This window comes from Vipera ursinii, assembly GCF_947247035.1.
Source record: "Vipera ursinii genome assembly, chromosome: 1".
Classification (NCBI taxonomy): Eukaryota; Metazoa; Chordata; class Lepidosauria; order Squamata; family Viperidae; genus Vipera; species Vipera ursinii.
In genome coordinates this window covers 211,123,441-211,267,619 of record NC_139512.1, presented here as the reverse complement: position 1 = coordinate 211,267,619, position 144,179 = coordinate 211,123,441, and the positions used below count along the sequence as shown (strand labels likewise).

The window sequence follows — 144,179 nt, the reverse complement described above, 5'->3', positions numbered from 1 at the left end:
GAGCTACTTGAAGCTTTTTAATATTATATTCCTACAAATGAAGTAGCATACCCAATATCTTTGCCCTCCTCGTATTGAGAATATTAAGCTTCATCCTCACCATGTCTTCTCCTCATGTATTTTATACCAAAAGTATTTTATACCCCCAGATCTCTCAATGACTATGAACTGGTGTGCACAAACAACTCGAGATAACAGTCACAATGCAGCAACACTGGCCAAAGTCACTTTATGGAAAGGTGGGTGGCATAAAAATTGAATAAATAAAATTAAATAAATATAAACACAACTATGGCTACCTACTATGAAGTAGTAGCTATATATTCCTCTGGGCCTCTCCGTACAATGCTCTTCAGAGGAACACATGTGCAGAGCTATCTTATCTATATTGTTTGATTGTATATTTCCACTTGTGCCTTTAGTTATGTCAGCAGATCACTGAAATTTTTCCACTTGTAAAGGAACAGCAGGATTAATAATTTCTTTCCTCCATAGAGAAACCAAGTTAGCCATTAATAATTTACTCGCTTGCCATTAAAAAAGTTGGAATGAAAAGTAAGTGTTCCTAGTAGCATGTTTGTGCATTCTGCACAAAGCTACTTCTGCAGAAAATATCCCAGAAAGAGTGCAGAGAAGAGCAACAAAGACAACAAGGAGTCTGGAGGCTAAACTATATGATGACTGATTGAGGAAATTAGGCATGTCTGGTCCAACAAAGAAAAGGTTTCCAGTACTTGAGGGGCTGTAGTAGTCTGCCCACTATTTAGACTAAAGAGTAAAGTAAAATAAGTAAAAATAAATGCGACAATAACCATAATATTGACCCTGACAGAGGCATACATTCTTGGCTAAGAACGCCAAGACCTGGATGGAAGACTGAAAGCTTAATCTTTGGCACAGAAAATGGAGGATGCTGATATTAGCCTGGCCTAAATGGCTGACTGGGGAATCATGGGAGTTGATATCCACACATCTTCAAGTTGCCACCGTTGAAAAACACTGCCATAAATCATAGCACTCTCAACTATAAGTTGCTGGAAAACTAAGAGGCCAACAAGGTTGGCACTACCTCCTGCCAGTGGTTTTACTCTATAGTAGACTTTCCCCACCTGAGGTGGTCATTAATCAGGTTTACACCTTTTAAATGAAGCCATTAGATTAATTTTCAGACAATGTATCACACACGGACATGATTTTTTTTCTTTCATCCGAGAAACAAACCTACAGGATGAAGCTTTGAAAAAGAAAAGAAAGAAAGCAGATTTGAATGAATTATTTGGAGAACTACCAACTCCAATCCCAGCATAAAATGTACAGGAAATCATTTACTTTTGAATGACCCCATCCTAATTAAAAGTAAGAACCTGAAAACACTATTTGATTTGAATTTTACTATCCACACAACATGAAGCATATTCAGAATCTTTTCCTGTACAAGCTTGTCCTACACAGGTGTGCAGTTAGTTAAAAGTAGCACCCACCTGAAGTATGAAAAACAGCTAGAGGAGAGGCCTCTGGCAGAAAAAGGTAAGCTTACCCATTTTCTCATAAGTAGCCAGAGGTGCTTGTAACTATATTTTGCCAAGCAATTTGAATGTAGATATCTTAAAAGACAACACTATAGATTTTAAAAGAGCATGTCCTACACCTCTGCAAACTGACAAGTTATTTTCCAATCTTTGGCTCTTAAAGACTGGGTTTTTATTGTGTGCCAAGACATTTTAGTGTCAGTTGTTCATACCTATTAGCTATTAGATTTCAAAGTGCAAGTTCCCATATTTAGCTTCAAACTGTGTTATAAGACAAAATTGATATAAGGCCTAATTGTAAGAATGTCTCCATGAAAATGTTAGCTTAGCTGCATTTGTCCTGTTAATTTGATCCCGACTTTTAAGGTAAAACTCACGAAACTTCTAGAGAAGCAATTAATTAAACAAGGTGACTCCCGCACCTTTCTTCTCAGGTTGCTTTCAAATGAAGAAAAGGAAGAAAAAACACAGTACAAGTTCACAATTACTTATGTGGGAAGGGCAACTTCCCCAGAATATCTGAAACAGAAATATAATAGGCTGCTATTTTGCCAACCATGTTAAAACAGAGTAGACCCAAAGCCACCGATATCTATCTTCAATTGCTCAGGCAGGAAATCAGATACTCAATAAATATTTGGGGCCATTCATTTCACCAAAGACTATGGTGGAGAAGAAAGCAAAATGTCTGATCTGCTCCATTTTAGGAAACAAACGACACACAGGCACCTCAAGAGGAATGGCACACCTACAGTTGGCAGAGACAACCAGTACTCAATTCAGGGCTCACCCATCCCTGCAACACGGCGAAGGAGGAATCGACAGAAGGAACCAGCGCCTGAGAGGTGGAGGCAAGGCTCAGCTTTAGCCTGTGGGGCAGGGGGAAGGGTGGGAAGGCCTGAGCTTTGCTTCACATTGCAAGATGTCTTAGGCTGGCACAGATTCCACTATTGCAAGAGAAGAATATGTTCTGCTCAATTCAAGTATAGACCTGTCACCTGGCAGCAACTATGGTAGGCAAGAATAACAAGGAGGTCAGTTGTTGTTTTTTTCTTTTTCTTTCTTCCTGAGCTCCAATTAAGATGGCTGGGTGTACATCATCAACTCCTATCTGTTCACTATGGTTTCGTTTGTCTTAATTGTGAAAGCCAAAGAAAGAAAAGGATATTTAAAAGCCCGCAACCTTTTATTACTTCAGCTCAAAGTGGCAGGAAGTTGTGCATTCTAATTACCTGAATGCAAAATCTTAATGAGCTGCACTCATAATTCATTCAACCACTGTCAATTGTATTTCAAACATTCTTCCCAACTGAATAGTTAAAAAAAATAATCCACCGTTCTTTAATTGAATTATATATACAGTCAGGTAGTGGCTTGCCTATAATAAGTAAAGAGGCATGAACTCTTGCCTGTTGGGGTTCTAACCAGAATGTCTAAACCAGGATAACATCGTACTGTCTGTGGGCCCCAGTGTGCCCACAGACACCTCTCTGGGCAATTGCCAGGCTCCCTACCCCATCTGACTTTCAAAATATTCTTTCAATTAAAACAAAATTCTGTGGGAAACTCCCATGCTGCTAAGTAGATTTCATGGAGCACTGTCACTGTTTCCACGAATTGCTCTGGCTCCAATAGGCATGCTTCAAAAATCCAAATGCCAGATGACCACACCATGCTTTGTTTGGGAAATTGTCTACCTGTCCATCCCTCTCCAAGACAACTATACCATTGGGTAGGAAGCCACCTGGTAAATGGGTATTTTGAGAGTGGCTACATTAACTCTGTTCATTTAAGGTAAAGGTAAACATGCGTGCTAGTCGTTTCCAACTCTAGGGGCCGGTGCTCATCTCCGTTTCAAAGCCGAAGAGCCAGCGTTTGTCCGAGAACGTCTCCGTGGTCATGTGGCCGGCATTTCATTTACAAAACACACAGTCTTAAATCAGCTGGCTGCCCCCTGCCTCCCAGCAGTTGTTTTTTGAGAGCGCACGTGACATGTTCTTGTAATTCCATATGTCTCCGTGTCAAAGGGTCCACTCACCCAAAAACTTTACTTCTTCTTAGTCTAGATAGTCTAACCTTGTCTAGTCTTGTTTAGTCCAGACATACTGTGATCCCCATTACGGATATGGCTAACATTTTAAATAGTTAATGGACAAGTGTTTGAAAGGAACATGTATGGATGAGGAACAGGCATAGTAGTCAAGGCAGCACTGCCTAGTATGGTAGGAAACCTCAGAGCAGAATGCAGCATCTCAGCAAGTTGGATCTGGAAAAAGAGCAAGTGTATTTAACACTTGGCTTTCTATTCCAGCTTTTCAATTTCAATTGTGTATCTTTTATATACCGTACTTTTATAGACCACACTCCTTGTGGTAACTTTCCTTATTCTGTTTCCAATACTGACATCTTTTGGCATGTGTCTGGTCAGAAAGAAAGTTGTCCTTAAAAGAGACAGGCAAGGTAGAATTTCCATGTTGAATCAGTGCGTGAGGTAGGATTTCCCTCTTTCAGACATATCAAAGTGAGGCTGGATCCTTGATGGGAGAATGTCTGCTTGTAAATGGGAGATACTATGATAAATGTCTTATTAAGGAGACTGATTATAATGATCAGATAACACCAACATATCGTGGTCAAGGCCTTTCCATGATTGTAAAATTTTTTAGCTATTTCCTACAGGAAGGCTCAACCTCACTGATTAGCTAGAAGCAATACAAAGTCCCCAATCCACAAAAAAGGAATTCTGCCTTAGGAAAAAGGAAAGTACATATTAAAAGAAGATTGCATTGTCACAGGTTGTTAAAAACATGGTTTAATGCAAACTGTTAAGATAAAATGATTGATCAACACATAGGTTACTTGAATTATGCTAGCAAGCGTAACTATTGAGTAATACTGTCCACCGCTGAGCTAACAACACTGGCTGCATCAATACAACATAAAACTAGAACATGTGATGTGAAATGTAAGCTTTTTCCTTCATATACAACAGGGGTCTTCAAGCTTGGCCCTTTTATGACTTGTAGACTTCAACTCCCAGAATTCCTCAGCCAAGCACGCCTGGCTGAGGAATTCTGGGACTTGAAGTCCACAAGTCATAAAAGGGCCAAGCTTGAAGACCCCTGATATATAAGAAAGCCAATAGTTGTTCTGAAACTTATGTAGTCATGGCCTACAGAAATATGTCTAAGGGTTGCTGAGTTCAGAGATACTAAGCAAGTATTAGGGTATTTCACTTCCAAAAACCAAATAAGTACATAACAAACAGTTGCAATAGTGCCATTGGTCTTTATTTTCCAAACTCTACCAAACTATTCCAAAATATTTTTGTTATTTCAGTAACAAATCTGGACCAGGAGTAACCTCTTCGTGAGCTAGCTGCTTATCAGAAAGGTTGTAGCAAGACAAAAGGGCCAAGAAGACAATGCTTTAAGAAGAACAGTTATCCCTCACATCAAAGTCAAAGGCGGTATTTCAGAGATGCCACAGAGAACTTACTATTACAATGTTAACTGTTTTAAGGGTTTGCTTCACAAAGTCTCAGGCTGAATGGCCATATGGCATACATGCTTCATATTTGAAGACTCCCCACCTTCTCTTAAACACAAGTTGTAGCCTATTTGATAACGCAGCACATGTTGTCTCACCTGAAGTACAAATTGAGCAAAACTGCAAATTCCCTTCTTTCCCTCTGAGCTTACCAAATAAGTGTAAACATGGCCATAAAATTGTAGTAAAGCATTTCAAGAGTGAATACAACATGAGGAACATCTCCTTCAAAACAGTGTGGTAAAACCTACTTAGCCATATCTGATCGCAGATGAAGTCAATTTACTTCAAAAACTCCCCCTGGACAACAACATTCTGATAGCAAAAGACTTGGACAGTATGGGTAGGCTCTGAAAATGTTTCACTTTTTCTGTGCTGTTACTAACATTTTTTTTTACACAGTACAGTATTTAAAAATCTATTTTTGTACAGTCTGTCACAAAATACATAGAACATTCTACCAACTCCTGTTTCATGCAAAACTACTACTTGGATTACCACCAGTGCTTTTTTTGTAAAAGAAAAAGGTGCCAGAACTCACACACGTCATACAACCCACCCCGCCAACCCTACAAGGTTCCATCCAAAAAAGGTGCCGGAACTCCATTCTGAGCGTTCTATGACAAAAAAGCCCTGATTATCACTATGCTAAAAAAAAGTACTGAATGATATGACGAGAAATAATTCACCATTATTTCCTCTCACTTGTCCCCTAACTCCCCATCCAAATGCCAATAGGATTTCTCTTCTTCCTGGTACTTGACAGATTGCAAACTTTAACTCCCATTCTCCATTGTTTAATTCTGTAATCTCCACATTTTGATACCGAGGTACAGAGCATTAGTAATCCACCCCACCAAATTATCCTCCATTATCTATCAGTTGAAGCAGAGGGCTAGCATAAACCCAATAATAATTACATTAAGTCATTCTGGCCTCCATTCTGTTTCCTTATATAAATGTTCTGCAATCCTCTAATAAGCATGTTTCATCTGTCCTGGAAGGTAGGCCATTATTATCCCTATATTTAATAAAGCAAAGGGAGAGAATGTGACCACCACTACTGCATACACTTAGGGGATTGGCCCTCAGCTACAAAGAGTCCTGATGAAGTGGATTATCTGGAGCCTTTTCAGTCTGGGTTTAGACTGGGACACGGCTCTGAAATGGCATTGGTTTCACTTGTCGATGACCTTTGGAGGGTTTGGGATGGATGTGGGGACGCCATCCGTCAACATGGGATCTGATAGGTTGATAATAGCCAGTTATACTTCTCCAGTGGACAGGTGTGGCATTGCCGGTCAGGTGCCTGAAGACTATAAGGATGAGGAGGAAATGGCTTTGACATAACCCTGGCAAGGTGAAGGGGCTGTGGGCTTTTGATCTTCAGGCCCAGAAATTTCATTTGTGACTATGAACAGGATCACACTTCCCTAGACTGACCTGGTACACAATCTGGGGCTCACAGCTGCTGCTCAAGCAGGTGTCGGTTGTGGCTGGAGCACAGGGGGCTTGCACTAATTTGAGAAATCCTTGATGCCTCTGACCTTATTTTCTTGCAAAGGTTTCATTACCCAAACTAGAAAACATCATCAGTGCTAGTAAGGAGGGGGGGGGGTTTGCTCTCAGTTTATATTCTAGTGGCTTCCCTGTCAATGTTGGTGGGAATGTTCTTGGAGGTTCTTTGGTTTGGCTGCTTGCTGTGGCTTGATTGATAGTTTCTTGATGGGGGTATTGTTCACTTCTTGGTTGTCGGTTTATCTGGTGTACCAGTGGAGCTCCTTCCTGGACTACAGGTGTTTCCTTTTAATCCTAGCAACTTTTAATTGGTTGGCCAAAACTCAGCGGGCAGAAAGCAGGGCACGGAGTCAAAGCCGGGATTTTGTAGCCAATAGTCTGGAAAAGAAAGACGGAAGGGGTTGTTTGTCATTTCTTCCAGGATCTCCTTTCCAGGCTTGCACCAGAAGCAGCTGCGAGGCAGAGCTGGGGAAATTATGCATGTGATCTACTGCTTGAGCAGGAGGTTGAACTAGATGACCTCCAAGGTCTCTTCCAACTCTGTCATTCTAGACCAGACATGACAAACACAAGGCCCGGGGGCCAGATCCGGCCCGCGAAGTGGTTTCATGCGGCCCACGAAGCCATCCTGGAAACAGTGAGGGAACGGCCCCCACTGCCTTGGCCCTGGCCCAGAGACCCTCCTTCTGCCAGAGACCCTCAGATCTGTCCCACTCCTGCCCAGGCCCCCATAGGCACCCTTGATGCGAACCATGTAGAGCTGGCCACGCCCACCCAGTAGGCCATACGCACTCTAGCCACGCCCACCCAGTAGGCCACACCCACCCTGGCCACACCCACCCAGCCCCCTGAGGGCAACCGCAATGCTGATGCGGCCCTCAATGAAATTGAGTTTGACACCCCTGTTGTAGACCTATCTGTAAGACTGCCTTCCCCAAGGGCATTTACCCATCCTGCCAGGTTAGATAGGATGGGCATAGTCCTAGTCCCTTCCCTTAAACATTGCCAGCTTATAGGACCTAAAAAGCTTGCCTTTTCTGGGGCAGCTGCCTCCCCTATGGAACATTCTTCCTCCTGATGTTTGACAGGTGTTTACCCTCCTAGCCTTCTGAAAAGCACAGAAGGCCTGATATTACACCCCCCCCCCCGCCCCAAGAGCTGAGATAGGATGAGGTGGCTGCATATTGGAAGCTTGACTTGGAGCCAGGTTTTTGTTTTTAATTTTATGGTTTTCATAATTTTAATATGGTTTTTATGTTATTTCAATTTTTGATTGGGAGCTGCCCAGAATTGGGCATAAGATGGACAGCTATATACATGTTTTAAATCAGACATGTCAAACTCATGACGTCACGTGACGCCGCGCAATGTATCGGAACTTTTTCCCATTGCCAGCAATGGGATGGGCGCGGTTTCTCCGTGACGCTCCAGCCCGCGGGCCGGAAGTTTGACACCCCTGTTTTAAATAAATGAATGAATAAATAAATAAGCATAACCAAAGGTTTGTTTTAGCAGTCCAAATTTAGGAAAGAATCATAAGCATTGTGCCCAAAGAGCATATCCATTTTCTGCCAAGGACCCTACAGACAGAATTGGCAGCTGATCATAGAGCTTCATTTGAATCCAGAGAGCACACAGATGTCTTCCGTGCTGGTCTCACAAAAGGAAACGCCAATGTGCCTTGGGTATCACGCCAAATTAGGGATCTTCCAGCTCTGCAAGTATATTGAACTATGAAGGTTATCTTCTGATGCCGTTGATCCGAGCTCAGTGCGGCTGAGCTGTAAGATCTTGAACAGTCTAATCAGCTTCTTGCTTTGGCACAGTCTTCCTAGAAGACTTCCCGCTGTTTCCATGAGCCACTGTCAAGGTTTGCAATTAAAGGTAGCCAATTTTCACAAGGATTATTGATAAATCCTATGGGACTGTCATCTGCAAAAAACAATTCTGATCTCATCCATGTCTTCAATTGCTTTTGAGAATATAAGCCAAGAATAAAAAGAGGAATAAACCTCATTCTGTATTAAAATTATGTTGTGCCTTTCTCAAAATCTGCCCTACCCTGAGATGTAAAGTCGATGATGAGAAATATCCACTGAGTTGGACAGGTAAGTGAGATCCATTAGAGCCACATAACACAAGTTGTGAGTACTGCATCGACAGCCAAGAGGCTTCCAAGTGCAATTCAGAACACTCTCATCTTAAAGCTCTCCTGGGCTTAGCAGGGTACTTTTTCAGGCGTGTCTCCTTCAGGTGGAACACAAGTCTTCTGAGCACTCATACCACCTGGAGAAGCTTGAGGTACTTGTCATTAAGATGACAGGTGTGCCTCCCTGCCCCCAACATTACAAAACAAGATCTGGAGGTTTGGGTTGAGTGCACACAGACATTGTTCAGGAAGAGTTTGGCAACAGACCTCTTTTACAGAGATTTGGAGTCTGACAGTTTAGGCAGTTGTACAATACCACAATTTTTTTCTTATACTGCATGTCATACAGGTAGCCACTGACTCACGATCTTAATTGGTCAATGGAAAATTTGTCATTTAGCGTTGTGATCAAGTAAGTCATCACACATTTGCATCTGATTTTATGAAATTTTTTTGGCCACAGTCGTTCAGTCTAGCTTTCCCCATTGCCTGTGGGAAGCCAGCTGGGAAAGTCACAAATGGTGATTCTTGTATCCAGAGGATGCTGCAACTGTTGTAACTGCAAGTCAAGTGCCAAGCACAATCACATGACCATAGGGATGTTGTGACAATTGTGTCAGGACTGGCTGACAGTCATTTCTTCCAGAACTGTTGTTACATCAAACGGTCATTAAGCAAACAGTTATGGTCAAGAACTTACTGTAATTTTACTGTACTCTTATTATTTCGACTTTGTGACTACAAGCCAATGAGAACTGGTTAAAGCCAACAGTATATAAAATTGATGAACAGAACATAATTTAATTGATATTAACTACAGCAGTATATAAAAGTGTGTAAGTCCAACCAATGTGCAACAGCTACAGTTGATATTCATTACAAGATTTTTAAAAAATAGCTATTTGGCTGCCCAATTCAAAAATTGAAGCTCTAGGGACTAACATAGGATAAAACCCCAAAAAGTACAATTCCAACACAATAAAACAATGGGGAAAACAATGATAATGTTAATAATGTTAATAATGATAACAACCATCACAGATAGGCTAAACTACCACCCTTACTCAATGCTTGGGAAAAAAAACTAGGCTAACCATCACCATGGTATTGTAGACTTCATCTTCTTGCTTCCATTTCAGCAGAATGAGGCATTGAAGAAATGTTAAATACAAAAAATCTTTTCTTCCACTCTTGCAGCACTATAGAATCATAGTATCAAAGGGCTGGAAGTGACCTCAGAGGTCTTCTAGTCCAACTACTGCTCAAGGCCAGAGCCTTATACCATTCCAGGCAAATGGTTGTCCAGCCTATTTTTGAAAGCCACCAATGACGGAGCACCCACAACCCCAGGAGACAAACTATTCCAATTAATTGCTCTGTCAGAAAACAACTTGCTTTTAGATTGGATCTCTCTCTAACAAGCTTCTACCCATTACTTCTTGTACCTCTGGTGCCCTAGGTAAGTCAACCCCTCTTCTCTGTGACAGCTCCTCAAGTACTGGAAGACATCTATAATGTTCTGTTTGATAGGCTAGACCAGTGGTGGCGAACCTATGGCACACGTGCCAGAGGTGGCACTCAGAGCCTTCTCTGTTGGCACGCGTGCCACCGCCGTTAGCAGCAGGTCCATCAGGCTGCTGCCGCCGCCCAGAACAGGAGCCCCATCCAGCACAAAGGAGGCAAAGCAGCCAACTAGCAAGCTCGAGTAGAGGTGGTAGAGCAGAGGCCACCAATCATTGTCGATTGGTGGACTGGAAGAAAAGGGAGGAGCTGCAAATGGGGCGGGGCTAGTACCTGCGTGATACTAACTAGCCCTGCCCTGTTCTTGTGTGGTGCAGCGCCTTGTATCTGCACCCCGTGGTGTGGCGGTGGCCATTTTTGCACCTTACAGCACGGTGGCCCATTTTTGCACCCCTGGTTTTTCTGTGCCAAAGCGGCACTCAGAGACACTTCCCTGCCCCTCCCCCCTGAGGGCACCACAATGCTGATGCGGCCCTGGCACTTTGCGATAAATAAGTGGGTTTTGGGTTGCAGTTTTGGCACTCGGTCTCTAAAAGGTTCGCCATCACTGGGCTAGATATACTTCCCTCCCTCTATCAACCGTCTTATCATATGATTTAGCCTCAAGACCCTTTATCATCTTTGATATTCTTCTCTGCACACTTTAAGGTCCCATCAACTTTTCTGTATTGTGGTAACCAAAAATGGATGCAGCATTTTTCATCAAGTTCCGCTTTGCTCTCAGATTACATGGTAAGAAATATTGGTATATGGTCTCATCTCAAATCCAGTACAGAGCAATTCATCAAATCCAGTGAAAGCCTTATGAAATTAAACCATAAAATCACTGCACCATTCAGGTGTAATGAATGTTATTTTTACGAATAAAGAAAGAAAAACTCTTTGAATTCATTATTCTCCATGGAGATTTTACCTACATACTGGCAGTATCCTCAAAGTGAATAAAATATTCAGGTAGTCCTTGACTTACGACCACAATTGAGCCCAAACTTTCCACTGCTAAACAAGACAATTGTTAAGTGAGTTTTGCCCCCTTTTACAACTGTTTTTGTCACATTTGTTAAGTGAATCACTGCAGTTGTTAAGTTAGTTACATGGTTGGTAAGTGAATCTGCCTTCTCCATTGACTTTGTTTGCTAGAAGGTCACAAAAAGTGATTACATGGGACACATAATAGCCAGTTCCTGTCAGAATTTATATTACAGGACCATGGGGATGATCATGTGAAAAATGGTCATAAGTCACTTTTTTCAGTGCTGTTGTAACTTTGAATGGTCACTTAAGTAAATGATTGTAAGTTGAGGATACCTGTATTGTTTAGGATTCATTTGGAAATTTACTAACTAAAGTTTAGAAGCACATTTAAAATATTTTATTTACTTCCAGTTTTCCTCTTCCATTATTACGGCACTATCTGTGGCTCAATTGCCTTAATGTTTAGCTTAGCCTTTTGTTGTGGTTGTGTCTGGAATTCCTAATTCCTCTTGCCTTAACCACCTCCAACATTAAAAAAATAAAAGCTTTATTATTTAAGTGTATATTGTATGTTTTGTACTAATTATAAAGCATATAAAGTGAATAGTGATGAACAGAGAACAAACTTACTCTCGTTCTCTAAAGTAAAGCTCACATCTTGAAAAACCTATATTTTTTATTTCAATAGTTATAGACCAGGGGTGTCAAACTCAATTTCATTGAGGGCCGCATCAGTATTGCGGTTGCCCTCAAGGGGCCAGGTGGGTATGCCAGGGTGGGCGTGGCCTACTGGGTGGGCGTGGCTAGAGTGCGTATGGCCTACAGGGTGGACGTGGCCAGCTCTACATCGTTCGCATCAAGGGTGCCTATGGGGGCCTGGGCAGGAGTGGGACAGATCTGAGGGTCTCTGGCAGAAGGAGGGTCTCTGGGCCAGGACCAAGGCAGCGGGGGCCGTTCCCTCACTGTTTCCAGGATGGCTTCGGGGGCCACATGAAACCACTTCGCGGGCCGGATCCGGCCCCCGGGCCTTGTGTTTGACATGTCTGTTATAGACTATCTTTAAACAACAACAAAAAAACTCTTTAGAATTCTTACTATTAATTCAACAGAAAACCATACAGAATGCTTGACTAGCATTGTTTCAATTAAATTGGAGACTGGGTAGAACAGAAGCTCTTTCACACAGCAAATCTGCAACTGCCCACAAAATAATACATTATCATGTGCCTTGTCAATTATATACTAGTGGTTTCTTGGTAGAAGGAACCTTATACAGAGAAGAAACCTTATACAGAGGTCTCAAAGTTAAATTGTGAGCAACATACTGTATAAGATTCGTTTTGTTGATAGAAAAGGTCCAAGGCAATCTTCTGAAGCCCACAACACTCTCAGCAATTGTGTTCCACTGTTTGAACTGGGCAAGGAGTAATGCCTCTTTGGAGGATCTCCCTCTCCAGTCCTCTAAGTATCATACCCCAAGCCACATTAGACATTGTTCTTTAAAGACTAGCATTCTTACAAGCAGCACATTTGCAATACCAAAATTTAAGACTGATTTATAGCATTCCCCTAATCTATAGTCAGTGCTAAGTTATGAACCTTAACTGGATGCCAATCACACATAATCTAAACTTGGTAGATATTGTCAAAGGATAATAAGAACACAATGTATATTGAGTAACATTTATTGAGCAATATATACAGTACATTTATTGTGAAGAAAGGAGAAATGGTAGTGATCAAGAGTTGTACAACAATAAACACACTTTTTCATCTAGTAAATAAACGTCTTTTGGGATGAAAAAGAGAAGGCTAGGAAGAGAGTTTTTAAAGAATATAATTGTCAGATCAAAGCTTCACCCTAATAAGAGGCCTTATAAGAAAATATCAGTTAAATATGGCTTTGAAACAGTCATTTTCATTCCTTAAGACACCTCTCTCCTATATTTTTATGAAACACTGCAAGTTATTCTCAAAAGCTAGTTCCACTGATTTCAACTGCATTTATTCCCAGATAAATAAATATGTTCTGGGTAAGCAGCATACGCTTTTTATGAGTAGAATATGACAGCTTGCAAATAGTTTGCTGCAACAGACCATAGGATTAAACTGTATTCATTATTTAGCATACAGTACATACTGCAGGTAGTCCTTGACTTACAACCAAATTTATAAGAGTCCAGAAAAAGGAGACTTATGACTACTGCTTGTACTTACAACTGTTGCAGCATCCCTAAGGTCACCTGATCATGATTCAGGTGTCTGGCAACAGGCATGTATTTACAATGATTGCAGCATTCTGAGGTCACATAATCATCATTTGTGGTGTTCCCAGTTGGCTTCTGATAAGCAAAGTCAATGGGGGAAAGGATTTGCTTAATGATTGCATGATTCACTTAATAACCATGGCAAAAAAGATGGTGAAATCTTGCAGTCACATCAGCCTCTTAAAAACTGCGTCTCTCAGCAGTCGAGAACTATCTGTAGTACAATTAGTTTGTGCCTTAAATCAAGTGCCAGAATACAACAAGGAAATCAGCAGAAACATATTCCTTTGCGGCTTACACAGTGCCAGCAGTGTCAATTTCTCATGTAGCACCTGAATAAAACACCCTATTTTTCACAACTTGTTTAATCAGGCACACATAAATTATAGTTGTTAATGTATGGCATCACCCACACATAAATAGTCACTTTGTACTATTGTTTGCTCAAAGACTCAATATTATTTGACTCTTTAAGTTAACCATCTTTCTTGCTTCAGTTGCAGTACAATGCCCATAGTCTTCCTCTTGGAATAATTATAAAGCTGCCTTTTAAAAACTGAACTGGTAACCCTTGAATACCAGGCGGTTATTTCCAATAAGTATTTCTTCCTTCCAATCATTTATTTCCTTCACAGGCTGAGATTTCCACATGTCTACATTTTAATCAAAATTCCCATTTAGCATTTGAAACTGAAAGAGCACATGGGAAGGGGGAAAGGGAGAGAGAAAATCATTTACTCCATGAAATGGGTTTTCCTCTTTGAACTGGCTGGAAATCTAAGGAACCTGTGCTTGACTTTGGCTTGTAGCAATGTACAGCTCAGTGTATCCACTGTCACATAAAGACTTCAATCATGTAAAGACCTGAATATTAATACTTCATTCTCCACAGAGAAGGAAGCCAACTCAAAACATAAATGTAAGAATCTGCCTATATCATTTAATAAGTAAGGAACACAGGTGAAGCTAGCCAAACTTCAATCTGCCTACACAATCCAATTTTTATGGCAGTATAATTAAAATGACCTTCAGGACAGCTGATGAAGCGGTTTTGTCCATCCCAAAGTGCCTGGAATAGGTAGAAGATTACAAAGATACAAAGCATCTAGGTCAGGGGTGTCAAACTGCCGGCCCGCGGGCCAGAGCGTCACGGAGAAACCACGCCCATCCCATTTTCAGCAATGGGAAAAAGTTCCGATACGTAGCACGACGTCACGTGACGTCGCGAGTTTGACATGCCTGATCTAGGTGAAGTCTATTTAAACAGAGAATTTCCCTATGACAGGGGTGTCAAACTCAATTTCATTGAGGGCCGCATCAGCATTGCGGTTGCCCTCAAGGGGCTGGGTGGGTATGGCCAGGGTGGGCGTGTCCTACTGGGTGGGCGTGGCCAGAGTGTGTATGGCCTACTGGGTGGGCATGGCCAGCTCTACATCATTCGCATCAAGGGTGCCTATGGGGGCCCGGGCAGTAGTGGGACAGATCTGAGGATCTCTGGCAGAAGGGAGGGTCTCTGGGCCGGGGCCAAGGCAGTGGGGGCCGTTCCCTCACTGTTTCCAGGATGGCTTCGCGGGCCACATGAAACCACTTCGCGGGCCGGATCCGGCCCCCGGGCCTTGTGTTTGACATGTCTGCCCTATGCCATAAAGCAGCTTTTCCCAAACATAACTAGAAGACCCAGACAGTGCATCAGAAAATGTGCATTTACAGATGGAAAATATGATTATCGTGATCAGTAGTTGAATCCCAAATAGCAGACAAGAAATAATGTGTTTTTCTTCTTTAATAATATTCTCAGATAAAACAAATAAGCACGGGTTACCATTTACCTCCTCCTCCAGAAAAAGATACTGTCGATTAGCATATGACCCAAAAGATTACAGACATGCATGAAGAACCACACATCAAGGACAGATGTAAAATGCAACAAACAGGTCTTCACAGTCATTTCTGTCTACTAGTAAATAAACTTATTATACACATCTTTCATCAGCTTGTCATCTCCTACTGAACTGTTAAAAGCCTCAATATACATTACCTCAGATTTCTTAGATACGCATGGAAGACACTTAGGTCTCAAATTTCAGTAGGCCACAAAAGAAGTACGGCAGTACTGCCTGCCTGCCAGCCAATGCTTAAATCACCCAGTACCAACTTAGGCTGATATTGTGCCAAACTAGATCAGGCGAGGCCAGAATGCCAAGCAATCCCAACAGCCTGAATCATGGAACTGACTCTTAGGGGGAACTGGTATTATCAAATTATTTGTTAACATTAGTCACTGGCCAATTTTTAGACACATATAAAGTTAACATTCCATCTGCTAAGAGTTTCTTGGCACTTTATCCTCTTCTTTCGTTACTCTAAAAACCTAAAGTTCTCCATTATGTTGACTCTGTAAACAGCTTAGACAGGGCTGTAAAGCACTATGAAGCGATATATAAGTCTGTTATTGCTTAGTTGAAGAAACTACACTTGTTAGAAACTCCAAATAAACATCAGATACAAATAAGAACATCTTGATATTATAAAGTTCTATAATGATATTCTCTTTGCTCCAACTGTTAACATTCCCCCCCCTTAAAACTACTGATAGTAATATTTGCTTCCATTTGCATCAAGCAATGCTAACATTGCCAGCTCTGGTATAAGACTGAATAATAACAAAGGATTTCCTCAGTATCTGAAAATACTGAATTTATTAGACCTGAAAACCCTAAAAAATACCCTGCTTGGAATGGACTATATTCTTAGATACTACCATAATGATACTTAGATCCTTGGATAGGATTTGAATTATTAAGTTTCCATCAGTCTTAGACTGTGAATCTAACTGTAGATTACTCATGGACACAGGTCTGCAACCCACGGCTCCGGAGCCGCATGCGGCTCTTTCAGCCGTCTCCTGTGGCTCCCAGTCCTCTGCTATGTGTAGTCCCAAAAAAAAAAAGTGGGACTAAAAAAGTTCAACCAGTCAATTCAAATATGCAGGGTAGGTGCATATCTCGCCTTGGCTCCAGTCTTCAGTCAAACCCTGTTCTGCGCATGTGCGCATGTACGCGCATGTGCACACATTTTTTGTGGCTCCCAGTTTTTCCTTTTGTGAGGGAACCGGTTCCGAATGGCTCTTTCACTGTTTCAGGTTGCTGACCCCTGCCAATGGATAATAATGAAGTTATAAGAGTATTGCTAACACTACCATTCCTTGCATCTCAGGATTTGTATCCAGATGTAGGAATATCTGGCTTCATATGAATCTATTCCCAACTAAAATGGCAATACTTTTGCTTCCTGCCCTCATCTATATTTGGCATCATTTTTAATTCTTTACTCTTTCCATCCTCATAGTCAACTCTGTTCCTGTTCCTGTTCAGATTTCCCCTTTGTCATTTATTGTAAGCAAAGGCAATACACTTCTACAATTTATATCTACTTCGTGGGGGTTTTTTCCCCTCAATTTTTTTCCTATGCTTTTTTTCTGTCCCTGTATTGACCTTTGCCAGCTAAGATATCAACTATTAAACAGTCATCATTCTTAGAGTCTATAAAAATGGAAACATCACTCTGATGACTGAAGCTAGTACGCTTTTTTCTTTTTAAAATTGTATTTCAAAGTGTACTTTTACATTTTTCAACAATCATATAACATAGAATGTGATATATGTTCTACTTCAATTTCTATTATGTTATCACTGAAAATTACAAGATTATGGCAAAATAGAGAAGAAAAATTCATAATTAATTTTTAGGTCTAATTTTTAAATATTAAACAGATAAAATCCTTATTTCCAAATATTTTTAATTTAATGACCAAAATTCCCCTTATCTCAACTTCTCCCTTTAACCCTCTAATTAATATGAAATCCGCTCTAATAAATAAAAACCCCAATCTTCTTCAGCCTTATTTCCTTTGTCAACTAGGCTTCCATATTAGTGCATATGTGTGTGTGTGTGTGTGTGTGTGTGTGTGTGTGTGTGTGTAAATTACTAACAAAGAATTAAGGGAGACTGAAATGCATTTCTAACTCATTAGTTTTCATCAGTCAGCCATACCCTTCTGAGATTCGAACCTGGGCTGATTGCACATTAGGCAGTGTATTTACCTCTTGAGCCAGTTAGAAATGCATTTCAGTCTCCCTTAATTCTTTGTTAGTAATTTACACAAATATATGAACTGTCCGGTGTGATTACAGCCTGTTCGATGGCCTTCAAGATAGGCTGAAAACAGGTCTTCCAGAAGTTGATTTAAAATATTTCCTAAGATTTATTAATGAAGTTTTACCTATGTGAACAGCTATTTGTTTATCAATCAGATCTGTAAGGCTGTCTGACTTTATAATGAAAATGATTGGTATATAACATGAGAAACAAATTAAGCAACACCCATTAAAGAAAACAAATGTGGACTTGGAAAGAATTAAATAATGTAGCATGTTAGAAAAGGTGCTTTTCGTAAGGGTCCAATACCCAATCCACTCCAAGGCCCGGGGGCAAGACCAGGTTAATAGGTGTAATATGAGTCTGTTAATTTAAGCTAATTGATTTGTAAGACTTAACGCTTCAAAATGACTCTGGACAACAAGATTCAGAACTGAAAGAAAATAAAGCAGCAATTAATAAACAAGTATAAGTTATCGAGAAGAAGCAGTATACCCTCAACAATGGCAAAGAACACTCCTAAGGATCCATATTAGCTCAAGCGCTGGGAGATGAATCAGGATCTGAGGACCTTTTTAAATGAGGCTAGGTGGAGACCATGCAAATCTCAGAGTTCCACGGAGTAAGAATAGAGACAGAAAAGATGACCTTCCTGGGAACCAACAAATGACAATTCTGTCAGATTGCACAGGGCAGGCAGATGTTATGGGACACAATCCTTCAATTAACTGCATACTATGCCACGTTTGTAACTTCCCAGGCCATTTTATTCTGGAGGAGCTCTAGCTTGCTAATGGTCTTCAAGGACATTTCAACAATTTGCACCTGTAGTGACTAATCTAGTATGAATGACAGGCCAAATGGCTTGCTTGCCTAAAAAAGCATATAATTAGTATATAAAATGAATCTGTATGGAGGCCCTCCTGCTTAACAGAGTTGAGATTTGTAACATCATGACATGCAAGTCATTACAATTCCTGGCAATGCTTTTCTACTGGAATTTTGTAGTAATATTTGACTGATCAGGTACTGCACTTAACACTAGTCAGAAACCACTAGAAATCTCTAATTTTCCTTCCTAGCTGAACCTCTAAGTTGCAAGTTGCCATAGATTCCTGCTGTGCAGTACAATTGCAAAAATAACATCGACATTCTCAGAAAATCTTAATCAAACAATTTCAACTAAGTATGATAATAATTATTAATGAAAATTTGAAGAGTACAGGCCATACCACTGAGTTGCATTTCATTCAATACCTTATTTGAGTGCAGTTTTCAGGTGAGTTGTACATCCACTCAGTTATCATGCCCATACATAAGCAGCTTTCCAATTAGAATATTATAGAATACTTTCTCAATTGTTTTCCGGAAATCAAGACATACTACATTTACAGCATTCCCACAATCTTATCGTGGATGAATTCTCAATCATTGCAACTAGACTAATTTTTAGTTTGAGAGACATTTCACTGCCCATCCAGGCAGCTTCCTCAGTCAGAGCAAGGCAATTAAGCAGAGAGTCATTCGGATGTACCATCTCCTGCCACACCAACCTACTCCCAAAAGTGTCCAGTTGCAATGATTCAACAGTATGTGGCAGGAGCTGGTACATCCCAACAAGTCTCTGCGTAACTGCCTTGCTTTGACAGTGAAACGTCTCTCAAACTAAAAATTAGTCCTGCTGTAATGATTCAACCTTCAGACAACTTTTCTTACCCAAAGTAAGATTAGTTTGCAAGATTTGTTCTTAACCTGCCATCCTGATATCTGGCAGTTATCACATCATTTTCAAATTACTTACAGAACAATATCTCTATGATCTTTGCTGACACTTTTAAAGCATTGAAAAAAAATTAGTTTTTCAATGCTTTAAATGAAGAGCCTCATATAGAAAGATCTGAAACACAGACCAACAGCTTTTAAAGTAATATACTGCATTGCATAAATGGCCTAACAGAAAAATTATATAAAGTTCAAATTCATAGTTAGATCAAAGTCCAGAATTCTATTCTATTGTACTTAATTCTGTTTTAAGACAAGTCATGAATTTGATTACAGTATTTCCACCCTATATAGTTTATAGTTTAGTTTAGTTTTATTTAATTTATATACCGCCCTTCTCCTTGGTGGGGACTCAGGGCGGTTCACAGGGCATATATAAAAAAGACAATACAAAAATTAAAAAAAAGATTAAACCCATGCCCAGTTAAAAACAGTGAACAAGTCTAAAACAACTATTAAAACCCATCCCCGTCAGGCCAGACCAGCTATTTCGAATAGGTGGGTCTTCAGGTCACGACGGAAAGTTCGGAGGTCTGGTGCCATCCGGAGCTCCACCGGCAGTTGGTTCCATAATGCCGGAGCGCCCACAGAGAAGGCTCTCCCCCTGGGGGTCACCAGTCGGCATTCCCTGACTGGCGGCACCCTGAGGAGGCCCTCTCTGTGGGAACGCACGGAGCAGAGGGGAGTTGACGCCGGCAGCAGGTGATCCCTGAGGTATCCCGGACCCATGCCATGTAGGGACTTAAAGATCGTTACCAAAACCTTGAACCTCACCCGAAAGACAACTGGTAACCAATGCAGCTCGCGGAGCAAAGGTGTAACATGGGAGTACCGGGAAACTCCCAAGACAACTCTCGCGGCCGCATTCTGTACCAGTTGGAGCCTCCGAGTGGTCTTCAAGGGAAGCCCCATGTAGAGAGCATTACAGTAGTCAAGGCGAGAGGTCACGAGCGCATGAGTGACCGTACACAGGGCATCCCGGTTCAGATAGGGCCGCAACTGGCGCACCAGGCGAACCTGGGCAAAAGCCCCCCTAGTCACGGCCACTATATGATCTTCCAGGGTAAGCCGTGAATCTAGGAGGACTCCCAAGTTGCGAGCCCTATCCACGGGGGGTAAGAGCTCACCCCCCATAGAAAGAGATGGAACATTTTGAATGTCCCGGGATGCCGGAATGTACAGCCACTCAGTCTTGTCAGGGTTGAGTTGAAGTCTGTTCCTCCCCATCCAGACCCGAACCGCCTCCAGGCAACGGGACATCACAGCGAGGGCATCACTGGGGTGGTTTGGGGTCGAAAAGAAAAGTTGGGTATCATCGGCATACTGATGATACCCAACTCCAAAACCACGAATGATCTCACCCAGCGGTTTCATATAGATGTTGAACAGGAGAGGCGAGAGAACCGACCCCTGAGGAACTCCACAAACGAGAGACCTAGGGGCCGATCTCTGCCCCCCTGCCAACACCGACTGCATGAATGTAACACATTTATTGGCCAATTAAAGTCTGAACTAATTAACTAGTTCAACTATATTTAAGTCATTCAGTTACTTGTACAGTTAACCCTCTCTCCAGTTGCAAAGCCAAAAAAAAAGCTACTTTCAGCACAAATCTTTAAGAAGCTTCATTTAATCCAAATTTTCCACAGAACACTCTTCCTTGATAAAAGGTTTCAGTCTTATCACAGAGGAAACAGGACAGCTTATTGAGGAGAGACTTTAAAAGCAAGTCAAGTGTAGCTGTAAGCTTTTAAGTGACAGATGAAATTATTTTGAAAAGTGTATTTTTTTAAAAAAAAAAACTTATCTTATACTTACTAGTGTACTAGAAATCCAACATGAATTGAATTTCTAATACCTTTCTCTTAAGTTATTTTTGTAATTACACTGAGAATTCAATCAGTTTCTCTAATCACAGTATCTTGGAAAAAAATCTGAGATAATCTTTAGTTTAGCCATTTACCTCTCTCTCAGTTGTCTACTACCCATGCTTAGAAGTTACAAGAAATATTGTAGTTGTTCTTTCTATCTTTACAGGTTTAAGGTATACATAAGATATCTAAGAGCGGTGATGGCATAGTGGTTAGAATACAGTATTGCAGGCTAATTCTGCCCACAGCCAGGAGTTCGATTCTGACCAGCTCAAGGTTGACTCAGCCTTCCACCCTTCCGAGGTCAGTAAAATGAGGACCCAGATTGTTGGGGGCAATAAGCTGATTCTGTAAACCACTTAGAGGGGGCTGTAAAGCACTGTGAAGTGGTATATAAGTCTAAGTGCTATAGCACGGGTGTCAAACTCACGTCACATGACATGTTGCGATGTATCGTGACTTTTTTCCCATTGTCGGCAATGGGTTGGGCACGGTTTTGGTGAGACACATCCGGCCCGTGGGCCAGCAGTTTGACACCCCTGTGCTATAGCTATTATCTTTTATATAAACGAGCGAACAATCTTTTCTACTACTCCAAACTCTCTACCTGGAAGAATCAGCTCCAACAATCTGTTCACAAAGGACCACCATTATTTCTTGCCTCCACCCTTTTCCTTTACCCACCTCTTTCCTGCCTGTAAACATTGAGAAGCAAAAAAAAAAAAAGCTAGTCACATTTATGTACCTCAAAAGTTTCCACATCAATTGTGACTACTCAACTTCCTCCCATACATGTTCCATCTGAAGCCCATTTTTACTTTTAAAAATAGTCTGTAGTATTTGCTTTACCCCTGCTTGATAATGGAACTGCAGAGCCACAGTCTGAATAACAGCCAGCAATCAATAACAAGATGGGTAGAGCTGCATACAGAACTAGATAGGTTTGGCTGCTGAGTTTAAAGCGCCAGTAATAAATAGATTGGGTGGTCCTTCCATAGACTTAGCAAGAAGAGTCAGTTGCAGGCTGTTGTATTGTTTGCAGCTGATTAATCCTTCAACAAGAAAGATTCATATTATAATGGGAGTTATGATGAGCTATTAGACTCAAATAAGAGTAATTATTTATTTATTTAAGCAATTTATTAAGGCTGAGTCCCTGGGAGTAGGAATCAGATAAGCCACACATAGTTTATTCAGTGACGACATCTGGTGGTTCAGAGAGAAAAAAATAAATCAGATTATAGCTTTAAAATCCTGAATGCGCTCTAGCACAAAGTAGACCAATGTTAGCTTTTAAAGTTGCAAGTACATGGAGTGGTTTAATAATTTTAATAAATAACAAATTTATTTTTATTAAAGTAATAAATTGTATGGTTATATTAGTTTTAACTAACACAGCACATTTGATTTGCTAGGGAACTTTACACATCCAGCTTTACTGAATTCATCAGTCAAGAAATTCTAGCTAAAGTATCCCCTTTTTGATTTTAAACTGGTGTAATTTTGTAGTCTCTTGCTAGTAATAGGGAGGCATTACAGCAAAAAAAAATGTCCCAGCCCTGAAGAACAAACAGAGCAGAATGAGGTCAGCTTGAGTACAGGTATCCACATACAGTCCTATTTCCTATTAATCACATAAAAAAACAAAATATAATTACATCATATAGTATTTCATACATTGAAATGTAGAAATGTAGAAATGTCCTCCTTGTAATAAGACTGTTTGGGGGTCAAGTTAATCATTACACTGAATTATGAGGTCAGTGGGAGGAAAGGTAATCTTCAGAAACTTCAGTGCCACATTTCAGTTTTTCACTGTCATTTTAACAGCTGTAGTTAAACTCCATTAAACAGCCTTAGAGAAGAAAGGAAACTCTACTTCTGCTTAAGAGACAAAAGATTCTTGCCATGCAAGCAAAAAAGCAGGCTAAAAAAAATGTATCAGAAGATTTATGCGTTTTCTGCCTTCAAGGCTGGGTGTTGAACAGTTTCGCTGTTTCAGGCATTTATAAATGCTAGTTATTTGGACCTGATAAACCACAATGTGCTTTATTCAAATTTTAAGATCCATATATTTGGTAGTCTTTTTCCACCCTACCCTCATGATCCAAATTTCCAAAAGCTTTACCTGCGTAAGATTTATATGATCTGAAGAGTGTTTCAGATACTCAGTATTTCAGGGTATTTTTATTATTATTTTTTTACTAATATTATTGTTTTAATGCTTTTATTTGCTGGTCTGCAACCGTAATAAAGATTGATCAATGGCTTTACCTGCCAAGAGATCATATCAGAGGCAACTCAACTCATTTATCTAGCCCTCCTAATCCGCTGTGGTTAGTTCTCATGACTGCTCCGTTTTCAGCTCATTACACCCACATGATATATGGCCCAAGCTACAATCTCAATAAATGACGTATCTCAGGGAAGGTCCTGTAGTGTAAGAGGGAATAGCAAACTAGCACCTCTCCTGATATTAACCTGATTTCTACAAATCACTTTTCTCACCACCACCACCCCTGACATCCAATTGAAACCAGTACTTTGCAGGCATCTATAATGCCCCCACATCTTACGGGAAAATCCCTCCTCCCACACCAAAATTTCCTAACGTGTGAAACAGAAGTCACCCTACCCTACTGGCAGCTTTCAGGTTAGCCTACCGCAAGAGGGTTGGGTGTTTTGTTTTGTTTTTTTGTTTTAAATTGTGAATGTATTTAGCATTTATGGTGCTGGAGAAGACTCCTGCGAGTCCCTTGGACCGCAAGGCGATCAAACCGGTCAGTCCTAGAGGAGATCAACCCTGACTGCTCTTTAGAAGGCCAGATCCTGAAGTGGAAACTCAAATACTTTGGCCATCTAATGAGAAGGAAGGACTCACTGGAGAAGAGCCTAATGCTGGGAAAAATTGAGGGCAAGAGAAGAAGGGGACGACAGAGAATGAGGTGGCTGGATGGAGTCACTGAAGCAGTAGGCGTGAGCTTAAATGGACTCCAGAAGATGGTAGAGGACAGGAAAGCCTGGAGGAACGTTGTCCATAGGGTCGCGATGGGTCGGACACGACTTCGCAACTAACAACAATTTAGCAGAGAGCACCATAGCAGAGATTAGCGAAGGAGGGCAGGGGCCACCGAGGCAACGGGACCTGGCACGCCACATCCTTAAACTCGACTTAAAACTTCCCACGAAGAGTTAAAAAAAAGGAAAGGAAAGGAAAGGAAAGGAAAGGAAAGGAAAGGAAAGGAAAACAGCCAGCAGAAAAGGCGCACCGCCGCGCCGAAGTAGGCAAATATCCGGTTGGTTACTGGGAGGGGAGAGACTTTTGAAGAGAGAAGAATTCCAGTCAGGTTATGAGGCTCCCTGGGTCTGGTTTGAATTAAGCTTTCCAGGGGCAGCTCCGGCCGGCCACATTCCCCCGACTCACACAATAGACTAAACCCGCAGCTTTTTTTTTTTTTTTGGTCCTTCAGAACCTGTTGAGGAATTGTGGGGGGGGGAGGAGGAGGAGTGGGGGGGGAACGACACGAACAGTAAAGAGCTGAAAGGGGGGGCAAAAAAGAAGAAAAAAAGAACGAGGAGGGGGGCAAGAAATCACTTCCCCTGCGCTGTGTCCCCCCCAAACACACACGGGGAACCTTGCTTTGCCAGCAAGGGCGAGGAGGAGGAGGAGGAGGAGGAGAAGAAAAAAGACGCGGGAGGGGCTGGAAGGGTCCTCTCTTCTCCCTCGCCCCCCCCCGGCCCGCTTCTACTGAAGGCGTTAGAGCCCCAGCTCAAGCGGGCTTTTTTCAGAGAGAGAGAGAGAGAGAGAGAGAGAGAGAGAGAGAGAGAGAGAGAGAGAGAGAGAGAGAGAGAGAAGCGGCTTTCTTCCTTTCCTCCAGCCTGCCTGGCTCTCGGAGCTGACCACGTGCAGCCGGCTCCCTCCTGGACGCGAGCTCGGCGCCCAGAGCCGCCGCGGAGAAGCTTCCTCTCCTCCCACCCGGCGGCGGCGGCTGGTTTGCTACTACTACTACTACTACTACTACTACTACTACTACTCACCGCTAAGACCGCTTGGAAGCAAAAGACCAAGGCGCTCAGCCCCGCTATCGCGCTGACCCTCATCCTCTCGCCGTGGGTGAAAAGCAGCCGCGTTTTTCAAAGGAACCCGATGAAAGCCAACCCGGCTCTTCTCTCTCGCTCGCTCTCCGCCGCCTTCGCTTCGCTGCAAAAAAAAAAAAAGAGAGGCGCTTTTGGGGAAGAAGCGAGGCTCAACTCTGCCTTTTTTTTTTCCTAATAGAAATCAAAGGCAAACAGCCTAACCTTCACCTACTGGCGGGGTCCAACCCACCAGAAGGCAGCCCCGCCCAGGCCTGCCACGCCCCCTCCTCCTCGCACCATAAGCGGCGTTTCCTGCTCTCGGCCGCTGGTATTTATTCCCCGTCCCGCGTAATTCTGCCTTTGCCCAGAGATGGGGCTCCGCTGGTTTTCCTCTCAGCCTGGACTTCTTGAAGTCGCCACCACCACCACCACCATCATCATCACCGGTGGTTGGTTGGTTGATTGATTGGTTGGTTGGTCGACCCCTCTGAGTACCCTTCGGCCTTGCCTAAAAGCCGTTGAAAGCTTCACGGCTCCTGGCTTCCAACTCCCTCCTCCGAGGTGCTATATATACTACCTCAGTACTTCAGACGCTGTGGAAAGAAAAACGTAGAGCAGGGGTCTTCAAACCTGGCCCTTTTATGACTTGTGGACTTCAACTCCCAGAATTCCTCAGCCAGGGTGTCTGGCTGAGGAATTCTGGGAGTTGAAGTCCACAAGTCATAAAAGGGCCAAGTTTGAAGACCCCTGACATAGAGGGAGGAACGGGGAGGGGAGAGAAAAGCCATTAATCCGTACGTCTCCTCCGAATAAAGGAGAGGAAGTCCCTAGCCGTTTACCCGCGATACTATTCAGACGATCCCGTGTGTGACCTGAAAGTCCGTCTAAGAAAAGCGAAAATGCAGAACCTGCGAATTAAGGTCTCGCAGAGAAGCGGGAGTCGGTAAGAGAGAGGAAGCCTCCAGGCTTCAAACGCTGGATCGGAATCGGCGCTCTTTTCTTCTCCGATTCGCTTCAGTTCCTGAGCCTCCGAAGAAATCCAGTAGACATGCTGATAAGCGAAGATTTGTCATTCTGCAAGCTCCTGAATTCCGACGTGTTAGGTTTTCAACTCATGGAGTTATATAATTTTTACACACACACACACACACACACACACACACACACACACACGGTTTTCTGAAATTTGAAAATTAGCAACTATACTTAATAATCAAGGCCCTTAACTTTTTTTTTCCAGCCTCAACCCAAAGACTCTTCTTTCTCTGCGTTTACTGGAAAAACTTGTATCCTTTCATTTTCCTGTCAGCAAAAGCCAGGCACATTTTCACAGCAAGGCAAGGTTATTTGACAACATAAATAAGCATATAGTTTCTCTTCAAGTCAACATTGGCTACTGGAGACTTCATCCCAGGTTGTTTTCCTGAGGACAATACAGAAATGACCTGCCAGTACCTCTTCCAGGATACTATTTTATCTTTCAAGTCTATCCTTTAGAATTTAGATTGATAGTTGACACTCACCTAAATACTACCCAGATCCAATCTTGCTAGCTTTGTCAAATCAGCCAAAATTCATCAGGTGCTATTCCCTAGCTTGAAGATTATAGAAAGCTACCATAATAAATTCACTTTATTTGACTCTGGAAAGAGTGCAGACAAGGGACTCTGAAAAGAGTTTCCACAGATGCTGCAAAGAACGTAGACAAGAGCAACAAAGATGATTAGTGGGGCTGGAGTCTAAGGTGTATGAAGAATGGTTGCAGGAATTGGGTATGTCTACAGTGTTCCAGTATTTGAGGGGCTGCCACAAAGAAGGGGGGGCAACCTATTCTCCAAAGCACCCGAAGGCAGGACAAGAAGCAAGGGATGGAAACTAATCACGGAGAGAAGCAACCTAGAACCAAGGAGAAATTTCCTGACAGAACAATAAACTAGTGGAATGGCTTACCGTCAGAAGTTGTAGGTGCTCCAACACTGGAGGCTTTTAAAAAGAGACTGGATAGTCATTTGTCTGAAATGGTATAAAGTCTCCTGCTTGAGCAGGGGGTTGAACTAGAAGACCTCCAAGGTCCCTCCCAACTCTGTTACCCTATATTCTCTATGTCTTCTACAGAAGTATGAATCCTTGTGTCTTTTAACTTTAGACATTTGACCTTTCAACTTGCAGCAATATTTGATATCCAAAGCAATCCGTAGATCCAGAGGTTGGGAAAGAAGGACCAGGAGAAACCAGCTGTTTCTCTAATTATTCTCTTGCAAGAATAGTAATGCTTTCCTTGTTTTCAGTTGGCGATGGCAGGACATTTTGCTCAGCCTCTTCCTTTCTTTCCAAACTGACCCATTTTATTTTGTGGATGGAGAACATGTATCAGTTTATGTGGACCTTATCCACAAGTTAATCTGATGTGGACCTTATCCACAAGTAAATCTGACTGGTTTCAGTAGGTAGGACTTACTTCTAAGAAAGCATGCGTAGATTTTAGTTTAGTTTTAGTTTTAGTTTTATTAAATTTTTATACCGCCCTTCTCCCGAGGGACTCAGGGCGGTGAACAGGGCATATGATAAAAATACAAAACTACAAAAGTTAAAATAGAATTAAATTAATGCCCAAGATAAAACTATAAAATATACAAATATTTAAAACCCAAATTAACTCCCCATCAGGCCAGGCCAGCTTGTTCAAACAGGTGGGTCTTTAACCCGCGTCGGAAGGAGCGGAGATCCGGTGCCATCCGGAGCTCCACCGGCAGTTGATTCCACAAAGCCGGGGCGCCCACAGAGAAGGCCCTCCCCCTGGGGGCCACCAGCCAGCATTCTCTGACTGGAGGCACCCTGAGGAGGCCCTCTCTGTGGGAACGCACAGGGCGGAGGGGAGTTGACGCCGGCAGCAGGTGGTCCCCGAGGTATTCCGGACCCATGCCATGTAGGGACTTAAAAACCATCACTAAGACCTTGAACCTCACCCGGAAGACAACTGGTAACCAATGTAGCTCGCGGAGCAAAGGTGTAACATGGGAGTACCGGGAAACTCCCAAGACAACTCTCGCGGCCGCATTCTGTACCAGTTGGAGCCTCCAAGTGGTCTTCAAGGGAAGCCCCATGTAGAGAGCATTACAGTAGTCAAGGCGAGAGGTCACGAGCGCATGAGTGACCGTACACAGGGCATCCCGGTCCAGATAGGGCCGCAACTGGCGCACCAGGCGAACCTGGGCGAAAGCCCCCCTAGTCACAGCTGCTACATGATCTTCCAAAGTAAGTCGTGAATCTAGGAGGACTCCCAAGTTGCGAGCCCTATCCACGGGGGGTAACAGCTCACCCCCCATAGAAAGAGATGGAACATTTTGAATGTCCCGGGATGCCGGAATGTACAGCCACTCAGTCTTGTCCGGGTTGAGTTGAAGTCTGTTCCTCCCCATCCAGACCCGAACCGCCTCCAGGCAACGGGACATCACAGCGAGGGCATCACTGGGGTGGTTTGGGGTAGAAATAAAAAGTTGGGTATCATCAGCATATTGATGATACCCAACTCCAAAACCACGAATGATCTCACCCAGCGGTTTCATGTAGATGTTGAACAGGAGAGGCGAGAGAACCAACCCCTGAGGAACTCCACAAACGAGAGACCTAGGGGCCGATCTCTGCCCCCCTGCCAACACCGACTGCGAACGTCCCAGGAGATAGGAGGAGAACCACCGAAGAACTGTGCCTCCCACTCCCAATCCCCTGAGACGCCGCAGCAGGATACCATGGTCGATGGTATCGAAAGCCGCTGAGAGGTCTAATAGGACTAGGACAGAGGAACATCCCCTATCCCGAGCCCTCCAGAGATCATTCACCAGAGCGACCAATGCCGTCTCCGTGCTGTACCCGGGCCTGAAACCCGATTGGTATGGATCCAGATAATCCGCTTCATTCAGGACCAGAGGAAGCTGATGCGCCACCACACTCTCAACAACCTTCGCAAGAAAGTTGTTCAACACAGCTGGGTCCAAGGCAGGCTTCTTGAGGAGGGGTCTCACCACCGCCTCCTTCAAGACGGTGGGGAAATTATCCTCACTCAAAGAAGCAGATATCACCGCCTGGAACCAGCCTCGTGTCCTCTCCCTAGCTGCATAAACCATCCAGGAAGGGCACGGGTCCAATAAACATGTGGTGGAGCTCAGCCTCCCCATAATCCTGTCCACTTCATCAGGGGTCACAGAATCAAACTCCTCCCAGATAACATTGACAAGACCGCCCGTGTCCTGATCGCCAGACTCTGCCCAGCTGGAGTCCAAACCGGTCCGAATCCGAGCGATTTTATCCGACAGATGCTGACCAAACTCCTCGGCACGACCCTGTAAGGGATCCCCCCTCACCTCCTGATTAAGAAGTGAGCGAGTCACCCTAAACAGGGCGGCCGGGCGATTATCTGCGGACGCGATGAGGGTGGAGAAGTAATTACACCTCGCCACCCTCATCGCAGCGAGATAAGACCTAATATAGGTTCTTAACCGCAATCGGTCGGATTCGGATCGGCTGGACCTCCAGCAGCTCTCTAGGCCCCGTTTCCGACGCTTCATCTCCCGGAGCTCCGCAGAGAACCATGGAGCTCGTTGGGATCTGCACCGGGTCAGGGGCCGCAAGGGTACAACTCGGTCCAGTGCCTCACTGGCTGCCCTTTCCCAGGCTTCCACTAAGGCATCCGCCGAGTTGTGAGCGACGGAAGCAGGTGGGGATCCCAGCGCTGCCTGGAACCCATCGGGGTCCATTAAGCGCCTGGGGCGGTACCATCTAATTGGTTCCGTATCCCCACGGCGGGGGGTGGTAAAACGGAAGACCAGCCGCAGGAGGTGATGATCCGTCCATGACAGGGGCATGATAAATGGAGAGCCCCCACCAAGATCATCCAACCATCGTCCAGATAAAAAAACTAGGTCCAGGGTGTGGCCTCCCTCATGAGTTGGTTCAGAAATTACCTGCGTCAGGTCCATGGCCGTCATGGAAGCCATGAACTCCCGAGCCAACTCAGATGACCCTCCCAGGGATGGTAGATTGAAGTCACCCAAAACTAAAAGTTTGGGGAACTCAATCACCAAACCGGAGAGGACATCGAGTAGCTCAGGCAGGGCTGCCGCTGTGTGACTAGGTGAAACGTACACCAGCAGCAAGCCCAACTGCGCCCCCGAACCAAACCTCAAAAAGAGAGACTCACACCCGACTATCTGAGGGACGGTGGTCTCCCGCGGACATAAGGTCTCCCTGATAACTACCGCCACTCCCCCGCCCCTACCTTGAGCCCGGGGCCGGTGTAACGCTCGGAAACCTGGTGGGCAAAGATCAACCAAAGGGACCCCACCCTCTGGGCCCAACCAGGTTTCGGTAATACAAGCCAGGTCCGCATGCTCACCCTCCACCAAATCCCGCACAAGGGGAGCCTTATTAACCACGGACCTGGCATTCAGGTACACCAGCCGGAGCTCAGGAGGCTGCGCATCCTCGCTCCCGGCACCTCGGGGAAGAAACAGAGGGTCGGAACGCCTCACCGCTTGTAAACAGCGGGGACGGCCCTCCCGGTAACGATACGGCCCTCTGTCCATACGCCTGCTGCCATACCCCAGTGTCGTGGGAATCGGTAATTTTCTGTATTAGATTCACACATATAATTCTTACTGATAGGAACGTATCTTTCCTGAATATTTTAGACTAAAACAAAGACCTACAACCCTGAAACACTGATTTTTTTTCTCTCTTAAAAGAAGCATTTTATTTTATTGGAATGTGTTCATAGTCAAATTCCTGAGGAAGCAGAACTAGTTATAGTGTGGGAATTACTCATAATTTCTATGATTACTCATACAAATTATAAAAAGGGTACCCATCATAAACTTACCTGGAAGGAAACCACAGGGTAACCTTGCCTCAAAAGCTATGCATAAGAGGGCAAATATTTACTCCAGTGAACATGCATGTATGCATGCAGAAACCAGATTCTCTGGGAAGATTTTCACACTTGTGGTCTAACTGGTAGACAATTACCTGCAAGCAAGTGGTCTGTGGTTGGAAACAACCCCTTCAACAACACCGGCCATGTCTTTGAGATGTGAGAAAATGGAGATCCTCTCACCTTCTAACATACGAATACATTCCTTGTGGGAGATCTAACTTAAGGACATTTTACAAGACAATTGAACTAATTAACATTTTTGGGTGAATGGTCTGAGGAAGTATAACCCAGTTCACGCAGAAATGAAAATCTGCAACTTTAGCAGAAAGAATTTCCAGGAAACAATTAGACTTTAAATCTGATTCTGAATATAAATGTATTACTTTGGAATAAATGGAACCATCTTCATTTTGTTGATACAATTGAAGAGATTTTCGATGCCATATTATTGGATGAATGCCATTAAATTGGATAAATGTTAACTAAAGCAGTTTATTAAGAGCAGCCCAGAAAAGGCTGCTGGATCTAGATGAGAAGACAATACTTTGGTATTCTCTTACCCATCAGACATTCTTTCTAATAAGCTGATAAGAGAGAGAATATTTCGCTTTGTCAAACATGATAATATGACAATATGATGATGCCTGGCATATGTACTGTGAAACAGTTAAATGTTCCTTTCATATTTACAGTACGTTGTTAGCTTTTTTGCTCCATAATATGAAACTGAAAATAAGTTTTACTTGCCATGTATGTCAATGGGCAATGTATTTTTTTTTTGCATTGGATTTCAAAGTTAACTGTATTATTTTAAGTCCAGTTTCTTCATTTGATATGCCTTTTTCCCCCTTCAGATCCTGATTCCGAAGTTTTTATTGGGTTGTTGTAGATAAATGGAAGTTTCTGTTCAGTGACGCATTAGTAGTTGGGAAAATATGGGTTTACGCTTGCAATCCTAACTCTTTCCCAGAAGTTTTTTTTTCTCTCTCTCTCTAACATGAAACTCTTGCAAAAGTAAACCTACTTTTCCATTCCAAAGGACTTTTTGAAATAATCAATGTACCCTAAAGATATTTCTTGTTCAATGGCAAAAAATGCAGGTAATCATTGGCTTACGACCACAATTGAGCCCAAAATTTCTGTTACTAAGCAAGATAGCTGTTAAGTGAATTTTGCTCCATTTTACAACCTTTCTTGCCACAGTTGTTAAGTGAATCACTGCAGTTGTTAAATTAGTAAAATGGTTGTTAAGTGAATTTGGCTTCCCCATTGACTTTACTTGCCACAAGGTCACAAAAGGTGATCACATGACCCTGGGACGCTGCACCCGTCATAAATATGAGTCAGTTGCCAAGTGTCTGAATTTTGATTACATGACCATGCTACAATGGTCATAAGTATGAAAAACGGTCATGTCACTTTTTCAGTGCCACTGTAACTTTGAACAGTCACTAAATGAATGGTTGTAAGTCAAGGACTATTTGTATGAAAAAGTAATATACGTAATTGTGAGCTCTTCAATTTTTCATTTTTCCTAAAATCCCGTATTTCTGCTTTGGAATTGCAAACCCATTATAAAACTGCTTCTAACATTTTGGGTATTATTATTATTATTAAATAAAAAATAGAGTTTCCACATCTGAAGAAAGCTGTAGACAGATTTGTTTCTTCTTGCAACAACAGATAAGTTCAATTTCATTAAAAAAAACCCCCAACAAGTAGTACTTTGCTTCACTATGCATTAATTTATAGACAAATCCTCACTCCTTTAATAACATTCTTTGCTATGGTTTCCTTTCACAAACTGGTTATTCTAATTATATTTAGAACAGAAGGAAAAGAAACCTTTTTGTCTTTCTAGTGAGAGAATACAATTTTTCATCTGCCATCTGTTCAAGTATGGACTTTTATTTATAGGGCTGCGTAAAGACATTCTGATTCTAAAGGATAGTCCGGTCCAGTCTAATTTAAATAGAAAGGACCATCAGGGAAAATAAAAAACAAAAAAGAGCAGGGTCCTTGAAGGGCCTCATCGATGGTTACCACCTGGACAGCAGATAGGATAAAATGCAAGTCATCTGCTTACAAGTCTCCCCAGAGCAGATGTATGTTATATTTCTGTTTAAATTTACCATATATTTTTTTCTACATTTGTACCTGTGCCTGTAAATTAGTCTATGAAGATTTTAGACAAATCTGGACTCTCTGTTCTTTTCCTCCCGATAGAACTATGGAGAGAAATTACGTGGAATTTTAGCAAAGTAACTTTCCAAAGCTGAAGAGAGCTACACCAAATATGGCAAGGTGGACGAAGTCTACAAAAGAAAGATTGGGTTTGAAAATGGACCAAATCCAGTGATTGTGGTGGGGTCAAAGCAACAAGCAACAGTTTGGTCTCTAGCAGTTAAGACGCCAGGCTAGAAACCAGGAGACGGCGAGTTCTAGTCCCACCTTAGGCAGGAAAGTGGGCTGGGTGACCTTGAGCCAGTCACACACTGTCAGCCCAATCCACTTCACAGGGTGGTTGTTGTAGGGAATAGAGATAGAAGAAAAGAATTAGGTATGTTCACCACCCTGAGTTATTCATAAAACTAATAATCATGAGTTATACTCTAAATAAATCATTTAAAAATACGGTGGGAGAGAGACTTGGCCAGTGGCTTAGAATGCAGCCAATGCCTTCACGCTAAGCCCCTCCCTCTTCTTTCCGTGTCATATGCTGTATAGCAGAGCTACTTCAATCCAAAAGCCACACTCTTCGTACTTTCCCCTTTGGAAGATAACATGCTTTTCTATTTAGCAGTCCTAAGTTCCTAGCCTAGCCTGATAGCTGACAAATGCATTTTCATTTTGCCTCTTTCCCATCAGTCTCCATGTCCAGCAGACTTTCTGAACACTCCCAAAGCCTTCGTTCAGTAAGCTGTTTCTAGCAGTGGTAAACCAGTCACTTCCAAGGAAACTACATGCAAAGTAGTATCAGGCTTTGGAGGATTTGTTAATAGATGAGCTATGCCTACAATATGTAAAGTACCAAGGACCTGCCCCATTTGTTGTAAAATTACCTTCTTTCCTTTACAGTATTGAAACTTCTGAGGATCTCCCCATTTTCAATTCTCTCTCTGTTATAAGTCTATTTCTGTTTAAACAGAATATATCTTAATTATCTTAATTGTCTGGAGTCTGGAGTCCTGATCTTCATGAGTCATTTCTTGGTGTAGAGGCATGCTGTTTCTTGTACACAGAGAATGGGTGGTGAGAGAAGAAAGATGATGGAAAAGAACTTGGAGGTTTTGACAAAGCCTACATGGTCAGCATTTCTAAGTGGACTTCCTCAGCATGGGCACAGAGAAAAATGGATGCACACATGTGCCAAGGCATGCTTTGGTTAACCATGAATTGGCTAGGTTAATAAACATGCCGAGCCAGGAGTCTGCATCATATAGTGCATAAAGGCTAAATATAGGGTGAGAAATGGAAGGATAAAGGGAGGTCCATATGTGCACAAACTACTAAGGTCCATATGTGCACAAACTACTAAGAAATCGTAGATTGGGAGAGATTTCCAATCTTTTGTAGTCTGCGTTTCAGATTGGCCTGTTATTCAAACTCGGAACAGCTGCCATCTTAGAACACTTAAACTTGGAGGTTATGCCTTTGGTTTGTTTGTTGTTGATTACAGTCCCTGAGTTAAAAGTATCCAAGATGACACCCATTTTTAATCTGAACAACATGAATAGGACACCTTGAGTAAAATACAGCACTTGATGTCTAATGTTTCTTCTTTAGCATGCCATCTAAACACAGAAATTGCAAGGAGAAAAAGAGGCAGAGATAATGTGGGGGATAAAGGAATAAAGAATTCCTTCAGATGTATTAATTCTTCTGCTACTAAAAATTAAGCAATACATACTGATGTTTCTTGCCCTTCCCAGGGATACCACTTAGGAATCCTGACAAGAAGCAGTCAGTCTTCTTGTCTTGAAGGTATTGCAGATGGAAGGCTAATCACCTGAAGTCCATCTGGTGAATTATGCTTGTCAAGGAAGACTTCTTGGCAAACATTTCAGCCACTATGCTACAATTCAGCATTTCTTGGATTAACCAAGGAACAGGGTAAAGAAAAGAAAAAGAAAAACCACTGGTAGGATGTCACTTACTCTCAGGACGTAAGAATGGTTAATATATGCCATCATATAGCTGGTTTCTTGCCTTCTGGCTTAAAAAAACATGGTTTATAGCTTTCTATACTAACTATATGAAGCCAGGCAGCTATGGTTTAGACAGAGCAGTATAATAGACTAATATCTTATCCATATGCACCCCCATCCTTTGCAGGCAACGTACAGGATCCTCAAGGTGACGAAGAAGCTTCCTACGCAAGGGGAAGAGATGCTATGCAAGTTATCAAGCAGGGTCCCCCCCCCCACTGTTTCTTTTTAAACAAAGGCAGCAGTGGACTTTATAGAATCCACAAAGCCATTTAGATCAAGGACAGAAGAGCCAATCTGGTAATAGTGTACTAGGCTAGAAGCCAGGAGCCTTTTGTGTTCTAGTTCAGTTGTAAACATAAAGCCAACCAGGTGACTGAGCCGGTCCCTTTCTCTCAGCCCTAGGAAGGAGATAAGGACAGCTACTTCTGAAAAACCTTGCCAAAGCTACCGTGGAATAGAACAATACCTTGCATCAGGGATGTCCAAACTTGGCAACTGGTGAACTTCAACTCCCAGAATTCCTCAATCAGGGAATTCTGGGAGTTGAAGTCCACAAGTCTTAAAAGTTGCCAAGTTTCGACACCCCTGCCTTAGATTTTTGCACAGCGCCTTCTCTGTCATTTAGGATGCTAACTCAGACTATTTCGGCTACATTCCTTAACTACCTTTATTTTAAAAAAATGAATTTGGCAGGGACTTTAGCATCTCTTCCCCTTGTGTCATAGTATTCCCCTAAATTAGTGTTCCTTCTATAGTATAGTGGGTTCGACGCAAGGAAGAGACGCCCCCGGTGTGTGAGTTCAGCTCTTTATTGGAAGGGGGTAGCGAACTGGGGAATGAGGGTTACCTGGCCTCCTTAAATACCTAGCCAGGTAAGCAGACAGCCAATGGGGTTGGCCCTAGGTTCCCCACCAAAACCGTTCAGGCCAACGCCCCCTGGTGGCTGTTGCTATGCAGGTGCCTGCATACATAACACCTTCCCTACTGCAAGACCATTGCAATTTTAGGTTTCCAGGCAGCATGATTAGAGGAGGAGGAGGAGGAGGAGGAGATAGGATGTGTCTGCAAACAGGTGCCTAACTACCGCAATTAAGGCTTTCCTTGAACCTTCTCTGTGTGCTGGGGGTGGGGTGAACTGCTGATTTCATATCACTATACTGTAACATAAACACTTTTTGCCTTCTACGCTTTTCCTACAGTGACTTTTCTGGCTGTACAGGTTGAGTTAGAAAAATGTGTGTCACCTTGGAGGTGTTGGAGAGATCCTGCGCTGTAGCAAAAGAAAAAGTACATATTGACATTGGTGTCTGCTGCTAGTTTGCAATCTGAAACTGACATTTCCTGTAATTTAATGTTGATCAGGATGTAGTCCAGATGTTTTTGGCTATGTATCCACAGCCAACAATATCAGTAGGCCAACAGTCTGAAGGTGACAGAAAATGTATTGCAAACATTTAGGGAGAGCTTGGGGTGAGCATAAATAAGGATTATGAGCCACAAGCTTAGTACTGAACCATCTTCCTAGATTTTTTATTATTATTATTATTGCCATACCAGGAGAAAAAAAAATGAGAAAAACATTGTTGTTCATTGTTTCTTCTACCAGCTCTTGGGAAAACTTAGATGCGATTGGTACTTCCTATTATCCTCTGAGGATAATAATCATTTCTCCCTCCCCCCCCCAGTGAAGGTCACTCCAGTCTGTGATCTACTGAACAGCAAGCAGAAATTATGACTCTTGAATAGGCGCCTGGTTTGTCATTGTTGTTTTTCCTCACTTCATGGCTTTTTGCATATCTACATGGGGGATCTGGTTCTTATCAATTCCAGACTTAATAAACTCCCTGGTGGGAGCTTAGAATCTAAGTGAATCTCCCTGAGATGAAACATTTTTAACCTCGCTGCACTTTCATAAGCTTGTGCACTATGATTAATCTTATATCCATCACGTGCCCATTTTCTAGTCCTTAAATATTTACACTGTGCATCTTTCCCTGTGGTGACAGTGTAGCTTTAGGGAGTCGATGACAAGGGCCCCTGTGTCATTGCAATCAGAACTAAGTCTATCTGGCTCAAAAATCCAGATGGGCAATTTGTTTTAGAACAGTTGACAATATATATACTATTTGTATTATTTTTTAGTTGTTTGTAAGCTGCCCAGAGTCATGAGTTGAGTGGCCATAAAAGGAGAAGACAGGAAGACAGAGAAACTCTGCTAGCCAAGCAGCCAAGACAGGGCAGGATCCTTACTTGTATCAAAGTCATTGTTGCAACTTAGGGAAAACTTTGCGGGATAAGAGGCTATACGTGTGAAAACTGGAGGATTAAAAACTGGAGAACTTTTAAACAGATTTATTCAAGTCTGAAAGAGATCAAACATCCTTATCCTTATAGTTTAGCTCACAAGTGCCCAGTTTGGTCAGAAATGATGGGAAATGTAGCCCAAAGTTCTGGAAGATACCACTTCGAGAAAAGGTACTTTACTACAAATGGGTCAATACATTGCTATCTTTCCCCCACTTGCTCTGCTTCAATAAGTTGGCCCTGGGCCCCCTCTCACCTCAAAGAGACCATTAGAATCAACTGCCATGTAAGCTGTATGGGAATAAGCTGTAAACTGTCTTTACTGCCTTCTTTCTAAATTGTCTTCCATTTTAGTAGGAGGTGGTTGTTCTCATTACTGGAAGCTGTTTTGAGGAGTCTTGCTTATGAAGAATGATCATGCTTTTAAAAATGCCTTGCAAGTATGCTGAAATATATGACACATGTTCTCAGCTGCACAGCATTCATTTTCAGATGTGTTCCTAAGCATAAATCCCATAGACACATTTGAAGTGATGACCAACAGATTGTATTTGAAGAATCACGCTAACGTTTCTTCGTGTTCTCAGAATGTTGGACCAAACTATGAATTGATCTCCTGCAAAAAGTTGATGCTTGGCAACAGCAAAGTGGGCCAGGAAGTTAACACTGACTTCTCCAAGCTACGCATGGCCTGTTTCTCAAGGTTTTGTGGGGAGCATCAGGCGATTTGTTTAATTATACTTTATGTTTTGTCCTTCAGAACTGGTTTCCCAGGACAATTTTTTCTGAATCAGGTAGAATAGCTACCAGAGTTTCAGAGTGCCATGTAGGGTATCTATCCAGTGAATTTGAATGTTGTTGAGAACATAATTGGGCAAGATATATAATGTATAGTTATTTTGGGGTGGCCATATCAATACCACTTTCATAAAGGATTCTGATTGAAGACTTAAAATAGAGGTGTTAGAGATAGCCTGCTGTATGTATACTTGAACTGGGGTCCTTTACCCTCAGTCTTCTCTGCTTTTATAATGTAAATCTATAGGTATCTTTGTGAAAAGGACACACTTGCCTCCAGAAAAATTCCACCAGCTTGTGGCATGTACCCTCAATTTAGCATATGGTCTTAGAACTGAAGCTAGACCAGCGATAGATAACCTGTGGTGCATACAGCTGAACTACCATTCCTAGCATTCTCCACTATTAGCCATGCAAGCTGGGAATACCAGGAGTCGTGGGGGTTATAATTCGCAGTCTTTGAAATGGCACAATATTTACCTGTCCCTTTTGGGACCAAGAGAAGCTGGCACTAAGCGATAGTTTTATTTATTTAAATTTTTAATCCATCTTTATTATTTTTATAAAAAAACTCAAGGCAGCAAACATATCTTATACTACTTCCTCCTCCTATTTTCCTCATAACAACCATCCTGTGAGGTGATTTGGGCTGAGAGTGAATAACTGGTCCAAAGTTACCTATCAAATCAAATCAAATCAAATCAAATCAACCTTTATTGTCAAAATACAACATGTGTACAATGAGATTGGCTGAGCCTCCCTTCGTGCAACCCCCCCAGCACAACTCACAGTGAAAACAAGAGAAAAAGAAAAATCCCTAACCCAGTGAATCTTACTAACACACAATCTTGCACCATGTGAACTTAATGCACAATGCGCCAGCCCCGCAAGTCTATCATACTATGTGTTATGTATTGAGCTTTTGGGAAGACCTTATCACGTGTACGCTGGAATGCTAACAGTTCTCCAGCAACACAGATGGGACTTTCCAGTCCGGGCTGCAGTCAACTTGGCAGGAATGATGGGTTCAATCTGATTGGTTGTCCAGACTATGTGAAACTATATAAAGACTGCATGGATACCCCTAACCCTCAGTACAGTTATAGTTATGAATAAAGCAATCATTCTTCTGTACTCATCTGCCTGGCGTCTTTCCTGCTCGTCCGAACCCGAAACATAACACTATGTTAACATGGAGTTATTTCCATTCAGGAGTCTGACAGCTCATAGGTAGAAAGTGTTCTTCAGCCTGTTGGTGCAGCTGGCTATGCTTCTTCTAGCCGGACTAGAAATCACAGACCCCTGGTTTCTAGCTTGGAGCCTTAAACACTAGACCAAACTGGCTCTCAAACTGGATGGCCATGACTTGCATTTCCTGTTAGGTGCATCTCTGGCCTCCAGACTGGTCCTCCCCACCCCCAAGGCATGCCCTGTTCTGATATCACCCCACTGTGATTGAGCCTAGGTATAAGCTACTTGATCAGCAGCTTCAAAGGGATTGTAACTGCTGCAGCAGTTTGTGTTCCAGTTCATTCATCCTTTTGCATAAGTGCTGATTCAGACACCAGGAAACCAGCAGGAGAGTTGTTAGGGCTTTTGTCTGGACCTGTCTCTCCTGGTCCTTCCTGCATAGCAACTCAGGTGGGAGGAAGCCTCCGTTATCAACAGCTGGTCTTTCCTTGTTACAGAAAGGCCTTGCAACTTGTTCCTTTTCCCACCCTTCCCATCTGCAGAGGAGGAGAAGGGAGTGGAAAAGGAGAAGCTCTTTGCTGAATAAATGGTCTTGTCCCCAGAGCAAGAGGTGCCCTATGAAGTCGGATGACAGCTCTTCTCTGTGCCTGGACAGGGTCTGAAGAAGCACGGCCTGGCAAAAGAGGCAGAAATGAAGGTCTCCGGGTGGCCCCCAAGATGCAGACTGCCAGGTCCTAGCAAAAACATGTCTTGAGCTGTGCAAACTCATTGGATAAGTAACCATATGGTTAATTTTTCATTTAAAACCACTACAACAACTTCCGGCTTGCTGCATCTCATTTTCAGAAAGACAAATCAAAATCATAGTCCAACAGGCTAAAGCCACTCCTTTCCTTTTCCTCCAAGCCCTTCCACTATTCAGAAGTGACCAACATGTCACAAGATTAATGAGTGCCACAGTCAATAATACACTGAAAGTTTATGAGCACCACAGTCAATCGTATCACTCTTCGTTCAATTATAACTAGTGTTCCAAGTGTTTAGCAAGGCTTCAGCCACACATCCATGTTTTTTTTCATGTGGCCAAAGGAGGAAACCTAATGAGGAATGCCACAAAACTCTCTTCCCAATTCCTTTTCGTTGTTGTTATTGTTGTTTTGGTGCCTGCAACTTAGTCTTGCAAACCCGAAAAAAACTTGCTGCTACTTTAAAAATCCATTGATGTTATTGAAAGTACTGTTCAAGCAGCCATATTATTATTACTGTGGTTGGTCACATGATCAGCCAGATGTTTAGACTGCATTTGGCATTTTGGATTTTGTCCACCTATCAAGGATTTGGATTTCTGGATTTTGTCCACCCAACAAACCTTCCCAAAGACTTGGAATAGGCAGATGTTGTTTAATAATATTATAGGTATTGTTACAGGATGTAAGTTGTTCCAAGCTGCTTTTAAGCCTGGGGTGTTGTGTGGCAGGTACTTATTTGTTTGAATTGTACTCTCAGAGCACTTTAGCTTTTTTTTTTAATTACTTTGTCTATTTTGTGCTCCCACCAGTTCTTGCAGGCATGTTGTATTTCTAGCAGATATTCCAATACACTATTGTTGTTACCTTGTCATAGTTTTATTTGTAATCTGTCTGGGTGATCTTCTTGTAGCAGCTAACTAACTGATCCACTGTTTCTTCAGTTTCTTTGCAGAGGCAGCACTTGCTGTCTTCCCAATTTAGGCTTTGTATGCATTTGTTCTTAAGTCTTGGTCTTGTGCAGCCAGAATTACCCCATTTCTTTCTTCAAGTTTCCTGCTCTTAGCCACTGCTAGGTCTTCTTATCTGCTTTACCTGCTATTTTCTTACTTACTGGACATACAGTATTTTGCTTTCCATTTATCTTTTCTTTTCTTCGTTTGCTCTTTTTGTTTGTAGGCCAGTTGGTCTCTCCAGGACTCAGTAAGCCTTCATGGTACACTTGTTTCTGTGCATCTTCTTCACTGTCTTTCAGATATTCTTCCAATGCCATTTTCTTCTTCTTCAAATCTCTGGTGTACTTACCGCATTCCATACACATTCCATCCATACCCATTTTCCTTGGTAAATAGAGTCTGTGACATCACTGCGTGGATTGGCTTTTGGTTCTGCTTACGTCCAGTCCATTCTTCTACTGATCTTCGCTCCTTTCGCCGCGATCTGAAAACATACCTGTTCGAACAAGCCGGCCTGGCCTGAGGGGGGATTGGTGGGGTTTTTATTATCATTTTATTGGGGTTTTATTAATGTACTTATTGTTTTTTATGGGCATGTATTTAATTACTTTTTAATTTTTGCAGCTTTGTGTTTTATTCTTGCCCTGTACACCGCCCTGAGTCCTTCGGGAGAAGGGCGGTATAGAAATATTAATAAATTAAATTAAATTAAATTAAATTACTGGATGACTGGAAATGCTCCGGTGTTCATTGCCTTGATAGTATTTCATTAATTGACTTTGGACTTTTAAGATTCCTTCATTCCCACAATATATTCATTTCTGACCTTTTTCTTTGCTTCAGTATGTTTGATGGTATCAGCTTGAAGAAGGATGCCCAGTTATATGTAGCGATTGTCTTCATCCAGACTCTTGATGTTATTTCCATAGGGCAGGGGTCCCCAACCCGATCTGTGGACCAGTACTGGGCTATGGCATGCCAGCAACTGGTCCACACAAACAAGGAAAACCACATCCATGGGGTGCAGGCAGCACACAAAACCATGCCCCCTCTGGTCCACAGAAAATCCTCTCTCCACGTAACCAATCCCTGGTGCCCAAAAGTTTAGAGTCCTCTGCCATAGGGCATCTTCAGCCTTCACTATTTTCCTCCTGTTGTCAGTAAGGGTGGTACATTTGTCCAGTCCATTGCAGTATCTTGGCTGTACAGACAGTGTTGGGCAGCAGAAATTCCATTTCAGTTGGTGTTTTCCTGAGGTCAGATGAATTTCTGAATCATTTTAAGGCTTATGCAGGGCCCTGTGGATCAGGTTGGGCCTTGCCTAGAATTTCAAAATCAAGCAAGTACAGCTAGGTGCTGCCATCTGCTGCCTGCTATTTCCCTACTGAATGCAAGGCACCCAGGAATTTGCAAGGATAAAGAAACTGCTTTTAAAGGGAAAGAACCTATAAATCTAATTCTCCCCCCCCCACACCAACCATATAACCCAATCAAAGATCTTGTTAACAGAAGCAATACAGGGAATAGCTTTAAACTACCCCGAGCCAAACATGACCCCCCCCCGAAACGAAACAAAAATGTAGTGGTATAAAAGAATCCAGGATGTAGTTAATAAATAATGGACTGATGGAAGAGATGGGAAAACAAAATCTGGGGCAAGTGTAAGTAAGAAAATATTAAATGTTCATTACTGAAACGATAAGGTTAATCATTGTTCTATCATCCATATAACTGCATCCACCGGGGGAATTTTTTTTCTGTTTGTCATCAGAGTTTCCAATCATCCCACGGGGGTGGAGAAGTGGGTTTTCTGATTCATATGACGGCGGAATTGACATTCAGTTCCCCTAGTCAACTTTATGGGTAAACTTGTGGTTCTTGTATACCCGGAGGTACAACCTGTGGTGGTGGGGTTGTTTGTAGCTGCTACCCCACCCCACCCCTCTCATGGAGATCTGGGCTATAGTCACAGCCAAGTTATCTTTAGCCATTGAAAACTCTTTTAACTGCTTCTCTGAGATGTTGATCTTCTCCACCCCATGAAACAGCCTCTCTGTGTGATCCAGAGGCCTGTGTGAAGACCTGGCTTTATCCCCAGGTGTTAGAGGTGTTCATTGTGTGCATGTTTATCTTCTATTTTTCTTTTTCTAAATGATGGCATTTGGGACCGGCGACTAAGCCGTCACTAAAGCCGTAAAGCTCGATGTCATGTGGCTGTGCCCACTTAGAGCAGTTGCCAAGGTCTCCGTTGCCATTGTTAGGCGAATCCTGCACAATCAAAGTGCCCCATAGTCCCATGACTGCCTTCTGCAGTCTCTTGCTGGGTTCTTGACTTTGCTTGTTGGATGCTGGCAGGGAAGGTCACAAATGGCGGATATGTGAACTTGGGATGCTGCCACCGTTGTAATTATGAACCACTTACTAAGTACCCAAATCACGATCATGTGATGGAAGGGACACAGTGACAGCCACAACTATGAGGAAGAGTCATAAGTATCCTTATTTAATGCCATTATATCTTTGAGCAGTCACTAAATGAGTACTTGCTGAATGAGGACCACCTGTATTCTGGTTATATGCCTCTGCAAGATGGATGACATAGAAGATTAAAAACAAGCAAGCAAGCAAGCAAGCAAGCAAACAAACAAACACTTCTCAGTCCAGGAGGGCTTTGGATTGATGTGACTGAATCATTGATTTTGAAGACTTGTATGGCCACCTGTCTCAGACAATGGCTCCAGGCCACTCAAAACGATCCATAAAAAGATGGGTAAAACCAAAAGTACCCCCAGGCACCAGAGTAAATAGCTTCCTACACAACCCTGATCCAAGCCCATCACTTGGAGGAAGAACCAGCTTTTCATGTGATATGCAAAGCAGTCCATTAAGACTTCCACCACTATGAAGCTGGGGTCCCTTTATGATTTTTTGGGGTGACATTGGAACTGAAATGTTAATGATTTACGGATATATTAATTTTTGTACGCCCTTTATTCTTGTTTTACTTTCTCTTATTTTTGAGTTTAGTTTGTACTTTTTACTATTATTGAAATTTTCAATATTTTTTAATTTTCCCCCCACAACTTGAAATAAGCATAGCTTGATATAAAATATGAGAATAGCTGCTGTTATAGTGATCATTACAACCTTGCCCTTTTCCCCCCTAACCCTAAAAAGCTGACCACCATTTAATGTAATCGATTTATTACTTTATATGCATAAATAATGGCGATGATTTGAATGTTAACTTGTCCGAACAAGTCCTTCAAATTATTACCAGCACAATTTTCTATCATCTAAAAGGCTTACATCTCACAGACGTTGATCCTGCATCTGATAAATGACAGTGTGATGAAATATCAAATAATACATATGCATAATATGAATCAGCTAAAATCAATATTCTTGGGAGGTACACACTAACTGATAGCATGCAGCCAATTCTTTCTGGGTGGCTCCTCTAAAAATATGAATTTCATGCAGTCATTTGGTAGCTTGCCACAGGCCCAAAGTATCTCTGAGTTCTTTGAGGGACACCTCCGTACATAGGCAATGCATATCTTCAAAGCATTGTGCATCCTGACAATAAACCAAGAATATCCTTATTTACAGGTGGGACCTTAACATAAAGAGGAGGGTTAAGGAGCAGAGGAAGGAACTATATTGAAGTGCTCCTGGAATTGCAGAGAAAGTAATATGTATCCTTTCAGGATCATGTGGGAAAACTTCCTAGCAGACCTTGTTTATGACGTTCCAAAGACATTTTACCACTGAGAAGTTACCTTCTCTCTCTACTGTTGCAGGGAAAATATGATAGGCCTAAGGATATCCTATAACTTTCCTGCTTTTAAAGAGTTAAATTTCAACAATGCTCTACTATCATTGTGATAAACAAAGCACACTTTCTGTTCTATCACTAGAACTTTTAACCAACTCTTCTGGATGTAGCAAAGTTACTTCCCATTCTTTTACAGTACACTGGAGAAATATTTACATAGCATCTAGTATTTATACCAGAGAAATGTTATTACTTTTAAGGGTAAGATTTTTTAAAATTTATTTGGTGACCAGCAGTACAGAATAGAGAGCATGTATTTTTCTTTTGGAGACATTTGTTAATCATGCAAGTATGCAAAAAAAAAAAAAAGCTCATTCTTACAATCAAAGCCAAAATAGATCCTGTTCAGATACATTGAGATATTCAGATTAATCCAGGTCTGCAAGTAAACCAACAATTGGAAGTGCAGTTTTCTAGATAAATAATGGCTGAAACCTGAGAGTGTTCCCCAAAAAGTAGAAGAGGGCTTCCACATTCTGATAATCCCTTAGAGAAGTCTTCTGAAAGGAGATAATCGCCTGCAGGCTCATTGAAAGCAATTAGTAGGTGGTGATCTCTTTTCTCATCCTTGTTTTTTCTATTTATATTAAACCTACCCTCCAAGAACTTAAGACAGAGCACATATCATCCGCCCTTCAATTTTATCTGTGCAATGAACCTCTGAAGAAGACTAAGCCGAGAGGTAACAGCTGGACAAATCACAATTGAATCAGGGGATCATTATAAGATTTTTCTTCACCACATCCAACATTTTAACCAGATTATCAGACCGATGACCTAATCTGGTATGACTTTTCTTGCTTTCTTTACTCTATTAATTAAATGTATAAGGCCATCTTACTCTATAACAACTCTGGGAGGCATGTGATAAAAGCAAGTAAAACCCTAAATATCTGGGAAAGGATCAAATATTTGAGAACAGTGAAATACCGAGGACCTGACACTTGTGCTTACATGAGGCCTGGGGGAAGAGCCAAGTTTTCAGAATTCTTTTAACTGTGGCCAGAGTGGAGACCAGATATTCTCCGAAGATGGGGTGTTCCAAAAGGCAGAGACCGAGAAAGCAAAGCACAAAGGGTTGGGCTGTGTGTGTGAAGGGGTGTTAATTCTTGGGCAAAATATAAATAACATTTACAGGCATAACGAGGAAGTATATAGGCAGCTTATTATTACTGAGGTTGATTAATAATAATGAAATCGGAAGGAAATCAGGGAGCACATCCCCTTATTTGGTATTCACACTTCAGCTTTGTTTTCTAGCTGATAAGAAGGATGTGTCGGGAAGCAGCCAGCCTGGAGGGAGGAAGGCTTAGGTGCAGAGTTAGCCTGGAGTCACTGCCCAAGTGCAAAAGAGCTGACTGACTGACCCCAGGTTCCTTGGAATCATATCTATTTGTTCCCAAGAGAAGGCTTGGGAACTACTCTTGGGAGATTCCTGTATTGTAGACTGAACATAATAGTTAGCCTGAACTGTGCATGTGTGCATCTGGTTGTTTGCACCTGACAGGGTGAAAGAATCCCTCATTTATGTTAATTTTTCTCTTGTCCTGGAATTGGATTCAAAGAACTTTGGTCCTAACTTCACTTATATAAATGGGCTTTGGAATTGTACACTTTCCCCCCCAACATTTGCAATCTGGTGCACATTACTTCTGCCCAGAAGTGAAAACTTTTCAGCATGTGCTAAAACAAGTCAAAGGGAAATTTGATCATTCAGATTAAGTAACTGGGAAAACTGTTAATATGTATTCAATGGTGATAATTGAAAGCTAACTGAACCATTATCTAAAGGTAACTATTGTACAGTCAGGAACATGGCAAGATTACCTGAGGCAAATTCAGACTTCCTGTTTCTACTACCATGAGTTTTGTAAAATATTAACTAGCTGGAATTTAAGAATTGGAGAGAAGTATTTCTGGGTTCATTTATTAAAAGGTGGCCACCTTTAAGTCAAGTTCAGTCTGTGGTAATAGTACAGGAATCTATGCAGTTTGTCTGCTGATAGTAAAATAATAGTTGGCCATTGTTACCTAGCGTTTTTTTAAATAAATAAAATTCAAATCCAATTGATAGTCCTGCATATTACATAGTGGTTTCACATGCAAATAATAGACAAGATGGCCTCTACTAGAGTTCTGCAATTATCATTTCCATTTGTAACAGTCAATCAAATAAATTATGACTACTTATGAATCTATGATAGAAAATATTTAAAAAAGTAAAATGAGAATTGTTGTATGCACATCTAGCTGACAAACCTTTTGATTTTAGAGTACTTTTAAAATGCTGAAGAAAGGAACTTATAGAAAAGAGTATCACTTACTCAACCTGGGCTGCTTGCTCCTGCCTTGGTCCATTTTTACTTCCTTTGGGGACCCGAGCCCCAAAAGGTTGGGGATTTTACTCCAATGTCCATTTTTTAAAAGTAGGCCTCTGCAGTCATTATGTTTTCTCAATCAGCAGTGCACAATGGCAAATGTATCCACATTTTAGAAATATTTTGTCTCACAAACCCATATTGTAAGATCTCAAAGGCTGTAGCTTATCTGATAGTAGGAAAAAGATCAGGATAGGTCCCTGTAACATAGAGGGTACAGTAAAACTAAAGAGCTACCATCACCATCAATTACGACACAGCTGGAAACCCAGACTGAAATATCAACCCTGGTTCAAGCTTCACATTCTCAAATGTTTTTTTTATCACATATTATATACCAATATAATGATTGGCCATTTCCCATATTTTGCTAGTGCAGAAGAAAATTTTGACACATGACTATTAGTGTGCTGGATAAGAGCACTGGTGCAATGCCTGGGCCTAATTAAGTGAAATTCAATGCTGTGTAATAAATTATACATTCCAGATATATACAAAGTGCTAAGCCTCAGGCTGGAGAACTTTTTTTACATTAAACAAAGCCAAAAAAATGTATAATGGTTATGGACTAGAGCAGCCATATGGGACTGATATCTTGCCATTTCATTTGGAAGACATTAAGACTTTTTCAAGTTCTTGCATTCATTTATTTTGACAGTATCAGTTTGCAAGGGAGGCCTTAATGTGCTGGCTTAGAACAACAACATGAATTTATTTCAAAATAAGTTAAAACAAAATAGGTTATTGATGATATTCAAGAATGTGACCTAACCTAAGAATTATTAGTTCCTTGAGAAAAGGCAAAGCAGAAACAATAACCACTTGGCTGAAATAAAACAATTAGAAGTCCAAACAGTTCCTTTCTCTGATAATAAAATGGGGATCAATCTGCAGATAACATACGTCTGACAAAATGAAGCCAGCTTGAGATTATAAGACAAAGGCATATATAGAAATACATACGGAAATCAAAAAAATGGAGGGCTGAGGAAAGACTAAGTAAGTATACATGGAATTTACTGATACTGAGAAAGAAAGCTTAAGTTATTTTCCCTGTCTCAATCTGAGAAGCTGCCAAGAATAATGTATTCCAGTTAAACTTAACTAATGGCTATTTTCATTTTCTCATTCAGTTCAATGGGGTAAACTGGAAACCTAATAATTTTGAAAAATTAGGAAGATGATGAAAATCCACAGCTCAACTGACTTGTGAAGAATAAAAACAGGAGAACTCTGTTTATTCAATGTTTTTCTGACTTCTTGTTTACTGCTCCATGGGTCCTTCCAAAGCCATTTCTAAGGATTAAGGGGCTCTGCGATTGGTGTAAAACATAAGTTTCTCAAATTTTCCAAGGATAACTTCTCTTGAATAGATTCACTCAGAAATATTTCTTCATCAATTTTATAGAGGAAAAGATGTTTCATGCATCCAAGTCAGATTTCAAAGAACAGATATCCTTCAAGTAAATTCTAATTTATAAAAAAGCACATTAATTTAAAAAGTAAAGTCTTTTCTTATACATAGGTAAAAAACTGGTTTAGATATAGTATCTAATTATCATTCAGAATGTTTTCATTTATACAATAGTAATTAGACAATGGGTGTTACAATATATTTTATCCAATATATACATATGTGTGACAGATATACAAATTCGGATATACAAATATTGGGACCTCAGGTGTCCTGTACTTTCCAGTTGAGTTTCTAAAAAGAACACATAGAAGCTTCTATAGAAAACACATGGATCAAATATTACTACAAAGGTTCATTTTAAACAACTCCCATTATCTTCAGCTACCAAGGTCAGTTGCAAGGGATTGTTTTATAAGTGGCTTAACAAGTGGGAAATTAACAGATAACTGAAGCATAACTGGCACTTTATTTGATTGGTGGCATGTTTATACTAAATAATAATATTAATTTCAAGATCTGAAAATTGAAATTGAAGTGACATAAACTGGCAATAGTGGTGGTCCTAGTGGTTATTGGCACACTGGGTGCCATAACAAAAAAAAATCTCGGACAGCACTTAGAAAATCAGTGCATTGACAAAATTTCCATTTGTCAATTGCAAAAGGCCACACTACTTGGATTCCCAGATATACTACGCTGATACATTATGATTATGACATCCTAGGTTCTTGGGAAGAACTCTATGTGTATGAAGGCCAACATCAGCTAAAGAATGGGCAGCTGTGACTTCAGACTGCTGTGAACTGATAATAAAAACTTGGTAAGTGGATTAACAATGTAATGTCCAGTCTAACCATCTGGCTGGCTGCGTGACCAACCATACTAATACAATACCTTTAATATTATTAAATAGCAACATCTGCTTATTCCAGTTCTTGGGAAGGACTCAACACGTGGTCAAAAATGCCAAATCCAGTCTAAGCATATGGTTGATTGTGCAACCAACCATAATAATATAAAAAAATCCACAAACAAAAAATTGATGCACCTTATTTCGGCCTAGTATAGTTAAGTTTCCAAAGAAAGTAGAGTAGTTAATATAATCAGTGGACCTTTTGGAAAGAAGAACATAAGACCAACATACTGCATAAACTTACACATTTTCATTTTCATTTTTCTTTACAGCATGTTACAAATGAACATTACATCATTCAATATGAACTAATAGCGGCCTAGATGCTGAGCAGACCTAAACAAATCTACATCAAAGGACATATCGAAGAAGTTGGGGGGGAAGGGGGGAAATAGAGACTTTTTCAACATATGTAAGATTGTTTCCAGCTACTAGCTGAGGAAAATCATTCCTGTTATTCCATACTTCTGTGTAAATATATTTCAGTCAGCTAGCAGAACAGTATTCACTGTATTATAAATACATCACTTAATCGAGCCAATAGGTTATAGGATAGACTTGCAATATATTGAGGAGCAGTAAATTATATTTGAATTACGTTTTATACACATTTAGGCTATCTAACATATAGCGGAGTACAAAAGATCTATGCTCTTCCAACTCTTCAACTCATATTCTTTGGATGAGAAGATAAATTTCACTGAAATTTCAGAATACTATCAAGTTCCAACTTCTAGCAGAAAATTGATCTATAGCAAATATAATTATTACATATTTAACAATTATGTAAATGGAGAGAAAGCTATTGTGAACAGAAATTACCATAGAGTTTTTAGGTTGGTATTTTTTAAAAAAAAATCAACACTGGAATAAACTAATTTTTATATGGTATGCAGGTATTTGCATGTTTCTATTAAGGTGGTGCATAAATGGGATAAACTGTTCTCTTCCATTTCCTGGGACCTCTACCCCAAAACTTTTGCATATGCTGTTAACTGTCACTCCCTCCAATAATTCTGAGGTAAAGCACCTCTATTATGTCAGAAAAAATGAAGAAGCGCTTATACAAAATGCCAGCTTGAACAAAATACAATGCATTTTATCTTTCAGAAACTGAATATACAAAGTAAATGTCTTTCCAAAATATCTTCAAAGGCAAAGGATTAAAAAGGATTTTAATTATACACATATAGTCACAATTCTTGCCTTAAAAAGTAAACTGGGAAATGTACATAAGGCCGCTTGTAAATGTACACCTTTATCTTACTGTTACAGTGTTGTGTTTAAATTGACAGTATCATACATATTTGCTTTAGGATGAAACAAGCTGTTCAAAAATACAGCATTCTTTTATACAAAAACAAATCGTGCCACATTTAAGATGGAAGAAGCACTGGTTTCTGTCATCAGTATTTCTGTCCATTAATTATCTTTATTATTAATGTTTAAACTGATTTAAGTTTCCAAAATGTCCATATTAACAGAACAGTTATGTAATAAACAAAGATTTTTGTAACAGATCAAAGAAAGCTGAATCATATCTCTGAAACCATATAAAGATAGAATTTTTAAAAAATCAGTCTTGATTTGCCGAAATAAATTTACATTATACAACACTATGTCAGGGTAGAGGGGCAGGGATATGAATATACACTAAAATGCAAATTTTCTTCCCAAAAGGGGTAAAACAAATTACATTTACAGCATGAAGGTTTACAAATGTACATCTGTACAACCAAAGTAAGCATCACTACTTAATTAGCAAGGCTTTTAAAACATTGAAAACAAGGAATCTGTTTACAAACGGTAAACTTACATCTATTAACTATACTTATATAATGCTTATATTTATAAGGAAGCAAAAAAAAATCCATCTGAATATTTAATCATGCTTTAGATGTTGCGCTATCAAATTTAAGTAGGCTCTTTCCTCCATTAATTGCCTACAATTTCATCTACTACTTCAAGCATATGCTCAATGTTCAAATCCCATCTTACAATTGTATATGCAAAGCAAAACACACATCTTACACCAAACTGTCTGCCTATTTATTTATTGAATTCACTCTTTCCCAGACAGTACATTGCTGGATAGAAGTACTACTTTGATTTTATACCCTATTCTTGCACCATTAGTTAAATATTAAATTATATACAGCCAGAGAAAAGGGCACTGTTTTTTTTAAAAAAATCATTTCCAGAGTAAAAGGTGGAAACTACTCATCAGTGTTCACATTTTACAACTTCTTTACTGATATTTGCAGTACCCTGATTGCTTTTGAGACTATAAAATTGTGAACCACCAAAATACAGAACTTAACTTTCTGTATCATGTTAAATAATAATTATGCAATTGCTTCATTTTCAACTGTTATAAAAAAGATTCCACACAAAGGGGAAAAATGAAAACTAATTCTATATACAATTATATAAACATGTTGTGCAATGATGGTGGACAGACCTACCAGACTGTAAGTCAGTATATTAAAAGAATACTGTACTTTTTCCCTTTAAAAACTATTTTATTCAGTGACTTTACAAGGTAAAAATTTACAAAATGGGAGAGCTATTCTGATAGTTACATCATTTACAGGCATTCTGTGCTTTGTAAGCCTTGCAATCTGATAGGTCTCTGTTTAGAAATGGCAATATGTTGTAATTCATTCCCCAAAAATATACACATGAATAAAATTTTTACAAATGGATGAAGTCAATAAATATATTTTAAAAAAAAATCACAAAATTTTAGTTAAGTTGGGTGTTTTGATAATTCACAATACAATTAATCTTTTTGACTGCTCCTTAAACCTATCTTCAAAGCATCCCATTTGGTGGTCCTCCAACTGGCCCCAGATCAGCATTGTTCTTCAGGTAATACTTTTCCAGCTTTGCAAGGATATGCTTCCCATAGGTGTATTTACGCAAGGTTGTAATATGGGGTCGAATCTGGAAGCAAGAAATTGGGACCATTAAACACTCCCATCATCAAAATTGCCATTTCGAAGAGTAAAGTTAGAACAGGGGTGTCAAACTCAATTTCATTGAGGGCCGCATCAGCACTGCGGTTGCCCTCAAGGGGCCGGGTGGGTATGGCCAGGGTGGGCGTGGCCTACTGGGTGGGCATGGCTAGAGTGCGTATGACCTACGCATCAAGGGTGCCTATGGGGGCCTGGGCAGGAGTGGGACAGATCTGAGGGTCTCTGGCAAAAGGAGGGTCTCTGGGCCAGGGCCAAGGCAGTGGGGGCCATTCCCTCACTGTTTCCAGGATGGCTTCGCGGGCCACATGAAACGACTTTGCGGGCCGTATCCGGCCCCCGGGCCTTGTGTTTGACATGTCTGAGTTAGAAGGATAAAGACAAATATAACATATCTTTCACTAAATGTTCAAGATATCTTTTCTTAATATATGTGACCATGAATATTTGTGAACAATGTTAAGACCCCGATTAAGAACCAACTGTGAGTAAAACTGCTATATCAGTGTGCATACAAATGCAATAGGCTTTGTAATGCCTATTAACTAGAGTTTTCTCCTATTTCTGGGTTGCATGGGAACAGGTTCAATATGCTCAAGTAGGGATATTGTATGTAAAACATAGAAGTGAAGAAACAATAAAATGGACCAAGCTTTTCTGGATCACAGAGAGCCCAATGGCAATTTGTTATTTTAACAGATACGAAGTTGTAAACTAGAACACAGTCGAACAGAAATACCATATTTTATGCGTATGACAATATATCTGACAAAGAAATAATGTGCAGACAGAAAAAAATTATGAACTTAAAACGCTGAATTCAAGAACAGATTTACATTAAAGCATGGCAATTATTTTTATCCACAAATGAATCATGCTACCCCAAAGTTAATGATACTTTCATAACATGGGATAGCCATTTATTTATTTCATTAAACTGAGATGTTCTAGGTTAAAGATTTGATAATGTTCATTTAGCTAGCAGTTAAGCAGTAGAGGTGTGTAGATTAGTTCTAATCTGATTCAAACTGATTCAAAAAACAAATCAATTCTTGATTTTAGAATTCAGTGCGTGAAATTGGGTGTTTGATTTTCTGAATTGATTTGGCAGCCAATCTGATTTTTGGATTTGATTCCAGAGATTCAATTAAGCAATACTGAACTGAATCACAGAATCCAAGTTTTGTGCAGCCCTTTGTGTACTGGATCTACAGGAAGGTGGAGAAACAAATGGGCTACATGCACCCTGCTTTTCTCCTGTAGAACCCAGGACTGCGCTCTAAAATTTCCAACAATAGTATTTTTCACATTTTTAAAAAAGATAACTATTATAAGGGTGCCACTCAACACTCAAAATTTCAGCCCTAAAAGGTCTGTACTCAAGCTCCCGGGCCAAATATTCCTAGCACCCAATGTAGACCAAACTGGTTGAATACAAATTTCTTACTTTCTTTCCCGTCTGTCACTACAAGAGATAGATGATTCAGAGGCCTCCAGCAAAAAATGAGCAATGATAAAAGACCACCTTGTGCAAGAAGATATAACTTTTGACTGCAGAAGGGTGTGCATGGATTCAAGCCAAGATTACATTTTGGTGAAGATAAAATTTAGGTTTTTTTAAAAGCAGTTAATTGTTCTTCCTCACTGTAATTTTTAATTGAACACTATAATATTTGAAATTTTATAAGGAATGCTATTGGTAATTAAAGTTTGTTTCTGTTAACGTTTATATAAAGAGAGAAGATTTCAGAGAGAAATTTGGAAGACTAAAATAAAAATTAAAATTATCTCATTTTTCATAAAACTAATATGGGCTATTAAATTATACAAAATGAGAAATTAAAAGTGGCATTACAGGAGATGAGTGGCAGACATAATGGCATCAAGTCTAATTACAAATATTGGAAAGTATTTAATTTTTATGTGAAGACTTTAAATTTTTGCAATAAATTCACAGGAAAAAGCCAGCTCCTGTGACAACACGTACAGTACTCCCCTTCAAATCTATTTGGGTGATAACATGGAAAAGGGAATGAGGAATTGTTCTTTCCTTGATCTGCTGATGGAAGTAATTCTTAAGCAGAACAACTGAAAGATTTCATTCTTACTTTGTGCATTATAATCTTACGCTGAGCAGGTTCTGCCATGTCAATCATCTTCTGAACAACGTAGTTTGCATATTGGTCCTTCATCATGGTGTATAAGGCACTGTGAGGACCATCATTCTGGCAACATACTTCATCAATCAGCAAAGCTCTTTCAGCACGAGATGCATGAGTCACACATTTTTCCACCACGTTGCTGTAAACATTATGAGATTGAACAATAGAAATAAACAAGAGATTTCACCTGAACTCTCTGTCAACACAACAAAATTACTGCCCTCATACTAACTGCAATTCATATGAGCTTCCTTTAACCCTTTCCTTGAGTAATTGCTTAGGTTCCATTTGAAATCCAAAAACTATGCTGAAATGCATATTAGTTTCTTAGCTATGCAAGTAAATTGAGAATTCCTCTATACTTGCACAAAAGTAAACAAATAATACCTCCCGCCCCATTTTCATCTGAAAAATTAAGAATCTTGCCCTTCATCAGGAAAACTTGGAATCTATTGGATTACAGAATGGAGATCAAAAGCTCTTGTGAACAATTTTTGTATTTTTAATGGCAAAAGAACTATCCTCAGCAAAATGAATAGACTTCCTCCACATCATTGCACTGGTAACAAACTTCCTGATCAAAATTTTAAAGTATTTCACCGTTTCACTTATTTCCCACTTTTACACACAACTCAAGGCAGTGAACATATCCAACCCACCTTCCTCCTCCTATTTTCCCCACAACCACAACTCTGTGAGGGGAGCTGGGCTGGGAGTGTGTGACTGGCCCAAGGTCACCCTGTCAGCTTTCATGCCTAAGGCGGGACTGGAACTTACAGTCTCCTGGTTTCTAGCCTGTTGCCTTAATCTCTACAGGAAACTGTTAGCTTTCTGCGTTCCCCCCCTCCCAACCGTTCACATTCTTTTTTCCCTATTTCTGAAAGAATGTGGGGCAGGTGAGGGAACCAAGGTGTTAAAATCAGCTGCATTCTCTACATCATTAATATACAGTATATTTGAGAACTCCTACAACAATTTAGCTCTTTGGCCTTTTTTCCACAAAGTGTACTCTGAGTAGTTCCTGAACATTTTGTTCAGATTTTGGGTGGTACAGGGAATAGAAGACTGGTGGGGAAGGGAGTGGAGGATGGGACATTCCTATTATGCAAACAGAAATCTTCTTCCACATTATATTTATAAATACATTTATGTGTATTATACAGCTGTACACAAACTAACTTGGAAAACTCGGAACCAGCTGTCCTATGTTTTCATTTCTGGTTTCAATCATGTCACTATCAGCCAGCATTCTTATTAATTATCTTACTTCAACAGTTACTGATTTGTGCATTTAGCCTATAATCTCCATCTTGTTGCTGACTTTTAACTTTAAACGCACAACTAAAATATCTGGCTAAAAACATTTAGATTTTTTGGCTTCTTTCCACTTCTTGCTTTTTTTTTGGGGGGGGGGGGAGGTACCTTCCTAGCAGAAGTGTGGAGAATATAAAGGTTTACACTTCTTTGAGTACCATTTTGCTTAGGGCTGTTCCTAATATAAATATTACCAACTTCAAATGTATTTTTTTCTTCAAGGATTAACTCAGCTACCACTTTTTTAAAATATCCAACTAGCCAAGCCCAGTGCAATTAGGAATTTGTTATTTACCATACCTGGCAAATTTATGCTGACTTAAAGTCAGAACTTTCCCTCTGATTTCAGTAACAATCTTACTCTTGTCTTCAGGGCGGCCATGTTCCAGAACATGCTGTATCACGTAGTTTCCATACTGATCCTAAAATTAGTTAACAGCATCTTATCATTAGTTTTTAAAATGTTAAAGTCAAAGAGGTGATTAATCATTGCAGGAAAATGCTTCGGCATTAAAAATGTAAGATATATGAGCCAAATGGCCATGTCCAAGACAAATATAAGCCAAAACAAACAGAAAGAGGGCACACTATTTCAATGGCCTGGGCATATCTGTCTAATATGCTAAATGACAAGATCAACTAAGCATGGGTTACTCATGAGGCACCATTTATACAATTATACAAATTGCTCCACTTTCTGTGCCCTCCAAGTTCACATATTCCAGTCACCTTTGCTGGAAAAAGAAGCAATGTGCCATTATATTGCTTCTGAATTATTTTAAACATTAATTTTTGTATAAGCAGGGTGAGATATCTGAGGTGCTATGTGAAGATTTTTTTTTCATTAGGTCAAGAACTACAATACCAAAGCAGTTTCAAAAATTGATACAAAAGGTACATAGTTTTGGGAGGAAAACATTTATCCCTCTTCTACTTCTATAATGTGCATCTGGTCAAAGTTCCCCGCCATTTGCCACTAGAGTCAACAGTTAAAAGGTGCAGGCTTTCTTTCCATCCCATTCACCTTTCGATTGCTATGCCAGTCAGAGTTGTTCCTTGATCACTCTTTGCCCCAACAACAGCCCCAAACGAGCTCTTTCCCATTCTTCTTTCCCAGCAAGAACAACCTGCTGTCCTGACTAGTTCCTCCCATGGAAAGCTCCAAGATACACCAGACTCCCTTTTATGGACACAAGCTGCCTGGCCCTGCTCATTTGGTCCATGGGCCCAGGCTGGGAAAAGGCAGATTGGAACAGTGCGTTCTGGGGGGGGGGGAGGGGAGAGGAAGGAACACTTTTATAGGATGTTTTTGTTCTTCTGAAGCCCAGGTATAAAACATGGAGGGAGGAATTCAAAGGTAGCATGCTTTGCCATTCCTTTTAGCTCTCCTTTGGCCTAGAGGAGATGCAGGAGAGAGGCAATCACCCTGGTAAATCACATCTACCATAAATGGGAACCACTTAGAGATTAAGGATGTGCAATTAATCCAGATCCAAAATGGGACATTTCCCTTTGGTGGAATTGTATTTCCTGCACTTGTCAATACACATACACATACACACACACACACACACACACAGAGAGAGAGAGAGAGAGAGAGAGAGAGAGAGAGAGAGAGAGAGAGAGAGACAGACAGACAGACAGACAGACAGACAGACAGACAGACAGACAGACAGACAGAGAGATCTCCTAGGATTGTTCCCTAGAAGCACTGACAGATTCAGCAAGCATGTCCAGCTTGTAAAACATCTTTTCTGCTTGGAATCCTAGTAGGGACAGGCATTAGTATTATGGAGCAATAAAGCACAGGGAGTTTGCAGCAAAGGCCCATATAAATCAATAAAAAGCTAGGTCTTCACCTGACATTAAAAAACGTTAGCATTTGTTTGGTCTTTAAGGAAAGGGCATTCTAAAGCTGGAGTACATAAGGGAGACTAATTACCTTTTACAGCTGTGAACCAGTAAAGAGAGCACCTCCTCCCTGCAAATCTTAATGTTTGGCCAGGTGCATACTAAGAAAATGCTTCTTCAAGTATTAATTAACATACAGGGCCTTAAATGTAATACAATCAGTAAGAGATTGTAAGAGCACAATTCATTCAAGATCAGTAAAAAATTGTCTTTTTTTTGGCCCCAGCTGCTGCTTTTGTGGATTTTTAAAGGTCCACATAAAGCTTACTGCGGTAGTTTAACTTGGAGGTTATTAGAGGGTAGAGTACTGTGGTCAAGAATTCTGGTCCAGGAAACGTTGCATATGAGCCACTGAGACTCTGTTTCTTACAAACCAAGAGATTAAATAGTTTTATTTTGTGGGATGCACATTGCCTTTGTTTCCTAATGGTCTCCATACACTAATCATGAAATAACAACACAGCATATTTTTGTTTGGCTTAGAAACTTAGTTTTAGCTCTGATCGCATGCTAGCCACATGCTTACATTCACAATCCTGCCTAATTAAATAATATAATATATAATTAGTATGGTTAAATTATACCCAACTTAATCTAATTTTCATTTTCTCCAATAGTATCTACATATAATGATTTTGAATAGTTTATGTTCATCTTGGCATTTTAGTACACTACCAACCTGCACAAGCTGTTCTGTGTGTTGATGCAATTCTTCCAAAATGGGCAAGGTCTGTTCGGCAGTACAATGCTCAAGAATACGTTGAATTACTCTGCAGCCATAAGGGTGAGTTGAAAGCACAAAAACCTTAAAATAACAAGATTTTATTCATAAGAATATAATATCTCATACCTGTGTGAACCCTTTAGAATGATCCCCATCCTTATTTATGTCAGATTATGGGAATATTTTAATTTTACAGCTCCAAGGGAATGTATTTACTAATATCTGAGGTAGTCTATTTCATTTCAAAAAGAAAATAAGAGCGACTACTCTGAATATCTGTCTTTGTTCTCCAATGCATTTTGGATAGCTATTTTACAGTTCACCTTGATAAAGCAACATGCTAAAAAGGAAAATATTGTTATATGCACCTGCACAAATAGTAATTAGAAATTTACTCAATCCAGGAATGGAACATTCCATCTCCCAGCCCTAATAGGAAGTTCTGCATACTGCAGTAGTACATACAAAGCTAAAGCATCAAATGGACCATAGCAGCTCCTAGAAAAATCTTTGAGTGATAAGTCAAAAGCAACGGGAATATTGAAAGTTTTGAAATTTGTATTTCATAAATATCTATAACTGTAAACTGAATAAACTAAACAACACTAAACTACTTTCAGTATATGCAGGAAGAATTACAATACAGGCACCAAGTAAAAATCTCTTCTGGAATAAAAGGCTATACTGTACAATACAAGTCCAAAGCTGAAGTTGTATGCTTGCAGTTAGCATTTGCCTAAATTATGAATTATGGAAGTCATTCTTCATTCACAAAATAATAAATTAAAAATTACCTGTCCTTTGAAAGCATCAATAATAAATTGGAGTGATTGTGGCTGAACACATTCTATACATTTTTGTACCACATGATTTCCGTTTTGATCCTTAACACATTTTAGGACATGACCATCTAGTTCCTTTACCATTTCATTCTACAGGGAAATAACATGAGAGATCAAGTTATACGTGTCTTTAATTGATGTTCCTCACACAAAATACTTCTATAAACAATTGTCAAGATATAAATTAAAAAAAATAATTGTCCGTACCATGTTTCCCCCTGGTCTTATTTTTTTTTCGCCTCCAAAAGAGGCACCAGGTATTATATTCAGGGGTGTCTTTTCCACTCACCTCACAGCAGTGTCACCGACAGCCCCACTCACCCGGCCTACTTCTTCTGCAGCCGAAGGAGCAGCTTCATTCTGCAGCTGAGAATGGAAGCTCCGGCCTGCATTTCACCCTCAGAGGCCTTCTGACTGAGAAATACTGGCCAGGGGATGCCGCATAAGTAGTAGGCCAGGAAGGAGAGGCAGGTGTCGATTCATGGAAGGCCTGGTAAGTGGGTGTGGGGGGCAGCTCCACTCCCTGCCCTAGCTTGATTTTTAGGTAAGGGCCTCGACCCAAAACTAGGGCTTATTTTTGGGGTAGGGCTTATATTAGATCCACCCCCCAAAATCAGGCTTGGGTTTATTTTCGGGAAAACAGTAGCAGCTAGCTAAAGGTTTGCTGGTATTAAAATGTGAAGTAGGTTAGTCCTGGTTAGCATTCAGATGAGAGACCACCAGAAAAACCCAAAGCTGAAGACTAGACTGAGGAGTCAAAACAATAACTCAGAAGCAATAACAATCCACATTGCTGGATTCAACCTATCAACCAATTAACCTATATAAAGTCAACAGAATTCAGAGTATTCTTAAACTAAAAATTAGATTACTATCATAACCTAATAAGTTATAAGTATATTTCAGAACTAATCAAAAGGGATTATATTTTGATTATAAATATAAGTACAAAAATATTGATCTAACTTACAATTACCTGCTGGTCAGGTGAAATAGACTCTAAAGCTTTCTGAATGACTCGACACCCATACATCTGTAAAGCTAATGGGAGAACATGTCCACGAATGCGCGTTGCAAGTGCTAACTTCTGGTCAATGCTTCCAAACTACAATGAAAGTGAAAGCACTGTTTAAAAAAAATTAAACTTTACATGTTCTTCTGCAGAAAATTACAAGTTTAAAAACTTCATGAACATCATTCTGCATTGTTAGCCACTTTATCATTTGTTATTACAAGGGTCTCCCTTATGTCTCTTCCCAATGATTTGTATTTCACCACCTGAGAATTAACTGCACATGAAATTTGCAATCTCAGAAGTAAATCACCTAGTGAAGGAACTCCAAATTCAGTTTTCATCTATACAAGTTGTTGTAGAACTACAACTCTCAGCAGGCCCAAGAAGTATGACCAAATAAGGAAGATGCTAAGTGTTGTAGCATACAACATGACTTGGGTAAGCAAAATGGTTCTACAGTGATGCAGGTTAATTTTTAATGAATTTTAAATTATTAGACAGAATGTCTTTCTAATATAGAACAAGTGAAACAAATCCTTTTGATCTCACATATTATATAAATAATGCCGATCCTCTCAAAAAAGTTATGATTTAAATAAGTCTAATTCTTCAAAATTGTATGATATATACAATTGATGCTTTCAGGACGATATTGATTAGGATGGAGAAATTGTTCCTTTTCTTCTAGGATTTTCAAATCTTATGGAAGTGATGAAAGGGAGATTTCAGTTTGTGTTTCCTGTTTACAGAATAACAGAGGAAGGTTTCTATAAGCAAGAAACCCAACTGAAAGCTAGTATGGCCTGAAATTGTTGCCTTAGGTAAGAACAGGGGATCTTAATCTTTTTATACCATCCACACCATTCAAAACCTGGAGAAATATTTCCCAAGGGTTCCATGGATTGGAAGCTAAGATCCCTTAGGTTTGGAGGTATAAGATGTTTAATTTTTCAATATTAATCTAGGAACTACTCTTAAAAATTGAGACCCGGAATGTAAGTGCTTCAAACCAAGGATGTGCAAAAGTTTGGAATAACTATGCAGTGTTTTTGAGTCTAGAAATTTGCTTTGAGTTTGAGACCAAAATTGGTTTTGTACCACATCCTTAACTGTTCTAACATTAATGATTAACTTAAAAAAAATCCTCTAAGCCAGGGAGGGGGAAACTGCTGGCCCGTGGGCTGGATGCATCATGCTACAACTGCGCCCACCCCATTGCCGGCAATGGGGAAAAAATCATGATACGTCGCGACACGTCACGTGACGTCGCAAGTTTGACACTCGTACTCTAAGCTAAGGAAAACTGGAGACTGCTTTAGTCAACAAGCAGCAGGCACAAGTTCCATCGCTGCTGCTATTGACTGGAGCTGGTGAAGGAAGGAAGAAAAAAGACTGAGAAATAGTCAGTTGAGCACATGTTAAGTAGTAATATCTATTTGTGATTTGTGACTCACAGAGGCAATCTTGAGTTGGCAATCAAAGATACAACCATAGAAATTAATTGTTGAAGAATGGTTACTTGCACAGGTTATTATTCCCTTCCTACTCTATTCCTTATAGTTAATAATGTTTACTTATAAGCAGTACAGGGGACAGTTCAGAAGGGGAAAGATAGGGAACTCCTTCTAATTTACATCCATCTTACATATCTATATCTCTAATCCACACCCCAGGTCCTGCTTGTTTATTTAGGAGGAATTAAATTAGATTGTCGGAATATAGCACAGAAACTGCATCAAGGTGATGAATTTCTCCCATGTGGCAAATGAAATGCAGTGGATCATGGCTGTAGTCAGAGCAGCTAAATCGTGGGTTCAGGTCACCAATGGAAAGGGCAACATTTTTTTTTCTCACTTGGCAAGAAGTCCTGATCTAAAAATGGCCACTTCCAAAGTTACCCTGTAGAAGCTGGTATTATCATTTGGAAACTTATGGGGTACAGTGAAATTACAAAGTAGTTCTATTGCGGGGGTTTTTTAAAAAAAAGAGAGAGGAAGAGTGAAATCAGTATTCAGATTCCAGCTTTCTGTGCACATGCAATAGAAGTCTGCCTACCTTGTTTAAATGACTGCCTCTGAGATGGGGGTATACAAAATGGCCAGACAGAGGCAGGTTTTCCTAGTGGACTATAATAAAAATTCATCTTCACATTTGTCTACCAATTGATCTAAATTAATACAGATTCTGCTCATATCAATTTCTTTGAATTTCAGTTGGATTCTGAAGAAGGCTACTAATGTAATCTACTCACTGAAGTAGCTATGAGGAAACAAAGAAAAATATCATAAACAATAAAGTTCTAAATGTGGCCCATGCAGAAGTCAGGAGATTAGGCTGTTGCCAGGAGGCACAGCACAAATATTGAGGCGTATTTCAACTCTGGCATCAGTGGAAGTCAGGGGACCCGATCCAACAGCGAGTTTCCCTTGGCAAGCATAAGAACGTACCCCATTGTGCGTGAGGAAAAAGGAGGGAATTTTGGCTTCTTATGCAAAAGGGCACAAGAGGTACAGTTGCAAGAAAAAGTATGTGAACCCTTTTGGATTACGTGGAGTTTTGCATGAATTGGCCATAAAATGTGCTCTAAACGTCATGTAAGTCACAACAATAGAAAAACAGTGTCTGCTTAAAATAATACTACACAAACATTAGCTGTTGTCATGTTTTAATTGAACATAAGATGTAAACATTCACAGTGCAGAGTGGAAAAAGTATGTGAACCCCTAGCCTAATGACTTCTCCAAGAGCTAATTGGAGCCAGGAGTGAGCCAACCTTGACTCCAATCAGTGTGATGACATTGGATGTGTTGCTGACAGCTGTCCTGCCCTTTAAAAACACACACCTGTTTTGGGTTTACTGGTCTCAAGAAGCACTGTCTGATGTGAACCATGCCTCGCAGAAAAGAGCTCTCAGAAGACCTACGATCAAGAATTGTTGACTTGAATGAAGCTGGAAAGGGTTACAAAAGTATCTCCAAAAGCCTTGAGGTTCATGTGTCCACCGTAAGACAGTCTACAAATGGAGAAAGTTTAGCACTGTTGCTACTCCCCCTAGGCGTGGTCGTCCTGTAAAAATGACTGCAAGAGCACAGCGCATAATGCTTAATGAGGCAAAGAAGAATCCTAGAGTGTCAGCTAAAGACCTATAGAAATCTCTGGCACATGCTAACTTTTTTGTTGACACATCTACAATAAGGAAAACATTAAACAAGAATGGAGTACATGGGAGGACGCCATGGAGGAAGCCATTGCTGTCCAAAACAAATATTGCAGCATGTTTGAAGTTTGCAAAAGAGCACCTGGATGTTCCACAGCACTACTGGCAAAGTATACTGTGGACAGATGAAACCAAAATTGAGTTGTTTGGGAAAAACACACAACACTATGTGTGGAGAAAAAAAGGCACAGCACACCAACATCAAAACCTCATCCCCACTGTAAAACATGGCAGAGGGAGCATCATGGTTTGGGGCTGCTTTGCTGCCTCAGGGCCTGGACGGATTGTTGTCATTGATGGGAAAATGAATTCCAGAGTTTATCAGGACATTTTGCAGGAAAACGTACGACCATCTGTCCGCCAACTGAAGCTCCGCAGAGGATGGGTGATGCAACAGGACAATGACTCAAAGCATACAAGTAATTCAACAAAACAATGGCTTAGAGTCCTGACCTCAACCCGATTGAAATGCTGTGGCATGACCTTAAGAGAGCGATTCACACCAGACATCCCAAGAATATTGCTACATTGAAACAGTTTTGTGAAGAGGAGTGGTCCAAAATTACTCCAGATCGTTGTGCAGGTCTGATCTGCAACTACAGGAAACGTTTGGTTGAGGTTATTGCTGCCAAAGGAGGGTCAACCAGGTTCACATACTTTTTCCACCCTGCACTGTGAATGTTTCCATCTTATGTTCAATTAAAACATGACAACAGCTAATGTTTGTGTAGTATTATTTTAAGCAGACTGTGTTTTTCTATTGTTGTGACTTACATGACATTTAGAGCGCATTTTATGGCCAATTCATGCAAAACTCCACGTAATCCCAAAGGGTTCTCATACTTTTTCTTGCAACTATAATCTCCTTGGGTATGCGTTGTAGCATTTTCACAAGACAGAAGAAGTGAAATGGAAGAACACTGTTTTAGTCATCATGGCATGCGTCTAGCCAGGTTCATCTAAGGCACGTGACATTCCATGCCTCATGTTTAAACATTGCCTTGGTGGAGCAGCTGGTTTTTCTGAAAAACAGTCTCTTCCTATTGAACTTCCCAACATGCCACTGGAAGGTAGTTAAGAATTTTCTCACCCTCTGACAACAAGTAGTCTCACACACTACCTAACAAACATTGCTAAGCCCCACCGACCAACCAGTGAATATTAGAATATGCTGGTTCCGAGACTATATGACGCTGTATCAAATGTGATATCTAACTGCTCAGAAACAACATTTTTGTCTACCTGACATGTAGATATACTTCATATTTGTCAGTTTTGTGCTATGGAGAAGTTAAGAGTTCCTGAATTATAATACTGCTACTTCTATATATTTTATATGATGTGTTTACTTTTTAATCAATAAAGTTGTCCGGTGTCCATGTGGATTATAGATAAAGAGTTACTAACTATCCTATTCAGGTTTTAAGATGTCAAGTACAAAAATTATACATTATGCATATGTATTAGAAAGCCTCACGCCAACATCCAGAAAAATCTATTTTTAATGTTGCATTGTTTATGGGTTGTGTTACTGGTTAATCCATTGCTGCGGATTATTTACTGAGTTCTATTCTGTTTAGAGCAAAAATGTGCATATTTAACTTTTATTTTCATTGCTTGTTAAAGTAATTCTGTCTCTAAGGTTTGTTAAGTTTTCCATTCCCGAATAATCTTCTATTTCAATACATTCATGATTAAAATTTTAAACAATATTCTTAACATATTTACCTCAAAGAATTTCTGTATTACATAGTTTCCAAACACATCTGTCATCAGCTGATACGCTGCTTGCAGAATTTCACTAAACAACATTTGACGCTCAGCTGGAGTAGCTCTCTCTAATTTCTGTTGTATAAATCTGTAAATGTCAGAAATGTACATGCCAACATAAATAAGCGTAACAAGTATTCTAAAGCTTTTCATGTACAATAATGATGACTATAATCAATGAAGCCAACAAGAAACTGAATTCCATATACACCTTCAAAATTCTATTTCAATTATTTTGTGAATCAAATACAGGAAACAGTAAAATAAAAGCTATTTTTAGATTGCGTTGGAGCAAAGTTAGGTACAGCTTTATTGTTTACAACGTCAATCTAACTTCAGTGGGGTACAATTAATTTAAGTGGGCTCTGATTCACTTTGAAAAAACAAAATTTGACCTCATATGGTGCAGCCCATCTTGTAATGAATGCCAACTGAATCCCCAAATTTAGGCCTCTGGGTACACTTAAGAGTGAATAAATGTTTAATAAAAATTATTAATCACATGTTGAATATTAAATATTAATATATGCAACATTCAATATATTTCCCAAAGACATTACTAAAAGAAACATATACTCTCCTATTTATTCAGGAGAGCTATATATGCTTACCTAGAACCATGCTGATCCCGTGAAAATTCAACAATATGGCCAACAAGGTCTCTTAGTTGAAGGTTAGGAAAGCGATTATTTCTGAAATCCTCCAGTAGTCTACTCCGCCCAGAGGGCATAATGTCAGACCTACTGTAACGTAGTCGTGAGGGAGGAAATAACTGGCTGCTTGAGCTGAAAAGACTGGAGGTATTTGTAGCACTGCGATACTTGGCTTCTGCTCCAGGAGCTGCTGAAATATAGCGACCACTACCATTGGTCAATCCCCCTACAATGAAGCAGTTTGGTTAGTAAGACGTTTTAAGTATGCTTTACTTTAACTGCACTCAAACTAAGGAAAGCTAGAATTAGTTTCTCTTCACTTTTTCTTAACTTCTAGTAACCAGATGTTACTTAAGAAGAAAGGAACAAAAGACTTTCTGGTTGTTCCTTTTTATCCCAAGTATTATAATTTAAAAGTTGAAGTCTAAAAAGCAACAGCTGAAGCAAATCTGAAAAAACAAATCCAATATATAAAAAAATCGGCAACAAGTTTCTGGATATTAATGTTTTTGCATAAAAAGACATATGATTTTAATTATTGATCAAGTTGTATGTATATTAATTAAATTACTGCTTTTAAATCTTCTCACATGGTCTAAATAACTAAATAACTTTTCACATTAAATAACTAATTCTCTTCTCCTGACAATACGTTTTACTCCCTTCTAAGGAATTACAATTAATAAATTGGCTAAGTTACAGATTTGGAATATTCTATAACACACACACAAATATATAAATGCTTTTTATCATAACTCCAAAACCTGCTCATACTAAATCCTGCTTTTATCTACTTTACTATCACTTAGATCAAAATAACATCTCAAACACCCCTCCATGCTACTTCCTAAACAATCCATTAAAATTATTCTTTTTACCAATATGCTCAAGGCAGTTAACATAAAATGTACATAAACGAGCAAGGGTAAATAAAGCATTTCAATAAATAATAACAGGTACAACTGTGGAGTCTTTGGTGATATCTGAATTTGGATACTTGCTTGCAGAAATTTCATTACCCAACTAGGTAACATCATCAGTGCAAAGTAAATGGGGAGAGGACTGCTCCCAGTTTATATACAGTAGCGTGCTCTGCCAGTTTTGGTGGGAGGGTAACTTCTTTTATCACCCCACCACACTCATTCACACTGATGATATTATCTAGTTGGGAAATAAAATGTCTGTAAGCAAACAGCCAAGCTCAAAAACCACCAAGTACTTCACAGTTCAATCCGGAGTTACATATATTCAATCATGTCCTTAATCAAATAATTGTTATTGATTAAATTTGAAATACTGGCAGACAAGATGTTTTCATCTATGTGTAGAAGCCAGCATTCAAAATATGTTAATTCAATGCATATTTAAAATCTATGACAAACACCTTCCAACTGAATCACCATGGCAGCAATCATGTAAATTAACAGATCAGATGCGGAAGTACAGAAATTTTCTTATCTATCTGGAATACAGGGGAATGGGCACATTTTGATGTAACTATTTAAAAAAAAGTGTGTAGGGGAGAAAAATCTATTATGTAATACTAAAAATATATGATTCTAAGTAATTTGGATTGCGTCCCTAATTGTCCATGAAAAGTGATAAATGTTTATATTTCTAACAAATCTCTGTTTTAAGATAGATGGGACTGCATGAGTCATACAAACAAAAGATTCTTGTCCTTCTAACAAACTTCTTTGTAAATACCAAAAGATTGTCTTCCAATGTATTCATGAGGATGGCTCACAAGAATCACTCAGTATTTTCTGCTTGTTTAACCTTTTGCTCTAATTTGTTTTTGTTTTTTGTTTTTTAAAAAGCCGTGGTGGCGCAGTGGTTAGAATGCAGTGCTGCAGGCTACTTCTGCTGACTGCTGGCTGCCAGCAGTTTGGCAGTTCAATTCTCACCAGCTCAAAGTTGAATCAGCCTTCCATCCTTCCGAGGTCGGTAAAATGAGGACCCAGATTGTTGGGGGCAATATGGTGATTCTGTAAATGGCTTAGAGAGGGCTATAAAGCATTGTGAAGCGGTATATAAGTCTAAGTGCTATTGCTATTGCTAACATGTACGTAACATAAAATTAGTAGAAGTTAACTTCTTTACATCCTGCTTTTAAAAAAGGGAATAGCATGGGAAATGGCACAGCTATTGAAAACTTCTGGAAATTCAATACAGGCAAGCTCACAAGGAAACTTTTTGGGGAGAGAGGTTAGGCAGCTCAGGAAAAGAGAGGAGTTAATTTTATCTAATTGAATGCAGCACCAAAACATCATGATATTAAAGAGTTTAGAGATCACTCCTATAGTAATGCAGTTGAAACAACTCAAGTGTTTTGTAAAATTCGGAATATTGATTTGTGATGGACTAGCAATTTCCATCATGAAATGTATTCTATTTATTGTCTTATAAAAACTATTCTGCTACAGAAAACAAATTCAAAACTAAAGATTAAATGCATTTTACGAAGTTAAATCCCTATAAACCAAAGGTTATATTAACATTTAGTAACTTACAACCTAAAACTCTAGTTTCAAACAATGGGATAGGAAGAGACTCCTGGATGAATAGAAGACCCTTCTACTTGCACCAAGAGGAGCTCAAAATTGTTCCTTCTTTTCCCTCAACTATCCCACATAGTTGCAGGGGGAACTCCAAATCCACAAAGATGTCTTTAGAAGCACCTATTCTCTCAGAAAATTCTATGTACCGATGTTTTTCCTGAATCTGCCCAACTTAAGACTTCACTTAAACTATTCAAACTACTCAAAACTACCCACTTATCTTTTACAGAAACATGACAGTGAGGTCTATCTGATAAATTTAAAAAATCTGCCTTTGCATTAGTTATTTGAAAAGGAAGACTATAGAAATAGCTGTGTGTCTAAAACTAGATTCCAAAGATTGTTTGTGCTCCTTTTCTTAAAGTACTGACAAACAAAACTAATACTTTCTTGCTCTGGAGATAATGAGAGAGGAAACGTATTATGTGCATAAGGATATTAATTCGCGCATAGGAAGATTACTAGTTGAAATCTTGTCCAAGTGCATTACATTCACAATGTAAAGCCCAAAGGTGACAGCAAAGTTCATTTAGTAAATAGACTAAAGCATTATTTAACATTTGCAATATTTCAGTTACCTAACTGCATCCGCAGTAATAAGATTTTTATGGGAATGAAATTCTTATGGATTTAATGATATAAACAGCGCACACAATCAAGGCAAAATAAACAAATCAGGACTACCTTGCACACAATTTGCTTTGTTTTTAAGCAAAAAGTCATGAACTAGATATTTGAAATTTTTTTTATAAAATGTATGCAATTATAAAATCTTATACCAGAGTTAACCAAGGTTACTAAAAACATATGCCATGTGACCGGATATGCATCTAGCACATGATAATTAATGTTATTAAAATATCTTACTAAACTTATTCGGAAAATTGTCCCTGGAAACAATTTTTTCTATTAATATTTGGCAGTTTTTATTAAGTGTGGAATAGATACAAGTTTACTTTCATTTTATTTTTTTACAAAATCCAGACTTAAGACTTTCTATAAAAGTCATGAATAAATCCATTTTATCATCATCTTCATAATTATACAAATAAACAGATAAGTTTATGAGAAGAATTAAAACTCTGAAACACATGGAAAGACCAGGATAGAACAATGGGAGGCATAACATTAGCAGAGGTGGCAAGAGCTTATTGGTCCAGGTGGAAATGGAGCAAGGAAAGGCAAAGAAGCAGGGAGTGAGCAAAAATGCTGCAATAACAATTAATTTAAGCAGGTAGAATAAAGATTAATACACCATGAAAAGAAATGAATTTTATTCTGATATACTTTTAATCAGATTAAAGCTTTAGGAGCCATGGTGGCACAGTGGTCAGAACGCAGTACTGCAGGCTAACTCTGTGCACAGTCTGGAGTTCAATTCTGACCGGCTCAAGATTGACTAAGCTTTCCATCCTTCCAAGGTCTGTAAAATGAGGACTGAAATTGTTGGGGGCTATATGCTGATGCTTAGAGAGGGCTGTAAAGCATTATGGAAGACTTTTTAATTTTTAATTTAATTTAGAAAATTTGTATCATCGCCTACTCGCACATGGTGACTCAAGGTGGCTTACATCAACAAAAAACACCCTATAAGAAATAAAATAATAACCTCCTACTCCCCCACCCCAGCGATAGCAAATACGTTATAAGTCTAAAAGGTATTGCTATTAGCTTATTCTGTCTAGCACAGGCATATCAAACTTGTGATGTCATGTGACGTTGCGCGACGTCTCGTGACTTTTTCCCCATTGCCGGCAATGGGGTGGGCGTGGCTTTGGCCTGACGCATCTGACCTGCAGGCCGGCAATTTGACATGCCTGGTCTAGCAGAATGAAAATTATAGAAATAGACAGCTAAAAACCTCTTTCTGTGGAAAGAGCAGTCATGGCAGGAAATTTCTCCCTACTTTTTCATCTGACAACAATTACAAAAAGTTAACAGAAAATGATCTTTATCTTTAACCTATTTTCGGAAATTAAGAGTTACCTAGCAACAATGCTATGAGCCCTAGGATATGTGATTCTGCCCGATCAGATATCAAGGTAGACTTCCAATGCTCAAAAGAAAAATCCACTATTGAAACTCCTCTTTTACTACTACAAAATTTCTGAGGTTGACCCGAAGCCTTTGGCCCAGGATATCTTAGTTTTTAGGGGTGTACAAAGCATTCAGAAGCACGAGGAAGTCATATCTTTTTAAAGCGTTAAAGAAGCAACATTCTTGGCTATGATTCATGCAGCTGCTATAATAGTTTCCCTTCCTATTGCAAATCTCTGTCCATGCAAAGATGTATTCCGCAAGACTGCAGACATAGGAAGGATGTATATCAAAATTATTTTCTTTTTGCTCTAGCATGGTAATATAGTTATAGAGGGAGGGAGATATTTTTCTATTAGAAGACCATCACGATCAGAATTCTGCTAAGGAGTGTGATTTTGCTGGAGAAAAAGAAAAGATGATGGGTCTATCTTGCAATCTAGACATTAATTATTTAATAGAGATTTGTTTTCAATAAAAACATACTTCTGAACTTTTGAGGATTTGAATAATGCTTGTTTCCATAAACTATAAATAAAATGTGTGCTGATTTTAAATATGCCATGTATTTTAATATGGCAAATGTTTTAAAATGTTTAAATCAAATATTAAAATATTTTTGGTTTACAATGTATCACCTAGTAAATTATAATGTGGCACATTTTGCAATTTTATTAAGAGATAAACACATAGTTCTTGTGGGAAGTCTTAAAAATATTTTTCAGAACGTGTACTTTATCTAAACCGTCTCAAGAAGCTGATTTTAGAACTCTATGAATATAGAATAACATCAGTTGATGGCTAGCCAACCTTTGCAATATGTATTTATTTTAAGTCAGCTATTTTTCAAAGTTTACACAGAATCAGGCTTTTGCACCTAAATGATATTTACTCCGTGTTTTTTATAATGATGATCAAACACAAAATCCTATAGCAGACATAGTGAGTAAATGGGTCTATTGCCATTTTAAATGAGTTAAAATTGTTTGCTATAAATTAATTTGAAAATTTCTGCCTATATGGCTGAGAACACCAACTTAAAACTGTTACTGGAATATCAGAATCCAGTTGATGTTCCAAGTCCAGCATGGAAATAAGCAAGGCTGAAATGTTTGTGCATTCATCTTTTGCTCTTGTACATGACCAGTCAGAAACAGAATAGGTTATACAGTAGAGTACAAATTATGTGCAAAAACTAATAGCTAATTCACAAAAGGTATATTCTAGCATTTATTGAAGAATTTATATATCATGTACCGTATATACTTGAGTATAAGCCGACTCGAGTATAAGCCGAGACCCCCAATTTCACCCCCAAAAACTGGAAAAAGTTATTGACTCGAGTATAAGCCGATCCGCCGTTCTGCAAGCCTCTGCCGCCAGCAGAGGCTCGATCCGCCATTTTGCAAGCCTGAATACACAGGAATACCCTGTGTAGCCGCGGCTCGTCGGCAGGTCTCCGTTCCTCCTGCCGACCTTTGGGGAGGTTTGGGCGCCTCCCCAAACCTCCCCAAACCTCGGCAGGTGTCCGTTCCTCCTGCCGACCTTTGGGGAGGTTTGGGCGCCTCCCCAAACCTCCCCAAACCTCGGCAGGTCTCCGTTCCTCCGCGCAGACCTGCCGACCTTTGGGGAGGTTTGGGCGCCTCCCCAAACCTCGGCAGGTCTCCGTTCCTCCTGCCGACCTTTGGGGAGGTTTGGGCGCCTCCCCAAACCTCCCCAAACCTCTGCAGGTCTCCGTTCCTCCGCGCAGACCTGCCGACCTTTGGGGAGGTTTGGGCGCCTCCCCAAACCTCCCCAAACCTCGGCAGGTCTCCGTTCCTGTTTGGGGAGGTTTGGGCGCCTCCCCAAACCTCCCCAAACTTCGGCAGGTCTCCGTTCCTCCGCGCAGACCTGCCGACCTTTGGGGAGGTTTGGGCGCCTCCCCAAACGTCCCCAAACCTCGGCAGGTCTCCGTTCCTGTTTGGGGAGGTTTGGGCGCCTCCCCAAACGTCCCCAAACCTCGGCAGGTCTCCGTTCCTCCGCGCAGACCTGCCGACCTTTGGGGAGGTTTGGGCGCCTCCCCAAACGTCCCCAAACCTCGGCAGGTCTCCGTTCCTGTTTGGGGAGGTTTGGGCGCCTCCCCAAACCTCCCCAAACCTCGGCAGGTCTCCGTTCCTCCGCGCAGACCTGCCGACCTTTGGGGAGGTTTGGCCGCCTCCCCAAACGTCCCCAAACCTCGGCAGGTCTCCGTTCCTGTTTGGGGAGGTTTGGGCGCCTCCCCAAACGTCCCCAAACCTCGGCAGGTCTCCGTTCCTCCGCGCAGACCTGCCGACCTTTGGGGAGGTTTGGGCGCCTCCCCAAACGTCCCCAAACCTCGGCAGGTCTCCGTTCCTGTTTGGGGAGGTTTGGGCGCCTCCCCAAACGTCCCCAAACCTCGGCAGGTCTCCGTTCCTCCGCGCAGACCTGCCGACCTTTGGGGAGGTTTGGGCGCCTCCCCAAACGTCCCCAAACCTCGGCAGGTCTCCGTTCCTCCGCGCAGACCTGCCGACCTTTGGGGAGGTTTGGGCGCCTCCCCAAACGTCCCCAAACCTCGGCAGGTCTCCGTTCCTGTTTGGGGAGGTTTGGGCGCCTCCCCAAACGTCCCCAAACCTCGGCAGGTCTCCGTTCCTCCGCGCAGACCTGCCGACCTTTGGGGAGGTTTGGGCGCCTCCCCAAACGTCCCCAAACCTCGGCAGGTCTCCGTTCCTGTTTGGGGAGGTTTGGGCGCCTCCCCAAACGTCCCCAAACCTCGGCAGGTCTCCGTTCCTCCGCGCAGACCTGCCGACCTTTGGGGAGGTTTGGGCGCCTCCCCAAACGTCCCCAAACCTCGGCAGGTCTCCGTTCCTCCGCGCAGACCTGCCGACCTTTGGGGAGGTTTGGGCGCCTCCCCAAACGTCCCCAAACCTCGGCAGGTCTCCGTTCCTGTTTGGGGAGGTTTGGGCGCCTCCCCAAACGTCCCCAAACCTCGGCAGGTCTCCGTTCCTCCGCGCAGACCTGCCGACCTTTGGGGAGGTTTGGGCGCCTCCCCAAACGTCCCCAAACCTCGGCAGGTCTCCGTTCCTGTTTGGGGAGGTTTGGGCGCCTCCCCAAACGTCCCCAAACCTCGGCAGGTCTCCGTTCCTCCGCGCAGACCTGCCGACCTTTGGGGAGGTTTGGGCGCCTCCCCAAACGTCCCCAAACCTCGGCAGGTCTCCGTTCCTGTTTGGGGAGGTTTGGGCGCCTCCCCAAACCTCCCCAAACCTCGGCAGGTCTCCGTTCCTCCGCACAGACCTGCCGACCTTTGGGGAGGTTTGGGCGCCTCCCCAAACGTCCCCAAACCTCGGCAGGTCTCCGTTCCTGTTTGGGGAGGTTTGGGCGCCTCCCCAAACCTCGGCAAGTCTCCGTTCCTCCGCGCAGACCTGCCGAGGTTTGGGGAGGTTTGGGGAGGCGCCCAAACCTCCCCAAAGGTCGGCAGGAAGAACGGAGACCTGCCGAGGTTTGGGGAGGTTTGGGGAGGCGCCCAAACCTCCCCAAAGGTCGGCAGGTCTGCGCGGAGGAACGGAGACCTGCCGAGGTTTGGGGAGGTTTGGGGAGGCACCCAAACCTCCCCAAACAGGAACGGAGACCTGCCGAGGTTTGGGGACGTTTGGGGAGGCGCCCAAACCTCCCCAAAGGTCGGCAGGTCTGCGCGGAGGAACGGAGACCTGCCGAGGTTTGGGGACGTTTGGGGAGGCGCCCAAACCTCCCCAAACAGGAACGGAGACCTGCCGAGGTTTGGGGACGTTTGGGGAGGCGCCCAAACCTCCCCAAAGGTCGGCAGGTCTGCGCGGAGGAACGGAGACCTGCCGAGGTTTGGGGACGTTTGGGGAGGCGCCCAAACCTCCCCAAAGGTCGGCAGGTCTGCGTGGAGGAACGGAGACCTGCCGAGGTTTGGGGAGGTTTGGGGAGGCGCCCAAACCTCCCCAAACAGGAACGGAGACCTGCCGAGGTTTGGGGAGGTTTGGGGAGGCGCCCAAACCTCCCCAAACAGGAACGGAGACCTGCCGAGGTTTGGGGACGTTTGGGGAGGCGCCCAAACCTCCCCAAAGGTCGGCAGGTCTGCGCGGAGGAACGGAGACCTGCCGAGTTTTGGGGACGTTTGGGGAGGCGCCCAAACCTCCCCAAACAGGAACGGAGACCTGCCGAGGTTTGGGGACGTTTGGGGAGGCGCCCAAACCTCCCCAAAGGTCGGCAGGTCTGCGCGGAGGAACGGAGACCTGCCGAGGTTTGGGGAGGTTTGGGGAGGCGCCCAAACCTCCCCAAACAGGAACGGAGACCTGCCGAGGTTTGGGGAGGTTTGGGGAGGCGCCCAAACCTCCCCAAAGGTCGGCAGGTCTGCGCGGAGGAACGGAGACCTGCCGAGGTTTGGGGAGGTTTGGGGAGGCGCCCAAACCTCCCCAAAGGTCGGCAGGTCTGCGCGGAGGAACGGAGACCTGCCGAGGTTTGGGGAGGTTTGGGGAGGCGCCCAAACCTCCCCAAACAGGAACGGAGACCTGCCGAGGTTTGGGGAGGTTTGGGGAGGCGCCCAAACCTCCCCAAACAGGAACGGAGACCTGGGGAGGTTTGGGGAAGCGCCCAAACCTTCCCAAACGTCGGCAGGTCTGCGCGGAGGAACGGAGACCTGCCGAGGTTTGGGGAGGCGCCCAAACCTCCCCAAAGGTCGGCAGGAGGAACGGAGACCTGCCGAGGTTTGGGGAGGTTTGGGGAGGCGCCCAAACCTCCCCAAAGGTCGGCAGGAGGAACGGAGACCTGCCGAGGTTTGGGGAGGCGCCCAAACCTCCCCAAAGGTCGGCAGGAGGAACGGAGACCTGCCGAGGTTTGGGGAGGTTTGGGGAGGCGCCCAAACCTCCCCAAACGTCGGCAAGTCTCCGTTCCTCCGCGCCCTGCCTGCCTGCTTCTTTCCGCTGCGGAAAGAAGCAGGCAGGCAAGGCGCGGAGTTTGGGGAGGTGCGCGCGCACCTCCCCAAACCTCCCCAAACTTCGGCAGGTCTCGGACGGCGGTGGCTTGGGAGAGGTGCGGGCGATCCCGGAAGCACCAAAGCCTCGGCCGCGCACAAGTCCTCGGTAAGTTTTTTTTGTTGACTGGAGTATAAGCCGAAGTGGAATTTTTCAGCCCAAAAAGTGGGCTGAAAAATTCGGCTTATACTCAAGTATATACGGTATATATCAGACAAGTGAAATTGGCTATTTATTTTTGAAGCCAGGGGTACATTAATTTTGATGAGATGTTATTTCTCTTGAAGTAATATTAGGATCAATATATATACTTCATATAATCTTCAATTCTGGATAAAATCCAGACATCCATGTGCATAAAAGACATAGGAAAGATGTGTATCAAAATTATTATCCAATCTGCCTTAGGATTCCAAGAGAACTTGGAGACTTGCAAAGAAATTTTCAAGAACACTTTTCCTTTTAACTGGAATAAGTCTGTATGTATGACCATTTATAAGTACAACTTCATCTTCTACCTATTCCATTTTGTTATTGAAACATTATTAAGTCCATTTTGTTTATACAGGCGTGCACTTGAACTAAATTGTATTTATTTGGACAATGTGCCGTAATTGAGCAGATTTAGTTTAAGAATGTTATATGATATGTGAATTTTGAAACATTTTTAGTAGCCAAATTTGAGATCTCATTTAGAGTGAGAGACCTTTCGCTACAAAATGCCTGTCCAATAAAGCATATAAAGTGATTTATTCAAAATTTACACTAAATACATAATTCATAATAGGTGAATTATATGACTACATACTGCAAAGCATGCCACAGAATAATGTAATTTTAACATATATTAGCCAACAGTATCATCTAGATATAAACCATGCCAATATATATCCTTACAGGTTCAAGCATGAAATTACTACAGGTGTATGGAAAGGACACATTACATATAGACTGAATGCCACTATTTCCCTAAAGCCTTTCATTATTATTTTTCTTTGTTTTGAAAGTGAATTTGTAAAATGTACTGTGAATTCATTACTCTGTTGATTTAAAAGCCGTTTTCTTTACTGTATACTTTGCCAAGCTTTGTTTTTTTAAGCCCAGATGCAAATCTTGTATCATTACCATGTACCAAACATTAGCCTAAAGCTGACTCCATTAAAAAAAAAGATGCATGATTTACAGTTATAGATAAAAATATATTTTTGCCTGTCATAAAACAACAACAACAACAACAACACAACAACCCACTCTTATTTTTCTAAGTATCAGGATTTCATTTTTATGTGGCAAATCTGTCGGGCCAATACTTTGCTCCCAAAGCTGATCACTCTCAAAGACCAATCAGTTAGCAACATACTGGGACTAGGCCCCCTATACAGTGTTTTACCAAAAAAGCAGATTGACATCTTTACCCAACATAAAATATTGATATACATATAAAAATACATATACACACAAACATATACAAACAAAAAAGGGCTTTGTTGTTTTTACCTAAATGCAAACTGGATGAGGATCCATGTGATGAAAGTGATGGCGGTGGCGTAAGTGAATGTCCTGGAGTTTGGCTTGGCAGAGGCATGCCTATTGGGCTTGGAGAGGAGGAAAATCCCAGACTATTGTAAAATGGCTGCCCTATGGGTGCTAGGCTGCTACTAGATCTTTTGTACAAGTCAGAACTAGTAGATAGAGACTCTCTCCTTGTGGCACTACTACTTGCAGAACTGCCAACTGAAGAAGAAATAAAAAGACCCTATTACATACAGTGTCAACCAAAGAAAACCTAGCCCCAACCTACAGCTGGGCAATACAAGATATGATCATATTCGTTATAACAATCAAGTTATGCTAGAGACAATTACCGTGATAACCACACATGATTTAATAAATCACAAATGAATACAAGCATTCCTCAGATATGGGAAAGTTTTGAGCAACCTCCAAGTCTTGATTCACTCAGGACTTAGTCACATTGTCACAGTATTTGGCATTCTGGAGTCAGGCTTTGGGACCAATAGTTAGCCATGTCTTACGTGTATGTTAATACAAACCAATGGAGTTGAATCTTAAGTGCAAATAATTTCTGCAAATGTCTGCAATTTTTCTTTTGAATTTAAAAACTAGCTGGAGAGGGGAAACTACTCAAGTCACATTCTAGGCATGCAACAGAAGTTTTTATATAGAGATAGCCTAAATAATAAATTCCTTCATCCTGTTTTATAGCTCTTACTAAAATTACCCTTAGATTCTGCACTCTTCAGAAATAGATTTGTTGGCCACACATTCTTTGTTAACAACAAATAAAGGAATTCAATAAAAAAAGTCTAAGATACTTTGAAGGCAAGTCTTAAAATGATTTGGATCACAGACAGAATATAGGGATGGGTGAACAAATATAAATAACAAAATTGGATGTGTTCATAAAAGTATGGTTTAGGAGTTAAATTAATAATTGTTATAATTGTATATTGATCTTACAGAATGCTTCACCTGAGCAATTTAATCAATGTAAATCTTGAAATACCAGTTATTATGAACATTGACCTGTTTAGCCATATTAACAATTTTGCATCCCTATTTAGCATATGTATATTTTATTTAGAATTTTTTAATTTCAGTGTAATACAGAATAAAAGAAACTACAGTAATTTCTAAAGATTAAGATAGCATAGTGAGCCAATTAATTTACAGAGCACTAAAATATGGGGTGGATGAATTGTTCTTTCAAAATTAAAATGAAATATGGATTGATATTTTAAAATCCTGATTCAGCTGTCAAGCTCACTAGGTGATTGACAAATCACTTAATTTGATCTACTTCAGAGAATCGTTCTAAGAGTAGAAAGGAAAGTTATTCTTTTTTAAAAAAAGTATTTGAGAAATTTACACTTTAAGACTAGTTCAGAATAACTGTATTCCATTCTAAATGCAATGAAGGAAAAAATGAGTGTGGTACAAAAAACGATGTCTTATACAGTTTTTAAAGAAACTAATTATGGATTTGAATAAACTTATTTGTATAAAAGCCAGGATTTGTTTGAGTGAAATACTCATATTAATTAATTATTCATAAAAATGCAGAAAAACTGCAAAGACTACAATTTAAAAATTATTTTAAGGATATTATTCTCTTTTAAGTAAAAAAAATCACAAACTTCATCCTTGATTTTGCCATTAATAACTTTCAATTAAAACATGTAATGAATGACTATGCATTTATTAGATCCTTTCTTTTTATAGTGTTTTTTTCTATTTATTAATTTCAGTGGACATCAACCAAAATACAAATTCTACAAGACAAAAAAGTGATGAGGAATTGCTTATAACAGTCAATATGAGGAGCTTTAATAAGTCCTCTAAATATTTAAAAAATTGTTTCACATGGGACATTTTCCAAGATCGAGGTGTGCAAGCTCACTTTTATACAGTGCACAAAATTGTGTGTGCTTCTTCATGCCTTTGCCTATGCAAAATAAACAATTCATACATTATCTGCGTCAGTATATGTAGACATGTTCTCCAGTGAGAAAACAATTTGCACAATCTAAGAACTTTATGAATTTTTTTTTAAAAAGGGGGGGGACTATGTACCATCACACTGTGAATAAGGTAGTAAAGATTATACAATAGAAATTATAGAAAATGACAAAGATTTGGCATCTCTGAACAATTTTAAAAAAAGTATACCTACTGCAAGGTGTTTGAAAGACAAATGCTACATGAATTCCAAGAAAGCTGCAAAAGAACATCTCTTGCTTCCATATAGAAGCAAAATGTCTTCAAGCAGGAAATGGAAGCCATATGCTTCTACTCTCTCATACTGTGAGATGTCTGGCTTAAAGAGTGAAGAATGCTCAACATATTCCTCCAGGTGTTCTTGAGAGCATCCTTGTAACACTGAGCAAGGAAACTAGTGTTCACTTCCAGCAACAGTCCTCCTGATAACTGACCCAGCTGGAAAGAGGTGGAAGGAAAGCAAAAGGATATTTCTTGCCCACCTCTGGGACAAAAGTAATCCTTTTAACACTTTACATGAGCTTGAATAATAAAATCACGAGAGCACAAGATTGGGCTATTTAAAAAGCCCTAAAAATGCAAGTTACCTTTTATAGTCAATCATGCAAGTTGTTCCTCGTATACAAGATCTGCTAGGTCCAACTGTCTTTCTTTCAAATCCAGAGATAGAAATTCGGTGCATCCAAATAATTTTAAAAAAATTATTTGAATCACATCAAACCATGCAAAATCTTCCCTGTTTTCTTCCTTTAAAAGTAACAACTTACCGGTTGAGCCAAATCCACCAAGTGCAGACCCAATGGCAGCTCCCAAGGAGCTACTACTTCCAAAGCCAAGAGATGTGTTTCCTGGTTGACCAGGACCATGTGAAAAGAGTGAACTGCTCTGAGAATTATTGGTTAAAGTATTGTTGCCATAAAATGAATTAGACTGTAGACTGTTGTTTGTCTGCTGTTGCTGCTGTTGAGGCTGAGGACCAAGGGGCCGAAAAAGCCCATTTGTGGTTCCTGTGATATTGTTTGCTGTTCCTCCAGCTGAAGCTGCAGCAGCTGAAAGACACCATGGTTTTCAATAATCAGTAGGAATGCAGAACATTTCAAGTTTTAGAAATAGGGCACTATTAACATTTTTCATAAAGTCAAATTTTCATTATGATGCCTAAGAAACAATATTGGGGTACATCAGTATTCTGAGAATGCTGTCTTAAATAAATGGGGTTGCTTCACTTAAATGGTTTCAGTCTTCTTAAAGTCTCACACCCTGTGATGGACAAATGCAAAGATCAGTGCTGGGCTCTGCCAAATATTGCTAACAGTGTTGAGATTTTCTAATTCTAAATTTTTAAAATGCCAATCCAATGGCCCTTTGATTTGTTTTTCAGCTTTAATATGTGTATCTATATGAAGTTAATGAAGTGAAACGTTCATGCTGTATGCTAAGTATAAATACTACATTGTTTGTTTCTTAAGCGACACTGGCAGATTACCAAATGCATAAAATACAGGCCTCAAGTCAATAGCCAAGAGAATATGTTTGCTGCTGTTGCTATACAATTATTAGCAGTACTGTGTGTATGCCCTTAGCTGCTTTTGATTTTTTTTAAAAAAAAAATCATTCCCTTTGCCATTTTTTCCCCTGTAAGCTAGGTGATAGGTAGCAGTCAGTACGGACTATCATTTTATTTATGTTTGTGGCTCTAGGAAGAAAATCAAGGGAATGCAGAATAAGCTTCTTACTCCATGAGTTCCTAAGGTAGAACATTGCAAGCATTCCACATTTTGTTTCTTTTGAACGCAAGTCAGCTTAGAATACAACATATTTAAGCTGTTTTAATCAGGGCCCAAAATAAAAATAAAGGTAGTCCTCGAGTTACGAGTGTAATGGAGTCTGCCCATTCCACTCGTAACTTGAAAATTCGTAGAGTGAATTTCGTTTGAGGTACGAGATTACTCCCTTGCTCGTTAAAATGCATGAGGCTCGTTAAACGAACATGAGGTATTTCAGGGTGGGGAAGGCTATGGAGGCCTAGCGCTGGAATGGGCCCCCAAGGCCTCCTCGACCTACTTAGATACCGCATGCTTCCCTCTCCCTTCCTGCTGTGTCAGACTCACCTGGAAAAGATCCATCTCCCCTCTGCCGCGATTCCTGCTGCCGCCCGGATTTGACGCCGGGAAACATTTCTGCACCCCTCCCCCCCCGCAGCCCGATCCGGACTCCAGAGGCCTTTTCCAGTCCGCTGCTGCTCAGATTTGAGGCCCAGGAACATTTCTGCACTACCACCCCCGCAGCCCAATCCGGACTCTGGAGGCCTTTTCCAGGCCGCTGCCACCCGGATTTGAGGCTGGGGGAGGTTTCTGCAGCTCCCCCGTGGCCCGATTGGGCCTGAAAAGCGCCTCCAGAGCTCAGATTGGGCCGCAGTGGAGTGCAGAAGCATCCTCTGGCCTTATATCCGCTTGGCAGCAGCCAGGAACACACCTCCAGAGCCCGGATTGGGCCGTGGAACTTCCAAGGGCCTGATCTAAGTCTCAAAGGGTTTTCCCTAGCCATTTGTGTCAGGAACGGAGGTTTTTTTTTGGGGGGGGGGCTTCTGCATGCCTCTAGAGGTTGGATCCAGTCCTCGGAGGACTGCTACAAGAAGCCCCCTGAAACCTCAATTCCTGATGCAAGCGGCTAAGAAAATGCCTCCGAGGCTTGGATCAGGTCCTTGAAAGCTCCGTTCCAGGCAGCAGCAGCTTGGAGCGTCCTCTGAGGGCTGGATCCAACCTCCAGAGGCATGCAGAAGTCTACCCCAGCCTCTGCTCCGGCCCGCTTGGAGGAGGGCTCCAAGGCTCCGGGGACAACTGGGTCACTTTCTCCCCGAGCGCGGCGAGCACCGGTGGGCTGGATGCAGGTTGGAGGGGCCCTCAGTTGAAGGCTTCAGGCTTTCTGTCAGGCAGAAAGGAGTTGGGGACAGGAGCAGGAGACAGGCACCTTTTGCATAGAGAATGAAAGTTTCTGTGGTCCGTGATTTGGCACAACTTCACGGACTCCAGAAACTTTCATTCTCGGCGCGAAAAACATTTCCAAGCCGACTCTCCTCTCCCTCAAATGGAAAGAAACCGCGGCAGAGAGGATTTTTGCAAGCTGAGTTTGGCATGGCAGGAAGTGAGGGGGAAGCAGTTGTAAAGAGTGGAGGAAGGGGAATAGGGTGAATGTTGCAGTGCCACTGAAGTCGCTCGTAAGGGCGAACAACTGCCGTGGTGCTGCAATATTCGTACCTTCAGGACTTGCTTGTAAGCACTAGGGGGCGCTCATCACGTAATTCGAATGAGCGTTAAGTGAACGCTCGTAACTCGGGGATCACCTGTATTTAATATCCCCTACAAGTTATTGTGACAGGAGCAATATACTATAATGTATATAAGAAAAATTACAGATATTAAATTCACCTTTCAGTGTTATACTAATACTGTAATAATATGGTCGATGGTTGTCTTTTTCCAGAGGCATTAAGAAATGTTAAGACATAATCATGCAGTTTGAATTAAAAATAATAACTAGCAGTCAATATAGACTATAAAAATATGTTGAAATATAAAAGAGAGGAGAGCCAGAAGGCCAACTTTTCTTTCCCCTCTGTTAGATAAAGATTAATTTAAGTGTAGACAAACTGAATGCAATGTATCAAAAATTTATTTGGGCAGATCAAGCATAGATTCATCCTGTTATCTTTTCCCTTCAAAAAGATATCACAATTCTTGAGTTAGATTAACTCCAAATTGGGGGGTAATAGTCAAGAAGAATATGATCCTTTGAAAAGTAAAATTTACTCTAAATTATGTTAATAAACCTGACTTTCACACCCTGGCAAAAAGCAGGACAAGCACAAATCATATAAATAAGCTTCAACTTCTGAACTGCATCTCCAACAATAAACAAAAATTACAGCACTTTTAACATACAGTTGCAAGAAAAAGTATGTGAACCCTTTGGGATTACGTGGAGTTTTGCATGAATTGGCCATAAAATGCACTCTAAACGTCATGTAAGTCACAACAATAGAAAAACAGTGTCTGCTTAAAATAATACTACACAAACATTAGCTGTTGTCATGTTTTAATTGAACATAAGATGTAAACATTCACAGTGCAGGGTGGAAAAATATGTGAACCCCTAGCCTAATGACTTCTCCAAGAGCTAATTGGAGCCAGGAGTGAGCCAACCTTGACTCCAATCAGTGTGATGACATTGGATGTGTTGCTGACAGCTGTCCTGCCCTTTAAAAACACACACCTGTTTTGGGTTTACTGGTCTCAAGAAGCACTGTCTGATGTGAACCATGCCTTGCAGAAAAGAGCTCTCAGAAGACCTACGATCAAGAATTGTTGACTTGCATGAAGCTGGAAAGGGTTACAAAAGTATCTCCAAAAGCCTTGATGTTCATGTGTCCACGGTAAGACAGACTGTCTACAAATGGAGAAAGTTTAGCACTGTTGCTACTCTCCCTAGGCGTGGTCGTCCTGTAAAAATGACTGCAAGAGCACAGCGCATAATGCTTAATGAGGCAAAGAAGAATCCTAGAGTGTCAGCTAAAGACCTACAGAAATCTCTGGTACATGCTAACATTTTTGTTGACACATCTACAATAAGGAAAACATTAAACAAGAATGGAGTACATGGGAGGACACCACGGAGGAAGCCATTGCTGTCCAAAAAAAATATTGCAGCACGTTTGAAGTTTGCAAAAGAGCACCTGGATGTTCCACAGCACTACTGGCAAAGTATACTGCGGACAGATGAAACCAAAATTGAGTTGTTTGGGAAAAACACACAACACTATGTGTGGAGAAAAAAAGGCACAGCACACCAACATCAAAACCTCATCCCCACTGTAAAACATGGCGGAGGGAGCATCATGGTTTGGGGCTGCTTTGCTGCCTCAGGGCCTGGACGGATTGTTGTCATTAATGGGAAAATGAATTCCAGAGTTTATCAGGACATTTTGCAGGAAAACGTACGACCATCTGTCCACCAACTGAAGCTCCGCAGAGGATGGGTGATGCAACAGGACAATGACCCAAAGCATACAAGTACAATTCAACAAAACAATGGCTTCAACAGAACAGAATACGCCTTCTGGAGTGGCCCAGTCAGAGTCCTGACCTCAACCCGATTGAAATGCTGTGGCATGACCTTAAGAGAGCGATTCACACCAGACATCCCAAGAATATTGCTACACTGAAACAGTTTTGTGAAGAGGAGTGGTCCAAAATTACTCCAGATCGTTGTGCAGGTCTGATCTGCAACTACAGGAAACGTTTGGTTGAGGTTATTGCTGCCAAAGGAGGGTCAACCAGTTATTAAGTCCAAAGGTTCACATACTTTTTCCACCCTGCACTGTGAATGTTTCCATCTTATCTTCAATTAAAACATGACAACAGCTAATGTTTGTGTAGTATTATTTTAAGCAGACTGTGTTTTTCTATTGTTGTGACTTACATGACGTTTAAAGCGCATTTTATGGCCAATTCATGCAAAACTCCACGTAATCCCAAAGGGTTCACATACTTTTCTTGCAACTGTATCTTAAATTCATGCTTTACTATTAATTCAGTAAATACCTTTACTTATCTAGAAAACATCTGTGCAATGCCCAATTATTTAATGCTAAAAGAAAGGAAAAATTTTCACTACTGAACCATTTTTCCATGTCCCAACAACAGCATCCTAATCAAGATTTCTTAAGGTAAAACGGCTACACAGATTTGTATAATATTTATAACAAATATACAAGTAGTCCTTGATTTAAAACCATTTGCTGAAGAACACTTTGTATTAACAATAGAAAAAAATATTTTACAGTGTAAAGTACGTCCATCGCAAAGCATCACCTCCTCGCGGCCAAATGACCAAGATCTGGGTGCTTCCCAATCTGTTTCTACTTGTGACCGGCTGTCAAGTTCCCTGCAGTCACGTGATTGCTATTTGCAACCTTCTCTGCTGACTTTCTCAGAAAATCAATGGGGAAACTGGTAAGGAAGGTTGTAAGATGCTCTTGCACTCTTAAAAGAATTTGAGCTCTGCTGCTTGGACTTGAAATCTAACCAGGCAGGAGCTGAAATCCTTTAGCAGGCAGCTTTTTTCTGTTTTGCAGTTTCTGAGCTCAGAGACACTTATAGATAGCCTGCACCAGACCTCCTAGGCTTCCAATCCTCCTTAGCTGGGACTCTGTCCGCTTAATGCCCCGCAAAATTGCTTAAGGGCAACAAACGGGATTGCCTGAACTGCTGTCATTGAGTGTAACATCTTGCTTAACAACCGCTTCATTCAGTGACCAAGATTCTGGTCCCAATTGTGATTGCAAGTTGAGAACTACCTGTATTCTTTAACGGATGGAAAGAATTTATTTTAACTATAGCAGACTGAGACTATTACTCATTACTCTGTTCACTGTTGTTTCATCCAGACATTTTTTTACACTATGCCACAAATAAAAAGAATGGGGAGTACTTCTGAATTAACCTTAAAAAAACCCACAGAGTAACTGAAATCTTTTCTGCCTCTGGGACAAATGACAGAAGAAATGTCAAGAGAAATATCCTAGATGAGAATGTTCCTGCATCTATGTGTAAGAGTGGCAACAAATAAATATTCAGAATGATAATATCTAGAAGATTGCAAAGAGGGAAAAGAACCCTTTAGACCATTTTAAAAATAAAATTGCAAAAAAGCTACTCACCTGCTTGTGCGGCTGCAGAACTGATGATAACAGGTGCTGAAGCCACCAACCTGACGGGTGCTCCAAGTCCAGTTCTGGCCCCTGGACCTACCACCAAGGCACCTGTCTGATCATAATAGGCAGTGGGGGCTAGCACTTGATAGCCTGATCAATACAAAACACACAATCTAATAAGTTTTGGAGTGAAGATTTTATTTTGCAACTAACTGGCTATTTTAATTTTGAGCAAAGTGGTAGATGTCATCTGTTTTCTAGAACTGAAAATCCTTATTCTTTTTGTACTTAAATATTACTCAGTACAGTATGCTATATATGTTTTAATTCAAGACTAAATAGATTAATTCCAGACTGAACAAATAAGGCCACCTATTTGCCCTTCCCTCCTGCCTTCATCTAGTTATTCATTCATGTGCCAACACATCACACTCTCCTGGCAACTTCTCCTGATCTTTCCAAGCTAGGAGAAACATGCAAGATAGATCCAGATCCTTTTTCTTAGCCAGGCAAACTTAACCTTTCAAAAGGAAGCATTAAGGTAGCACTGTTCCAAAGCAGAATATGTAAAAAGATGTGTCGTAAAACAGTAAAAGATGGAACTACAAAAGAATTAGAAATGCTGGCTACCGTAGCAACACTTTTACTGGGCCAGCTGAAGTCTCTTTGAGTTTCAATCATTTCATCAAACAAGTTGCTCAAGGCAAAAAAAAAAAAAGGTGGGGATTTAGCTCTATCAGATTATAATAGAAAAGCATATATGTAGCTCAGTGTCAAACTATGCAGCGCTTGCTTATCAATGTTTCATTACCCTACTAGTAACATCATCACTATGAGAGAGGGGTTTTCTCCCTTTTTATGTACTATAATTTGCCCTGCCAGTTTTGGTGTGTGTGGAGATGTTTCACAGTCTAACCAAGGAACTATCAAGGAGAAAACCTCACCTACATCAAAGCTGGCAGGGCAAGCTTTTGTATATATCACTATTGCACTGATATTGCCTTTGGATAATGAAACACTGGCAAACAAACAACCAAACTTAAAGAGAGCACCAAGGTCTTCCTATATGAGATTGTAATATTGGATGGAATACAAACTTTGTATATATAAAATTTTATCAGGTACAAAGCAGTATAAGATTGCGATAGCATTGTCTTAAAGCTTATTGCAAAGAAGCAGCAAGCACATGCTTTTAGAAAAGGGGTGTCAAACTCACAACATGACACGACATATTGCGACTTTTTTTCCCATTGCTGGAAATGGGGTGGGCGCGGTTTTGGCATGATGCATCAGGCCCGCGGGCCGGCAGTTTGACACCCCTGTTTTAGAGTTTCCACTTTATGAAATGTACTTTATATATTACAGCTATAAAAGCCAACATTATTTCTAAACTGTGCAAGATACAAAGACTATTGGGGAGGGGGAGGATAACCTGGGCAACTCTCAAGTTTTCTTATGGACAACTTTGTTTTATATAATACTTGAAAAACAGATTCTAACCACCCCAAAAAGCATTAGCAAGAATAAAGCAATATTGTAAAAAAGGTTCCTGACAAATCCACAACAAAAGATCAAATTGGGTTATTTTAATGAGTCCCTGGTAGCAACATATGCCAAGTAATTTTCTTGGTCAAAATGGGGAAGCTAATAACTATCTTTAAGTTGAGCCCAAGTAATCTAAGCTTTAAAAGTTAAAATCCTAACTTTAAATTGGATTTGAAAATGCGATAGAACATATGCAGCTGGAGTAATATCATTATCCCATGAATGATCAGCAGGTTTTAACCATTATTTGTGCAGCCCTATTCTGCAACAGGTGAAATTTCTGAATTATCACTGGAGGTAGCTTCAAGCAGAGCACATTAAAATTAACCATTTCAAAAATCACCAAAATATGCATATTGATAAGCCCTTTTCAGGTAGGACAGGGATACTATTCCCACTGTGTAAAAAAGCAATTGTCACAATTCCCATAAGTTCCCCCAATGTAGTGTCAAGTTACACAGCACTACACTGTGGTTCATTCAGGGCAAATAACACCAAACTATAGCCACAGTAATTCCTTTATCCAGATTGGTCATTTTATTTGAATATGCACCTCAAAAGCTTCTAGAGCTCCCCAAAGTCGAAAGGTAAAAATGAAAGATACATGTGTAATCCATATTTTATTGGCTTGCCATTCCAAAATTATGAACGTTTACTCCAGCACATTCATGTACATAATAATGAAAAACATAACGGTAACGTTTACTCCTTAAGGCATTTCTCAGACTATGAATATGGTACAGAGGAGTAACATGCAGGCAACACACTCTAAGATAATTTTTCCAAGGATTTTGGGCATCCTCTATTCCTCCCGTTAAATAATTCAGTAAAATACCAGAATAAAAAACATAATTTCTGAACCCAATTTTTCCCAAGTTGTCAAATTTTCCAGGTTATCTCACCCACTTATTTTCTAATAGTTTACCAAAGTAATGATAACTTGTGATTTTCTAGATACTGTTGTGCTACAGTTCCTAGCTCCGTGGTGGTGAAACTGCGGCATGCGGAGCCCTCTCTGTGGGCACGCGTGCCGTCACCCCGGTCCTAGGTCTTCAGTCCCGTCCATGAGCAACCTGCATCAAAATCTCCCCAAGCAAGTGGCTTTTTAAGCTGGGTTTTATAAAACCTTTTCGCTTTAGGCCTCTGCCATCTTATGCACACACACACACAAAAAAAAGTTCAATCAATCAATCAATTTCAACCTAGCGGGGGAAAAAAAGATCTCACAAAGTTGGAATTGATTTCCCCAAAAAAACTTCCTTGTTTTCTTGCAAGCGGCAGTGGCGGATCGTGAAAGAGAAACGGCACGGGGCTGGGAGTCAGGTAAAGAAAGAAAGGCAATTTCTGGGGGGAGCGAGGATTTCTTTCCTTACCTGCCCCACTTGTTCTGAGGCTACTTTCCGCTCAACCGCGTTGCTCTTGCCAATGGCCCGACTGCCCACTTCAGCGCCCTCCCTCCCCGCGCCTCCGGCGCTCCACCTGCTGCTTTGGTGACTTGTAGGCAGAGCTGCGAAGTTTTCAGTTTTCTTCTCCCGTCAGAGAACTTCGCAGCTCTGCCTGCACAGCCATCAAAGCTGTAGCTGTTCCATGGTTGCTTTGGGCCGAGCCACATTGCAGCAGCATTGGGCGCAATACGTGAGGCGACAAACAGCCACGTCAAGCCGAAACCGTCCGTTTGCCGCCGCACCATGAGGCATACCGGTTCCTTACCTCCGCCCAGCTTGTTCTGTGGCCTCATGGCAACGGCATTGGCTGCGACGTGCAAGGTGGCAAATGGCTGCAGCTGGCGGCAAACAGCCATGTCATGCCAAAACCAGCCATTTGCCACCTCGCACATCGCGCCCAATGCCACTGCCACGAGGCCGCAGAAAAAGCCAGGTGGTGGTAAGGAACCGGTATACTGGATCCCCCCTCCCCTACTCCGCCTGCTGCTGGAGGGCTGGCCTGGTATTCTCAGCGGGCTGTGGAACCCCATAGTGCGCCGGTTGAGGAGCCGGCAGGCTGTGGCTGCTGACGGATACAGTTGGCCCCTATGCGCTCACTGTGTGCGGGGGCCGATGGTGTCAGGCAGCAGCCACCCCAGCCCCTGCTTTGCCTTGTGGCAATGGCACACCTGCCCTGCACCCTGCCTCACCTCACCCCGAAGGACGAGCCTCCTGCCCACCGGCTCACCCACCAAAGACCCCCTGGATCTCCCCCAACCCTGCCCAGCCCCCACAGGTGTCCCTCCCCACAAGCAACATTGAGATGGTCATGCCCACCCCAGCCACACCCACCCAGTGGCCTTGCCCACCCGGCACCCGATGATAAATAAGTGGGGTTTGAATTGCAATTTGGGCACTCGGTCTCTAAAAGGTTCTCCATCACTGTTCTAGCTCCTCCAGCTGGCATGGTGTGAGGGATGTTATGGTTACTAATAGAGTAACTATAATAATATAGCACAGTAATTATGGTAAGTATTTTCTGCAGATTACAGATATGTAATTGTGAAGTACCAGGAGGTCCAGGGTTATTTCTGCCTCCAACAGTAAATTTGAATTAGAATATGTCTAAGTGCTCAACATAATTGAGAAAGTTTTGCAAATAGGACAGAGCTGTTCTAAGATTTCATGCCCATTCCAACCCAAAAGGGATCTATAAAATTATAATTAAAATTGTTGGGGGCAATAAGCTGACTTTGTAATAATGCCGCTTGGGGTGTGTGTGAAAGCCCTAATAAGCAGGCATATACAAAGAATGAAGGCTACTGCTAAACTTGTAAGCCGCCCTGAGTCTTTGGAGAAGGGCGGGATATAAATGTAATAAAAATAAATAAATAAATAAATAAATATTGGCTAAGTCAGACATGTCAAGCACAAGGCCCGGGGGCCAGATCCGGCCCACAAAGTGGTTTTATGTGGCCCGTGAAGCCATCCTGGAAACAGTGAGGGAACGGCCCCCACTGCCTTGGCCCTGGCTCAGAGACCCTCCTCCTGCCAGAGACCCTCAGATCTGTCCTGCCCAGGCCCCCATAGGCACCCTTGATGCGAATGATGTACAGTAGAGCTGGCCATGCCCACCCAGTAGGCCATACGCACTTTAGCCATGCCCACCCAGGCCATACCCACCCGGCCCCCTGAGGGCAACCGCAATGCTGATGCGGCCCTCAATGAAATTGAGTTTGACACCCCTGGGCTAAGTGATCACTTCATGCTGTTATCACCATTGCTAGAGTAAGATCTAAGACAGACTTACAAATTTCCTGGCACTCATGGTTCAGCAAGAACCAGTGATACTTTATTGCTCCAAGCCTTCCAAAATATGTGCATTCTAGAATGAATATTCCTTAATTCCAAATAAAGACCAGGAAATCTTAGCAGGGCTGTATTTTCTAGAAAATTCCCAAGGCATCACAAAACCATACGATCCATCACTCCCCTGGTCCCAGGAGGTAAAATGCTATAACCAAATTATAGTGGCAATTGTCTCTTAATTCTAGCAAAATGCTCCTCGTGATACTGTACCTATCCCTATTAACAAGAATGCTAAAATCTATCAAAGAAACTAAAGCAAGTAGAAACTTCAGCAAAATCATCCAGCATCCCATTCTTCAAGAGCAATGGCTAACCATGTTCTGAACGGCTAACCATTCTACAGATATAACCCTAGAAAGAATTGTATCTGATGTCTGGCACGCATCTCTCTCTCTCTCTCTCTAGCAAATATATCAAACAGAAAAAAGTGTAGCAAAACAGATGATGCAGAGTTAAATCATCACTACTTATGTAATGTCAGCAGAATATGCTTCTGAAAAATGGAATTACTGTGTTTCATATTATAGATGCATATACAAAGCTAAACTGTGCTGTTCTGTTCTACTACCTTCGCTAATATTTTCACGTGCTAGCAAATGATCAGGTTTTCACTGCTTTCTGCTCACTGCTCCTCTGTAAAGAATGTAGAATAATCTGTTAGAGGATATTAAAAGTAATATAACAATTTACTTAAAATTGAATGTGCATCATAAGCAATACTAGATATATATGAAATAAGTAAATTAGCATCATAAGGTGTTCTAAATTAGTATGGTGACACTGGTCCTAACATTATGCATATCCCTCCATACCTGAAGTATGATCTGGAAGTAAAGAAAAAAATTAGCTAGTTTTTTTTCTAAAATCAGCAAGAATTCTAAAGAACAAAGTCAGGTTGTTCTTGCTTGGTTCTCCTACTAGCTGAAACAGTTGCAGTAATCAGAATCTTACTAACACAGAGTTGGTTTACATCTGTCTTGTTACTGTAGAAATTTCCACTGGCAGAATGAAAGCTAAACTATGTCAAGTAAGAAGAATACTTGTCAAGAGGATGGCAGAGCAGAATAGCTACTCATTTAAAAAGGTGTACATGAATTTGATTGCCATTCATGGCTGTGATATAACTAGATGGAATATACAGGTAGTCCTTGACTTATTATTATTATTTATTTGACTTATATACCGCCCTATTCCCATAGGACTCAGGGCGGTTTACAGGGCAATTAAAACCATACAATACAAAAGTTAAAATAAATTTAAAACAATAAATTAAATTGTAAGCCCAAAAGTTAAAACTTTAAAACCCAATTAAAAACCCCTCAGTCTAGGCCAGACAGCTCAAAGAGCCAAGTTTTTAGGTCCCGGCGAAATGAACGGAGGTCGGGGGCAGTCCTAAGTTGGTTCCAAAGGGCAGGCGCACCCACAGAGAAGGCCCTCTCTCTGGGAGTCACCCGCTAGCAATCCTTCACCGGCGGTACCCTAAGAAGGCCCTCCCTGTGGGAGCGCACAGGACGATGGGGAGTTAATGTCGGCAGCAGGTGTTCCCTCACTTATGACCATAATTGAAGCCCACATTGCCATTACTAAGCAAGACAGTTGTGAAGTGAGTTTTGCCCCATTTTGTGACCTTTCTGGCCACAACTGTTAAGTGACTCAATTGTTGAGTTAGTAACACGGTACCTGACTTCCCCATTGTCATTGCTTGTCAGGTTACAAAAGCTGATCACATGACCCTGGGATACTGCAGCTGTCATAAAAACATTGGCCAAGCGCCCAAAATCTGATTGCATGACCATAGGAATGCTGCAACAGTCGTAAATGTGAAAAACGGTCATAAGTCACTTTTTTCAGTGCCATTGAAACTTTGAAAAGTCACTAAATGGATGGCTATAAGTTGAGAATTACCTGTACTTCATATTGACTTTGAGTTCTGAGAAGAAAGCATTACTTAATTATTCTACAAGTATGAGCATACTAATGGTGCAGCACTGATCATTGTTTAATTTCTATTCTGCTTATTAAAAGGTTCTCAAGTCAGGTAAAATACACCTGAAGTATCCGAAATCGAGATCTACAGTGTTTTCCTGTAGTCTTTGCATGAGTTTCTTTTTCATAACATTGAATTCAATCTTCCCTGATTTACCTAAGCCACTTCAATTACCATTGGATGAACTTAATGTTAAATTGGTTAACACCATCAATTTAATTATTATAGTACCTGTTTGGCCTTGTATTTAAGCAACTATGCTAATTCTTTTTTTCTTTTAAATTTTTTCTTTTTTAAAATAAATTTACCTTTTTAAATCTCCAAAAATACAGGTGAAACTCAAAAAATTAGAATATCGTGCAAAAGTTCATTTATTTCAGTAATGCAACTTAAAAGGGGAAACTAATATATGAGATAGACTCATTACATGCAAAGCAAGATAGTTCAAGTCGTGATTTGTCATAATTGTGATGATTATGGCTTACAGCTCATGAAAACCCCAAATCCACAATCTCAGAAAATTAGAATATTGCGAAAAGGTGCAATATTCTAGGCTCAGTGTCCCACTCTAATCAGCTAATTAAGCCATAACACCTGCAAAGGGTTCCTGAGCAACAACAACTTTATTGATTAGCCCTTGGGCCATATCAAAGTGCAAAGTTCCAGCAACAAATTGTTACTAAAATTTGAAAAAAGCAATTTAAAATGTAATTTGATAAAATACAATTTAAAATGTAATTTGATAAAATACAATTTAAAATGTAATTAAAATAAAATACAATTTAAGATGAAATAGTAATAAAATACAATCTAAAATGAAATTGTAATAATGTACAATAATTTAAGATATAGATAAAATATGATAACATTATATTTCGGAGTCGCCCTTGCAATCTACCCCAATCAGTCCCACATATGCAGATATCAATTGGATCATTTTGCTTAAGTACTATGCTACGTTAAATGTTATTTTCAAGTTCTGGCCGGACATAAGGTAAGTTATTTTGATGTCAAGATCCCAATCAGTCATTCGTTTGGTATATAGACCAAGATACCTGTCTCTCACCCTCTTATACAGACAACATTCAGAGACGCTCATTGTACGGTATAGCATGAAATCTCCCATATCTGACCACGGTGTCAAGCTGTTCGAATCTCACTCTCGTAAATATATCTCCCTAAGATGTTTTGGGAGTTGTAACTTCAAATAACTGTCCACTTGAAAAGTACGTTTGTATTTACTCAGCCATTTCAAGTTACCCACCTTACTAAGGATAGCTATATCAGTTTGTGCTTCTATATCCTTAATTCTTTGGGCAACTCTTTTTTTAGATTATTCTCCTGTTACGCAAGAGACAGGAAGGCCACAGCTTCTTACAAAATTCGTTAGTTTGGTGATCCAGGAGATTTGTGATTGTAGTTTTATTTGCTCTAGTAGGCATAATTTGGGGAGTCTATCAGTCTCCATTTCATTAACTTTGCACCAGTAGTTATAAGCTCTAATTTTAGATAATGCCTGAATTGTATGAATTCCCAATTCAGTTCTAACTGCTGCAGCAGATGTTCTTGGATCTACACCCAAAATACATCTCAAATGCTGGGACTGTGTTTGTTCTAGGACTGTGGTTGAGCAAAGACCCCAAATTTCTGTTCCATACAAGAGCATTGTGGTAACCTTAGCCTTATAAACCTTGAGTAATGGAGCTAGGGACCCGAAGTCTGGAGGAAGAATGGAGAGGCACACAGTGCAAGATGCTTGAAGTCCAGTGTGAAATTTCCACAGTCTGTGTTGATCTGGGGAGCCATGTCATCTGCTGGTGTTGGTCCACTGTGCTTCATTAAGTCCAGGGTCAACGCAGCCGTCTACCAGGAGATTTTGGAGCACTTCATGCTTCCTTCCACAGACGAGCTTTATGGGGATGCTGACTTCATTTTCATTTTCCAGCAGGACTTGGCACCTGCCCACACTGCCAAAAGCACCAAAAACTGGTTCAATGACTGTGGGATTACTGTGCTTGATTGGCCAGCAAACTCGCCTGACCTGAACCCCATAATCTATGGGGCATTGCCAAGAGAAAGATGAGAGACATGAGACCGAACAATGCAGAAGAGCTGAAGACCGCTATTGAAGCATCCTGGTCTTCCATAACACCTCAGCAGTGCCACAGGCTGATAGCTTCCATGCCACGCCGCATTGAGGCAGTAATTGCTGCAAAAGGGGCCCAAACCAAGTACTGAGTACATATGCATGCTTATACTTTTCAGAGGTCCGATATTGTTCTATGTACACTCCTTGTTTTATTGATTGCATGTAATATTCTAATTTTCTGAGATTGTGGATTTGGGGTTTTCATGAGCTGTACGTCATAATCATCAGAATTATGACAAATCACGGCTTGAACTATCTTGCTTTGCATGTAATGAGTCTATCTCATATATTAGTTTCCCCTTTTAAGTTGCATTACTGAAATAAATGAACTTTTGCACGATATTCTAATTTTTCGAGTTTCACCTGTATCTAACTGCAATTTACTGGACAAAGTCTCTGGTATCTTTATTTAACTAGAATAATTTTAAAAGACAGGGTGAGGTGGAAATAATGCAGAACTTAGTTCCAAGTATACATGGATAGATATCCATTATCATAGAATAGAACGTGTTTACTTAGAAAAAATTGCTATTATGTCCTCTTAGACTCTCTTTAATGCTTAAAATTACCGGTATAAATAGTGTGGCTCTGCCAACTAAAACTGAACTCAGTGTAAGTGAAACTACATGACACTGATACATAATAAAGCTATATACAACAAGATGAGAATACTTGTATCTCTGAATGCTAAGGGTTCCTACACCTTTTATTTAGTTGTTAAGCAGTTAAATACAGTGAAGAAAACATTCTAAATAACTTTAAAACAGCAATATTATGCAATGCCCAAGATCAAATTTCTCACTAGCAAATTTGTCCCAGAACAGCAGTATATGTAAATACCTACTGAAGTTTGTCTAACATAATATGTAAATCTCAACTGTAAATGTTTGTAGGGCAAAAAATTTTCTTTTTTGCATGTAAGGATTCTGTAACAAATTAGATTACTATATCCAGAGAAAAGGGAGACCCTTTGCTTGTATGAAAATGCAAGGAAGATTAGGTAGGATGGATGGATGGATGGATGGATGGATAGATGGATAGATAGATAGATAGATAGATAGATAGATAGATAGATAGATAGATAGATAGATAGATAAATAGATATTCATACAACAGGCTGAATTAGATCAGAGAAGAGGTACTAGTTGTGAGAACATGATGATCCACTTAATCGTAGAGACAAGACCAATTAGAAATTTAAACTATCTCTACCAAGTGGTAGTACAAAAATGGCTCTCTTCAAGCATTTTATTTGTATTCTTGTTATGTTTTACCTACTGCAAATGAGTGCATGGATAATCCATACCTTTCACGATCAAAGCACCCTGGATTTTTAATTTGCTCCAAGGGGTGAAGGAGAGAGAGAAGGAACTGACAGCCTCTCAAGACTCCTTTGCAGTAACTGAAAGAAATCTGAAATGGTTGACTGAATGATCAACTGAAACTGCATTCCTGGTGAACAGAGTGATTCAACTGGCCAAGGGAACAAACCTGACTTGGTCAACCATACTGCACAAAAAGTACCACAAAGTTTCACCTTCTATTCTGATTATCATCAAATGAACCATTTGCTAGGAAGATGAAATATTCCAAATGAAAAGTGTTCAAGGCTACCCTTTTGCACTCACAGGCAAAGCAACCATAGCTGTGTATTATCAGCAAGTTTAAGCTCTCTTACAAAATCTTACTATTATGCAATAAAGAAACTCCATAATAGCCAGTTGCAGCTTTGTGGTCTGCATAAAAGCAGAGAAATAGAGCTGCATTATCAGCACTACAAAGCTTAAATTTCTAATTTAGAAATGCATACATTACAAATCTAATTTAGCGTTAACCAAAGGAAGTCTCTAAATCCATGCTTTAATATCAACATATATATATATATATATATATATATATATATATATATATATATATATATATATATATATATATATATATATATATATATATATATATATATAAAATATGGATTAAGGCAGAATACTTTTTTAAAAAAATAACATATCTGAAACGTTACTGAACTGAGTTCTATGTATTATATATTATAACAAATACTAAATACATTTTAAGATAAGCACATTAAAATAGTCCTCGATACAAGCTGTTCATTTAGGACATTTCTGCTTGCACATAGGAACTGCCTTTCATTTATGGTTCATTTTCTATTTCAAATGGTTCCTGGCATGGGTATTTTGGAGAGCACACAAGGCTGCAGCAGAAAACAAATAAAACAAGGCCCATTTTTACATGAACACTATTATCATTCCCTAGTTTTCCAACTCTATTAACTGGGAGATTAGAACTGGCGAATTTTAATTTGGGGGGAGGTAGTAAAGATACAACACCCTAGAGGGCTGGAACCAAGCTACTACTTTGCATATTATTCCCAAATCTTTGCTTTTCTCCCTATGCATTCTTCTGTGCTGATCCTGCCAGTAATCACATTTCAGAGTTTTATTCAGGCTAAACAACAGTTTTATAAAGAAATTACAGCTAAATAGGCTAGTGTGATAACATCAAGATTGCAGGATGTTTAGACTGAGTTCGTTTTTGGTTTTCTTGACTCATCATCATATACCTGGCATGCCAGTGGCAAGACCCTGACCAAAAGCCAAAGCTGGATTTGCTGCCGCAGCTGCTGCAAGTGACTCTGCCTGCTGCCCTTGCTGACTCTGATTGGGAGTCAGAGGGCGCTGATTTCCTCCAGTACGAAGAACCTACAAAAGACCAATGGCTTTCATTGTAGTTTTTCAAGTGTATAAACAAAAGAAACGAGCACTAGGAGTAGATTATTTTGATAGGAAATGTGTGGCATAAGAGGTGCAAGTTTAAGACACGAAGTTTTCTATAGTCCAATACTGCTAAACATAATTAAAGTCCACACATTGCAGTAGATAAGCATTGCAAACAGGTAAGAATTCCATTTTTATAGCCATCACTAGCCTTTACATTATGTTTCTTAACATTCTTAAAATTGCAGTTGCCAGGAAATTGGGATTACTAGGTTTAGTGAAATATTTACTCTCTTGGATCATTGCAGGTGTCACGCTTGTTGGCTCAAAATCATACAGAAAGAATTGTTAACGAATAACGAATAAACCTTTATTGTCAAAGTACAACCATGTATACATTGAGATTACCTGAGCCTCGCTTCGTGCTCCCACCCCCCAACTCACAGTGACAACACACCTCCATCTTATTACACCATGTGAACTAATGTGAACTGACAGGTAATAATGACCTCTTTCTTAGCACATCTTGACTAGTGCAAGTAACCCTAAGTACTTTTAACCATGGTCAACACTTGCCAATCACAGTCAATACAGATCAGGTTGAACTCCTGAGTATTGAATTAGTATTTTTACTCTACAAACATTTCAAATTATAGATAATTAGCATCTTCCACCTGTTATTCAGATGCAACTGAACATACAATATGGTAAACTACAAAAACCGCTGTTAGGGGTAAAAGATTAATAAACCTAATCTGACATGTGATCTAAACAATAATTCTTGAAAAAGAAACATTTTCATACACATTTATTCATGTGTCATCAAAGTTATTTTTTAAAATTTCTTTACTAGAGATTTATTTTCAATTGAGAGCTATTTCAAGAAAATGCTAACATTTTTGTCTAAGGCTATATATCCAATTATTCTTTATTAATTATCCTCATGAGAAATAAAGAAATCTCTCAGTTCTGATGTGTAATAGGAAATAGCATGAAACACAGAAGTGTCACTCATAAAATACTGTCCTTAAGGCTTTGTGCAGACATAACCTGATATACCGGTAGTCATTTTGCTTTAAAATCCGTATCACATGCAAATTTCTTGTGTTTTTCTAACTAATCATGAAGTACTGAATAGGTTAATAGTAGTGATCATTAATACAATTTAAAAATTAGTTTTAAAGCCTTCTAACTATCCTTCAATTAACTTATTACCAAACTGATATAACATTAAATCAAAGCTACCTGTGAAAAAAGGAATGAAAGGAGAAAGGAATCTAAGTATGATTAGGAGCCAAGAAATATTACATCTGAATGAGCCTAAGATTTACCACCTAATAACAGGCACTAATTTAAATTACAAGAGAACATTAACATGAAGTAATTAAAAACAGGCCATTTCTTTTAATAATGCAGTTAATTATGTTGTTCAAACATATTTGTATAATACAATTCCCTCTGAAATGCTGCTGAGACATCAGCAATATGTCATCAATACCTTGGTTAATTATATAAACTCAATTTTTGATGCCAAGAGACGTTTTCTGTTTCCAGTTTTAAACAGCAAATGCCACTTCTGTTTATACATGCAGGAATCCACTTTTTGACAATTCCTTCACCCTCTGCAAATCCTGAACTCTTCCTTGGCATGTAATAAAAATTGGTGGCCATCATACCAGCTAGACCAGGCATGTCAAACTGCCGGCCCACGGGCCGGATGCATCATGCCAAAACTGTGCCCACCCCATTGCCGGCAATGGGGGAAAAGTACCTATATGTCATGCGATGTCATGTGACGTCGCGAGTTTGACATGCCTGAGCTAGACAAACAGCCCTTCTAAAAATATGATTTCTACTTGTGGAATCAGCTTGGTGGATTTGGTATGGTTGTTGGCAGAGAACGATGGAAATGAGAAATAGTGTGATCCACAAATATTGTGTAGGGCATGCTAATAAATGAGATGTCTCTGTGATGTTCATATATAAATTAGAGTAGGGACCAGGTGAGAGCAATCAATAGCTTTCCAATTTATTTCCAAGGTAAAAGTTAGAGCAAGCCATCCTTCAGGTGGGTTGATTTCTGGTGTTGTGCCATTTTCTGATTTTGATCTTGGTTGCTATGGGGCACTGCTTTGTCAAATTCACACACACACACAAAAGCCAACATAATGCCCACGTGAATTCAACTAGCGAACAGAAAAAAAAAGAAGCTTTAAGTATGTCTGGTTCAAAAATCAATCGACATCATGGTTTAAAGTACACTAAAAATGGCAGAGCAACCTGAAGATGAAATACTCTTGAAGAATTGGAGATTTTGGACTGCTAAACCTAAGAAACATATCAAGCCATGTAGGAGTATTTCCCCAACACACCACATACCTCTCTCACGGACACACATACAGAGAATATATAGCTGCTAGATGGCAAAATATACAAGCAAAGAAAGATTTTGGCATGTCGTCTGGTTTACCTGCTGCTGTCCTTGTTGTGCCTGTGATGCAGCCTGCTGATTGGCAGAGCTGTTTGCTGCGGCGGCTGCTTGCTGTTGAAACAAATTGGCTGGATACACCCCCCACGGAACTCCATAATACTGAGGAGGAACAACTGCTGGCCCTGACAAAGAAAAGATTTTTATCAAAATATTTATATTTATACCTTCCAATGCTTTGGGAACAAAAGTAACTTGGCAATGCTTTGGTAAGGCCACACCTGGAATTCTGCATCCAGTTTTGGTCACCACGATGTAAAAAAGATGTTGAGACTCTAGAAAGGGTACAGAGAAGAGCAACAAAGATGATTGGGGGACTGGAGGCTAAAACATATAGGGAACGGTTGCTGGAATTGGGTATGTGTAGTTTAACGAAGAGAAGGGTGAGGGGTGACATGATTAGCAGTGTTGCAATATCTCAGGGGCTGCCCCAAAGAAGAGGGAGTCAAGCTATTCTCCAAAGCACCTGAAAGCAGGACAAGAAACAACGAATGGAAACTAGTCAAGGAGAGAAGCAACCTAGAACTAAGGAGAAACTTCCTGACAGTTAGAACAATTAACCAGTGGAACAACCTGCCTCCAGAAGTGGTGAATGCTCCAACACTGGAAGTTTTTAAGAAGAGACTGGACAGCCATCTGCCTGAAATGGTGTAGGGTTTCCTGCCTGAGCAGGGGGTTGGACTGGATGACCTCCAAGGTCCCTTCCAACTTATTATTATTACCTAATATTATTATAAATAAGCAAACATCACTACATATGTAATATCAAAATGCCCCCAAGAATAAACTTAAAATCCCGTCAACCAAAAGATGGCTCTCTTTTGTCCCTAACAGTTGAAAGCAATATGTGGAAGGTTAGTTTACAGTTAATAAAAGAGTACATCTGTAACATAAACTAGTCAAATTGAATCTTTTTACAATTTGATTTTAGTGAGACAATTATGTTTTTTTCTTTTTCCCATTCAAATCAATGTTTCATGTATAATCTGATACATAATATAAAAAGAATAGTTAAGTGAAGCTTTCCTATAATTTTATAAAGTTCTTGGTCATTTTCTACACAGGCATCAATTGAAGCACATTAGATAGCAATGCTTCCTAAGCAATCTTTTAAAAACTTTAGCGTAGAAAAACACAGCGGAAAATAAAAATCCATTTAATATTAATAATTATTTTTGTTTTATAGTACAATTTCTTCCAAAGGAGACAAGGTGGCATACAAAAAAGTAAGACTATGAAACCATTAATCCAAGACAATAAAATGAAAGCAGTTTTCAAAAGCATCAGGGTAGTCTGAACCTAAACAGCTATCTTACAAATACTTGGTTGAATAGGCATATCTTTAGTTGTTTAAAGCACAATACCTTGGGGAGAAAACCATATACTTAGAAGAAATAACCATTACTTCAAAGTGTTGGCAACTGGCTCACATTTACAGCTGCTTTCAACATCCCACGGTCATGTGACCCTGATTTGTAATCCAAAAAATGCCCAATTGGGAGAACAGATTTGGACTCAAGATGTGACCTGCTTAATGACTACCATAAAAACAGTCATCAAAACAAGTCTGGACATCTGGGAGTCTCGACTTATGACTGTCAGGACTTATCACCCAAAGTTTACACACACACCCCAATTGTGGTAGTAAGTCAGGAACTACTTGTACTGTTTATATAGTATTGATTGGAAATTATTAATTGTCTAATGTTTAGGTGAATTAAATTTTTAAAGAGAAAGAATGCCCATGTAACCCTTCTTCGAGAGTTGCACTGATTCGGCTTGCCTCCAGGTATGATTCAAGGTGCTACAAACCTCTCTGCAGCAGTGCCTACCCTCTAGAACACGGATGTCAAACTTGACGCATCACTTGACGTGTCACGATGTATCATGAATTTTTTTGCATTGCCGAAGCTGGGTTGGACACGGCCTCCGCATGATGCAACCGGCCCGCAAGCCGGCAGTTTGACACCCCTGCTCTAGAACAACTGAAGGTAGATTACAAGTTTTTTGCAACAAAATTACCTGACGGACTGAAGAAAAGAATACCAGATATCACACACAATTGACCGAACTGGTTTTATCCCAAAGAGAAATGCAAAGAACAACAGTAGTTTTATAATCAATATAACAGAACCTAGAAAAAAAAAAGGAAAGATGCACTGATTTGGGGGAGGATGTGGAAAAAGCCTTTGACAATTTTCAGTGACAATTCCTGCTGGCAGTATTGAATGAAATAAATCCTGCAGTGATGATTATGGCTAATAGACGCCCACTTTAACACTGCTTTAGAAATAGTGGCAGAAAAAGCCTGATGAAACAAATGAGAGGTCTCAGAATTTGTGGCAAGAAGTTATCCAAATAACATGGCATTATTACATAATCACAAGAGGGTATAAAATAGTTAATGAAAACAATCATTTTGGAGAATATTCTGCATTCAAAACCAAAAATCACAAGATTTTTAACACAAGGAGAAACCAATCTTCTGCAGGAAGCTCACTCTGTCAGATGGCTCATTTAATGAAATATCTTATTTTAACAGCAAACTAACTACAGGTGTTCCTCATTTAGTGACTATTGGTATTGGCAACTTGGTTGTTAAGTGGTTGCTCAGCGAAACAACTAGGCTTATGATGGTCAGCTTGCCTTTGTTTTACAGACCTGTGAAGGTTGTAAATGTAAGAACTCATCATAAAGTTGCTTTTTCATCACCTCTGTAACTGGGAAAGGTCTCTAAATGAGGACCACTTGTATGTTAAATTATGGCAAGAGATTAAAAGAGATCTTGAAAGGTAGAAAACTTCCTTAAAGTGGTTAGGATGAGTTACAATGATCAAAATAAATGTATTTCCCAAGATATTCCTAATGGCGTGAATCAGAATTTAACTCTACAAGAATGATAAACTGTTGGTAAGTTTATGCACAGTGGGACCCAATATAGAACAAAAAAGTCCTACATGATTCCAGAGATGATCTTGCTCTTCCAAAGTCTAAATAGCCTCATAAAGCAAGCTGCTTGTAGGGGATAACAGAGTCGATAAAATCCTTTGATTGCAGAACAGCAATTTTGGAAGGAACCAGCCAATAGCTTTATACATAATTATGGTGCAGAGATACCAAAAAAAGAGAAGAAGGTAGTAAAGGAGTATGAATCTTATTCTGCTTGTCACTGCTGACCACAAAGAATGATCAAAATTTAAAAGGACATATTATTAGACGAAGTGTGACAATAGCAGGAAACTCAATGAAGGGAATAATATGCTCATCTCTAGTGTTTCTAGGAAATGCTTTTCACGTTGGAGACAATTGTAGCAAGAAAAATGTAATTACAGATGCAGATATGGTTTACTCAGACTCTAAAAAGACAGCAAGAACTACTTAGTGAAGGCCAGAAGATATCTTAATTGATGTACTTACAAATTGCTAGAAAGTAAAATCAGGTTTCAGGAAGAAAGGAGGGATATTAAGAGAAAAGACAGGATTTTAAAACACTCATACAAAAACAGCACCATCTGTTAGGGCGTCTATGTAATTTTTTACTTAGTTATGTTATACCAAGAGAGAGCAAACAAAAGCTGTATGATAAAATGATGCAACGTTTTAAAGAAATAGTTACAACACTGTAATGGGAAGAATTACAGACTAAATCTACAAAATTCACACCAAGTTAAATTTAATTGATACAATATATTCTACAGCTGGTATACAACTCCATTAATATCTAAGATAGACAAATCTTACAGTAACAAATATTGGAAATGTCACAAAACCATGTGGTGGGCATGTAAAAAACCCACAAAAGTATTAGAAAGATGTACATAGCACAACACAGAAAAGTTTGGAATTTAGAAATGGAAATGAAATCGCTTTTTATTAGTTATAATGTCAGCAAAAAGCCAGAAACATTAGAATTTAATGAAAGATATGCTTACAGCAGTGAGAATGAATTGTGTTTAAAACTGGAAAAAAGATACAATTCTATCTGATTGGGAACTTAAGACTTTGAGTACTCAGCATGGCAAAACTAACAGTATAGACCAGGGGTCGGCAACCTTGGCTCTTTTATGACTCGCGGACTTCAACTCCCAGAATTCCTGAGCCAGCTATGCTGGCTCAGGAATTCTGGGAGTTGAAGTCCGCGAGTCATAAAAGAGCCAAGGTTGCCTACCCCTGGTATAGACAGACAGACAGATATACGCAAAGAATTTTAACCAAATTTAAGCAAGAATGGTTCCCAAACAAACATCACCGCACAAGGCAAATATAATCACTTACCATCAGGCTTCTAGGGGGCTTAAATGTCTACAATACTGAAAATCAGCAGATATACCAAAAAGGGAAAGTTAGAAACCCAATATATTTTAATTCACGCTGTACAAGCATCATTTGCCTTGAAATAATATAACAAATCCAGACTTACAGCATATAATATTTTAAAAAATAGAGAGGATGGGCAATGATATACAACGAACATGAATCATTATCTTATCCACCTAAAAATGTGAACTCCCTAAAGATTCAAATATAGGGAGGAGAATTTGTCTCATACTTTCCAAACATTTATTTAGTACCATACAATGGACACAAAAGTAAAAAAAAAAGTATGTTCTTATTTGTTAACCTGTCCTTTCAAACCAACAGCTTTCTTTAGCAGTGCTAATAGATTTATGGTTGATGTGCCAAGTTCTGATCGCCCATTTCTAGATAAGTGAAGAGATTCTAAACTGTAGAATGACTGAACTTTTCTCTCATTTAATATTATGCAACAAGATTTTTCTATGGGTACAGTATGAATGCACTGTATACCCTTGTCTCTCTGCCTGACTGTATTCTATTTCTGCACCCTACCTACTTCCTTATTTAGAATTAAGGAAGGACATATAAATTACTGACACTGACACCAATTTTCCCTTTGTTAATTAGGCTGGCAGCTGGCTTTTCTCTGAGTGGCAAACCTTTGATTTTCCACCCTCTTCCAAGAAGAACAAAGCAGACCACACCACCTAATGTACCTTCCCAATCATTCAGCACTCTTTTCTGAATTGTGCCCAAAACTCTTCAGCAATCCTTTCCTGATCTCTCAATGAATAAACACTGCCAAATTCAATTCATCTGTATTAGCCCACGTTATGCCATATTAATACCACATACCACTTTAAAACCATAAATCTTCCGACAACCAGAGCTGTATAGGTTCATTTTAGCTGTTAGCCACTTTGTACCTTTCTTTCAAATTTTCTCCCAATTCCAATTAATATTCTAGAGTTCTTTTGATAAGATTCCACCACTAAGGTCAACTCAATAGCCCTTCCTCTTCTGATGAGAAAGCTTCCTTATAAGAAACTATGCCAGATTCTCCTTATCAGCAAAATTGTTACAAAGCATTTGTTTGGGTTTCTAAGAACTGCCAGCAGGAATCTAAGGCTGAAGTCAGGCTATCATAAACCAAATACCGTAGTTTCCGGCGTATAAGACTACTTTTTAACCCATGAAAATCTTCTCAAAAGTCAGGGGTTGTCTTATACGCCGGGTGCTGAAAATTTAGGGACAGGGCTGGCTGGAAAACCTGGAGCGGATCTCCCATTTAGTCTGCGCAGGGAAAGCGGGACCAATTGGAGAAGAAGCTGCAGTCTGTGATTTTTTTACAGGCTGCGGTCTGGGCGTCTTTCCTTCTAAAGTTGAAGAGCAGCTGTAGTATATCCCAACTTGAAAGGCAGGCGGGGAAGGCAGCAGCCAGAGCAGCAGCTTAGCTCTAAGGACACATTTGACTCAGGAACTGGGCGGGCTGGCTGGAAAACCTGGAGCGGATCTCCCATTTGGTCTTTTTTTTTAAAATCCCATTTATATCCTGCCCTTCTCCGAAGACTCAGGGTGGCTTACAATTTAAAGCACAAATCAATGTGGTTAGCAATAGCCTTCATTCTGTGTATATGCCTGTTTATTAGGGCTTTCACACACACCCAGCAGCATTATTACAAAGTCAGCTTATTGCCCCCAACAATCTGGGTCCTCATTTTACCTACCTTGGAAGGATGGAAAGCTGAGTCAACCTTGAGCCTGGTGGGATGCGAACCTGCACTAATTGCAGGCAGCTGGTGTTACTTAAGGCTCTGCGCAGGGAAAGCTTTAGAGTGAATTAGGAAAAGTGAAAAAGTGAATTAGGAAAATAGGGAATGGTTGCTGGAATTGGGTATGTGTAGTTTAACGAAGAGAAGGGTGAGGGGTGACATGATAGCAGGGATCCAATATCTCAGGGGCTGCCACAAAGAAGAGGGAGCCAAGCTATTCTCCAAAGCACCTGAAAGCAGGACAAGAAGCAATGGATGGAAACTAGTCAAGGAAAGAAGCAACCTAGAACTAAGGAGAAACTTCCTGACAGTTAGAACAATTAACCAGTGGAACAACCTGCCTCCAGAAGTGGTGAATGCTCCAACACTGGAAGTTTTTAAAAAGAGACTGGACAGCCATTTGTCTGAAATGGTATAGGGTTTCCTGCCTTAGCAGGGAGTTGGACTAGATGACCTCCAAGGTCCCCTCCAACTTATTATTATTATTATTATTATTATTATTATTATTATTATTATTATTATTATTATTTAATCCACTTGCACTGTTTTATGTTTACATGTTTGATGACAAACAGCCTTATGTTTATAAGTGACAGTTTTCCTACTAAGCACCTGCATGTCATAAGCATTTGAATTAAAATTACCATATTAAAATCAAATCTGATGTTTTTTAATTTTTATTTGGTGTGCGTTGGAAGAGGGGTAGTCTTATATGGCGACTATAGCCCAAACCCTATAATTTAACAGGAAATGTAGGGGGTCGTCTTATACGCCAAGTCGTCTTATACGCCGGAAAATACGGTAATGAGTCTGTAAAGGCCTACATTAATTACACTGGGATATAGTAATCCAAATAAGGTTGTAGACCAAATATTTATTAAGAATAAAATTAGATGTGACCAAATAATTTGAATCAATGGATAACAATAGTAGAATAAGAAACTGGTTTACAAATAAACAATTGGAGGATAGGAGTTAGTAGAATCTGTCTTCTTCAGCCTTAAATGATATCTGTCTCCATCTAGAAGCTGGGACAATGAGAAAATAGACCTGGAGCAACCCTACGATAGCCTGGTCTATAGTTGTAATCCTAGGTTCACCTGGAATTAGTATTTAGGAAACTTATATGCCTAAAAATCATATAGATTAATAAAACTTTGGATAAATCATTCAGTATTGTGATCTGAATCAGCCTTCCAGTCAGCAGCTCCCTAAATAACAAACTCCCTTAGTTAGCCATACGGAAATCACTTAAGCCCAATAAAAAGTAATTTAACTATGTACAGATTAAGGTAACAATTTAGATGATGCTATCTATTTGATTATGGATTTTAATCCAAGAATGACGTCTGTTCTGAAATGTCAGGTTTGATACATTTTATCTGATGGTATCAATTTATAATTAAAATATTGACAATATCTCCTTCCTGTCCTGTCCCAATCTTGTGACATCATTCAAAAGGAAGACAATAAATTCCTAACATTTGCTTTAGTTTTTCTGCTGCTGAATGTTGAATGACGAGGAACGTGGGACTTGGGAGTCTAAGAAAACTAGTAGAAAATTAAAATTAAAATCTTGATTAAAATTATTTCCACAGACATGGACACAATAGAAAATGAACAGTCCTGAATGCTTTGATGTCCATAGTAAATCTGATATCTGAAAATCAAGAGGAACAATCTGACTCACTTGGGTGATGATTTATACATTTTTAAAAAACAAATATTTTTTAAAATATGCAACACTAGAGTTGTCTGAAAGCGGGATTGCCTTACCTGCTAAGGTAGCTGCGGCAGCCAAGCCTGCTGCTGTATACGGGTCAGCACCTGGGGGAGCAGCACTGATAATATAGGGATTTGGCACAAAAGCAGCTGGAGCCAAGCCTGCCGAAAATACACCTGTTACAGTGACAAAAGGTTCAATTTCACCAAAAACAGACACAGCACATAGTGTTGTACCACACAAGTTTTTTAAATGCTACAAGTTTGATGTGATTTCAGAGAATATTGGTAGAAAATTGAAAAGGCCTTAATTGTAACCGACAATTTCATTTTCACTGCCGATATTAAAAATTTAGTATTTTTTTAAGCTTATTTCACACTAGAACACACTTTCTAATAACATACTTTTATCTTGCCACACAATGACTCTACTTTGCACTTTTGCAATCTTCACTGTCAAGCACTGAGGTGCAAGGCTGATTGTATAATGTATTGCAGGCAGAAAGCAGTTCACGCAGTGCATGTCCAGCATCCACTAAAGATCAAGTGGAAGAATCTGGCACTTCCCAAGTTTAGATAATTCCTTCACTCCAACTGCAGCAGCTAAAGACACAGCCAACTATGACTGGTTAAGATCTATCAATCCTATGGTTAGTCTTTTGAAGAGGAAACAAGACCCCTTTTGCAGTTTGAAAAAAAGAATCTATTGTACATATTTCCGCTTATTTCCACTGGCAAAATCCTGAAATATTTCATATACGTATGTATGTATGTATATATACCAGCTGGGCGCTCTCTCTCTCTCTCTCTCTCTCTCTCTCTCTCTCTCTCTCTCTCTCTCTCTCTCTCTCTCTCTCTCTGTGTGTGTGTGTGTGTGTGTGTGTGTGTGTGTGTGTGTGTGTATTCTTAATAATTTTAAAACTACGAATCCCAGGCATATTTACTTAAAGTATAAAATCTTTGAACACTGGGATGGATAAAAAAACAGTCATTTATTGCTAAAAGATCATAATAAGCAATAAAAATAACTGTTTAAAGCATATCTACCTAATCTAAGCTTTCGCTGGTCCTCAGAGAAAGCATTGAAGGTTGGAAAAACCGTTGGTAAAGCGTCTGGTTCCACGCTCTGCTCATTGGCCACGTGATGGACCTTGCTCTAGCCAATCATGATTGTTCAGACTGTCTCGCATTGCTTCCCTTGCAATCCGGTCTTATTGTCCCCTTTTTTATCTTTCTCCTCCCTATCTGTTTTGGTTTGACTACCTTGACTGATCTTTTTTGTTGTTGTTGTTCCTCATCCAATGTCATAGCTGTTGGTATTTGTACTTCCTTGTTCTCTGTGTCCTCCTTCTCTACTCTCCTTGCTTGTGATTGGCTATTCTGTGCTATGCCTGGGTTTCCCTCCTGACTCCCTTCTGTGATTTCTGCAAACAGCTCCCCGCCCCGATTCACTTGCATGTATGACTTTCTTTCAATGCTTAACCGCTGATCTTTATCTGATCCCTGGACAGGCCACCCCAATGTTTTTTGTTTATTTAAATGCCGCCCTTGCTTTTCACTATCTGATTTAGTTGATCTTGCTGTATTTGGATGTGTGTTGGTGTGTTGCGGTACTCTTTCCTTGGTTTGTCTTTTTTTATCCATCCCGGTGTTCAAAGATTTTATACTTTAAGTACACACACACACACACACACACACACACACACACACCAGCTGCTATATATATTATGTGTATATGTATATGTATATCAGCTGAAATCCAGAACCTTTTTATCACAAACTTTAAAATGCTCACCTATATGCGGTTGCTGTGCTGCTGCCAGTGCATATTGCTGCTGTTGTGCTGCTGTTAACTGCTGGACAGTAAGAGGATTAGTCCTCTGAAATATCTAAAAGACAACAAAAAAGACAATAAGCAAAACGGATTTGATTTTTGAGTCACACATTACATTATTAACAAACACACTTTCTATCTAATATATAAGACTGACCCATTATTACTCCATGGAGCATTACACACAGGACTGTTCAACACTGTGAATTTTAAATTTAAATAGAAGTAATTCTTCAAGAATATTATGAAATAATTCCACATTATAATAAACTACTACCAGAAATGTCAATTCTGCATGGCATGCTTTTTCTTTCAGTTTAATATGTTGCACAATCTAGCTGGTAGCAGAAGTTACATTATCTTGAATATGCTACAATTCAGACACCATGCATAGTACTGAACTATGAATGATAATTCATGACAATGGCTGGGTTTATTCAAAGCTAAGGCATTATGATTGAGATCAAGTGTCTTCCCTTGATATGGAATCGGCATGGAGTAAAAAAAATATTTTTTTAAAAAAGTACAACAGCAACAAGAGATGTAAGAACTTTAGAAAGTTCTCATTTTTAGTTGAAACCTGTAACGTATATAATGCTGTAATTCCAACCATTAATATGGGTATAAAAAACATACTAACCTGTTGTTGTGAATTATAATCAAAGAGTCCCACAGTAGCTCCTGAAGAATCCATTTGTACCTGATTTCCAGGATAATCAAACTGCAGAGAATCAAGACCCACTTGTTCCATAGCATCCAAATTCTGAGATTCAGAGTTTGAAAATTCCTCCACCAGTGGCTTGTGAGTTGAAGGATTAGAAAGCGAAGACAAGCCTTCGGCAGGGTTAGGGTTCGGACCCAAACGCTCAGTTACTTCAGTTGGGGATGCTTGTCGGCTTCCAGGAGTACGACTGCTTAGGGGAAAAAAATGAAAAACAAAAATGAGCTTTTATAAAAACATCTGGTGAAAATCTTTCTATATGTAAAAATCTCACAATATTTTTTTCCCTCCTTGGTTTATAAGAAAATGGCACACAATTGTTCTATATGATAGTTAACATTGAAATTGTTTGAAAATTAAATCTATACTTTTACTTTAACTGATAAGTCAAATAATTAAATATGAAACAACTGTTTTAATTGCTTTCAGAGCAGTATACTGTTAACAGCAAATGAGAAAATTAGCACGTTTGAATGATTAATGCCCTCCAAAATGATACATTAAAATATACATTCCCAACATGTTGCTAAAATAATCTTATAAAAAAACCCTCATTTCTCTTTTTTTCTTAAATTTCCTAAAATTTTTATTTTATTTTTATCTATAACAAATATAGCTACAACGTCTGTGATCAAAATGTATAGATATTGCTTTCTAGGGTAAGCAGTTGGTAAAATTAACATGCATTTGTTGCTGTTCTTGTGGTTTTTCTTGAACAAGCCAAATCATGAAACAACCTGGCTCTTTGAGCTATCTGGTCTGGACTGAGGGGTTTTAATGTTTTTAAACTGTGATTTTAATTTTTGGGGGGCTAGACTTAATTTAATTTAATTTTAATTTTATATTGTATTGTTTTTAAATTTTGCCTTGTAAACTGCCCTGAGTCCTTCGGGAGTAGGGGCGGTATATAAAATGAATTAATAAATAATAAATAAATAAATAAACATGTATGTGCTCAGTACTTCCTGGTAACAGTAACAGAAATGCTTAATAAATAAGCTATAGTCAAAAGCTCAGATTTTAAAACAGTAGATCTACAATTTGAGAGTGGTGGTGGTGATGATGGGAGGACAGCATGCTTAGCAGGATATGGGAAGCCAGAAATAATGTACATCCTGCATTTGGAAACATTTAAGAGCTACCAGACCACAAACAGTCAATTTGGGAAGAACTGTCCCTCTGGCCACTTATAGGAGGAAGAAGCAATCATGCTTCTCTTCAAAGAGAAATAATTTTTATCATTCAAGTATGAACATAAACTAAGAAGGCCAGCTAGAACCACGGATTCCAACCTCTATTCACTGAAAGAATTCAAATGAATGTGTGCCAGAAATTTAGCTTCTAAGTCCGACTCTGCTGTCCTTCCAGAAATTCTTAATAACGTGGGGATTTTTAACAGCGATTCCAAGCTAATAAAGAACCTGTAAGATGGTTGCATTGTATGTGAGATTTTGGTGCATTCTCCTGTGTTTATATTTTGTTTCAGTTATTTAAGATTTAGTTTTAATTGATTTATTGTACATTGCCCAAAGTCATATTAGTGAGATGGGCTGCTATATAAATTTGATAAATAAATAAATAAAATATCCAATGAAGAGTTGTCTGTAGTTGATAGTAGTCTACTATCTCTCTGAGAAATACCGGTAGGTATCACATCAAACTGCTTTTACAGATAAGGTTTTTCCCCCCTCACATTTAGACACAACCTGCCTTCCTGTAACATGATCCATTAACTGTTTCTTGCACCTGGGACAAGGAAGAGCAGTCTTGAATTCCTTCTATGTGATTTGTGAATAGAATAGAATAGAATAGAATAGAATAGAATAGAATAGAATAGAATAGAATAGAATAGAATAGAATAGAATAGAATAGAATAGAATAGAATAGAATAGAATTATTTATCAGTCAAGTGTGATTGAAGAATTTGTCTCCGGTGCATAAGCATTCAGTATACATAAAAGCAACAAGTGATAAATCATGATCATAATCATAAAATACTATCATCATAAATCATAAGCTACAGCATAGTGATAGATAGGATACTAAATAATCAATCAACATAAATCATAATAGGATTTTGGTTATAGATAATCCTTGCTACCTGTAATAGTAATTGGAACTGGAATTTCCATCCCTAAGTGATGCAGTCATAAAGCACATTATGTAACCACATTATTTAGGGATGGCAATCCTGGCAGTCTGTTGATGTTGTAACTGAGGATCATAGGTTATTAAGTGAGGACTTCTTGACTTCCTGCCAGCTTTTAACAAGCAAAGCTAATGGGAAATCATAAGAACCAGGTGGCTCTTAAGCAAGCCAGTGCAAGGCCAAGTGGCTATTGTAGTATGGTGCAAGCATGGCCAGGTGGAAGGTGGGTGATGTGGAATGTGGGAGGGCATGCAGGAAAGTGGCATGAGTGGGAACAATTTACAGGAACAGCTAACTATCTTTCTTGCCAGCTTGCCCAGTGACTTTGCTTGTAGGAAGCCAGCAGGGAAAGTCACAAATGGCAATCATGTGACATGAGACACTGAGACCCCATAAATGCAAGCCAGTTGCCAAGCCCATGGATCGCAATCACATGATCATGGTGGTGCTAGGACAGCTGGAACTTCAAGAACCAGTCGTAAATACCACTTCTTCAGTATTGTTATAAGAGTCACTACATGAGTGGTCGTTAACCAAGGACTTTTGATGTTTCTTCAAAAATGACTATTTGACGAGTTACGGTCATATCATCCTTAGTCTTCTTTTCTCAAAGCTAAACACAGATATTTTCAATGTCTCCTCACACAATCTAGCTTCTAATCCCTTGATTAGCTTGATTCTTCTTACTGGAATTTGTTCTAATTTTTCTGACTGATAATTTCCAGAACTGTATGTAACACTCAAGACAGGATCTGACCAAAGCAGAACAAAATAATTCATTCCCTTAATTAGGAAATGATGTTTCTGTTGCTTCGGCCTGCTACTATACTGCTTTTTGGGGAGTCATATCACATAGCTAGCTCATTTTAATTTGGAATCAACTACAAAACATTTTTCCACTTACAAACTTTCAACTTATGAGCTTTCATAAATACGAAAAAAACCTACCCACAACTCCAACAGAGAAGGTCCTAAACATTGAGAGGTTTGTTTACAGCATGCCACACATACACACACACACACGTACGTTTGGCCTTGCGAACAAACCACATTTATGAACAGCCTCTCAGAATGCAACCTGTTCTTAAAAAGAGCACTGCCTGTATTCCAATCTTTACTATAACTATTGCCAAGCCACACTATTTACTATTAATATCATGCCATCTACAGTTGTACATTTGATTTTTGTTTTCTAAATGACAAATGCATCCTCGATTCTGTTGAACACATTCTACCTTTTTCAGCCCATTTCTCCAAACTATCAAGAAGGTTTTGAATGTAATTTACGTCTTCTGACCAGCCTTAATCTGCAAGTCATTGAGTATTTTGTTAATTGTTTTGTTCAAGATATACAACACTCCCACAGTCTATTGTGGAAGTTATCCTATGAAAAAAGGAGGAAAATTTATTTATTCAACATAAACTCATGCTAACATTAGTAATTATCACAGTGCTTTGAAAGATCCTCCAGATCAACCTCTTTATCTCCTAACCAGATATTGAAGTTAAACTCACTGGGCTGCAGCACAATGGTTCTTCCTTTCTCCCTTTTATCTTCCTCAACTCATCTGGAACTTCATCTGTTCTCCAGGATAACAGGCCAATCAACTACCTCAGCACCCTACAATGCCATTCATCTAGTCCAAAAGATTAAAATCCATTCGAAGTAAAAAGCTTTTCCCTGATCATGCTTCCATCAATCACAAGCTTCAATCCTACTCTATTATTCTGCCTTCACAATCTCCTTTGTGGTTGGAAGAATGAAACAAATTATGTAGCTTTGGTGGTTCTGCTTTTCCTTGTCGCCTGTAAATACTTTATCTTATTTATTGTTCAGCTGGTGTATTGATTTTTTTTTCATTTTGAACTTATCTAGCAAGGTTGTTTTTGTTCTTCTTAGCATCTCCACTAACCTCTGCTCATTCTGAGTTTGATTTTTTTTGATACTAGGCTAAACAGTTTCAGGTTTGTTGATTTGGCTTTATGGGTAGGAATCGATTTTTTTTAACAGACATTGCAACTGCTCCTTCTGTTCAACTGCTTCTCTTAACAACGAATGGTTTCCTCTTCAAATGCCACAATGCAGTCAAAGGAGTCAGACCACCATGTCAATTTTATATCTTTAAATTATATTTATGTTTCTGTCAAAAGAGGAGCAAATTCATCTTACTTTTTTACATTTTGAACATTAAAGCACAATCAATGAAGGCGATGAAAGCAAACCTATTTTTTAAACTAACTTAAAAGTTCATTTCAGGAACACTTCTGCACAGTACACAAGACTTAATGAAAAGTCCTACATTAGAAGTTTAACCTACACTAATTCGATTTAAAGCTCTTCTAATCAACCTTATCATGTCTGGCCCAGACACATTTTCCATTTCTTATGATGTACAACATATCTCATGTCCGTAGTTCTGCATGTAAATACTTTGGACCAAAGGCCAGAGTCTCAGAAATCAAGTCGTTCTTATTAACCTAACCTGTATAGTTATTCACTGATTTGCAGTATTTTTCTTTTTCTTTCTATTCTTCTTTCATGTCGTGAAAGCATTTAGAGAACACAATTTAAGTCCTCAGGGTTCATTTTGTGATTTTCAGTATCTATAATGAAACATTCTAGCTGTCCTCTGCACTAATTAATTCCCTTACATATCAGCAGGATGTAATTGTTATTAGAGTTGATATTTGTTGGATCTCAATCCCGATTCTTGCTCACAAACGACACAATTCACAAGCAAAGGGCTATACGTGATATGCTTGTTTCAAAGCCTCATAGTAATGACTGACCAATCAGCATATCTTTTTTTTCCTTCTTCTGAATCTTCTCTTCCCTTTTGGGATGTTTCTCTTTTGATACACTTATATTGTCTCTGCCCTTCTAGGATCTACTCTCCCATTTCTCATATATAGTCTCTCTTTTGCTTTCCTTGAAAGCTCAGATCTGTTCATCTGCAAGAGCCTGAAGGCTGCTTATGAATTTCAGGAGTGCAGCATATATTCTGTAACTCTTGTTTCTAGATGTTACTCCCATGCACCGTGTTTATCATATGATGGACAACTTTCAGTGTCTGTTTCCGCCTTTCTTTACTCTCATGTAACACCTCTTCTCTGCGAGCTGCATTGGCTTCCAATTCCCCTCCAGGTGAGATTCAAGGTGCTGGTAATGACCTATAAAGCCCTAAATGGCATGGGTACAGATTATCTCAGGGAGCACCTGCTGCCAGCATCAGCCTCCCATCGTCCTGTGCGTTCCCATAGGGAGGGCCTCCTTAGGGTTCCACCGGTTAGGGAATGCCAGCGGGTGATTCCAAGGGGGAGGGCATTCTTTGTGGGCACGCCTGCCCTATGGAATGAACTGCCGGTAGAACTTCAGACTGCCCCAGACCTTCACTTGTTTCGCCGGGACCTAAAAACTTGGTTATTTGATCTTTCTGGCCTGGACTGAGGGGGTTTTAATTTAACTTTAAATTTTAAATTTTAATTTGTTTTAATTGTGGGGTAGTTTTAATTTAATTCTATTTTAATTGTATTTATTTGTATTGTTTTAATTCGCCCTGTAAACCGCCCTGAGTCCTTCAGGAATAGGGCAGTATATAAAATCAATCAATCAATCAATCAATCAATCAAATAAATAAACAAACAAACTGATAATTCCTTGTCTTTTCTTATCAAATGGAGTTTAACTACTTGCTGCACCAATTTTTGGATATTTTTTTTCAGGCACTGCTATAAGTAGGTATTTGTTGTAAATTTCTTCCAGCATGTTTTCAGGGAAAAAAAAGAGAGAGAATCAGGTCTAGTGGTTAAGGCACCAGGTTAGAAACCAAGAAACTGTGAGTTCTACTCCTACCTTAGGCATGAAAGCCAGCTGGGTGACTTTCTGCCAGTCACTGTCTCAAAGGTTTGTTCCTGTTGTTGGGAAAATAGGAGGAGGAACAAACATTTGAGTATTTTTGCAGCCTTAAGTTATTCATAAAAGCAATAATGATGGGATTAAAAAACAAACTAAACTCATCAGAAGCACTGGAGATCAGTGCTTGATCTCCAGACAGACCCTTGATTGTTAATCTTCAATTCTTCTTAAGACTACTACCAGTAGAGAAACTTTTTTATTTCTCACTGGGTTTTTTTCCCCTTCAGGCTTCTGGATTAACCAAGTATAAACTTTGAAAGGAAAACGTACCGGACTTTCACATAAATTCCCCAGCTAAATTCTATAGCACTCACTTTCCACTTATCTTGTTGGAACCAGGTTACCTTATATTCCCTGTAGTACCTGGTTAGTCAGCAGAAAGCAGTCACCCAATCATACACACTCATTTCAACCCTGAGTTACAAATATTCTCCTTTATCAGTCACCTAATCATATACAATAGGCTACAAGTAATTCTCAGAACATACCCCTTCTGATCAGCAGTTAATTCAGGAGATGACCTTTTCAGCTCTTACAGTTCTGTACACATTCAAAAAATATATTCAAAAAAATATATTTGGGGGGTGGCTGTCGTTTTCCCCTCTTTCTCTTGCAGAACGTCCCAGGAAACCATCTGTTAACCCTCCGTGTTTACATACCCACGCACCAAAGAAACGCAATATACACACTCTTTGTGTTGTCATTAGTTGGCCTCTTTTCATGCCAAAGTAATATCTTTGCCATAATTTAACAAAGAGGACACTGTTCGGCAGACTGTTTTCCATAATGATACACAACTAAGCTAACCAAGATATTTGTTGTACAGGTAGTCCTTGGTTAACCAGCATTCGTTTGGTGACGTTCAAAGTTTTAACATTGAACAAAGGGATACAGATGACTGATTTAAAGTTCTGATCATCTGACCCTTGTAGTCACATGATTGCAATATGGGCATTTGGCAACTGCCTTGCACTTACAACAGCTGTGGCATCCCAGTCACCTGAAGCCAGAAGGAAGTTGCAACGAGGTCCTCACTTAATGACCTGTAGTAGGATTGCCATTGCTAAGTGATCAGGTCACCTGACATTGTACTTTATGGCATCGCTTAGCAACAGAAATATTAGCCCCAATTAGTGTTGTTAGGTGAAGAGTCTGTATGATATAAAGGAAACACAAGCAGGGAGTTCGGTAGCCCATTTGGATACATATATATATAGGTAGAGCTGAACAACCAGTCTTGATCAATGCAGAAAACCATGGAACATCCATGAATGTAGCTAGGGAAAAAGTATTTTGAAAAGAACAAGTACAAATTATAATATCCTTTAATGTACTCTCAAAGATTGAGAATAGGCTTTCTACTGTGAAGCCTGATCCACAATTTAAAAGAGTAGAAACCTCTGGGGGAGATTTTTTTTTTTTAGCAGAACAGATAACTTATGGCCTTCCAGAACTTCCTGCAGTACTCAATTTCCATCAATTAAGTTTAGTGATAGCAAGGGACACCCATCTGTATTACAGTCTGCACAGATCCCATAATTAAAATATAATAAGACTTAACATGCATAAAGATGGCAACCATTATGCAAAATATCGCAGAACCTAAATGAAACTTTGACCCTGAACCCATGCATCCATAATTTTTATTTATTGAAAACAGATATATCTTCCTCCCAACACTCCAAAAATCTAAGCCTTACTTAAAATCTTTGCTATCAGCATCCATTCCATTTGGCAAGCCTCTGCCATTTATTTTGGTAACATCGTCATCATCAACTTGTTTAAGATCTCTGTTCTTGTCCTCCTCAAATGGAGAAACCTTGCCTTTCTGGTCTGCTTTCTCAGGTCCATCTGTTTCAGCTTCTCTAGTACCCTAAGTGAAAAAACATGTTTGATCTGAATCTAGCAGAAAATAAATGTAGCACCCAGAATTAACATTACCAAATCTAACTAATGCTGTAAAGTTGTTAGGTAATATTGTCAGGTATCATTCTTAAATAAAATAAGTTGTCCACAGCATTCAGGATAAAACCGAAAAAAAATCAAAATTAGCTGAATGTAAATTTCCTACAAAGTGAGGATGACTTTTCCAGTTGTGAGAAGTTTTGATGATCTAGAGGAATCTAACCCAACACATAAGACAGTGAAGAGAGGCACTTCTGGTACTCCTTTCTTCCTTGTAACACTGTCTAAAGTCAAACACTATAAAACATGTGAAATTAAAATGGCATAAGTTCAAATAAGCAGTTACAAATAGAGAATCCTGGAAAAAGTGTCTTCACCAAATCATGAAGAGTTGGAAGTCACTGAACAATTGAACAACTTTATGCCTGGTGTGTTCTTTTGCAGACATCTTGCTCTTTTTCATAATGGAAAACTCCTTTCAAATAAATATAGCTATTTAAAACAATTTATTATGAACAGTAAACCTTTGAACAATCTTTGGTGGGCCTATGGAAGATCTATATACAATACTTCATGTTACAGATACGATTTTGCAGCCATTTTCCCAAGAGTAAGCATGAAACAGTTGAGGACAGAGACCTAAGTTCTTGTTTAACACAAAGCACTGCTTTCTGGAGACCACAATAAAAACTTAAAATGATTAATCTACTCGTTGCTAAATTACATGGCAGCATGAGGAAAATTTAACAGGTAATAATATCATAGAATGGGTCTATGACAATGCACCACAGCCAACTCACCATGGTCAACTCGTCATGGCCAACTTGGCATATCCAAATTGCCGCAGCCAATTTGCCGACGCCAACTCACGCAGGACAACTTGCCGCAGGACAAAAGTTATATAATACTGAAGAAATTGTGAAATAGAATTGTTAAAGAAATGATGGTAAAGGAGAGACAAAATGAAATACGAATCACAAAACATAAAATAATTTTTAATTATTTTAAATAAATAAACTTGTTGAATTGTCCTGTGGCAAGTTCTCCCATGGTGAGCTGGCCGTGGCGAATTGGTAGCAGCAAGTTCACTATGGCAAGTTGTCCCATTCTGTCATACGAATAGCCTACAATAACTTTTATTGATACAAAAAAGTTACTTACAAAAGCTCCTTTCCTAAACCGGGAGTCCAATTTATCAGCTGGAGAAGAACTTAGCACATATTCGACCATGCTCACACCAAGGCCACCACTCTCTGATCGAGGAGATAAGACAGCGTTTACTTCACTTGTTCCATGAAAAACATGTCCAGGCTTTCTTTGAACCATAATAGGTTGTGACATGGAGTGGTCTATTTTAAATTTTTAAAAAAGAGACATTAAAATCAATATGCAGATTAATACAGTTTAGTTCAATGCAGATTTTTTCCATCATTGAACACAGAAGCAGTCGTTTCCCACACGAAATTGTATAGTTTACATAAAGACTTAAACAAGTATCACTTACGAGGTGTTGCCCAAGCAGTTTCTCTCCACTCATCACCAAGAAATATCCCTTTTTGTCCATCCTTTGCTGGATCATCTGGTTCCCAAAATTTTTTGGCAGGTAGCAGCTATTTTAAAAGAAACATCTTAAATTTAATGCTCATTTATTAACTAACTAATGCCTAGATGTATATTAATAAATTATAAATTTATAGAAAGGAATCTGGAGTTTCTGCATTTATCTCTTTTGATATAAATGTATTTATTAAACAGTAATGCATTTAATAAACCAATAACGTACTTCATTACATGCTATATTTTGTATTTGAAAAGCATGATGATGGGCAGGTATGCTAATGTTGGTGCAGTGGGTAGATTGTCTGTTAGATATAAAATGATTGCCTCAGTCAGGATTACAGTTTCAAGAATGGTATATACTTCAACCAGGTTACATTCATACCAATTCCTTCTGGAAACTGGTTTTATTATAAAGAATGTTTTTAGGAATTAACAAGAGTCTACCTGTTATAAAGTTGTAGAGTTGGAAGGGACCACAAGGATCATGTAGTCACCTTCATGAAGTAACTCTAAATTTCAAATATACTGTTTTTTATATTTTAATGTTTCATTGTACACCACTCAGCATCCTGCTCTGACGGAGATGGGCACGTCAAAACTGTGAAGAATGAATGAATGAATGTTTGGGCTCTTAAAATAATCTCCAGAGAGAGAATCCATAATATCATTAGGCAAGGCATGTCAAAATTTGCAACGTCACATAGCATTGCATGAAATTTCGGGACTTCTTCTCCATTGCTGGCAGTGGGGTGGGCACGGTTTTGGCGTGACACATCCGGCCCACGGATTGGCAGTTTGACATGCCTGCCTTAGGCAGACTATTCTTCTCCTATGCAAATCTTATTGTCAAAATGGCTTTCTTTAAAGAGAATTTGGTAGTTGCAACTTGCACCTATTATTTCTGGTTTTGTCTTATGCAGTAATAGAAATAGTGTCTAAATATATTTTCTATAAGATACTTTTAAGGATCTGAACACTGGCATTACCCTACATGTTTGTTTCAAGCTGAACATCACAGGTTCTTCCAGCCTTTTATCACAGAACCTTTGTCAGCCTCTTAAGGACACAACAATATATTTATAGAAATTTGGAGTCTAGAACCATATACAAGTCTGCAGACGTGGTTTCACCAGCAGGGGAGAGAATAAGAATTTTAGGTGTACTGTATTTGACAAATACTGTTTTTATAACACAGCCCAAAGTTGCATTAGTCCTAGTAGCTGCCTCATATTGAGCTGGTTATTAGTGATTAGGTCCAAGTTCTTTTCTGACATGCTTTCAAACTATAACTCCTGCAACTTGTATATATAAGCCCTATATTTCTCTTTTCTAAATGTAATACTTTATATTTTTCCTGCTGAAGAACATTTTGTCTCTCTCCACTGAGACATCTAATATTTTCAGATTAGTTTGTAGTCTCATTCAAGCTTCCTGGATGTTGGCCAGACCTCTGAATTTTGTGCAAATTGGATAAGCAACTCAACCCCAACATTAATAACATTTAAATAATACTTGCCTTTTGATAGATCCCTACTTGAACCCAATAGTTACTGCTCTCTAGCTCAATAAAGAACCACTTATGCTAAGAGTAATTCTGTCAGCCACCTTATAGACCCACCTTAACATACTGCCATCCAAATCAGCTTGTTAATGACAATGTCACATGCAATCTTGTAAAACACTTGCTTAAAAAAGCTGACATTGAAGCAAACATATCCACACCCTTTTCCACTAGCTACCTTGTCAAACCAGACAAGGTTAGCCTCTCACATGACTTGCTTTGGATATAGACATAAACAAAAGAGAATATAAATTAATTATAATTTCTTTGGTATCTATGGAGATTTCTTCATTTGGAGTAAACAGTGAGTCCATTGCCTCATTTGTTTTCCTCCTTCTACTGTTATATTTGAACAAACTTTCATTGCTGCGTTTTGCCACTCATTAGATTTACCTCATTTTCCATTTTTCCCACATTTATGAATTAAAGGTTTGTAGATTTCCTTGGTCATTAGCTCTTGTTTCTATTTCTAAGAAGTATGTAGTCCAAATTCCTTCATGAATTATTGAGTGTAGTTAAATAGCTGCCTATTCAGCCATACTGAGGTCTTTAGCTATCTTGTAGTTTTCTTCCACTGCTCATGTTTGAAACTTTTCAGAAAAGCTCAGCTAGCTGCAACACCTCTGCCTTAAACTTCTCTTCCCTTGACATCCTCTTTGCCTGTACACATAAACAGTGCAAGTTTGCTGTATAAATAGATTCAGATTTCTTTTGGGATTCATAAAATGGATTATAATATGAATCACCCACAACTGAGGTAAAGGTTTGTAGCATGTTATCTCCTACTTTCCCACTATTCAAAGGAACTAGAATAGGATGTCAACTTTTACCCTTGCTTTTTGGTATCTCCATGGAACCCTCAGCTTGTGCTATTTAACAATATAGGGAGATTTATGTAGTTCATAACTCAGCTGGACAATTGATCTTATTTGCAAATAACATTCTTTGGTTTATTTCTAAAGCTCATGCTACTATCCCAGTGTTAATGCAAGAGACAGATGCCTTTAGCAAAATAACAGAATTATTCTATAAACTGATCCAAATTGGAATTGATGCCAAAATTGGGTAACCCATTCATTTAAGGCACATCAATTCCATATTTGTACTAAATTCATTAAATATTTAGGTATGTGTATATCAAAGAATACAACTCAGTAACATATGTTATAAATAAAATGTAGAAGTTTCTTCAGATATTGATACATGGGAGTTACTAAAAGTTACTCTCTGGGGAAAGGTGAATGTTTTCAAAATGAATATTACTCCCAGATTAATTTATATTCTGAGAGGAATTTTCAATTTATATATCTGGAAAATACTTTCAAAAAATAAATTCTTTGTTTAGAAAAGAATTTCTACTTTTATAGCATCTTTGGTTGGATAGGCAGTATCAGGATCTAAAATGGTGATATTGGAAAAATTGGATGGAAGTTGGGATATTGATTTAGGATTAACTGAAAGATAATAAAGATGATTTTTTACTCTGTGTTAAGAGACAACTCTCATTTGTCACTTGTAACCGAACGGCAACAGTTACAATTACAACCTTGGTTAACATTATTTGGACCAGCAGCATTTTCAGCTTTTGATACATCTGAGACACTAGAGCAGGCATGTCAAACTTGCGACCTCACGTGACATCGCATGATGTATCGCGACTTTTTCCCCTTTGCCGGCTATGGGGTGGACGCAGTTTTGTCGTGACGTATCTGGCCCATGAGCCAGCAGTTTGACATGCCTGCACTAGAGCAACTTGTTAAATCCTTTAAAACAAAATAAACCTATTAGTTTTTATAGATATTTCGTATCAATAAATCAATTTGATATGCACATTAAGAAATGAATGGAATAAAGAATTAGAAGTTCTTTTATTGCCATTGGAGTGTCTTAACTTCTGTAGCAAGAGCGTTAATGGACCTCAAACTACCACTAATACACAACAAAATAATACTTAGAACAATTTAGAACGTAGAATCATAGGGGTTATTATACTCCATTACATTTGAATAAAAAAAAGATTTTTAAAAAATACTTGTTAGATATCTAATAAGGATGATGCTTCTTTAAAGCATAGATTTCTACAAAATCTATATTTGCCAAGTTTTGGGAGAAAGTATAGGTAGTGCTCAACTTATGACCATAATCAAGCCCAGAATTTATGTTGCTAAGTTTGTTAAGTGAGTTTTACCTCATTTTACTACTTTTCTTGCCACAGTTAAGTGAATTGTTGCAGTTGTTAAGTTAGTATCCTGATTTTTAAGCAAATCTGGCTTCCCCAGATTCACAGAAGGTTGCAAAAAAGGATTGCATGACACCAGGACACTGCAACCGTCATAAATATGAAGTAATGGTCAAGCATCCAAATTTTGATCACATAACATGGGGATGCTACAATGGTTATAAATGTAAAAAACGGTCATAAGTCACTTTTTTCTGTACTCTTGTAACTTTGAATGGTCACTAAATGACTGTCATAAGTCAAGGACTATCTATAGTGGATTATGTAAACGCAACAAAAACTAAAATTTTGAAAGGATACTACGCAACTGTTGACTATATACTTAGTCCACGGAATTTGAAAAACGGACAACATAAATGTATTCTCTGTGCCCATACCATTGCCAAAAGACTTTGCAACATTAGAAAGATAAATGTATAGGGGGGAAAAAATAAGGGAAAGATAAATGTACAGCTCCTGGATTGAAGACCTGATTGCACTTGCCATTTATGAGTAGATTGCCTATAGACATAGACTTTGTATAGAAAAATACAATGAAATATATCACTCATTTATACAGAATACAATAGGTTACAATTTATTGTCATATAAATGTATAGGTAAGTATACATAGAAATATGACTGTATATGCCTTTTTTCCTTTGTATTTTTCATTTATTTGTTAAAGGCACTCTTAATGTGTTTTTATTTCTCTTCTGACAATGCACACATCCCCATCACTATCATTTGTGGGTTTTTTTTGTTGTTGTTATTATATATATATATATATATATATATATATATATATATATATATATATATATATATATATATATATATATATATTTGTGTAAATTACTAACAAAGAATTAAAGGGAAACTTAGTAATTTACACAAATATATGAATTGTCCGGTGTGACTACTGCCTGTTCGATAGCCTTCAAGATAGGCTGAAAACAGGAAATAAAGATTTGCCCCATGTTTGGGGCCTAGCAAGGTAATCTAAATAGTTAACATTTGAAACATATATATATATATATATATATATATATATATATATATATATATATATATATATATATATATATATATATATATATATATATATATATATATATATATATGCTTGAACCTAGAGTTCCCACCATTTCCCTTGTTATTAAGGACACAATCGAAGGCAGTACCCAAATGCTTTCTAAATGTGCTACTTATCAATCCAGAGCACCTCTAAACATGTAAATTCTTATTACCTGTTTACCTGTATTGCATTCATGTTCCTCTTAGTGACTGATTTCATCTCACTGTATTTCTATAATCCCTATTCTACCATAATTGCCTTTGTGCCTCATGGCATCCGACTCATCTTATTAGAATAGAGATATTGCAGATAATGGGTTATATTCCTTCACCCTTTTTAATTATTCCATATTTCCTTTTTTTTTGTTAAAATAAAAAACTTTGAGAACACTTCATTTTACTTCTATCCAATTCATTTCTTCCAATTTCTTGCCTATTCATTACTCACCAATGATCATTTTTTAAAAATTACATTCAGTTTGCTATGTTTAATTCTATAAGCATTCTAATTTTTTCTAGGGTCTCTTTTTATTTCAATATTCTTCCACACGCATGCTATTTTCTTCAAATTAATGTTATCTCCTGCTGCCTATGTGAACAATTCAATGTAGTTTTCTCAGCAACATTTCTCAAAGATGGTTTGCCATTACATTCTTCCTAAGGCTAGTCCAGCACCTTTAACCACTACACTAAACTGATTCTCAAGTTTTAACTACTTGTAATCCTCGACTTATAACTGATTACTTAGCAATAGTTCCAAGGTATAATGGATCTCCCAGAAAAGGTACATATGAACCCCTATTTGAAATTCTGACGGTTGCCCCCCCCCCCCGGTCACGTGATAGCATTTTTGGATGCTCGGCAACTGGTCTGCATTAACAACCATTTCCAGTGTTCCAGGCCCATGACCCAATTCATATTTTTGCTGGAAACTGGTATTTACCTCTGGTTTCTAGCAAAAATCACACACTGAGAACAATGGATTTGCTTAATGACCATAATATTTGCTCAACTACTGCTGAAAAAAGATCATAAGATCAGGCAGTCATGTGATGACTGCTTAAACCTGGCAAGAATTAGGAGTGTAATTCTGGGCTCAATTATAGACATAAGTTGAGGACTACATGTTACTTAGTTCCCACTCTTTGTTGTTATCCCCCTATAGCTAATATTTCTACTCTAATCCAAATGTTGACTTTTAATCTTTCTGTTGAGCTTTAGTTCTATTTTAACGATCTATTCTGGTCCCAGTCTCAGAAACTACCTCTTGCTTGGCTGTCTTTAATGATGGGCTAATTCATGTTGTCAACTCTCAGATCTGGACTTAACCACTCTGAAGCTGGGAGCAATAATGGATCATCTGTCTGCACTTTTGCTTCTTTTTCTTTCAGTCTGGTCTATATCTGCTGCCAAGTCCCTTTGGAGTCTTCAGCTACCAATGTCTTCTCTCCTACCCTTCAGTGTTACAGAAGAATTCTTCAGTCACTCACTGTACTCTCTCCCAGATAAATCAGACAGGTAACACAATTAGATGAGCCAATTCTACTTTACTGCAAGGCTATATTAAGTCTGTAAGTTTGAAGGTACTGTCAGGACCCACCCCAATTCACATCTTAGGAAATAAAGAACTCTTGGAACCAGGCTTGTCCAAAAAGGAGATTTTACTAAGATGTAGTCGATTGTGGGAATACAAGACAGGATCTGGCATTGTGTTACATTTTGATACTATATAAAGGATTCCGGTTTCAACCCCCTCCCTTCAACCCCATTTGGTCAGACTCACATTAATTAAACGTAGGTGTCAGGCCCTTCCATGGGAAAGGGTAACCTTCTTATGCTTTTTATTGCTATTGCTTTCTTCCTTTCAGTTTCAAATGGAGATACAGCCCAGATCCCTTCTTCCCCAACCCTCCCCCTTGCTGTCCCCAGTTCAAAAGGTTTTCCTTGGTCTTTGAAGATAGCCTACAGGCAGGCTGAATACACCACTTCTCCTTCCCCCTCGGAAGATGGCAGAATCCAGGGGGAGGCACAATATTTTAAACATACATTTATGAATGTGATATAAATGGATTCTGACAGGTATGAACTTCCTGCCACCACTTTTAACTGTTTGATCAATTAGATCAGATCCTAGGTTTCTTTTCCTGACCATAAGCCATTGGGGCTCCTCTCTCTATTGTCTCCTTGTTTCCAGGCTGCATCTCTTCCCCTTGTCCCCCAAGGTCATCCACCCAATCCATTACATTCTCTCAATGTGAGCTTGTATATCTTAATATACATTGCTAGCTACAGTTTCTTCTCTTTCTTGTTTCATCCTTATTCCTCCAGTTTTCCTCTTTCCCCATCAACTTTGTCAGCTGCTTAAAGTTATTCTGCATGACTATATGTACTTGTGTTTGTGTAAGGAAGTACTATATATTAGAGAATGTTTTGAATGTGTGCATAAATGTCCTTTGTATGTAATATGTATATTGTGAGTACATCTATATATACAATATACACACTCCCATAGATTGGGTTAATTTATGTCAATTAAATGAATTAAATTAAAGCACTTTTAATAAATAGTCAGTGTTTATTAATTCAATTAACATTTTGTTCTGTACACTTTTTGGAGTGTACAAAAATATGTATGCATAAAGCAAATGAATTACACATGCACACATTGAAGAAATTATACCCAGGGAGAGATGGCAGCACAGGAAATATTGGCAGAATGGAGAATTTTTGGCAAGTTTATACCTTGTCTTATTTTATTTTTTTAAAAAGGATTTCCTTAAATTAAAGGCAATTTTTCTTTTATGTGAATATGGAAATTGCAAATCCAGGGAATAATTAACACTACAGCACTGCACCAAAATGTTTTTTTTAAAAAAAATCTTGTAAACCCATGCAGAATACGTGTTATTCTCTGTATTCTAATAAATAAATCTATGATTTGCATATTCCAAGAACTTCTCTTCCTTGCACTCTCGGTTAAAGAATAAGCATTATTATTTTTGTTTAAAAACACAAGTGAAAACCCTTGCAGGAATACCTTACAATAATTCAACTTTTATTAATAAGCAAAAATTCAGTTTTTTCAAAATGAAAATTATGTTAAAATTGATCTCATTTGTGCATATATTATTATTAAAATAATTATGAGGGTGAAGGTTTGTATTCCGAGCTTGTGGGTTGGTTTCTAAACATTTTGTTACCAGGCTAGATAGCATCTTCAGCAGAGTTTAGGGAATGTCAGTGTCAAATAATTGTGTTTTGGAAGAATGTTTATATATTTTCTAAATAGAGAAACAGTTTCAGGCCTTAGAATTTGCAAGTACAAATAAATATATTCTATAAATTGCATTTTTAAATATTTACCTCTCCCATTCCCCGAGATTCTAATGCAAGAGCTTGAAACTCATGATTCATTTCATCCACAGAGCAAACCTAAAGAAGAAATGGGAAAAATAATAAAAACAGAATACTGATTGATTTTATACGAAATGTTATGCAATACCAGATTGCACAATTGCAAAGTACAGTTGATACAACTGAACTATTTCATTTTCAAGCAATGATGTAGTTTTTCCTAATTGTTTCCATTATCACTTATTTTTATGAAAACATTTCTTATAAATTATATTATGTGCCTTCAAAATAAATATTAAACTTTGTGAATAAATATCTGCCACATTCAAATGTTAAGGAATTTTTTAAAAAAATACAAACTACAAACCCAGAACCTTAGTTTATATTGAGAAACATCTATATAAATATCACACAACTGAAATCTGAATCAACCATTCTAACATATAACATTTCAAGGATATATATTCATTTTGAGACAATAAATGCAATTTGATTATGATTTGTATTTAAAGATGCAGAAGTACTTTCTCCTGCACTCCCAAATTCTGTTCCAGGTTTTTATCCAGCCCTTATGTTCCCCAGACAGGAAATAAAACTAGTCAAACAAGGAAGACACAGTTCTGTTCTTCAGTGGTTCCACCCATTCCTTACTAATTATTTCAGGGGGAAAATCAGGAAGAGGCTATCTCCAGTCTGGCGTGGATGTATGTGCCTGGCACCTCTCTGATCTTTTTAGTAATGTAAGCAGTAGCACTCTGCCAACTTTTTGACTTTCACTTTGTAGGCATCTGACTTGAACATGCTCTGGAACCTTTGTGCCAAAGCGTGTTTCCATCTTCCTTGTCACAGCTATTGTTTTCTGAGAACCAGCCTTTGGCCCATTTGATCTCCTAGACCTCACACTCACCCACTGTGTCTGTCATGAGCTTCCCTTTGAATTAAGGAATTCAAAGTTGAGTTTGGATAAGAGTTTCTTCTGTTTGATTCCTTTGCTAATTCTCTTATTCGGTCATTTAAGAAAAAAGACCCTAAAATCTTTAGATTAAAAAAAGGGAAGTGATGGTGATGACTCCTCAGAAGTAAATAAGCTCTGAACTGCTTTGGACCTGTCCAATAATTGATTCAGCACCCAGAACTCTGTCATTTTGCTTGATGCTTGGGAGATTGCAGTTTGTATCCATCCAAGAACCTGCCATTAACTCCACTGGGAATTGCTCTTTCCAATAATTCTAGGGCTGTCCATTAGGCTTAACCAGCCACAAGCGTGCTTCAGTTATAACCAAGCCTGAAGCATCTCTAATTCAGTACTCTCATCTTGACACTTAAAGGGGTGGGGGGTGGGGACTCCTTCTTCTGGTAACCAAGAAGAGCTTTATTAGAATTCTCTGATATAAGCCAGAGTTCATGCTTCCCTTAAGCCAGGGGTGTCAAACTGCCGGCCCGCAGGCCGGCCCGTCACGGAGAAACCGTGCCCATCCCATTGCCGGCAATGGGAAAAAGTTCCGATATGTCACATGTCACATGACATCGCGAGTTTGACATGTCTGTCTTAAGCTGTTCAGATCCTAAGGCAGCAAAACATCCCCAATCCATGACACTATCACCTTCAAGCTTGAGAAATGGTATGAAATTCCTACTGTATTATGTATGCAAATAAATTCTTTTAAAGAATTTTTCTGCATATTATTTAATTAGAATGTACTTTTTGAAATAATTTGAATATTGTATAAATATTCTGTAGTATAGTATATCTGTAGTATACTTTTGTACAAATAATAAGCACTTCTCTATTAGAAATTGTGTATTTTCACTTATACACACTCTTAAAAAGAATGCAGTGACAGCTCCGAAATGAAAGGGGAGCATTATTTTTATATAATTTGACTACAATTATCAGTTTTGAAAAAAATAACATGTAAGACTAATATGGAAACCCAGATTTGGGACCAGGTCTCTATAAAGGGAACCACAGAATAAAGACAATAAGATTAAATTATAATTAATCCAAATTCCTTATCATGAAGATGGAAGGGAAATAATATTTTAGTTTAAAGTGAAAAACTAAAAAAGAAAATCTTTGGCAATGGTTTCCATTTATCACTATAACTTTGTTAAGGGACTTGCTCTAATAAGTATGCCTCTCCAGCTTCTCTTCTATTCAAAATAACTTGTCCAAAATAACTTAATGATTCAAATACTATACTAGACAAATAAGCACAGAACCAAATATTGTGATACATATAAATCTTGTTAATGTACTTCTACCGTAAAAGTGGTCAGCAACAAGACTCCCACAATTTTTTAACATTAAAAAAGTTGTCTAATTTTAAAATGTTGGAAATGGTCATACTCTCATAAGAACAGATCCTACAAAAATTCAGTTATTTTTAATGTTTATTTTTTATATGAGCGTGCAAGCTTAGGACAAAACAATTTGTTTACAAAAGTCTGTAGAGTTGCATCCCTTCACAGTAGAATGGAAGATGAACCATCTAAAGAGTTCTTTCCTAGGAAATAATGAGAACTTGAAAAAAACCTTTGCTCCATCAATGTTTGTCAGAGGTTCACAAAAACATCACTTGGAACTCAGGCTATCTGCACACTTCAGGGTTGGTTTTTTTTTTTTGTTCCTGTGAGATTGTATATAGTTCAATCTGCCTAAAAGAAGAAGGGCTGTCTTCTATTTTAACAATATTCAACAAAGACTTAAAACTCAAACTTCTAGCAGTTGGCAGCCCTCTGACCATTTTTCATGATTACAAGCATTGCAGCATCCTCATGGTCAGTGATTTACGTTTGGATGCTCGACAAATGACTCACATTTATGATGGTTGCAGTGTCCCAAAGTCATGTGATCACCTTTTGTGGCCTTCTGAGAAACAAAGTCAATGGGGAAACCAGATTCATTTAACAACTGTGTTACTCATTTAACAACTGCAGTGATTCACTTAAGAACTGTGGCAAGAAAAGTCGTAAAATGGGGAAAAACTCACTTAACAAATTTCTCACTTAACAACATAAATGTTGGGTTCAATTGTGGTTGTAAGTTGAGGACTACCTGTAATTATCCCCTATTCTCAAGCCCTTCACCCATATATGAATATCACTTTTTCTCCAAATATCATCATTAATGTTCCTCATCGGATGAAATTATAATCCTTCACCTACAAAAGATGCATTTCAAATAGGAGGACTTTCTGGTGACAAAAGTAATGTCTTACACTCTAATAATTACAGCTACAGGGTCAACACTCATTGCCCTTATTTGGCTTGCAGCACCAAAACCAGAGCGTAAGAAATAGACCAATCTATAATTTAACTGCATGCCACAATCAACTCTGCAAACAGGAAAGGTACATGGCCACATCTATTATTTATGACCACAAATGAATCCAAAATTTATGTTGCTAAACAAGGTAGTTGTTAAGTGAATTTTGCCCCATTTTACAACCTTTCTTGCTACAGCTGTTAAAAGATTCAATGCTAACCACGTTAGTAATGTGGTTGTTAAGTAAATCTAGCTCTCACATTGACTTTGCTTGTCAGGTCACAAAAAGTAATCACATGACCCCACGACACTGCAACTGTCATGAATACATACCAATTGCCAAGTGTCCAAATTTTGATTATATGATCACAAGGATGCTGCAACAGTTGTAAGCATGATAAACAGTCATAAGTCTCTTTTTTCAGAGCTATTATAACTTCGAACAGCCGCTAAATAAATGGCTGTAAGTCGAGGTCTGCCTTTACAGGCTTTAATACCGATAATGAATGTTGGTGACTTCATTCACTTTCTTCTAATTTCTTGACCAAAACACAACCCACTGTGCATCCAGGAACTATGCAAGTGCTGAACACTGTTCTTTCCTCAGTTTATATTTCACTCTTCATAGACTGCACTCCACAGTAACATGATCTGCAACACACTTAGTTCCATACAGAAAGACCCACTTTGTGATTAAGAACTTTCCAGAAAGGCTTCTTCTACAATTCACATGATTGTAGCATACATGATTAGATCTTTAGCCTGAGCAACATATGCCTGGCATTTATATTTCTGTCATGCTCAACCACATGGAAACTGTCTTCTGCTATTTACAATATGGGTTTCAATCCATCAGTTCAGTTATCTTTTGCCTCGGACATCAATGATACTGATCAGACAAGCAAGCTAGTAAAAGTTGCTTGTCCATAGGCAGGGTTCTTTGCTTGTTCACATTTTTTTCTTTTCTGAACTGAGCAGAGACATCCATTTTCAATGTGGGAATTCCAACCAAAAAAGGCTATACGAGTCTTCTTCCTTTTATCTGTGCACCCCGATTAAAACAAACAAAGCTAGAAGACATAATTTCACATCCATTTTTTTTCTGGACTAACACTGGTAGGTTCAATCTTGGCTGAGTCACAGGCATTGTTATATCACTATAAGGGAAAAAAGACCACTGCCACTAGAACACTATCTCTTTCTAGGTCTTGAATAATATAGAAAAACAGTAACTGCAAAGATGTGATTAATGTGAGCTGTAAGGGCATTAACGGCTATGGGTTGGGGTCTTAAGCATTATGCTTTCTCCCCTCGAGTCCTAGGCTTAGTACACAGAAAATATCACAGCTACTGAAACTTTGCCATTTATTCCCATGAGTGTTTCTTGACAATAGTTTGTCAACACAAACTAGAGAGTAAAATTATCGTGAATGTAGGGCAGCACCTCTCCTTCCAAATGTCCCTTCCGTTCTATTCCCCAAGAAGTTGCTTTGAGAGACAGTCCCAAAATTTGATATATAAGTAAAATAAAAATAATAAGAGCCAGAATAGCACCAGGAGGGAATATTTGGGAGGGGGGGGCGTTAATTTGGCATATCTTTTCAAATGCTACTCAACACAGAACTCTATACAGGAAAGTACAGGTGACTGACTCTCAGTATATGTTATTTCTAGATACAATACAAAGTTTTTGGTTTGTTTTTTAAATGAATATTCAATTTTACTGAATCGTGAAGAATCTCCAAGCTAACAGTGTTTCTTATAAACCCCATAGGTCTGTGAACAAATGCATGTTTATATATTATGTCCCTGCAACAATAAATCTAGATTTTTCAATAAAATGTACAATAAAATGTACTGTTTAAAGTACCCATTTTTAAAAAAAATATGAATTGCATTATTCAATATATAGTGAAAGGAACATCAAGAATTCTGAAAAAAGTTTTTCTAATTGTAACATTAGTTAAAATCAAATTTATTGTCATCTGCATCATATGTATCCTACAAAAATATTTACTAAAGACAAAAAAGGAAAATGCTATTCAGAACTATATATATTCTAAACAAATGCTATTTGCTTGTTTTATTCACACATCACACAGATTTGAGTTACTTGGATTTAAAATTGAACAGTGAAACACACATGCTTATCTGCCTGGCTTTATGCTTCACAAATATATTAGAATATCTTATTTTTTAACCAAGGCATAGTTCAAGGACTTTTTTTTTTACAGAGTATCTTGTTACACCCTAAAAACTATTGTACACAATTTCCCCACACTACTTATTTCCTGTTTGTTGACCTTTGTTGTATCATTTATAGTGTCTGGCTGCACTTTCCAGAGATTTTCCCCACAGGCACCAAAACAAACAGTTCTTACACATTTCATTTCATTTAAGCTTTAAAAAAAATCTGTAAGAATGGAGTGTTCCACTACACCAAATACTACAATCAATATAATAGCACAACATATTGAACTACAATCACCAGCCAATATTTTTTACCCTAAATGTTCTGTGAACCAAACTCACAAATACACAGTGCCTTGCAAATACAGAGAATGGAACTAGGTAGAATCGTTCAATTTTGCTCCGTATTTTCTTCCTAAGAATTATCTTATAAAGAAGCTTCTCCAAGGATCATTTTATCATTCAAAGTCGCAATCAAACCATATATACTGCTAAGCTTGTAAGCCGCCCTGAGTCTTCGGAGAAGGGCGGGATATAAATGGAATTAAAAAATAATAATAAAAAATATCTATTTACAACTAGGATTACTACAACAGCCCTTTAAAATACTGAGGCTGTCCCTCTCACAAATTTTCAAGCAGAAGGGAATTCTACTGATTATTCTCTCCACTTCAAGCACTGTGTTTCCTTTCCGTGCATTCATTCACCCTTTTCTCAGGGTTAACAACAGACTACAATGAAAGCAAGCGACCAGTTAGTTAAGTTACCCATTCAGATTCCCTGCTAAAAGACCCGTTATAAGATTCTGACATTTTAGCAATCCAACGTTAACGCTTGCAGAGAAACAATCCCCCCCCTCTCGAGTCTGCGGACAAATCCTGTACCTCCGAAACAAAGAAAAACATTTATTCGCGACCACTCCGCTGTCTCTTCAGAGCCCCCATTCCTCCTTCCAGTCACTCGATTTCCCACCAAAGAATAGGCCCTCAAACACTCCTTTCTGCAAATGATGACCGCTCGGTCAACGCTCCCCCCACCCGCCCGTTTACCCCACACATCCTCCTCAGACTTGGTGGGGGAAAAAAATCAAGAGGGGTGGAAGAGCTGAAGCACACCTCCCAACGAAAACAACCGCCCCCCCTTCCCCAAGATCCCTCCTCGACGGTCCTTCCATTAAAAAGATGGCCTGCCACTTCCACCACTCTCTCTCTCTCTCCTTCCACCATTCTCTCTCTCTCTCTCTCTCTCTCTCTCTCTCTATCCTTCCACCATTCTCTCTCTCTCTCTCTCTCCTTCCACCATTCTCTCTCTCTCTCTCTTTCCACCATTCTCTCTCTCTCTCTCTCTCCTTCCACCATTCTCATTCTCTCTCTCTCTCTCTCTCTCTCTCTCTCTCCCACCATTCTCTCTCTCTCTCTCTCTTTCCACCATTCTCTCTCTCTCTCTCTCTCCTTCCACCATTCTCTCTCTCTCTCTCTCTCTCTCTCTCCTTCCACCATTCTCTCTCTCTCTCTCTCTCTCCTTCCACCATTCTCTCTCTCTCTCTCTCTCTCTCCTTCCACCATTCTCTCTCTCTCTCTCTCTCCTTCCACCATTCTCTCTCTCTCTCTCTCTCTCTCTCCTTCCACCATTCTCTCTCTCTCTCTCTCTCTCTGCTGTTATATACGCAAGCCGCGTCTTCCGACTCGCTCCTCGCCCGAAACGCAGCCATAACAATGAAGCGAGAAAAAGGGAAACAAAAACCCACCCGGTCAAACGTTCCTACGAGCACCATACTGGCTGGTTCCAACCACCACCACCACCACCACCACACCCACCCGGACCGTCTTCCTTTCTTCTCTCGGCTGCACGCTCCCACCCACCCCCACCCCCACCCCTTTTACACGGATGGCTTCCTCCTCGCTTCGGCCAGCCTGGGCCTGCCTAACAGGCCTGCTTCCCAGCAACACAAAGGAAGGTGGTGGTGGTGGTGAGGGAGGGAGGGAGGGAGGGAGGCGAGGCTGCGCGAAACCACCAGCCAGGCCCGGGCAGCTGCAGCCGCTCTTTCCCCGGGACCGAAACAAAAGAACGTGGGTGAGCTTCTGTGTGGGACTGGAAAGGCGCGCGGGAGGAGCTGGGGGGGGGCTTTTGCTCCTCCCTCGCGCGCTGTCCCTCCGTTCCATCCAACCCCCCCCTCCCCCCCCCCGCCACGGCTGGATACTCACGAGCTGGGGTGAGCGTGCAGCGCTGTTTGTTGTAACGGCCACGGAAAGGAGGGGGCTCCCTCTTCCTCTTCCCGGAAGACTCTGGCCAATAACGATCCAATTGCCCCCTCCTTGCCACTCTTGCCTTCCTGCCACCGCCCCTCCCCCTCCTCCTCCTCCTCCTCCACCACCACCTCCACCTCCTCCGCCGCCGCCACCGTCGTTGTCAACGTGAAGAAAGCTCACAACATGGCGAGTGAAAGACAGAAAGAGAGGGACGGACATACGCGGCGGCGGCGGCGGCTGCCCACTCCTGCGCATGCGTGCCGCCGACCCATCGGCGAACGCCGGCAACAAGGAGGGTAGGGTAGGATGGGTTAACAACTTGACGAACGTGGGCGCGTGCGGACGCGTGCGTCCCGGCGCATTTCTCCGAAGCGTGCGGCGCTCGCTTCGCGTCTGCCTTGCGCGTGCGCACCACGAACATCGACGTGAGAGTGGAGGAAGGGAACACCCAAACAAAGCCGATACCCGACGATCAAAGAGTGCGGGTCGTCATAATTGTAGGAGAAAGACTTCCGGCCCTTGACTGCAGTCGGTTTTAAAGTGGGATGCTACTGCAAGGGCAAGGGCGTGTGAAAAATCAAAGCTGCGCAAGTGTAAAGGTGCCTTTTAATCGAGTGTTCAGAAATAATTGGACTTATCCTCCGAACAGGCACGCAAAATTGCTACCTGTGAAGGGCCACACTTCATCAGCAATCCACAGTCAAGGTCACCTGCGGCACCCATTGGTTCTTGTGGCATGTTCATTTATTTCTCACTCCCTTCTTAGAATCGTGACATCTCACAATCATTTTCTCAGCGCACTTTTCAAGAAGAATGAAAATACAGGAGCAATTTGTCAACTGATAGTTTGATTGCGCGCACGCACACACACACACACACACACACACACACAGTCCTGACTTACAACAGTTCATTTAGTGACCATCCAAAATTACAGCAGTACTGAAAATACTGACTTACCCGTCTGTGAGCTTCTGACAAGCAAAGTCAATGGAAAAGTCAGATTCACTTAACAACCATGCTACTAATTTAACAACTGCAATGGTTCACTTAACAACTGGCAAGAAAAGTTGTAAAATGGGTCAAAATTTACTTAACAACTGTCTCACTTAGCAACAGAAATTTTGGGCTCAATTGTGGTGGTAAATTGAGGACAACTCTACCTTCTCCACCATCTTATTTGTCTCTTGAGAAACCTATATGCGGGTCAAGAAGCAACAGTGAGAACTGGACATGGAACCACTGATTGGTTCAAAATTGGGAAAGGAGTCCGGCAAGGCTGTATACTGTCGCCCTGCCTATTTAACTTATATGCAGAGCACATCATGAGAAAGGCAGGGCTAGATGAATCAAAAGTTGGAATTAAGATTGCCGGAAGAAATATCAACAACCTAAGATATGCAGATGATACCACTCTAATGGCAGAAAGTGAAGAAGAACTAAAGAGCCTCTTGTTGCGGGTGAAGAAGGAGACTGCAAAACTTGGGTTGAAATTTAACATTAAGAAAACCAAGATCATGGCATCTGGCCCTCTCAATTCCTGGCAAATAGATGGAGAAGAAATGGAGGTAGTGACAGATTTTATTTTCCTGGGCTCCAAGATCACTGCAGATGGGGACTGTAGCCAAGAAATTAAAAGACGCTTGCTCCTGGGGAGGAAAGCCATGGCAAATCTAGACAGCACACTAAAAAGCAGAGACATCAACCTGTCAACAAAAGTGCGTATAGTCAAGGCTATGGTCTTCCCAGTTGCAATGTATGCCAGTGAAAGTTGGACCATAAGAAAGGCTGAGCGCCAAAGAATTGAGGCCTTTGAACTATGGTGCTGGAGAAGACTCCTGCGAGTCCCTTGGCCTGCAAGGCGATCAAACCGGTCAGTCCTAGAGGAGATCAATCCTGACTGCTCTTTAGAAGGCCAAATCCTGAAGCTAAAACTCAAATACTTTGGCCACCTAATGAGAAGGAAGGACTCACTGGAGAAAAGCCTAATGCTGGGAAAGATCGAGGGCAATAGAAGAAGGGGACGACAGAGAATGAGGTGGCTGGATGGAGTCACTGAAGCAGTAGGCGTGAGCTTAAATGGACTCCAGAAGATGGTAGAGGACAGGAAGGCCTGGAGGAATGTTGTCCATAGGGTCGCGATGGGTCGGACACGACTTCGCAGCTAACAACAACAACTACCTTCTCCAGGATGATTTGCCCTGGCCCTTCAGGACTTCCTACAATGCAACCTCTGCTGCTGTAATGAAATCCATCCACCTTGCTACAGGTCATCCTCTTCCTTTGCACTTTTTTTAGCATTCCACAATTCTCAAAAGAGATAGGTTCTTGCAGAATGTGATAATTTGAAACTGTTCATTTGTTCCCAGGTGAGAACTCTGAGTTGACTTGTTTAGCAATCCCTTTGTTTTCTTGGTATCTGTGTTATTCTCATCATCTCCAACGACAAAGTTGGCAATAATTTTTCTGTCCTGCTTCTACAAAGTCTAATTTTCACTTCCAAAGTGTTGCAGGGAAAATGACTATGCACAATTCTAATCTTTGTGTAGACATTTCAGCACATCTGAATATCTTTTCCAAGGCCTTCATCGCTGCTCTACCAAGTGCTAGTCTGTGGTGCATTTTAAAAATTCTGGCTCCTTATGATTATGTGACATAAGTATAATAAGTAATTATTAGTAGTATTGATTAATAATGGTACTTATAATAATTAATAATTGTCAATTTTTCCATCTGTCAGTTGCAAAAGGCTACACTGCTTGGAGCTGCACATGTATTATGTACATTACAACATATACATTACAACATCCTAGGTTTTGGGGAAGAACTCAGTGTGCATGAAAGCCAACACCAGCTAACGAACTGACAGCTGTGATCTCATTTTGTGAACAGATAATAATGATTATTAAATGTAATGTTTTATATTTTAATATATTTATATTTATTATAATTTTATAATGCAGTGTAATTTAAATATTTAATATATTTTATCACATAATAATAAAGTTATATATATAATAATAAGCATAATAAGTGGAATAAGAAGCCAGTTTGGTCTACTGGTTAAGGCAGGAAGGAGTATTAGATTTGTTTGTTATTATAAAAAATAATAAAGGGTAATAATAAGTTGATATAAACTTTTAGAGACCACAAAAATAGATTTTCCCCAGGAGGATCTGTTCCCAATGTGGTCCTTCAGATCTTTTAAAAGTGTATCCATTGCTGCTGTAATTATCACTCTGTAGAAGATGCATTTTCTTGTGTGCTTCACTTTAGCTTGGCACACCTGGAGGGGAAGAATACTCGTGCGAATGCTGTCTGTTGACTTTAGTTCAGCATTCAACACAATCATTCCTCAGCATCTGGTGAACAAACTGGGCCTATTAGGTTTTAATACTCCTTTATGTAATTGGATACTTGATTTCCTTATTGATGGGCCCCAGTTGGTGCGAGTTGAAAAGAAAGTTTCCAATTCCACCTCCTTGATTAGGGGTTTCCCACAGGGCTGTAGGCTGTTCCCCACATCTCCTTGAGTACGGGTTCCCCACAGATCCTGAGTCCACTGCTGTTCACCTTGATGACCCATGACTGCTGTGCCAAATCTGTTACGAATCATATTGTGAAGTATGTAGACAACACGGTAGTGGTGGGTCTTATCCGGGATGACAGTGAAGATGCTTATAGGGAAGAGGTGAAAGCTCTGGTGGACAGGTGCAATAAAAGTAACCTGGTTCTAAATGTTGATAAAACAGGAGATTATTATAGATTTTAGAAAGAGCCAGCATAGTCATACTCCACTCAGTATCAAGGATGCAGCTGTAAAGGTGGTCAACAATATTAAGTATTTGGGGGTGCAGATAACTAACAATCTGAATTATTCTCTCCACACCTCATCCTTAGTGAAGTGTGCAAACCAGCGTCTGCATTTCCTGCGTCAGATGAGGAGAACACATCTCTCTCCTTCTGTCCTGGCCACTTTTTACAGAGGCACGATTGAGAGCATTTTAACAAACTGCATCACTTTCTGGTTTGGTGGCAGCAGTGCCTCAGATAGAAAGTCCATATAGAGAATGGTAAGGACACCCAAGAAGCTCGCTTCCTGGTATTCAGGATGCTGCTAATAAGAATTATTAGAGCTCAAAGCATTGTTAGAGACCCCACGCAACCAATTCACGGTCTGTTTCTGTTGCTCCCCTCTGGGAGGAGGTCTTGAAGTATTTCTAGCAGGACTACCCGATTCTGTAATAGCTTTGTTCCCTATGCCATCCATCTGGTAAGCTCGCAAGATTCTTTTTTCCCCATGCAGATGTATACATAATCTGAACTAGACTGTGTTGTTTGTCTGTGTCATATAATATATGTGGGTATATAGGTATTTATTTGTCACATTTATGTAGTGTATATTGGAGGTGGTGACCCTTTGAGAGCTGTATGCAATGAAACTTCATTTTAATGTATGCCAGATAAATGTACATTCAAAGTGACAGTAAAATTTCTATTCTATTCTATTCTATTCTATTCTGTTCTGTTCTGTTCTGTTCTGTTCTGTTCTGTTCTGTTCTGTTCCTCTTTCCCCACCTTTCTCATCTATAAAGCCAAGTCTTTGCATTTGTTCTGACATCCTCTTGTGTCATATTAAGTTACCATTAATTCTGACCTGCTTTGTTAATTGTAAACCATTTTGAGATTTCTTTTTAAACTGGAAGAACCATAGAATTTTACAAATAAATAAAATGGCCAGCAGCTTTTGGAGGGATTCTGGGAACTGCAACCAAAACTTACAGAGACATATAGCTCCTATGTTATCCTGGCCATAGCCAATATGATAATTTATTTCTGTTTGCTTGATGAAGTTATAGAGTTGCAACATGAAGCTCCCCTCAAAGCCTGTGATTAACAATTTTTGGAAGTTGTGGCAACCAAATTGTAAAGTTTATACTGGTAGGAAAAGCACTTTTTATTTGTAAGGATTGCATTTTATTAAGTTAAAATCAAAAAGGAAAGGAAAAAGGAAAGGAAAGGAAAGGAAGTTTGGTTGGTTGTCTCCTGGTCTCCCATTGTTCTCTCTTGGTTATGCCCAAAAAAACATTCCAAAGCCCAACTGTGCAGTCCAGCTGTGAAGGAATTGCAGACAGAACCAGAGTTGTCAGGACATTGCAAGCCAGTGTGTGTCCAGTATTACGTCTAGTCTGTGCATTATTATCCAATCTTACATTCTAAAGATAACAGTTAATCCTTTTCCAGTCTAAACATGAATAATTATGTAGTAGAACTGGCAAAATATGCAATACAAATAATATTTTCCAGACCAACAGTCTTCTCACCTCATTAAAAAGAAAAAAAGAATCTGCATCTTAAAACCAACTCTTATGTCAGGCTGGTTGCGTAGCAGTTATTTTGAGCATGTAATAATGCATGTACTGTATGAGCTACTTTGAACAGGTTAAAGGAATGCCCACAATCAGGTTTTTAAAAAAATAAAAATAAAAAATAAATCTGCAATTAATGCTTTAGCATCTTTTGACTGAGATTATCTTATTAACTATCATAATTAGCTTTATTTTCCTATTACAGGTTTAAGACTCAGAACCCTACTTTATACATCATTATTGGTGCAAAAGCATGCAAATTTTTCTTTAATTGCAATTTATGCTCTTTACAGTAATTTTATTTGCTTAAATGTTACTATTTACAAGTTTGAACAGTTGCAAGTTATAGCTGTGGAGCTGCTGACTGCAGCAGGAGTCTAACAAGTTAGGTTATGAGCAGCAGCACCATTGGACATTTCTTTTTAAAAATTAGGGACCCACGCCATTGATGGGGTAACCAAAATGTTAAAATGCATTCCTTTTATTCTTGAGTCAAGAAAAAAAAGTACATTTGTTGTCTCCACTATCAACTTCTAGCTTACCTCTGTGGAAAAACCTCATTCTGAGTTTAAGCCTTCCCTTTTGTTGTTGTTGTTAACATGTTGCTCGTAAAGCTTCATTCAGCTTTTTGAATAGCTGTCTTCCAGATACAGGTACTCCCCACTTGTCAACTGCCTTATATAGTGACCATTCAAAGTTATGAGAGTTGAGAAAATAGTTTGCGACCAAGTCCTTTCATTTACAGCCATAGTAGTCCCACGATCACCATTCATTCAACTGGTATACATTCCCAATCATTGCAGCATCCTATGGTCACGTGATTGCCATCTGTGAGCTTCCCAACGGGCTTCCAAGAAGCAGAATTAATGAGCACACAGAAATGAAACTCGGTTGTAGTCACATGATGTCTCACTTAACGAGCATGTCGATTCAGTTTAATGATGGAACCAGAAGTGATGGTGTATGTAAGTCTGGTGCAGTCAGGTGATTTTTTTTTTTTGCTTAGCAACCGCAGTGCTTAGCGACAGAGTTGCCAGCCCCAATCATGTTTGTTAAATGGGGACTATGTGAACCGACTCCTCTGGTACTGAGGTTGTCACACACCATGAAATGGCTGTTGATTCAGGTAGCAAGGAGTCAGTCCCTGACCTTGGGAGAGTGCCAAGCCATAAATCATACCACAAGCTAAAAAGGGCGAACAGCAGAGATCCCCATACCTCTTCAAGAGAATGGAAGGTATTAACTTCTTTAATGAAGTGAAGTTAGAATCTTGAGTTGTCTGAGAAAACCCTCCAGCCTTCTTCCTGTGCTGGAAACAATTCCCTGCTTGGCTGATTTCCTTTTGGTTTCTTGTCAGTTGCTCTCCTTGTTTGACTGAGTCACTAAGGTATTAGATCAGGGGACTGCCATCAGCTTTGTGTATTTGTCAAGCCTTTCATAAAGTGCCTCATGATCACATCCTTCATAAAACAGTGGAGCAGTGGGCTAATGCCTCCTTAAGTAGCACCAGCTGCCTGCAATTAGTGCAGGTTCGCATCCCACCAGGCTCAAGGTTGACTCAGCCTTCCATCCTTCCGAGGTAGGTAAAATGAGGACCCAGATTGTTGGGGGCAATAAGCTGACTTTGTAATAATGCTGCTTGGGGTGTGTGTGAAAGCCCTAATAAGCAGGCATATACATAGAATGAAGGCTACTGCTAAGCTTGTAAGCCGCCCTGAGTCTTCGGAGAAGGGCGGGATATAAATGGAATTAAAATAAATAAATAAATAAAAATATGGGCTAGATGATGCGACTCCTAGGTAGACTCACATTGGGCTAAATGACAGTATCCAAAGAGGGCTCATTGAGGCTCCATTTCAAAATGGAGGGGAAGTATGAAATGGACTGCCTGAGAGCCCCCTGGGTCCTGGCTCTTCAACGTTTTTATGAATGAACTGAATGAGGGACACTATGAAATTTAAGGGGGTGACTAATACTTAAGAAGAAAGAGGAAATATTGAGAAAGAATTGAGCCGTGGGTGAGATGATTGGGTAGAGATGAACTTTCTGCATCTCGATGGGGAAAATGTAAGGCTCCAATCTTACAGTTGGGGGAGACTTGACTTGGCAGTAGATCATCTGGTTGTCTCTTTAAAGCACAGGTTAAACATGAGCCAGCAATGTGAAACAGCTGATAAAAACGCAAATGCTACCTTGTGGTATATTAACAGGAATACGGAGGCTAGCTTGCATGAAGCAATTGCTCCATTTGCCTCTGCCTTGGTCATACCCCTTTGAAATAGTAGTATGTCCAGTTCCTGGCACCCTAGGATCAAAAGGGGCAGGGACAAATTGGAGAAAG

General features: G+C 39.8%; 2 protein-coding genes across 11 annotated transcripts in view; both read right to left on the bottom strand.

Moving 5' to 3' along the window:
* Nucleotides 1–25,565, bottom strand: part of SDC1 (syndecan 1) — a 36,177-nt gene extending 10,612 nt beyond the window's left edge. Inside the window, exon 1 of the mRNA XM_083358937.1 lies at nt 25,358–25,565. Within this exon, the coding sequence (XP_083215063.1) occupies nt 25,358–25,420 (63 nt within the window). The 5' untranslated portion in view covers nt 25,421–25,565. The remainder of the gene's footprint in view (nt 1–25,357) is intronic.
* Nucleotides 25,566–51,150: 25,585 nt separating this feature from the next.
* PUM2 (pumilio RNA binding family member 2) lies at nt 51,151–136,564 on the bottom strand. 10 transcript variants are annotated; one of them, XM_083376558.1, is made up of 21 exons: nt 136,425–136,564; nt 128,772–128,840; nt 120,497–120,602; nt 120,154–120,341; nt 118,788–118,960; nt 110,942–111,215; nt 110,263–110,356; nt 108,522–108,644; nt 100,660–100,802; nt 98,036–98,174; nt 86,487–86,630; nt 80,536–80,817; nt 77,747–77,983; nt 66,619–66,886; nt 65,966–66,095; nt 60,976–61,110; nt 59,958–60,095; nt 59,119–59,244; nt 56,829–56,950; nt 55,161–55,353; nt 51,151–53,023 (listed from the first exon to the last, which is right to left on the bottom strand). In XM_083376558.1, exons 2-21 carry the CDS (start codon nt 128,820–128,822, stop codon nt 52,892–52,894), a joined length of 3,198 nt encoding a protein of 1,065 aa, XP_083232684.1. In that variant the 5' UTR covers nt 128,823–128,840; nt 136,425–136,564; the 3' UTR covers nt 51,151–52,891. The 10 variants fall into 10 exon arrangements, with proteins under 10 accessions (XP_083232684.1, XP_083232688.1, XP_083232690.1 ...); XM_083376562.1 differs by having other exon boundaries at nt 60,982–61,110; XM_083376564.1 differs by having other exon boundaries at nt 108,522–108,629.
* Between the last annotated feature and the right edge of the window lie 7,615 nt (nt 136,565–144,179).

Excerpts from the sequence above, each read along its gene's own strand:
- PUM2 (XM_083376558.1), bottom strand. The coding sequence starts at position 128,822 with ATGAATCATGAGTTTCAAGCTCTTGCATTAGAATCTCGGGGAATGGGA. Across the intron at positions 60,096-60,975 it reads CACCTGACCAGCAGGTAATT|AATGAAATGGTAAAGGAACT; the intron begins GTAAGTTAGATC and ends ATTTCCCTGTAG. Across the intron at positions 53,024-55,160 it reads GTAAGATTATAATGCACAAA|ATTCGACCCCATATTACAAC; the intron begins GTAAGAATGAAA and ends TCTTGCTTCCAG.